Below are 144,179 nucleotides of genomic sequence, written 5' to 3'. Positions count from 1 at the left end.
CATAAATTGTCCTCTGTAATCATCTCTGGCACCATCACACACTTTCGTGGCCAATGTTTGCACAGGTGACTAATTGAAGGGAAAACATTGTAACAATGGAGTCTGACATTTAACTGAAGCCAGCTGTGTTTGCTTGAAGATCCTTGTGGACATTTTGATGACATCAGTCACAGTGGCCTTTGTATCAGTGCGGGAAGAAAGACATTTAAGTCAACACCGTCATATCTCCTGCAGACACCTACTGTATGGCAAATACTGGGTAGCCAAGTTCATTTCTTAGAAATACAGAGTATTGCTTCAAGCCAATTGGTGTTGGTTGCTAAGAAGACTATTATGGCATCTTAAAAAAAAATCTGTTCACCCCAGCCTTCTATGCACCATAAGGATGGCAGCTCACACAGTCGATGCCCACACACACAGGCTACAACATATTAGCACGACAGACTCCCCTCTGTCCAGTGAGCATGAGATTGGGCAGAATGCATCAGTCGCTGTTCAGGATCCCTTTTGATAAACAACCCCAAACATCACTGCTATGTAAGGAATGGTACATTCATTTGTATGATTCTGACAGATTTAATTTGACTGACAGGTAGTAGGCTAAGGGTCAAACATGATCGCCTTAAACAATCACACACAGATAGAAACTCCAGACTGAAGATTTGTGTGCAATATTTAGCTTGCATGTGATGATGCAACATCAGACATCAACATTAGAAACACGATGGTAAGTGCATCCCTCTGTGCATTCAGATTTCAGTTGCTGAGTGTTATAATCCAAACCATGTGGCCTTGATTACAACATGATGCATTACAGAGTGGTTGCACACATTGTTGTGTTTAATCAATGCTTAACCAATAATCATTAACATTCAATGTGGTTTTGCTATTTGGTTAGGTGCACAGACTGACTACATCACTGCTGTTGAGAGCTCACAGGGGGAGATATTTTTTTGTAAAGCATGCAGAGCCTCAAAGTTTAGCTGTCTGCTGCCTCTAGTGGCAAATAGGTTCACTAACCTTGTAGTCACACAATCTATAAACCTTTCACTGCACACACGCTGTTCTCAGCCCCCCTCCCTTTCGTCTGTCTCAGTCCCTCTCCCATCAGGCTGATGCATGCGTAATGATTTGGCTTGCCATCTAAATGCGTCTCTGGCCTCACACTCTCAGCTGGGCGGATGAGGGGGGTCTTAACAGGAGAGAGGTGGGTTTAGAGAAATGGTGCCAAATTCTATAGCAGATGGCCATATGAGACCCGTGTGCCAACAGGCCATATATCTCGTCCCCCACCAAGAGGGTCTCAGCCATGAACAAAATGACACAGCAAGTTAGATGCCTGTGGAGGAGCAACACATTTTTAAAGACGTGGAAATAATAAAAAGGTCTCTAGGCTAATGGGCCACCGAGACTGAGTTCACAACACATTCCAAGCTTAGTGCTTGTGACTTATCAGACTTATTTTTGTTCATTGGGAGCAATGTCAGTATATAACACAATAAACACACTAAACAAAAGTATTGCATGATGTCTCTTTGATATAAAATTGAGGCTGATGAATTCAAATGAATAGCCTATAAGAACATGACAATATAATTACTTTGATCAGGATGACCTCAAGATCATGGAGGATGATCTCAAGCTCAATCACTCTGATGTATCCCTCCACTAGTCCTACGGACAATATTTATAGACAAGTATAGCCAAATAAGAAACCCTCTGTCAACATCTAGATACGTAAGTATAGCCAAATGAGCAACTCTCTCTACTAACATGAAAGGTGAAAAAAGACCTTGGCAAATGACACTACGGAACCCTGGAAGGGTCATTGCAAGATTTGTAATTTGTGTTTGAATATCCTGAAATCGTTCGCTCATTTTCACTAAATTGTGTGCTCATTTGACTTCTCCCTAGACTGCTTCAATGTCTGTTTTACAGGAGCAGTGGTAGAGTCTTATATATAAGAGTCATACAGAATGACAGTAAACTAAAGGCATGTGTAACGGATCTACTGCATGTCTATATACATACAGAGACGATATACACACATAAAGGCATGTCGCCTAAAGGCACGCATGATGCCAGATGGGCCAGTCCACCGAGTGGGCCACAAGGCCACTGCAATATGGAGAAGTTGGGTCTATTATGGCTAAGATCCATCTATTAAAAAATTCTCAGTTGCAGCCCAGCCAATGTTGGAACAGCCCATTTCACTATATAGGGGTCAAATGGCCCCATAGACTACACTGTAAGGATTACATGCTACCGCCGGCCCCTCTCCCACCCTTTCAGGTAGATCCATCTACGTAATGTTGAAAGCTAGGAGGGACATATGAAAGTTGGGGCGCTTTGTAAAATGTAAACAGAATGGTATGATTTGTAAAACATGTAAACCCTTGTGTGTTACGACACTGTTGAACTCTCTTCTTTATCTCAGAGGATGCAGACCATGACTGACTTTCAAAAAGAATTCCAAATTGTGTTTGGTGTAACCACAGGACAGTTTTCCAGTTTCCCTCAGTCCATTTTAAATGAGCTCAGGCCCCGATAATATCCACAGCCATGTTCTATTGAGAAATTATAAGAACAACCCTTCTGAACCGTGCATGTGGTGTCAGATCAGTTATTCCACCATCAAGCTAGCAAAAGCGGACTGAACAAACTAAATTTGCTTAAACCATTTGCTTCAAACCATGTGCTTCAGATCGTCAGAATAGGGCCCATGGGGTGAGCTGTCATGTTAACTTGGAATAGTGGCATAGTGTTTTAGTGGACTTTCTACAGCCAACAGCCACACAGCGTATAGTAATTTCAAGTGTTAGCCGCATTGTGTATAAGACGCAGGACAGTGTTTTATGCGACTAAACCATATTAATACCATATTAACTGTGCCCGTGTAATAACCTCACAGCTGAAGATATTTAGCAAAATCAGTGTATAAGCCGCAGCTAATAGTTGGGAAATTACGGTATTGCTTGGCCATGCCTATATGAATGGCCTGATATTGCCTTGTAAGAGGGGAGAATGAGGCCGGTTAAATCTAAAATCACCATGGCCAAATGTTGTTCCCCGTCTGACCCTGCCCAAAGGTGAGAGGGAATAATTTAGCATAATTCATTTGAGAGTTCTGAATAAATCCCAGACCACCTGAGGGAAGAATTCTAAATCTTGGTGCAGATTCAAACAGACCACATAAAAGGTGAGAGTACCTTTTGAGGCTTCAGTGGGTTTCAGCAAGATGGCCACACTTGTTAATGTTGGCTCCCAATGCACTTCAACAGAGTCAAACGGTACTTGAACGTTTCAGACAGACAGTGCTTGCACTGTCCTCAAGATTGTGGCCATGTGATGGTCTTCACAAACTATTAATACACATTCATTCTTGAGAATTGTGTACACCAGAGGAGATGCAGTATACCTTAATCTATAGGGATGCAGTATACCTAATATAGGGATGCAGTATACCTTAATCTATAGGTTATCTGCAGTATACCTTAATCTATAGGGATGCAGTATACCTTAATCTATAGGGATGCAGTGTACCTTAATCTATAGGGATGCAGTATACCTTAATCTATAGGTTATCTGCAGTATACCTTAATCTATAGGGATGCAGTATACCTTAATCTATAGGGATGCAGTGTACCTTAATCTATAGGGATGCAGTATACCTTAATCTATAGGGATGCAGTACACCTTAATCTATAGGGATGCAGTGTACCTTAATCTATAGGGATGCAGTATACCTTAATCTATAGGTTATCTGCAGTATACCTTAATCTATAGGGATGCAGTATACCTTAATCTATAGGGATGCAGTATACCTTAATCTATAGGTTATCTGCAGCCACAGGATAGAAGATGGGTGGCAGTATTTTGCAAAATTGAAAGTGATGAAAAATGCAAAAATAAGTCATTTACATGTGCCGCTTGATTGAGTGAGTTAGTGAGAGAGAGAGAGAGAGACAGAGAGAGAGAGAGAGAGATGGAAAAGGGGGAATCCATGCAGAACAGTAAGCATTTCCTGCCTGTGTTTTATCTTGAAAGCACAGAAGGTTTAGTAATTAGAGTGTCTTTTGGAGGCTGAGAGTAGGGCTCTGATATGGGGCCTGACGAGAGGCTCTCTGGTTATTGCCCCCATGCCTAGTGTTAGGGTGTCTGCCACTGTGCAAAATCAAAATGACGTTTAATTTGTGGTTACACGACTGATATTTTAATTATCCCTACTACATATCTGTCATAGCATTACACCATTCCAGTGTTACTGGTGGAAAACAATAGTGTACCAATGTGTGAGGCATGATTGTCATGAAACACATGTCACCCCCTCCCTTTTTTCTGTCTCTGTCAGTGTGTCTGCTTTTATGTAGGAATATAGAGTATCTCTGTATCACAATCAAAAAAGAATGAAAGACTGTATATAGACAGAGATTAACTCTACTTAACTTTCATTACATTTCATTACATAGTCATATTGTGGAATACTTCAGAATAAATATATCTTTAAGCTGAATACATGTATTCAAATGATCCATATAAACATTACAATACTAACAGAAACATGTACATTCACCAACTAATCTTTATAACCATATTTAATATTTCCAAATAGTCATTTTTTTTTAAATTGCTCATCTAATTAAGAGTTTCAACAGTTTCCCAGTGGGGCTACGTAAAGTGAGATGTTCACATAATGACTAGCAAAATGCTCTAAGAGGAAAAAGGTATGGCTTATATAAAGCCTTGTAAGAAAGATGGCATCATTGCCATTATGAAGAGGTCAAAGAAGCTTTATGTTTTTTGACATTTCAAGTAAAGGCCTATACAGTAACATTATAATGCTTTATGAACACAGTCATGAATACGCATCAATTGCTTTTTATACTTAATGTCAGTAATTTATGCTTTATGAGTGGTTGATAACCCTTTCTGAATGTGTTTACAAAAACATTCTGAAGCGTGAAGTGATATTTCAATATAGGGGCAAAGATGCATAATAGCATTTGTTTGGCAGAATTATTGAATATCATTATATATTGGGTAAAATATTGTTGTTCATTTATGTTTCTAATTTCCAAGGAGTTCCTCCTACTCTTTGGGTTTGCATATGAGCTTCCCTCTCTTGCTCCAGGAGCAGCTGTAGCCAGGTAGGAGAGCTATTGATTGCTGGAGGTGATGTGCCCTCCTGAGTGACATTATCTGAGAGGCAGACAGAGAGGGCTTTAACCTCTCCTCTCCTCTCCTCTCCTCTCCTCTCCTCTCCTCTCCTCTCCACCACCACTTCTGTCTACAGGAGCAAGAAAGAGCTGTTTAGGGGCAGCATGTGCTGAACAGCTTGGTGAGAGGACCTCGTGTCCTAACATGGCCTGATCTATTGGTTTAAAAGTTGAAAAAGGAGCGCAGGCCTTCCTGCGTGGTCCATTCCTGGCCGTTTGTCTGTAATGTTGAGAGGCCCAATGGCTCTGCCCTTGGCCATGCTGATTATCTAGTAACAAAACAGCGCAACATATTATCATATTAAGTGGCAATGTCTTGTCTTATTCCTATTTTGCATGTGTGAAAATATATTTTTTTTGTGTAATGCATGTTATGCTTCATGTTATTCCATCCTTCATTAGTCATTCTAAATGGGAAAATTCAGATAAATGCAGATTGCATTATTCTATTGAATGGAAATATTGATAAAATGCCAAGTGTGCTAGGAGAGGTCGTATCCTCACATTTGTCATACCGATGTTTCTATTGGCATTTTCTTTAATAAAAATCTAATACGGTATAATAATATAATATAACATTTACTTGACTAAAAAAGAAAACTATAAAACGATGATATTAGCAATTACATCTGCATCCCCCACCCCCCAAATGGTTATCTTAGCCTTTTCAAACAGTGCACATTGAGTATGAGGAGGACATCTGCAAGATGTAACAGTGTGTCTTTTTTATTTGATCTCTTTTCCACAAATTATGCTTGAGCTTATGGGAAATGAGAAAATGATCACATACATATGGACATTCTAATCTTGCATGTATGTTGACATGTTATTGGGGCACAATGCGTGTCCACATGTAAGTGTCTGTCTGTTTATATGTAACTGGATGAGGGTGGAATGTGGCCAAGCACAGCCTGCTCTACACCATCTGCAGTTCATTTGAGCTTCAGTGAAGCCCACTGAAAAGCAAAAGACTAAGATGTGTGAAAGCCAATTCCTATAATTATCTATGGCTTCATCACTCCAACCCGTTAATAATTAATGCACCAAAGTGTGGTGGGCTTTTTTCTGGCAAGAAAAAGACGTGTGTAGAAGTGCTAAACCGATAAACAAGTGTCTCTAACCGACTGTGTAAGATTCAAAATGGAAATCCTAGTTGTAACTCATCCTGAAATGGAAAGCTTGTCTCTAATTGCCATTGGAGATCTCTGCTGTGTGTATTCTTGCTGAGTAATTGGATGTATTTTTATCCTCTGATGCTGAGACTTAACAGCTTGGCAACTTTTCCAGAGACTCACAGGAAATAATGAAACTCACTCATTCATAACAAACCTGTTTCACGGTGTAGGGCATACTTATGCATTGTGCCATATCTGAGAAAGACCATGCAGGCAATGAAAGATTGTGGCTTGGCGTCCAGGGTGAGAATCAGCAGCAAGGTTAAAGTTCAGCAGCTCCATCCAGCATCCTGTGTCCTGTCAGCAGAGTGGCCAGTGTGTGTGATCTGTAAAACAAACCTCCCCTCCTGCGTGGCCGTGAGCAGACGGAGCGCCTCCTTGATGAATCTGGAGTCTTTCACAGTGAATCACGGAGACCAGATTGGTCCTGCCAGCACCCATACAGAGAGACGCCATTGAACCTGACCACTGTGCAGCAGAATCAACAACAGATGTATCCGCCTCCTTGCCCTGATCAACCATATGCCGTCACCCCCCACCCCACACACATAGACCCCCCCCCACACACACACACACACACCAAGCTACACCACAACACTGTCTTTGGCCTTGTGACATATCTGCCACGAGTATGACACACTAGATACCTATTCTTCTTCTGGCACAACAATGTAAGATTTAAGAGGACACAATGTCAAGCTGTGTTGAGGAATGACATCGAATTTGAGGAGGACATACAGGCACACATATACATACACAGAGAGATTCAAACACACAGGTACACACACGTGCTGTATAGGTTTGTGCCCTCTCTCTCTCTCTCTCTCTCTCTCTCTCTCTCTCTCTCTCTCTCTCTCACACACACACACACACACACACACACACACACCTCAACCTATAAATAAAGAAGCACACACTGTTTGCCTGTCTGCATTACTTATGTGGTTTCCTCTGAAGTTGACTGGCGTGCATGGGACTACATGGAGGTGTGCTACAAAAGGGAGCCTAAGAAATCAATTTCTCACCAAGAACCTGTTTGGTTACTTGTCAGTTTGGTTCAATTTTCCACATTATAATGAGCCTTCTTAAGAGGTTTGTTGGGGTAGCAGTTCTAAAGTGTCATTTCAGCATTAACAAGGTAATGTGTGACTTCATTAGAAATATGCCTGTAGTGTGGGAAACTGCTGACAGTTAAAAACATGCATTCACACTAAAATGTGATGGTGTGCCTAGTGCTTTTAATTCAGTTTGGTCCACGGATGTGATCAATATTGGGGATAAGTTTCTTGCTATCTTTATCATTTTATGCATTCCTTTCATGAAGTCCAATAGTCACACAAATCTAAAGAATGGATGCACCCAAATCAGAATATGTTATTCACTAATAATGACTAATCCGATACCAAATCTTTCCGAATAAATGTATCATTTGGACAAAGTCAGCTCAAGACTGACTATGCATCAACCACAGTTTCCTTAAGCAAATTCATGGATGGTTGCAAGACACAATTGCGGTTTGACTTAGACCTTCAGTTTAGATCAACTTTCAATTAATGGAGAAGGGATGGCTATTCTTAACCACTCCACTGCCAAGTCGTTTTTGTATGTTTAGCTTTAGAGTTTTTTCTCAGTTGTGTTGGTGTATTTCTCAAATCATCATGAACCTTTTCACAACATTAAGTTGTAATGGCCCTAGTCTTCTGAATATGTGTGATGTGTACTGTGTTTATATGCATATCTGTTTTGATGGATTGTGAGATGAATCGCTAGAAAGACAGACAGGCATGTATTATATCCAGTTCTCATGTAGGAAATATTTGAAACCAATAATCAACTGTAAGGATTAAGGATCGCCTGTGTTGAATTCAAAATGAGTAATTGGAACTTCTGCAGTCCAATTTCCAAAGGCTGTCTAATGTGTACAATGGAAAGTAAATCCAATTCTAACATTATGGGTTGTCCTTGATGATGAAATGCAATAAGTCCTGCTTCCAGTCCAAGATGCATGAGTCAACAAGATTAATGATTTTATGCTTTACGGCAATACAAGCTCATAAGTACGCATTGAGCAAAGGATTAATATTACTAGTGAATAAAACTTCAAGCAGCCCATACAACAGTTAATACATCATCATCACCTTTTCAATGGTGGCATTTTTTATTTCAATTGTATTGTTCACGTTACACATTCAAGGCAATATAGCCATCACATTCAGTTAGCTGTAATAGATAAAGTAAGGAACACGAGACATGACTTAATGCGCTCCACACGTAATGCGCCTATTTTAGTTGTAACACATTAAGACGGTCCTGTCTCTGCTTCAGTGTTTCTGTAGAGTTCTTCTGGGACCTCAGTGAGTTTTCCAGCTGAGCCAATTCGCCCCCCTTCTGTAGTTGAGTTGTTACATAAACTGTGTGCACTCACAGAGACCCATTTACAATCCAGCCAGCAGGACATAAATAACAATGTCTGTGTTCAGATCTGAACGAGGCATCAAAGATCCAGTCGTGCGCCTGTGGAGAGGCCTGACACATCAATGCGTCACCCTTCCCATCCTGTGTTTATAGTCAAAAGTGGATTATGCATCCAACTTCTCCTAATGCATCCGCAGAATCCATTGTTTAAGAGTTGGGGTGAAAAAAAATGACATTATGTGTTATTTGAAGAGCAGCAGAGGCAAGTAATTGGATATGCCAACTGCGACGAGTTCAAAGAAGTGTTAATTACTCTGATATAAACGAGATTACGAGTCCTGCTGAGAGTCGTGTCCCCGTCACTCAATGCAGTGCAGCGCTTTCTTGCAATGTTCCAAAATGGAGACTGCAGGGAAAGGGCAAGGACGGAGCAGCAGAGAGAGTGAGAGTGAGAGAAAAAGACAGAAAGATAAAAACGTTCTTTAAAATGGAGTTCCAATGATAAAGCATAAAGCAAAGGTGTGTGTGTGAGAGAGAGCGAGAGAGAGAGAGAGAGATTGAGCGAGAGACTGTGTGTATGTATCGGAGTGGCACACAAATATAACAAAAATGTAGGCCTATAAGAACACACATCTACCTATTGCATAAGCAAGATCTTTTAGGACTGTAAGATACTGTATATCTTGGTATAGAATCCCCCCTCCCAAATAAATGAGTAGGCAAATAAATAAATAATGACTAGATAAATAAACTCAAAGATGGAAGTCATGATTGCTCATTCAGTTGTGACACTCCCCTCCATGTGACTTGGGGCGTATTTGTTCCCACCTCGCCATCGCTCTCAGAAGATGATTCAGCTGTTGTTTGTTGTTGACTGACGGGATTAATGGGACCATTTACAGAAGCGCACAACCCAACAAGCAGATCAGTGGCAGCTTGTGAGCGCACAAAGGCGTTCAGCGCACGAAGAGGATGGATAGAAGGAAACTTTTATTAGGCTTTATTATCCTCTCATTCCCCCTTATCAGCATCCCGTGCTTGGCACAGAACCGGGGAGTGGGGTTCGGGCTGGTTCTGAGTGCCGTGCGAGCGCATCGGGAGAATGAGAAGGGAGCGTGTCAGATTGTACAGCAGGAGAGCTTTACAGTTCCAGCTGCAGGCAACATGGCTGACTTCAGTGAAAAGAGGAAATCAATTTTCTCTAATGACCTGACTATTTGGATGTGATGCCTCAATTTCCACCTATTCAAGTCTTGTGCATAGAGCAATTGGTGAGATATTATGTTGAAATTGTACAGCACAATGGAATGCCTTACCATGCATATTAAAACTTTGAGGTGTGCAGTCAGTGCGTTTGGGGGGCTCTAGAGATATTAAGATGTAGCCTATTTCACAATCAGATTGACAAACATAGTTACATCCAATATAGGTTAAAGAGAAAGAGGGGCAGGCAGGAAAGTGTGTGTGTGTGTGTGTGTGTGTGTGTGTGTGTGTGTGTGTGTGTGTGTGTGTGTGTGTGTGTGTGTGTGTGTGTGTGTGTGTGTGTCGTCCTTTTACAGGGCTCCAAAATACTCATTTTTAACAGATAAAGTATATTTGGAAATGAAAGCAATGTGTTAACTTGGAAAAAGACAAAGGGTAGGTTTGGGCTTCATTGTGTATTTAAGAAATCCAAAGAGCTACATTTTTAGCTGATTCTGTTTCTATTTATGAATTAAAGTTATCAGTCTCACATTAAAGTAAATATAAGTTTGATGTGTGAACCATAGCATTTTAATTCATTTCCCTAACAAACACAAGCCCAAAATGTATACATTATCAACAATTAATTTTGGATTCACACAATCACATACAGTATGTATGCATATACAAAGATAAATAGTTTTTAATATTCAAAGATGATTGACACAAAAAACGTGCAAAGGTGCCGAAAGGATGTGAGCAAGACCAAAACAGTTCCTGTGTTAGATTTTGTAAAATGCTGAAATTGTTTAATCACAAGTAAATGACATTACAGCACTTTTCATTAGGAAAGCCAGAATGAGCTGACAAAACAATATAACACTAAAACAGATTTATTGTTTGAAAAGGCACAGTGAGCCATGATTCACAATGGGGGTTTGTTAGGGTTTCTCATTACTATGCAAAAATATGTGAAACAAGTTCAAATGAATCGCAAGATCCTAATAAATCTTTCATCGTAATCTGATCACCCCAGAGAAAAATGGAGGATTAATATGTTAATGTGACACATCAGATAGGGAAAGAGCAAATCAGACCGAGTTTTAAAGCTAATTGTTTTAGTGTTCTTGTACCACTTCCAGAGAGGAGCAGTAAGATATTACCATCAAAGATAAGGATTGCACCATTACAGTCAACATTTGACTTGTGCTGCTTTGAGGAGTTCATGTTCACAGCGCTACTGAAATACTAAAATAGTGCATATTTCTGTAAGGGGGGAATATGCAGGGCAGAAACATGCGATATCATCTGTCAACATTTTCTTCCTCATTCCCTTAGTTGTGGTTCAGAAAACACATTGTAATTTGTTAAATCTCAAAGACCAGTTAATCCTACTGTAGTTAGGGGGGTTCCTCATGGAACAGTTTCATCAAATGTAAGGACAAAATGCATGTGCTTTAAAGCTCAGGGCCCTCCTTTCATCATATAAACCAAAGGGCATACATGAAATCAGCATTATCAAAAGGCAAAAGGGTATGGTCAAAGCAATTCCTTATTTTCAGCTACATGCTCTACCAAAATAAACCGGGAACTTCAGGCTTAAACACAGCTTGTCAAACAGATACAGCTTTTCACTGATGTGTGTCTTTTTGGCATCCGCAAGAGCAAATAACAATCACATTTAATCAGTATCAACCTTAATTATTATATGTTTGAAGGAATTTACAAAAAGACAGAGAATAAATGCATATATTGAATTGAATTGAATAAATGACTATCTTCCTCAGCATTCTTTAATGTTCCCACATATTTCCACTTTACTCTGAATTTGCACTCTATCACATACTTCAAAAATCTCCAAGATGCTTGCCAATGTCATTAAAAACAGAAGAGGTCTCTTTTAACACATATTTCTGGTGTCTTGCACCAGTCTTTCAAAATGTGTCTGAGCAGAACAGACTACCACTGAGGGAGCTTCCCAATCTGAAGGTCATTTACATATTTAATGTTACAGAGTCTTTTCAATTGCAACTGCGTAGTGCAATCCAGGCGTTAGAAGTTAGAGGGAGAAATTGACAGATGTGAAGCAGATTTCTGAACTTCCCGGCCCCCAGGATCTGAACTGATATTTTAGCAACAGAAGTGTCACCTCTTAAGAGAGGGAAAACATAACAAACAAAAAAAACTCCAAAAGTTTAAAGAATCTTTGAGATAATGTCATCAAGGAACAAATGGACTGTGTGTCCACTGTTCAAATAAAGAGATTGCTTTTGGAACACAAAACCGTGTGGTGTGGCCAAGGGTCTCACTCCCGAATGTCAGATTGATGTAGTGTCCTGACATCTGCTGTGATACCATCATTCTATCAGCCAGCCGTGAGTGGTGTGGGGGGCACCTGGTGCCACTGCTGGCGAGCGCTCAGCGGCTCCCTGACAGGGCAGGTGCCATGTGATGTCAGCAACAGCGGGCACCGCGGGCCACCGGAAACAGCGAGGAGAGGTCAAGAGAGCGGAAGGGAAAAAATGCATTAAATATATTAAAATACATAGTAGAGTTCAACCAGCTGTCACAGCCACTGAACAGAAGCAAAGGCAGTATTGTCACCATGTCAATATGGCCTGATGATTTGAAATTATTCTGTCTGAGGTGCATAAGCAGCTTTAAAAAAAAAAAAAAAAACATATAGCTGCACAAAAAGAGGTCAGCACACAATGGTGTCATAAAAATATTCATATAGTTGGATGGGAAATTCCAGTAGTCGACTGCTGCACTGAAAGTTATTGTATCTGGACATACCTCGGATAATTACAGATGATGACATTTATCCAAACTGTTTATTCAAGTTTTGCTTTTAATGTCAGAGTGGAATGTTTCCCCAGTGAATTTGAAACATAACTTATAAATGGTATAATTATGTGTAGTAGGAGGCATATGATAGATAGAGTTTATATAGAGCACTGCACATTAAGTAGCTGCTTCACGCCTTTGCCAAACGACACAAATATGCCACAGTGAATTAATGCTGTGCTCTCTCTTTTCTCTCCTCTCGCCCTTAAGGTCACACAACACTGGCCAGGAGCATGTGAACTCTTTTACCTGAGGACACATTAGATGTCTGCAATAGCCACAGGCTTAGCAGGGAGCACAACTAAAAATACATCGGCAGAACTGGTGTATTTGCATTTCAATCTGGGATGTATGCACATTAAAAAGTCAGGTCAGCTAGGATATCTCTAGCAAGCCCTCACTTGTTGGATTTTCACAAATGGAAATGGCATTCCACAACACAATATCACATTGGGTCTTTAAGAATAGACTTTACTTTAATTACTTTAATGTCTGGCATTATGTAAATCACCAACCTGAATAATACAAATTATATCTTCTTCATCACTCTCCATATATTAATATTGAATTATGTATGCCTGGTTAAAAACAAATACATTATTGGGGCACATTGTGTCAGACCACACAAATCAACATGCATGGCTGTTTCATGTTTGGTGCGTGAACATTACTAAACACTATGACCTAAAAATGATAATTTTCACACCAGCCCTTCATGCAGTTGTTGAATCTCAAGGAATCCTCGGAGCGGGGAAATTAAATAACACAATGAAGGCCACTCGTGCGTGGCTTGTCTCATTGCGGCCTGAAGAGAAGCCGCCATCAAGCACTTCTATTATTAGCTGGTGATTAGTCAATGAAGTGTGAGAATGCCAGACGGGTTGTTGAGCCATTACCCCCCCCCCCCCCCCCCCCACCTCCCCCCACCACCGCTCCATCCCATTATCACCACACTATAGTTGAGGCAGCCAGACCTGAAGGCCTTTAGTCTGACACAAGCTATTCCATACTGTGGATGGAGTCTCATTTGTAAGAACCATTCAAGTATTCAGTGATGTCATCAAAGTTGTCCTATAGTTTATAGTACAGTTTGTACTATAAGGGATATACAGCTATGTAACTAATAATCTTCTACAATGCAATAACAGAGTTGTTACAAATATGAGCACACTGTAGTTATATCAATGTTTGGAGTGTGCGCCACGGTCTCAGCAGCATTATAAAAGCATGTTATGTACTATGGTGATGTGCGAGGTGATGTCAAAACATGGCACGGCCTTAGACCACACAAAACATATTTTTCTTTATGTCACCTTTATTTGATTTACATAGTTGAGCAACACACTGCATGTGTATGGGCAACATTTGAATAGAAAAAATAAATCTGTGTTCACACTGCGGTTTGAGGATGAGGACTCCTCAATACTCATGTACTCACTGGCTCATTCAGTCTGCAACAGTTGAAAAGACCTTAATCAACTCAGAAGCATTTCTTTGCATCTCAAAATGTTCATCTATGTGGGTGAAACTGGTCAAGGCTGCAGAGCATCATTTGACTATTTCACATTCGGTCTACTCTGATCCTCATCTGCCAAGCAATCTGAACTGTACTATGTACTATGCGTTTCATAGGTACAGTTCAGCTCTTCGGAGCAACTTTCATTTTTCCCTCTACCCCTGTGCAGCAACGTCTAACATTTCAAATTCTGTCCCAATTTAGAGACACTAACTTTTGTACAAATATTCGTGTACCAATGCTGGATTACAGTGATTAGAAAAAACAATGATCTGAGCGAATAACTTAAATCAGGCATTCATATGGGTAAAATGTACATTTATTACAGGTTATCAGCAGCCCAATCCCATTCCCAAGAACTATCTGAAAAAGATGGTATCAGAACAGAGAAAAAGAAGGCAGATCAGATATACTGCTCACAGGAGAAATCATCAGTCCAACATTCTATCCGACAATAACGGTTTCTTCATCTGGGAACTCGTAGTACGGGACCTCCAGGTTGAGTGGGGCAGGGCCCTTTCTGATGCGGCCTGATGCGTCGTAGTGGGAGCCGTGGCAAGGGCAGTAGTAGCCCCCAAATTCACCAGCGTTGGCAATGGGCACACAGCCGAGGTGGGTGCACACACCGAGGACGATAACCCAAGATGGGTTCTGCACACGGTCCTTGTCATGCTGAGGGTCTCGGAGCTCAGCCAGATTCACAGCTTCCTCTGTGGCGATCTCCTTTTCTGTGCGATGGCGAACAAAGAGAGGCTTTCCTCTCCACTTGAAGGTCATGTTCTTGCCCTCTGGGATGTCTCCGAGTTTGACCTCGATCTTTGACAACGCCAAGACGTCGGCTGAGGCACTCATGGAGGAGACAAACTGGGTGACAACGGTTTTGGCAGCATAGACTCCCACCACAGCCGTGGACCCAGTGAGAATGTAGGAGAAGACTCGCCGGGACTCACTGCTGTCCTGGGAGGATTTGTTTGGATCCATCACATCAGGGCGGCGGTAATCTGAGAAGTCAGGGATCTTGATGTCTGTGTGAGCAAAGCGAACTCCAGCCCGGGCTAAAAATAGACCAAGAACAAGGTTAGACTCATAACAACATCACAGGCAAACAAAGCATGATCATGTATTAGAAACTATCATTTTTAACAAGGCATTGACAATCACTAAGAAATGCACATCACTATAACCAAAATGATCTGTATAGAAAGGAAAATTGGTCCACACCAATAGCAAGCAGGTCATATTCCTACATGCACACAGTGGTCAAGACAAGGTCCAAAGGTACCTAATTACACTGTGCCAACTTTAACAGTGCATCAGAATAATGATTTAGCGACTCACAATAAAGAATGCAACAACAACTTCATCTCAATAATTAAGATATCAGAGTATCAAAGTTGGCAGTTTATCGTGTCAGAACCTGTGCATTTTGCGGCCACACCTTGACACCTTCTATCAGATCCGGCATTTTATTGATTTCATTTCATCATGATGATTTGCCAGGCAAGTGTCAGCTATTATAATGAAGCCAAGTATTTGACAGTATGTACCCTTAACGTTACTGCAAGGTTCATGCCAAGCTAGTTAGCTAGCCACCGTTCACAGAGGCCGCTAACGTTAATCTGGTAACGTGCACATTTCATACTATGACATAATACTTTTAGCGGTCTTGAAAAAAAACTGTGTGTAGCTGCTAGTTATCGCTTATTGCAAAAGTTCTTCTCTGAACAAACCACCAGCACGAGTAAGGTCGTGTCCTTAGCCATACGTGTAGCATTCCAGTTGCTAACTCTGCGGTGTGTCTCGCGACAAGCTAACAGCTAACAACTTTCAACGTTATCAGCCTATGGTCCTAGCACATTAGCTGCTAGTGTATAGCATGTTAGCGGTTCCATCTAGCATAACGGAATTTATGTACATTTGTACATTAAGCAAGTATGTTGACGCCTCCACTAATACACAATAACTTGTACATCACAACAAACATCGGTAATTTATGATCTACTGGGTAGAATAAATATTACAGATAATCTTTAACGTAGATGTCCTTGACTGTAAATGTAGGCCCTATAATGAGGCCAGGGTGCTCGCTTGATTGTAGGTGCCCGGTGACTCACCATTGATGCTGACTGAGATAGCAGGCCCAGTCGTGGCACTCTGGCCGTTTAAGGACTCGCGGGTGAGAAACGACTTTTTCAGATCTAAATTCACATGCTCGGTTTTCACAATAACTCCAGGTACAAGGGCTTTCAGTGGTCCAGCCACAGCAAAATTCGTCGCCTGCAAGTATGGGGAAAAGGCCCCCGAACGGGCAGCAAGGGACATCATCTTTCTCGCCGAAAAGCGCGTCGGTCTTGCTCTTGTTGCTTCTTTCCTCTTTCCTTCCTGGCCAATTGCGCAACTGTACACGTTACGTCGGGGCGTTTCTCATGACGTAGTTTCAGATATGACATAACTTAGAAATTGGTGTATTTCTCCTCTTGTTGCAAAATAACTACTACATATTTAATTGCTGCAGTAACTGTAACAAACATAATCAGTTCGGCTCAGGTTAGACATACTGTAGTTTATTTTAAGTTGTAAAGAACTGTATGTTGTCTATTATTTTGGTCTATGAATAAGATGCAAATGCTTAGGTAAGCTGATATCTTATTGAGTGAAATGGTTTTGTCTTGACAGGCATATAGGCCAGGACTAAATAAGTAGACCATACACGTGTGATGCATCACGTGTAGCCTTCAGTCTGAATTGTCTTGCTCCAGATTTTTTTGTGAATTGTTTTGGGTTTCTTTTTGTATACTTTTTAAGTAGCCTACACTCATGCATGCATTAACTGGAATTACTTCAGTCTGGAAGTGAAATCCATGAAAGGTAGCCTACACTCTGCAGATTTGGGTATTTCTGAAGAGCTTCCTCTATTCACAATTTATATTTTACTCTGTTGCTGTAAATAACAAACCTCTTGTGACTTGTCCCCCCAGTGCTTTTGTTGTGGAGGTGAAGGAGAAACTACAGGCAAAACATCTCCAAAGACGTATTAGGCCTACTGACAAGGTAATGTTTCATGATTCTTGCCAGATTTGTCTTGACTTGTCTGTTCTTGAAGTTGCCTGGCTGTTTCTCAGTAGAGACTCACTACGTCTATGCTATGAACGATTCTCCTATTACAAGTTAATTGGGATTGTCAACGTTTTTCTTTTTCTTTTTCTTTTTTTCCGCTCGTTTACTTCCTGAATTTTTGGTCAACGATTCCCAGGACACCGTAACACCGTGGCACATGAAACTTGGCATGTAGCCCCATAGACTTTTACAGAATTTTTTTTTTCGTTTGCCGGGGACCACGTTGGTCTCAAGAGCGTGCATCAACTTAACCAGTCATTTGTGTTTAGCATCCCCATGGTCCCCATGCAGTGTACCCTCCACGGTATAGAGCACTGAAATATTCACAAGAATCCATAGTAATTGAATCTTCATGCTGTTTAATCCAATATTAGTTGTGCAGATGTATAGTCTATCTTAAACACAACCATTGAACCAACAAAGTAAATGCAAAAGTAGACTTTTGTGTAATTATTCCATATTTTGTGTAGTCATTCTCTATCAGAACACCTGACATACACCCTACACCCGACATATAATCCAAATAGACACCTCAGAGTGTTACCTTTCATTTGAGACCACGATTTTGCTTCTTCACAAAGGGGTTCATGTGCAGTAAGCATTTGATTGTCAGCATTTTGGATAGCCAAAACAAAAGTCCTATGGGGAGTTTCCATAGGGAACTGGTGCTAGGGCTCAGTTTTGTTTCTAAGTCCATACAAGTGACCTAGTGGGCTGATATGTGGTCAGTTCAGAGATGCTTGTTATCCGGCAGAAAAGGAAAAAAAACAATATCTAGCCTCTATATAACACTGTGTCAGTACATCACACAATTCTGGTTATTTCCTAAGAAACTAGAGGGTCTCAACTTTCCAAAGAGGTCAGGCAGTTGATGGTAGGCCAAACTAGGGGAGAGCAGGCACGCACATAAAAAATGTACACAAAACACATGCACAAACACGCCCACACGCATTAATCATACAGAACATTTGAAACATTAATTTTTAAAAAATTTCCACCATAGCCCTTTTCATATCGTGTAACCCTTAGGAGCAGCTCGCGGACCACGTACCACAGATAGGGAATCCCTGGGGATGGAGTAGGAGATGGAAACAAATTGTCAAGCGTGATTTATTTTTAAGGAGAGAATGTGCAAGACTGAGTGGCGGTCATATTTTTTTGCTTTGTGGTACATCTTTTGCTATCAAATTGGCTTGGTAAAGGTTATATTAACTCATTGACTGCAAAGCCATTTTCAGTGCGCGGAGCCCCATACTGTAAGAGGTTTACAGCAGTTTGACTGATTTTCCAAGACCGAGTTCACTAGAACATTCTGTTTACAAGCCTGATTTTTAGTGACAAGCTCCACCAGATTGTTTTCCAGCCCGCCCCGTTGAAAAACGTAATTCACGTCTACAGACGTCATTGGCAGTCAATGGTTGTATTTAAATTGACATTGCCAGCCAAAGAGTTCAGGTGAAAACATTGCATAGTGTACCTTTAATGCCAAATGTTAGATGAACTCTTTGTGTTGATGGATGCAGTAAGGTGACCAGATTTTTGAGACAAAATCCGGGAACATGTTCAGTACAGAAGCACACCTTCATTTCCAGACTATTAGCCGCGTCTTATACATTGATTTTGCAAAATTTCTTCCGCTATGAGGTTAATACAGGGGGACAGTTAATATGGTGTTAATATGGTTTTCTTTCTTTAAACTTGAATAAAACACTGTCCTGCAGCTTATACACAAAGCAACTTTAGCGTGGTCTCATAGTCAACAGCCGAACAGTTGTACACAGTTATTTAGCCTACTTTCACTATTGACTGACAAGGGCTTACAATTGAAAACATAGCCAGAATAAACCAACACGCACCCCAATAATGTTCCCATGAATGAATGAAAAACCTACTGTATGGGTATTTATCCTGCAGAGGAGTTGTTGGGGACTGGTTGCTAAGGCCTGCTTACATCTTGTGACAGTGCGCCTTCAACTGTGCACCTATATGCACCTTTTGCTATAGACCAGGTTTTTCTTGGTCAGTGCGCGTAATGATCTTTAGAGAGTGTAAGATAGCGATTTTTGGATCAGGCGTCAGACCACACCTTACGTCGTTAAAACACAGAGCTACTTTGTAAAACATGTTGTGAAATGGCATTTAGCTCCTCAACTTTCCTGTACAAAAGTATCAATAAATATGTATAAGTATAATGAAGACAGATTTAGAAGGATTTAATGAATAGATTGAGAGAGAAGGGGGCTAACACGTGAGTGTAGGTGCAGTGGGGCAGGTCCATGTGTTTAGAGTATTTTATGTATTCAGGGTGCGGATGGCTTGAGGAAAGAAACTCCTCCTCCGGCTCTCTGTTTTAGGCCTGTGAGAACAGAGACATCTGTCTGACCTCAGCTGCTTGAACAGTCCAAACAGCAGAAGAGGACACTTTGAAGATACGTGTAGTAGATAGAAAACAGATTCACCACAGCAATGCTAGTGAGCTTTGAGGGTTTTTTTCTGTGTTTAAAGGAATACGCCACCCAAAAATGAAATTAAGCTAGTCTCGGTCACCCCCAGAGTTAGAACAGTGAAAAAAACCCGGTTAAAATCCGTCCGGGCATTCTCCTGCTTTGGGAGCAGCGATTTTAGCTTTAGCTAGCACAGTTGCTGTGTAGATGAAGGGTGTCAGTGAGCACGTCCTCCAAAAAAGTGACCGAGACGTCTACATTTTTTTCTAAATATATCTTGGGAGCCGTGTGTTCAAAACGAGTACAAATCATAATGCAAAATCGAACGAGACTATTACCTGGGCTGGGCAGATCTTTACTTGGAACTATATTCAGCCTCATCGCCGACGAAGCACCGCTAGCTAGGCGCAAAGTTCTCACGTAGCACCACTTGAATCCCATCCGTGAAGTTCCAGTCGAATCTAGAAGTTGGGAGTTTACAAGACTGCTACGTGAGAACTTTGCGCCTAGCTAGCGGTGCTTCGTCGGCGATGAGGCTGAATATAGTTCCAAGTAAAGATCTGCCCAGGTAATAGTCTCGTTCGATTTTGCATTATGATTTGTACTCGTTTTTATGTATATATGTTCATATATGTTCATGTATGTACTGTATGTATGTATGTACAGTATCTATCTATCTATCTATCTATCTATCTATCTATCTATCTATATATATATATATATGGTTATGGTTATGGTTATGGTTATGGTTATGGTTATTTAGCAGACGCCTTTGTCCAAAGCGACATACAGACAAATAACAATACAAATTAAATTAACAGTGAACAATTACAAAATAGGGAGAATAGCAATATTATCAATAAAACAATCATTTAAGCACTAACCTAATGAGAAATAAAACAATGAAATGAGAATAGCAATCAAATAAGTCACTCAGTTAATTATATAATAACAATAACTATAGCGTATATATATGTATATATACGGTATCTATTAATCTATCTATCTATCTATCTCCTTCTGAGAAAGCAAAATAACCGAGGCTCTTCCATCAATCCTTATACTAACGAGTACTAATCTCGCATTCAGCTATACTGAAAACTCCTCTTGATAGCATTATTGAACAAAAACATCAAGTGTGTAAAAAAAGAGATTGTATGGATATTCATTACATGCAAAACATGTAGTGAATTTTCATGCTCCTTCTTTTGACATAGAGGAATAAGTCCACTAAGTAGTTTTGATTTTACTCTCTCTTGTTGCCACCGCACTTGCTTTGATCAATGTGACACAGCCTGCTAGCTATTGAATCCCCAGCATTTGAGGCAGCAGAGCCTTGCCTCTCAGTCGACTAAAAATAAAGCCAATTGACATTTGTAATCTATGAGTGCAGTGCTGCAGCCGTCTCCATACTGTATCTATAGCATCAGGCTTGACATTTGGTGCTGACGTTTACACAGGCCTGCTTATTAGTTTCATCAGTGTGGAGGCAAGAAAATGGCTTGAACACACACCAGCCTGATTCTTCTTTGTCATTTAGAGTGCCCTCTTTGCAATATGATAATTTTGTGAACCCTTAGTGTCAAATGCAATTATTCTTTTCTTCTGTCTGTAAGTGATATTGGAGCATAAAACAGGATAGTGTTATAAGTAATGTTACCGCTGACTGTAGATGTCACCGATGATTACATAGAAAAGTACACATAGTGCCTGGATGCTCTGTGCCAGGATGTGTGAGACTGGATCTGAACACAGTTTTGCCTTGAGGGAGGAGGTGAACTTCCTGTCCTCGAGCTGTGGTAACGAGTGAATTTAATCTCTGGAAGAGGTAATCCCACTGGGAGGGGAGTTGCACGCCGAGCTGCAGGCACTTTAACAGGCACACTAAGTCTCTTGTACCCCGCTGCGGCTCCTACACTGCTAACAACGCATTAAAAGCTGACAGCCGACCTTTCACCTCGGACTCTAGCGCCGCGTTTCCTGCTGATGTATTCTTCTGCCGCAGCCGGACGCTGCATGCTGAGCGGAGAGGATTATGTCACAGTCACTTTATGACACAGTCACTTTATGACACGTGCCCTCTCTGGTCAGCCCCAAAGTGAAATGAACCCATCCACGGACAGTCTCTTGCACACTCTCGTGACCAAACGACAACACATACAGACTTTCCAGTGGGCTTTGATATTGTGCGCAATTAAACAGCTTGTCTCAGATTGGAGAAAATGAGATGTTTGGTATTGAATGCCGTATTTTCAGTCTCTTCACAATGCCAGTGCTGGGGTTTTGAAAAATGATTCAAGATAACAATTGCAGCTGTGCATGAAGAAATCAATGACTTCTATTTCCCCTCATATCTTGATGGGACTGATGAAAAATGGTGAGAGTGTTACATCAATGTTGTCACAAATTTCTAATTCGCACAGGGTTGCCAGTATAAGTTATTTTCGAGCTATTCATAGATTTTCAATCTAATCGTTTGGATGAAATGATTGACCGATTCTTTTTGGTCTTTTTTGGTCTTTGCAATATAATGGGCTGAATCATAGCTATCGGAGGATAACTTGAATATTAATCAATTTGCCTCCAAAGATATTGGTCAACAGTTGAAAAAATGGCATCATGTGAATTATTCAATTAAGGTGTACGCAAGTATTTTCTAAAGGAAAGATTAACAAGCTAGATTTTGATATGTAATCTATTTTGCATAGGGTTGGTATGCATTACCATAAATGCACAGGTTGGTTTCAGTAACAATTTCCATATTAGGATAATGCATATATAAGGATTATTATTATTATTATTATTATTATTATTATTAGGCTAATGCAGGAGAGATATAGAAATGGGGAGCCACAAAATGTTACAAAAACATCAGGCCTTCAATTTACTCTGAGACAATCTAAATGTTGAAATATATTCATTTAATAATACAATGAATTCATATTGCTATTGTGTGTCCGTTTGGTATTGAGCAATAAGCATTACTTGCACCAAAATGACATCTCTCAAAATGCTCTGCTTTTAACTCTTCCTCAGCAAACAATTTCCACAGCAAAGCTTATAAATTAGAAAATTATCTTATAACTTAGTGCTGCCAGCAATCAGGAAAAAGTTCAACAAAAAGTTGAACTTTACACAGCACAAAATACTCTTCGTTGGTGGTGTTAATCATGTTTTGTCATCTCCGTGTATTAAGATGCAAATCTGGGTCTGGCAGGAGATAGTGCTCAAGGGCAATAATGTGTTTCCCCATCCCTCCCTCCAATACCGCATGTCTCTGAGACCCAATAACGCATTAGCATCCTATTAACTGTGACTTGAAAGTGTCTTTGTAATTGATAAGGAGGATGGATGGGCGGGCCCATGTTGACAGAAGGTGTGGCGCAGACTGGAGATGGGATGCTGTTATCTAAATGAAAATCTCAAGCAGCAACAGATGTCATGTTTCCAAAGCTTTTTTCCAGGGCTAAGTGAAAACATGCTGACACGAGCAAGTCATTGAGATATGTTGATTAATTGTTAGCCTTGTGGGTGCACAATGGTTTAGTCTTTACAGTATATGTTGAAAAAAGAGAATATCAATACTTTTGAAGGTGTCTTAGTTTGTGAGGTTTTTTTTTCTGAAATGCTAACTGCTGCGTAACTCCCCATTATTATATAAGCAGTGGGTAATGGATTGAAAATGTACATTGAAATGTATTTTTCATTTCAGTGTATATTTGTTTTAATATATTTTGTGTCTCTGTGTTTTCACTATATCTGTTATACAAGGAGAGGAGTAATGCTCTCACTACAATGTGTGTGGCAGTATAGGCATTGTTCCCACTTCTACTGTCTCAGGCATTGTTGATTGGACCCTACAATGGCGGTGTCATCAGGTCTCACGGGGTACAGGAGCGCACTGAGATAATGTCATCTGCTACGTTCACCAATTCTGTGTGTGGCTGGGCTCAGATGTCACGGGCTGATAAGCTGTCGTCCGTGCCAGTTCTTAGCGCAACGCTTTGCTGCCCTCCGCATCCCACGCCAAATATCTTTACCGCCAATGTGACGCGACAGAGCAGTAGGACTGCTCATCCTGTCTTCACTGAAGGGAACTTGACAACCTTATCTCTGGACGAAAAGCCTTGTCTTCCTTCTCTTTAAGACACAGGGAGACTGAAGTTTGGCTCAGTACGGCAGTGGTATCTATACAAAGAAAGAGACTAAGGCATTCTTAGAAAAAGTCTGAAGACAAAAAAACATTCACAGACATATGTGGGACAAAAGTTATACCTACAGTATAACATTTATTCATGTTAAATGAAATCTGAGAATTGTGTGCTTATCTGAAGTATACACATCATGTGCAATAGGGTTGTTGAATACTCAAACTCAGTTGACACCAAAGAAGAAATGTGATCATATGCACCACTAAAATGTATTCAAAGTATTTATTTATTGCAGATGCAAGAGGCTAAAACTTCAATAGATGAAACTGAGCATGTCATGTAGTTGTCAATTCTATTAGACTTAAGGTCTAAATGCTCTGGGGTCCAGTGGCAAATTTGTCTGTCCCATCACTCTGAGGTTCATTTCTTGTTCTTTTTTAGTTCTTGTGATTTGTTCTCCTCCACCTGTCATTCATCTAATGCCCGCACTCTGTGTTTATGGCACTCTGTGTTTATGGCACTCTGTGGTTTTATGGCCGTACTAATGGTTCAAAAATATACACCAATTACTGTCTGATTACCACCAATGCTGCTCAATAAATCAGACCACCATAGTGTGGTGATGTTGTCTCTTCCCCTGTAAATCTCTTACTTGTGCATCGGTCTCCTTCATGTTGACTGAGAGAACCATAAGCTCAGTGTACACAGAAGACATTTGCTGATATGCCACACAAGAAATCCCACACGTTGTGTTCAATTCTCTTTCTTCCCTGTCAATATCTTCCTATGTATGATGAATGCACTGAGAGAAGACGTTTAGCTGGAGGATATCACTTCATGTAAAGGTCAGTGGAGAAGACATCTGCACATCAATACATATTTTCACCACCACTCTATCTGGTGAGCAAAATACTGGACTCTGTCTTCTCCTATTCATCACTCCAAAAGATAATATATTCCCTGCAACGTCCGCCATCTTTTGTACTCTTGTGTTCCCTCACCATGCTTCAAATTGAATAATGTATTTATGGAGACTAATGTTCATTGCCTTTGCATGTATTTCTGTCTTTTTTTCTTTCTTTCTTTCTTTCTTTCTCTCTTTTTTTCTTTCCCTCCACTCTCCCTTTACCAAGAAGACTTTAACCAAACTGAATCACCGTGTTTTTAAAATGACATCTTCTCCATTATCTCAGCTAAACAAAGGGTCTCTCTGGGTTTGAGGGCATTTGAGGAAATCACTCAGGTCAATACTCATTCCAGGAAGCAAGTCCCCTCAGAAACACTTGTGAGTTTGCCAAACTCAGGAGAGCTGAACACCATTGAGTACATCTGCTCAATTTTCTCTCCCACAATTATTTTCTTTCCTGCAATCATTTGATGTTAGTTTAGTATTAATCAATAGATAAAAGTGCCAGTGCACTGGAAAGGCAGGTTGAGGTGAATTCCGTTAGCATATGCTCACTTTGGTATGCATGATTAGCCTTTCTTTGTCATCTTGTGTTTGTCAACTCTGAGCAGCCAATGATTACTCTAACTCTTTTGATAACCCTCTATACGGCATTGCCTCCAGGCAACAGCCTAATTTGGCTTGTTTAAACAAAATGACACATCCATTTGATTGGATATTTTTTCAGGAGGGGTGGGAACTACTATCCAATGCAACTGCCAAAAAAGGTCACATGACTGACAGCCAGTCATTTTGCTTCCTCTCATGGGATTTTCAGTCATTTTCTTCCAGCAAATCATCAAGACAGGACGCTTATTTGATGAGCAAAGATACATTATTAACAACTTTTCATAATTACAAAGGCAAGGCAAAAGCAAATGTATTGCCTATATTTGTTAGAAACACAATGGTACAATTACGTAATACGCAATTGTACCACAAAAAATGATTGCCTGGTTCTGTCTAGTTGCGATCAGTGTCTAGGTTTTGTACTGGGGTTTGAGGCCAGGTGGGGTGGCTGCTCTTTCCCTGTGCTACATGGTGGCAGAAGTGAGATTGCTTGCTGTGATGCCAAAGAAGGTGTTCAAAGTGTGAGCTGTACGAGGGAGCCTTAGGTCAGGATGACCCCTGGATAAGGGCCCCCAGAAGAAGGTGATGCACTGGTGAGGCACCCTGCGATGTACACTGGATGGATGTACGAGTGTGCGTCTTGACGTTTTACAAAATGCCGTCACTATGGTTGAGTACTCGGTGCTCTCACTACCCTACCGACATCCCTGGCTCTCTGGTGTTGTGATCAAGCAGTAGATTTGCTACCTTGTAGCCCCACGTTTGAGGCCTAACTGCTCTCTCCATCTCTGCTACCTGTGTTTATTCTGCTGTACAAAGTGGGGCTTTTGTGAAGTATGAGACTTATAATCCATTAGGGTATCATGGTTTGAGACAACAAATCTTAATATTAGAGATGTCCGATATTGGCTTTTTTGCCGATATCCGATATGCCGATATTGCCCAACTCTCAATTTCCGATTCCGATATCAGCCGATACCGATATATGTTTTTTTCCCCCCCTCAAAACTCATTTAGGTACCTAACATCACATCTCCTATTGTAGAATTAACACAACATCCTTAATGTTATTGTGATGCCCCACTGGATGTATTCTTGAATGCAACAAGGCTGTCCAAATTTTGTCTATGCAAAATAAGAAAAATACTTCAACTTAATGTAGGGAAAAAGTGCCATGTTTATTTTTTTAATTGTTTGAAACAACAGTTTGAATTACACTCTCCCTGTCATTCACAGATGATAAAACATTGTAAGTAACTGAAAACTATGTGCAACATAGCAGCATGTAACCAACTAAAATAACAGGCATGGTGACACCATGCATGGTGTATGATGGTGTATATGACAGGCTACTATTTTTCTGTGTTTCTTAACTAAAACTTATCACTTTAATTGAATGAATCCACACAATTGCAATGTGGCAACTATACTGCACAAAGCTAATGTATACAGCATCAACAATTAGCTTTTCGATGTGGTTGTAAACAACGCTGTACAATTCCGGTAAACACACGTCTGTTAAATACCTGCGGTTGGGCATGGTAAAGCGTGGCTCGAGGAACTCCACAAGTTTGGTGAACCCTGCGTCTTGTACGATCGAAAAGGGCTGGTTATCCAGTGCAATACACTCGATGATTTTCCGATTTATGGCTTTTGCCCTGGGATGGTCCTTGGCGTATTTCTGTTTTTTCTCGGTGCAATCTTTGAGCGTCAACTGAGTCTTTTTCACTGCCACCGCTGCCTGGCCCTGTTGCTTCTTCTCATTGCTTTGGTTGACAAATGCCGCGTAAATCTCTGGATGATTCAGCTTGAGGTGGTTGATTAAATTGGAAGTATTGAATGAAGACGGTTTGGTTCCGCCTCTCGGAACTGCCGCTTTGCAGTCATTGCAAATTGCGAATTTAACATCCGAAGTACACACTTTAAAATAATTCCAAACCGCAGACATAGCGTTGAAACAGAGCGAGCAACTTTGTTAGGGCAGCCATCCACGCGTGTTTGTTTGTGAGTTTCAAGACGCAGCTTGATGAGGTCATCAAGACTCATCACCTGTGCGCCGGTAAACGCTTCAGGAGCGCATAGGGGTGTAACGGCAGGGTTATTTTATCGGTTCTTCTAAGGGCAAAAAAATCCGATACCGATATTAACAGATATTACATTTTATGCTAATATCGGGCCGATACTATCGGCCTTCCGATATTATCGGTCATCCCTACTTAATATCACTGATATTGCCCACAAGTTTATAATGCATAAATATCGTCTCTTAGTTATCACTTGTCTGGTTCATTCCGGCGCCTCTTTTCCTTTATTCTTCTCTACCACCCCCATCAGCGGCTGCCTTCTCTCTGACCTCTTTTATAAGGTACGCATTTAAAACATTTACAAAGACCTTCTCATGGATTCTGTGGATTCTTTCAGTGTCTGGCAACAGATTTGTCTTGCTTATAATGATTTCCATTCATTTGATTTTATTACTGATTACATTTTCCCATATCTTGCAATAAAATGGGGAATAAAAATGGACAGTAATTGTGTTAGATACAGGAATAATGAGTCCTGCTAGAAAAGAAATCGAGATTTTGTGAAAAAAAAAGGTAAAGAACTTGTCTCTCTGTGTGAAATATCTGCAAGGCAGCTGCACACTTAGGTCTAAGCTTTTATCTTCACACGGATCATTGTATTTATCAATGCACATTTTTGAGAGGGTTGAACCTGTGACTTGATGAGTGAGATGACAGAGCATCTGTTCTTCTCCATCCACGCCCAATCTTTATGAGATCTAATCCACAAGGAGATCATGGGGACTCTTGATTAGAGGAAGACTACTATATTATCTGACTACCAAAAAGTAAAGATCAGCATAATTACCTGGCCGCAGCACGGAACAAAAATACAATACAAGGGGGCTAATCGCTCAGTGTAAAGCACTTATTAGAGGTTTGAGAGAAAGAAGGCAAAAAAAGCCCATCCACTTTAAAGAAGAGTGTGGTGAGATGCATACAGATCTCCGGCGCCCGGTCTAATTAATCTCTCTCCCTCTCAAGAGGAGGGCCGCCATGCGCGCTCTGCCTGTGAAATTCCAGTCTGGGAGATTAGCGGCTCTAACCGCACCTGTGAGACGGCGCTTTGTTATCGGTCATTATTAACCTAATGTGCTAAACGCTATGAGGGGGGAAAAAAGTGCAATCGGCTTTGAGAGTTAAGGTTCGCATTCTTTCTACGCCCAAGTTTCCGCTAAAGAAAGCGCTGACTGTCTGGTGGAAGATAAAATTGTATATGCCCTGAAAAGGCTTGTCTATAAATAGATTGAATAAAGTGAAGAGTGGTGCCTGTTATAACACAGAGTACAAATTGGGCCCTTGCTGGGCTCTGAGGCTCTCACACACTTCACGTGCGCGCTTCACTGAGAGTTAAGCATGTTAGAACAGCATTAAACCAAAACGCCATCCCTGCCCTCCTCCCTGAAGTACAGAATCTAATTGTGTGGAGTGTCTATAGTTCTGTATCTTACATGAATACCAACATTCTGAGGGAATGGCAACACCATGGAGATACAGAAGCAAGGAGCAGAGGGACAGATAGAGAACTGGAGAAAGATAGAGAGAGGGAGAGAGAGAGGGAGAGAGAGAGAAAGAGAGAGAGAGAGAGAGAGAGAGAGAGAGAGAGATGTGAGAGGCTCTTGGAGGAGAGGTTGTGGTAAAGGGCCGGTGGGGATTAACCTGGAGTTAAAACGCCAGGCATGCACATGAGGGTCAGTGAGAATGGTCTGCCTGTGGCTTATGCTGGTCTTATACTAAGCCTGGTCAGGGCACTGCTCCCTCTCATGTGTGCACAATGATGTCCCCAGCCATCCTGCTGAAGCAGCTGCATTGCCCCTGGAGACAGGAAATGGGGGGATTTGACACAAAAGAAGAAAGTAGATAGAAAAGACACTAACAAGAAGGGATGGAACAGCACTGGTCGTTCAGGGACACTGGGAGATTCCGCATGCATTGTGAGCATGACCCACATTTCAGCACCACGGACAGCTCACTGCCAGCTCATGGTCCTTGCAGGTTCACACGTGGGCCTCGAATGTGCCTTCAGACCACATCTGCATATCGAGACTGTACTGTCAGTGTAGAGGCAGACAGAATTATCTCAGAAACGTCAGAAAATATGTAGAATTTGTGTTTGTGCCTGCTATTGATCATTTCAATAGACCCACTGCACCGTAATTGATAGTGTCCCTGAATATTGACAGACATCATATATTTTGAGGAAATTTCAAGTATGTAAGAGAATGATTTTCACAAATGAAGGCCCTCAAGACTCCAAATGCCTAGATAAATTCAAATAAAATATTTCAAAATCATTTATATGATTAATTTTTTTATGTCTATGTGTGTAGCAGGTCAAAGTGACTTGCAATGACATCAATACACATTACATTATCATTCAAATGAACAGTTGTCATATCGCCTTAAATACAAACATTGATAATAGAAATAAATACCACAAAATCACCACAAACATATAAAAAACAAAGCTCTGTAAGAAGTAATTAGATACATGGTGAACAGATTACATGTAGTCTTTACACTCCCAAAAGAAGTGCAATTTATGTAGTGTCAGCGGTGGTCATAATAAAGCACTTAATTTGAGTACTATTTGCCCTTTTGACAGTCCCAGTGAAACACTCATGTCTCTTTGTTGGTGTTGTTTTTAGTGTTATTTACCAGTGTGGTGGTTTTGGTGCATCCTGTGTTATAATAGGCTATTAAGTATGGGACAATGGAAATTTGATCACTGTGAGAGGTTCTCAAACAGCACAAAGAATTGAACATCCACTATGGAGGACTGTAAGGGTGTCCCTTAATTTGATGGTTGCTGGCTCGGGATAAGAGGATCAGAAGTTAGCTTATATTGTCTACTGGAGCAATATAACACCCTGTGTGAGGCCTGTGGCAAGTCTGAAACAGCTCTTGCATATACAAGGGATTTGGCCGTATTTGCTATTTGTTATTATTGTATTATGTTATATTTTACAATTATTTGTTGTTATTTGTCTCGTTCAGTCTCTTTTCTCCTTCATTCTTTTGAGTAGTGTCTGTGCCATCGTAGTCTATGAATGCTCCCCATAACCTCCCATCAATTCATGTAAAACTCTTCAGGCCTTTCTTTTAGGTAGAGGGCTTTGCTTTTGTCCTCATCTCCTGTTCATAGATCCCAGGACCCTATTTACTCAAGTCTCATCTGATCTCTGGCAGCCACCTATGAGACTATTAAAGGCCTCATTAAACCTAAGGTCACTCTGCACACATCATGATAAAACAAAAAAGTCACTCTTACAAGCCCTCTCTCTCTCTCTCTCTCTCTCTCTCTCTCTCCTGTCTTTCTGTCTCTCTTTCTGTCTGTCTGTATATCTCTCTCTCCTTCTCTTTCTATCTGTCTCTGTCTTCCCCATCTCTCTTTCTACCTCTCACACTTACAAGCTCTCTCTCTCTCTCTCTCTCTCTCTCTCTCTCTCTCTCTCTCATACACACACACACACACACACACACACACATCATCCCTCTCTCTCTCTCTCTCTCTCTCTCTCACACACACACACACACACACACACACACACACACATCCTCTCTCTCTCTCTCTCTCTCTTTCTCTCTCTCACTGTTGCTGCTCATACTGGCATGAGTAGACAGAGTAAGCATCATTATTTCCACCCAAGGACAGTTACCATCACCCCTGCACACACACGCACGCACGCACGCACGCACGCACGCACGCACGCACGCACGCACGCACGCACACACACACGCACACACACACACACACCCTGAGACTCCACCAGATGCTTGGCTTATGCTGCACACTGGGACTTACCTCTCTTGAATGACTGAAATCCCGGTATTTACTGGGAGGAGAGGGGATTTTTCATTTCTCTGTGGACGCTTCTGGGAAAGCCCAAAGCTGTGTGGCCACGCCATAGCGTCTGGAGCAGAGCACAACACCAGCACAGCCAAAGATGGCAGACAAACCTTCTACACACAGCAAAGCAGCAGGAGTTTACAGACCTCGGGGAGATTAACAATGAGAGATGGAACAAAAAAGTCTTACACCAGTGTTTACACTAATCTGGAGTGACAGGGAGGATCTGTATGACATATTTAGACGTAGTTTATATGCATTGGTAAATTAACAGATGGGGCAACTAAATAAATATAGAAAAAGGAATGCAGCTTTTTACACCAATACATACCAGATGAAAGAAAATCTTGAAAATGATCAGAATTAACAACACAAACTGACAAATAGAAAACAGAAAAATGAAAAGGTCAAGTAGATCTATAGAGAAAATGCATGCTGAATTTGTCCATTTTAGACAGGTTTTACTGGCACTGTATCATATAAAAACGTTCTACATGTTCTATTGCAGCATACACAACCACTGTTCATATACAGAAAGAATGCCATTATCTGTCTTTACATGATTCACACCTGAAAGCTCACCTGCAAACTGCTCAAAAGGTGTAACAGTGGTGCTCTGGCCTTTGTGCCCATTCCTCCTCCTCCCTCCATCCTGGCGCTATGGACCAGCAGCATGATTCACTGGCAGGCCTGCAGGTTGTTATCAGGCCTTAATGCAACATTGCTCCTGCTCACCTGGTGCCCAGGCTTACTGGGGTCGGGCCAGGGCCAGATATCTATTAGACCCAGCTCCGCCAGCCCGTGACCACATCACACCACAGCCTGTCGTAAAACTGAAATGAAAATAGATATGTTGCCCGGACAACACTAACTTCAAAGTGAAGCCTTAAGCAACGACGTATCAGACATCTCACTCAAGTCGATTCATCACAGTAACTGATGGATGACAGCCTGCCAAAGGGTGGAGAGAGTGAAGGCTGTGGCAGAAGGGGGTTGGGGGACTCTGAAGAGCTTCCGCACAGGGGGAGAGAATAACATCACCGGGCTGTTTTGTCTCCTTTTTGGGGGGTGGATGGAGGTGAATGATACGCAGCTGACAAATTCATCCATTCTGAATGTGAAACCGATACCCTCGTGGCCGCCTCCGTCACCAGGGGCGTTTGTTTGTCTGTGATGTTTTACTTTTATCCTCTCTCCCCCTCGCCTTCCCCTCCTCGTGGCATTACCTGAGCTGTCATTACACAATCAAGGCTTTTCCATGGTGTAGATTTCGAAGGATTTTGAAGAACGTGCGTGTCATCATGTCTGCATCTCAGACGTGGCGGGCCTCACTGCACTGCTGTCACCTTCAGCTGTCTCTTGCCTTTTGGCACACTCTACATCAGTGCCAGCTACTCAGCGCTCAGAGTCTTCATCTGAAGAAGCCCCACATTCAGCGTGTGCAAAAGGACATATACTCATGTATGCATTAGCATGCATGCTGTGCTCTATGCATATTCCACTGCTGTCACATTAAAGGATTTGAAAGGATTTTCTAGAAATCAATACTTTTTTGTTGTTTAGGATAATGATGGGTAAAATATGTCAAGGATCTGTAGGGGCTTTCTATGCACTAGGCCCGTTTAATTGAAGGAGAATATATGTGATTGCTAAGCTCCTGCTAGGGTTTTCCCATCACTAATTTGCTATTATATGCAGTGCTTTGCAGTAATTAAATGGCAGTAACTGCCTCAATTTGATCCCAAAACAATGAAATTATTTTTTATCTCAGCTTTCAGAAAAGCATTATATTAGCTGCACAATTCTCAGGACAGGCCGTTTTTAGCAAGAAAAATATTTATTCAGAACGGTTCTCTTGATAATTTCCTGTCACTAGATTGAAATGGTTGAGAGGGTATTTTGAGCTGCCCCTGTTAATGTCGGATATCTAAATTCCCTATGATTGATGGGACATTTCATTCAGGCTAAACAGTCCTTTTTTCCGGTGCTTGTGCTTTCTCTCTAAAAGGCCCATTCGTCTCACACCTCATTACACTGGATCAAGTGTCGATTTACACAGGCTCTGTCATCACATCTGGAAAGGATCACACCTTTAGAAGCTCCAATGTGCATTCCTCAGTCACAACACAAAGACCGGCGCTCGTATTGTGTTTCACGCTGAACATGCCATTTGTGGTAAAATGGAGAATGTCCAGTCCCCCCAGGACATCCACTCATCATCACTAAACCAAACAGATTCCAGGAAAGCATTTTAAAACATGGTGAAAAAACAGCCCTACAATCGTTTCTTGATTTTAATGAAAGGTACTTTGGCATTTCCGCTGTTCATTAATACACATTCTTAAACTTGACTAAACCCTTCCCCTTTTTGTCTGATCCGCTGCATGACCTTTTCTTTGATCTTGTGAACGAGAATGTCTTTCTGCAGGCCCAGGCATGCTTCATTGATGGCTGCTTGTGTGTGAAGTGCATGGGTGTGAATCCGCGGAAGGCCACTGTGCAATGACGCTAGCTCACAGAAGGCTACAACAATGAGCCCCTGATGAAACAGCAGGGATATGAGGCCAGAGCTGGGCGGACCGCAGCTAGCCACAGGTCATGGAACGTGTTCACGCTGTCACTGCTGTAAGAGCGCTTTCAAGCCTCAGCAGTCATTGCCATTAACAGCCTGCCAGATAATAGCGCTGCCAGACAGACAGCCGCAGAAATGGGATTTGGGATGTCAGAGAAAAGCTGTTTAAAAGAAATGAAATGTTTTCCACTGCCTTCAATTACTGGAATGTGTACAGTAAATATGAAATCAATCTACTATTACCATAGCAATGCATAATTTTAACTGATTTTACATGCTACCACACTCTGAGCAATGTTTTTTTGTATAAATATTGTTTTATGTGGAGGAACTCATTCTGACACCATGGCATTCAGCCATTACAGTGCCAAGAGTGAAGAGGAGGACCTGCCTGCCTGCCCCTCATGGCCCAGATTGCCTCTGGTGTTCTCTGATCACATCAGATGTCTGCATTACAGTGTGTCTGGAGTCCCTGTGTGTTTATGTGTCTCCATCACCGCTATTCCATAAAAGCCACCTTTTGCATAACCAAATACAAAGGTGGAGACCTCAATCTTAAATATAATCCCTTTCAAATGTGATGGCACAATGTCTGTCTCTGAGTTTTGAGAGACCATATTTCTAAAAAAAAACTTTATTTGAAAAGATACAGATAGATGTATGCCATAAAGTAGCATATAATGCATATGGGCAACGTACCCACGTTTACCCTTTTCCACTTAAATTCAACTCCTCCTGTTGAGCCTTGGGAATCTTATGTCTCAGCAATCACTGGATGAGAATCAGAACTCTGACAGCTGGTGGAGAATTGTGGCGCTGACACATTAATTGATCATGCAGATTACTGAGCTAATCAAATTTGTATCAATTAAATTTATGAGCAATTTTTAAAAGAGACAACACCATTCATCTGTTTTTTTGTGTGTCCTTGGTGTTAAGTGAATGAAAACAAACACACACAACTCTCTTTGTCGATTTAATTAGGATAACTGGAACCAGATGTTGGAGAGTGATATTTTCTGGAATGGATAAAGAGATCGCAATTAGTACAGTACCACCCTCCTTGATGAACTGTTATTTTGATATTGATTTGAGAATCAGTCCTTTTCTTTTGTTTCTGATTCTGGTTATGTAGAGCACAATCTGAACGTCGAGGAAATGCCATTGGATTTTAATCTTCTCACAAATCCATCTTGCCCTCTCCTGGGGAATGAACAAAGTGAGAAAAGAATAGAAAAAAGAGAGCTTGAAATAAACAACACATGGAGCACTTTGGGTCACGTACTCCCCGCTATGCTGGTGCTCATCTGCATGTGTGAATCACGCCGTGGACTCTGTGTGGTGACAGAGTGCTGAGTATAGCTTTGGGGTGCATGTGCTCACACAAAGGACTCTGTGCTCTGTTGTGAAATAGTGAAAACATGGAAGGGCAATGGCGACAAGTGCTGGACTAGGTCTGTCCAACTCCAGCACTCCACACTCTGAGACACTAGTTATGCTGTGTTTGTGTGTGTGTGTGTGTGTGTGTGTGTGTGTGTGTGTGTTTTCTGTTTTGTGAGTCTACACAGGTACCGCGGCAGTGAGTGACTGAGTTCAGTTGTCTTATCAGGTCCTTAAACGGCCAGAGAAACCTACATGCGTGTGAGCGTGTGATTTGTTTTATTTACTCTGTGACATTAGTAACCATGTGGATGTTTGCAATAGTGACCATATACTGTATAGGGCTGTGTTTTTGTGGTTAGCAGCATTTAACACATTATGTCTCCAACCATGTATAAAGTTGAAATATATGGCTACACACACAGTATATCAAGGTAGAGAAAACAGACAAACAGAGAGAGCGTGAGAGAGAGAGAGAGCGAGAGAGAGAGAGCGAGAGATGAGGAGGGCCAAACAGAGAGAGAGAGCGAGAGAGAGAGAGAGATGAGGAGGGCCAAACAGAGAGAGAGAGAGAGAGAGAGAGAGAGAGATGAGGAGGGCCAAAGAGAGAGAGAGCGAGAGAGAGCAAGAGCGAGAGAGAGAGAGAGCGAGAGAGAGAGCGAGAGATGAGGAGGGCCAAAGAGGGGGACAGTAGGGACATCTCTTTATGAGTCATATCAAAAGCGGGCTGCAGCAGTGCTAATTGCATTGATTCATGTGGTGTGCCCCTGTTCAGCCTCACATGACAGTAAATATGCAAATTGAGCCTTCTCTCTGTCATGCCAATATCAGACCTTTATTGATTTATTTTGCACTTATTAAACCCGCAGGGAGTGTCTTCCTGTTGGCTGTAAAAGTTATTGGTTCATACAAAACCAACAAGGGTTTGCATTACTATATTATTCCCAAAAATGTTAGTTTTGCTAAAGCTTTTTTCTACATTGTTCAGTGGATCTAACAGAAGGGTGACAAAATAACTGTTGAGCTGTTTTAATACAGTTCATTTGTAATGTCCCAAGCCCATCCATCCATCCATCCATCCATCCCCCCATCCATCCATCCATCCATCTATCCATCCATCCATCCATCCATCCAATAGACTTGTAGCTCAGAGTCACATTTTCACTAGGAACAAGTAAAATGGCAAATTGTTTTAACAAACTCTTTTCTTATTATTTCTAACTAGTCCTAGGTAATACGTTTGAATGCCATTGGCATTTCATTTCCTGTGATTAGTGTAAAATAAATACCTCAATGCACTTGTAAGCGAACAGACAACCTTGGACAGTCCACACTGTTGGAGTGGCTCTTGTGATCGCTAACCCCATGATCAGTGGCCTTGATGCAGCACGTGACTGTGTGCGACTCTCTGCTGATGCCTTTGTCCATATAACCTCTTGAAAAACACACATATTCATCTGTTCTGATCTCCTAAGGAGCCATTTTGCTTTACCTGTGAGAGGCACTGGCACTGTGAGAAGCAATGACACATGTTATGCATGACATTTCCCTTCAGTAAAGGTCAGCTGTGAACATAAAAATGGACTACATAGAACAGTCTCAGACGCTGATGTATTCACTAAGACTAACATGAAAATATACAATGGAGAAACAGATGTCTAGGAGATGAAGAAATGCTGAAAATTGCAACTATTTGATGTATATTGTTGATTCCAATGAAAAACTTTTTGAGACTTTCAACTATCCAGTGGTGATTTCATCTGTTGTCCCCGCCGTGATTAGAAGCTAATTATAGCTCTACGCTAGCAGTCCACTGAGATAGAAGTGGTCTGCACAGATTATGGAGAATGGTGGTCTCAGTATAATCACTCAGTGCAAACTCTCACAGACTGTCTGGGGGTAGCAATTACTGACATAATCTGAGTCTCACTGGGAGTTTCCATTATCCATAGTCCTTTCCCTATTTAGTTCTATTGATCTCCTCATATAGTGCACAAAACGGCTCATCTTTCTCATACACTGATCAAGCAACATGTGCGGATGGATTCTTAGAGCACACAAATAGCTTCAAACATTTATATGGGACGTCTAGTACAATATTGAACTTTAGCCTTGTTCCATCTACAGGCAAATGCCTGTGACACAACAACACAATGTTTGTTGAAGATATTTCGGTGCTAAGAGCCATTGCTGAGCCTTGTTAGAACAGTCAGCTGGGAGAATCCATTCAGACACTGTTGGGGAGGAAACAGAAGAGGCCACTTATGTAAACGCACACGCTACCAATCTTGCCCAAAGCAACACTCGCACTTTGCCCTCTAGCCGAGTCCAACAGCTTCCAGCCTCAGAAAGTTTGAACGGGTGACATCCGCCCTTGATAGAGCTTACATATCAATGTAAATGTCAAACAGCACTTTAGTGGATGGTTCAAATTTCTCATGGAACACACAACAGGGGGAGTACAAAATGTAATGTCTCAAGAGCTTGAGGACTCTTAAAAGCTCTTACCCGTTTTGACACTTAATGCCACATCAGCAGGCCTGTCCTTCCACACTGTCCTCCTCCTCCTATTCCCCAGATAACCTACACACATCAGCCATCTCAGGTCCTTCTAAAGGTCCTCCCCAGAAAAAGGACCTGCGCATCGTCTGTGGGAATGTCCTGTAGATAGCAAAGCCCACACCCTGGCCACGGCTAAAAAAAGATATCACTCTATAGCAGTCAAACTGTTAGCCATCAAGCTCCAGCTTAATCGGCAGTGAGATTTCCTTGAAAGTCCTCTCTCTTTACAGAGCGCCACGTCTGATGCTAAGGCAAAGAATCTGTTGATGAAGTGGTCGATGTAATGATATCTGTGCTAGAGGCAGGAAATGTCAAACTGATTCAACCTCCAATACAATCAATGTGGAAAAGCAGAGCAACGAGCAAAATCCTGCCTTCCTCTTACTCACGCGTTACCACAAAGCAGGTGCCCTTTTCTAAGCCTTCCATGTCATACACTTTTCTCACTGCTATGTTGTCTTTGCCCAAGGGCTTGTGTTTGAATGTACAGTAGGAGTGCATCAATGAAACATTTTAATGCTAACTCTGGAAATAACATAAAGCGGTTCCCATGGATATGCTCTTTGTTATTATAGTGTTACTTTTTATACGTCTCTGTGTACTTAAACCACAATGGGAAACCTGTTGGCTCTAATCACAACAGGCATAGCAGAGGCTAATTGCCAAGCCTGCAGAAGCATACATAAATGTATCAAATCAGAACTATGAAACATGTTTTTGAAAATGTTTGTTGGCAATATTGACTGTGTAAAGATTGCACTATAAATATTTTTTGTGCCTTTACAAACTTTCATATCTCAGACTTAGATCTTCACAGAAACTCCACAACACATCGATATGAGGCACCCCCAAGACCCAGACAGAGTCTGAGCACGCTATTGATAAGAGAGAAAAGCTTTCACAACATCTGCATCCAAGGCACCTGTACACAGGGTGGAAACTCCCTCTGTAGAACACTTTACAGTCAAGAGCTGTCTTTAAGAAAAGAAGACGTACTGTATTATCCTGACACCACAGAGAGATGACCCAAAGCAGAAGGAGAAATGCGGAGGCGGTGCACAACAACACCAGTCAGTGGGTTTGCATGCAGCATACCTAATATAGCTCTTTGTCCCTCAGTGGTTCTCCTGGTTACATTTATTGCAGGTCTGTCTCCCGCTGGCTTATGAGTTATCCAAAGGCCCACATCCACAGGCCCTGGAGTCAGTGAAGAGCTTGGACATATAAAAATGGTTAGAAAATGGAGGTGGGAGAATCCAAGCACACAAGAGGCATTCTGGGGGAGAGGAGAGGGCTTCTGGCTGCAGGGAGAATACAGTGATCAGGTTATGGGCACGGGGGAATGGGATATTTCCAGCTGTGAAATATGGATTATGAGCAGTGGCTTGCTTTGCTACCCTGCCATCTCCAAAGGGTATATTTGCGGTTGGAACACAAAAATCTTCCCGTATCTACTGTGGTCTTAGATAAAAGCTACGCTTTACAATGCCGTCTTAGCATACAGCTTTATGTAACTGGCCATACATTAAATACAATATAAGTGGATAAATTGAAAAGACTGGGGTAAAATTAACCTCTGTCAGTGTTCTGTACTCTGTAAACTTTAATTTAGTTTAATAATTAACTAGTTTAGCTAAATTTTCTCTAAAGAATAGTGCATCTTGTGTTTCCCTACAACTGCGTCATCATCGTGTCTTGAGTATTAGCAATTCTGTGGGTCAGGAGTTGAATTATTTATCAAAACCTACATCTCTGATGGCTAATGCCTTTCATTTGCTTTGCCTAACCTGATCTCCTCTCCTTGGAGATGCAGAGATTTATTGACAGGCCAGAGGGCTGGCTCGGCCTGAATCTTTGGTTAAAAATAATATGGAAAAACACCATCCCTTATTGCTGTGTGACTCTGGGACCTCTTCAACACCTGGAGGCAGGGCATGGCTTTGCATAACGATTGATCTTCGCAAGGTCAAAATTATGGTCTGGATGTGGATGGTCAAAATGTTAGAGCTTCCACAGAATTCAAATCACTTTAGATGAATAGAACATACTGTATTTCTATGGCGCAGGTTTGTGTGAGAATAAGTAGCTTGTGGATAAATAAGGCAGGTCGGTTGGCAACCATTGGCACTGAACAGGACCGGTGTTGGGATGAAGAGGAACTTGAGTTCCTCTCAAGGCCCCTTCAAGGCCCCTTTTGAGGGCCCTGACATTTAAAACGAGACATAGAGAACTTTGAAAAAGCACTGGTGGTTTACTTACATGACTGTTTATTCAGGCAGTCACTTCCGAAAGTTTAGCGTTCGCCGCCATCTTGAATTTAGTCATGTGACTGATTCTTGACTAGTTCCATAGATATATTATATATCTATGGAACTATTATAAATAATATGTATATGGAATATTACATCATTTATATATCTATGACTAGTTCACCTAATAGCTATAGTTCCGCTCCGGCTCGTCACGTGACTAAATTCAAAATGGCGTCGAACGCGAAACTTTCGGAAGTGACTGCCTTAATAAACAGTCATGTAAGTAAACCACCAGTGCTTTTTCAAAGTTCTTGATGTCTCATTTTAAATGTCAGGGCCCTCAGAAGTCTACCAATAAAGTGTGGAGCCACTTTGAGCTTCATAAATGGTGTAAAACAGTGATTTATTTGCATGGATAAGCCGATGCCCGAGCCACTGCTATTGAAAACCTGTTTTAGCATTGGCAAGCTAGCGTCAGATTTCCGAGTGCAGGGGGCAGGTCGAGATCAGCTCTGAGACAAACGCTCACACTCGGTATCATGTTTCAACACACTTTAAGTCAATATCACACCGGAATTCTCCTTTAATGGCAATTTTGAGAGGTGATTTCTCTAGACGGTGAACTATTTCACTGTTTCACTGTTTTGTTTTAATTGATTCATTTTTGATCTGCTGATTTTGTTTGTTAGGACTTTGTGGGATTAAGATGTCACAGAACTAGGCAATAGCCAAAGAGAACTCCTCTTTTTATGAAAAATGGTGAAAGGTTTACGTAAAAAATACCCACCAGGTTAATCTAACGTTTGCTACAGCTTGTTTGTACAGTAGCCAAGACATGTAATCCTGTCAATTAATTGATTGAAGAATGTTTGAGTGCTTTGAGACTTGTCCAGATAAATGTGTGGAACCAGGACATTGAAAAGTAATCCCCTGTATTGACTCCATATCCTCCATGTTGAGTGGAACAAAGCTCATTATCTGACGATTTTAGTCCAACTCCTCGCCCCAGGAAGCTATTTCAGTCTTGCTCTACCATCTGAAAAGCTGTAGCCATTTAAACTCCCAGTGACCCGCCATCCTCAAAAGATTAATTAGGGTTAATTTTCCTTTTACCGCAACAAACCCCTCAAATGTAGTAGTGTCCCAAAGATAGATTACTGGAAAAGGGAGGATTCAATGATCTTTTCAATAATTGATCATTGAGGGAAAGATGGTATTAATCATCATTGCCATTTTGCTTCCCCTGCTGATGTTGCTTTACATAATGAATGGCAATTCAAAAGGGCCACGATTCTATTACCATCTCCCATTAGACTGAATTAACTTCCCAGAGAAATGATGGACATACCACAACCATGACAGCCAGAGACCCCGCTGACAGAACTAAGTCCCCATTTCACAAAAAAATGATACGTTCATCTCTCAGTTGACAGTCAACAGGATTCTCATTCTAACTGCAGATGAAGCTGTGGCTCCAGTGTGGTGCATAAGGTCTGTTCAATGAGCATTTGAACGTCTGGTACGACTTCAGATGTCGGGGTGTGTGCAGTGCACCCTACTCTCTCCTCCCTAAAAAGCATGGCACTCTGAGCTGAAGTCCATCAATTTGACTTGTTTCCCGCTCGTGTCCTCTCCTGATGATTCAGACACTGAGCCTCTCCACACTCGCCCAGGGGCCCGCCTGCATTCTGATCTACGGGCGGCATTAGTGTGAATTACTCTCACTGTTATCTGTCACACATGCCAGGCTCCCGCTGGCGCCGCCACACAAGCTACCTGGCGTATGCCCACCACCACTGGCGTATCAATGCGTTTGTTTGGAATGAATCATCTTTATCTCCAACACATTGCTTATTAAATGGGGGGGACTTGTAGGGGGAGAAGCATTTTGTCTGATATATGGGTCTGGGTCTAAGCACAGCAACAGAGACTGAAACTACTGTACCACTGAACCTCAGAAACAAACATATTCACCAGCGTTTGGTGGGGTTTTGCTTGTTTATCGTTTGCTTTTAGAAAGTACCAGGCCCTGTTAGAAGTTCACGTGTACAGTTTTATTGATCAGATTTTTGCATAAACCTACATGAAATAAAATGTGAATTTAGCAGAAATAAAAATGGCCTAGTGTGAAAAAGGCTGGACAAGACACATTTGACCAACTCCACTGCATGTTCAATAGTTCTGAAGAGATTTTCTTCAAATGTCAAGAGACACCACTTAACAATTGGCAATCATTGAAAAGCCTGTTCAGACCCCTTTTGAAAGTGCATTGCTCACTACAAACTGAAATGCCATTTGTGAAATCAAAATACATTTTAAAGCCAGTACCTTTACGCAAGGGACGAACGTGTTCTACATTTAAATCAGAGCAGAAAAGCACAAGTTCTTCAAGTTTTAAGTTTGAGTAATTATTAAGTCAATAATCCATTTTTGACAGATAGACAGAAACATAAAGTGAGATGGGGTGAGAGAGAGAGAAGAGAGAGAGAGAGAGAGAGAGAGAGTGGCATAATTACCAATGATTGTTTCATGGAGGACCAGACAGACTTCACATTCAAATTTTTAACATATTCAGAAGATTCAGTTTATGTAAATTCTCCAACATTACATTACACACCAACCTTTTTCATCGTTTAGGGCAGAATATTTCCATTCCATACCACATTGATGTCCGATATGACAGGATCAGTTTTACAACCACTGCATCATCACCTCTGTCCCTCCTCCACATAAGAGTACACACAATCCCTCTCTCCTCAAGAGCGTGTCCTCATCTCCCATATGTAAGGGTTTCTGATTGGCCTGCTATCAGAAAACTCTTGAACCTGTGACCCCATGAATATACCAGGTGGATAAAGGATAAAGACTATTTGCACTTTGGGTCAAATCCCTGTTAAAGGCGTTTTTAAATTAGTTTTGTTCCATTCATCGAGGAAAATGTCACTAAACTGAAAACATTGGAGCGGGAATATTAGGTAGAACATTTGACATTAACCTGCGAATGTGTTCCACTGTAAAGTTTTCAGTAACTTCAGGGCATTTGTGATTTCACAATATTATGACTCATGATGCAATCTAGACCAAACACTGGCTGTGGAGACTCAAGTGTATAGAGTCTACTAGGACAATGAGACTCAAGTGTATAGGCTCGAAGAGTCTACTAGGACAATGACCACAAATTACTTTTTTTTCCCTTCAGCACTGGCCTTCTGCCCTCGCCAATTAATTGGACTCCATGCAGGAAATGAAACCCTCCTAAGAGGGTTACAAAATGAGAAATAAACAAGCTGCAGGGGTCATGCAGGGACAGATCCTTCACTATTATGTCACTTTTGCTTACTCGTTCACTCATTCTCTTTAACATGCCTCTCTTCTTGTCTTTGGTCTGTTTTCCTAACCAATGCCACCCAACCCCCAAAAGAGAAAAAAATGGAAATGCGTCCAAACGGAAATTTAATTTGACACATATGGATCACTCATGGTGTTATCTTTGGGGTGTCCTTCTGCCAATGTTAAATAAGTTGAGTATCATACCCTTGTGGACATCCACCCTAAAGTGAATTATGACCTTTTAATGGGTCATGGGAGGGGGACCACTCAATATAAATTATAATAGCATTTGAGATGTTCAAGGACATTAGAATCATGCAAATGGGTGTGAGGACACCTTCACACAAAAACCTCAAAACAAATCTTCAAAACATTTATTTAGCTAAATTGGCATCCATTATGTTCAACCAATATCCCTGGAAGCTGTGTTCATGCACCGCTTCACTGAGGGGTATCCCACCTACGAGGTGAGATTTCAATTTAGGCTGGAATGTTTGCATCATTAGATTGAATGACACAGCTTTTTTTGTACACACGCCTGGCCTGCTAAAAATGTCAGGTTTAATCAGACAAAGAAGATGTGAGTAATTGGACAGCTGTCTAAATAAAACATAATGCCCTCGCAGGGCTGGTTCGGTGGAAACCAACAGTTAGGTAATTATTATGTCATGCTCATTTATTTCTTCATTATCCACGCTGTGGAAATGTTGCAACTCCTGCGCAAATACGCTTGTGTAATCCCTGGTCTGGGGAACGAGTGATGAGACTGGGGCTTTGCGGAGTGGACATCTGCTTGGGCGTATCATTTCATAAATCACTGTGACCTCCATGTGAGCAGAATATTTCCTCTTTTGTCTTGAATATCAAAAACCCTCTGAAGGGAACATAGATTTAGTATGTCTTTACCTTTAGTAAAATGTCAGTTCAGTTGATGACAGTGCATCATTGGTTTACCCTTATATGCTTGTGGGATGCATATTGTCTAGGTGACATTCTATACAATATGGATACATTGGTTTGAGCTTGTAGAAAACATATTGAACAATTAAACAACTATTAATGATTGAAATGAGCTTTAATGTTTTTTCGTTTTTTTTTGTTTAAGAATAAGAATATTTGGAAGGAATATAATCAAGTAATAGTAGCAGCACCATATTGTTGCTGCTGTGGCTATCAAATCCAAATCCCCTTGGATGACTCTCTAAGAATACCGTCTGTGTCAGGGGGTTTGAGATATCTTTTAGTATCATTGTCATGGTAACTATGGATTTCTCAGATGAGTGGCCTGTTGAAAAGAAAGGGATATGAATCCCCACGGTACATGTATCCAGGAAGACTGATGTTGTCTATCAGATCAACTTGGAGGGCAAGCTTGACAGAGTCACAGAAATGAATGATGGCATAACATGATAGTAATATGTACTATATAGTGACTAGAGAATTGATAACTTAAGTCTTATATATTATTTCTGAAGATATGTCTTCCATCTGGACGCTGCCAGTGCCTGCTGGCTCTGAGTACATGGTGCATGCAACACGCACGATGCTGAAGGGATGAGTCAAGCACAGTTGTGGTGCAGCAGTTCTTTGGAGGATTTGACATTGAATGAGAATTGTTGGAGACAATAATACCAAGGCAGAATCAGACAATGCTGTGATGACAAAGTTGGTCCTGACAAAGCAGACTTGTGTTGAATTTGACAGACGTTGATGCACAGAATCAAAATATTAGATTGATAGTTTTCTTCGTCTCAAACCCAAACAGCAGAAAAAGTATGCAAAACACATGTCAGAGAAATGACTGTCACTCACATGTAGAGATGAAAAGTGAATGCAGCCCTAAACAGACGGAACTCACATCGCTCAGTTCAGCTATGTAGACAATAATCAACACAAAGTCATGTGGGATAAAAAACAACAATTGTTTGTCTGCATTCATCCTCTGACAGACAGACCAATGACTGCCATTAGCTAACTACGGTCCTCCTTCCCTCTTGTCCAACATTTTGCTACTACTACACTGTATGAGATTTTTCTCTTCTTTTTCCTCTTCCCCCTCTTCTTCTTCTTCTTCTTCTTTTCTTGTTATTCATGAGAGGAAAGCTCTTGTTGACTCTGAGATCACTTAAGGACTCTGGCATACCATCACCACTGCCATGTGTTCTATTCCATTTTAATGGTCACACACACACACACACACACACACACACACACACACACACACACACACAATCCCAGACACACATGCTGCGATGGCGAAGATATGCCGATATTGACATTTTCCTGCCCCTAAAGTGGGTGGGTGAAGAAGAGGAGATGAGCGTGAGTGAGAAGCGTGTGGTCAGCACAGGAGGGATGAAGGCGGGCCGCACCCAGCCTGTGTGGAGACCAATCCAGCACAAATCTCATTGTCTCCCCTCTCACTGCCCATCAGCCCCTGAAATGAGTTTTAACTAGTGGCCTCTCCTCACAGGCACGCTTCCACACTCACACTCATCTCCCATTCAATTCCACCCTCCATGCCCTCACGCACACACACACACACACACACGCACGCACACACACGCACGCGACGCACACACACAAACACACACACACACACACACGCACGCACACACACACACGCATGCACACACACACACACACATGCATGCACGCACACACACACACGCGCGACGCACACACACACGCACGTACGCACGCACGCACGCACGCACACACACGCGTGCGTGCGCGCGCCGCACACACACATAAACACACACACGCACGCACGCATGCACACACACACACACACACACACACCTACCCCGTAACCACCACACATTCACCATGTATGCGACCAAAATGATTTAAAGGTTCCTTTATTTCCAAAGTGATACCTCAGCCGTGTCACTGTAATGCTTCCCACTTGTTCATCGTGAGGTAGCGGTGAGAAAGTTCCCTATGCCGGGCAGGCCATCGGCAATACCCCTCTCTCTTCCCCCTCACTCAAACATCCATGGGGAATGCCAAATTACTGGAGCACCATTTGAGAAATGATTCTCATACTGCAGTAGGCCTGCCTGTCTGAGTCCCTGTATTTATATTCCCCCCCTCCTCTCTGTCTCCTACCCTCCCTCAACAGTGCAGGGAAGAGCTGGCCTCACAGATGCAGTGCTCACGGAAACTCCCATGGGTCTTTAATTATCAGAGCAGGGGAGGGACTGTGGCTCCAGAGAATGTGCTCTCTCTCTCTCTCTCTCTCTCTCTCTCTCTCTCTCTCTCTCTCTCTTCCCCTTTCCTCTCTTTCGGTGGCCAGACACAATGTGTGACCTGAATGTCCAGGAGTGCAGGTAAATGGTCCTGCCAAAGGAGAGGATTGTCCTTTCCGCTTAGGTCAGTTTGCGATAAAAAAAAAAAAATAAAAAAAAGTCTTGACACAGCCAAGCCAGGAGCAGCACTAACAGTAACTAGTGACCCGGTGACCAGGCCCACTCACCGCTAAAAAGGCCACTTCCTACTCCGTGCTGAACTGCGCTGAAAAGATACACTGTTGGATTTGGGTGGTGGAAAGATGTAGGGTTGGATTCAGCATGCCCATGGCCTCATGAACACTTTAAGGTGGCACACTGCATGTTTTGTTCAAGCACACATGGCATGTCAACATTATGTTACAGACTGGTCTGAAGAAGACTGTTTGTATTAGGCTGTGATAGGCTATGCATCTTCAAATGATCCATTTTACAAGATGATACATCCATGATTCCAGATTACTCTATTTTCGGTCCCCTTGTGACATTCCCTGAAATTCTCCAGCTTGAAGTGGGCTTCTAAATGAATATATTGTTTTCAGTTGGTGCTGTTTTAGTTGTAAACATTGCATTGCCATAAGGTTCACCCAAATGGCTGGAGATGGGAGGTGTAAATATTCATTGACTTGCTGATGTAGCTGCATGCTGACACACTTGTCTGCCTCTGGACAGATAAGCTAGGTTGAGTCAGTGTTGCTCAGCAAAACATTTATGCAATGTGAATTATAATAGTGCCGTGCCACACAGTGATAGCACTTCCGCTTAGTTTTGTCTATGTTTAAAGTGTAAGGTGAATGTAGGATATGTTTTGGGTTGTGTTCAGTCATTTTCACCCAGTAATTACATCTTTCATTGCTGTTCAGTCATTTTTACCCAGTAAATTACATCTAGTTTCATTGTTGTTCAGTCATTTTTACCCAGTAATTACATCTAGTTTCAATGTTTTTTTTGAGTGTGTGTGTGTGTGTGTGTGATCAGTGACCATACTTGAACACCCATATCATAGAATTAAAAATCTATGTAGATTTCATAACAATGTAATTACACTGGGAGCATTCATTTAGGCACCAATTAGAACAGGAGTTTGGAGCAGAACAATGCCGTCCTCAGATCCACCTGCAGATATGTTCATTTCATTCATGAATTTTTACGCCTATAATGTGTTGTTTCAAGCTTGTCACAAATGTCACGGTCAAAACACCAAAACACCCCCATAATGCAAATAAGCAAACACATTTTAATGTCATACTTGAAGTGTTCAGCAGGAGAAAGTTTGCAGGACTGAGGGAGACATTTCCAGACATACACACTAACAAACGCACACACACACACACACACACACACACATGCGAAAGACACCCAAGTGCTGCATCTCTGTGTATGCACGCTGAGATGGCTCCGTCCCACAATATTAACAGAAGTCCTATTAAATTTCATCGCCCTGTTCTAACAGGACCCCAGAGGCTCCTTACCCCCCCCCCCCCCCTCCGTGCCCCTCTCAAGTGGAGTGAGTAGGGTATGACCTTGCGAGGCCTTCGGGAGGGTTCCAGCACACTGCCTGCCCGCTCCTATGGGAAGCCTGCGTGTTCTCATCCTGTTTTGTTCCCTTTCCGTGAGTCTTTCAAGCCACTCAGACGCATTTAACTTGTGTCAGCACTCCGGAGCCGCTTCCCTCTGGAGACGAGGTGATCAGTGACACGAGGCAGTGTGTGGCTTTTCACATCCCATTGGCCTTTTCTCCTGCTAGGAAATCACATGACCTGTGCCACTCAGACAAGGTCCATGTATGACTGCGCAGAATTTTAATGATGTATGATTTTCCCAGGAACGATCGAACAACTTAAAACGTAAACTTAAACCCCTCTGTTCTGTAGAACAATCTGGCATGGTGAAGGCAGTATATTATATATACCAAGGAAGATTATTGTGGCGTGATGGATAGATTATGTAATTACATAAAGGAACAATGCAGCCCATCTGGAGAGAATCATATTCCTGAACAGTTCATTCACTCCTAAACAGCTGTTTAATGTATGATTACTCAGCCAACCTTGACCATTCCCATGTCTGCTGTGCTTCACGAGAGGCAGAATTACTTCTAGTCTTCTAGAAGTGAGCACGCTATTATATCCAGAAGAATAGCTACAGCTGTCAGGTACAGCCTCTCTGTTCCCACACTGCTGCCTGAGTGGAGTGACAAGCTGAATGATTCAACAAAAGTTGAACCAAATTAGGCCACCTCAACATGTTGAAGTGCACACCTGCACCTTCAGTCATAATGTATCCAAAAAGGTTCTCTTAGAAATGGAGTCCTTTCAAGAGACTCTGTCACCCCGGCTTGAAAGGAAATTCACATATCGTCTCTGAGGCATGCCGGGGCTGGCAATAATTTGGCTTTAAGACCCGTGATGCTTGATAAATGTAACCTTTGCAAATGGATGTCACATAGTGTCCAATTAAATATTAATGTGTAGGCTGATGACCCGGGTCTGCCGAGCACTTTAGCCACTACACGCCATGGATAGCCACAGTAATATTAATGTTGCTGTTCTCACCGACCGGCAGTAGACGGCACGACACAATGAGGCGGCTGTGCCATGCATTATTCACCTTCCCAAAGGTTAAACCTGAAGCGGCTGTCAAAGGTGAGATGTGCTGCAGGACTGAGACGATGTGCTCTACATATGGCTGTCGTTCGCGCTCACTTTTCCCGTCCCTCGGCCTGTCAGGAGCCAAATGCAGAGTGACATGTCGAATGCTCGCAGTCTGGACGGCGGCTCTCGGAGCCATCCGCGAAACCCAATAAGCTGTGAGGAATGGACGGCCGGCGAGCTCGATCTCAGTCGTGGGAGCAGAGAGGATGCCCATGCGAGAGCGGAGAGTATAAACAAAGCAGAAGGAGAATTCAGATGGAAGGAGAGAGAGGCCGGCAGACAGGCGCTGAGCCGCGGAAGCCTCCGGAGGGTGAGCTTTGTTTGTCCAGGTTAACTGTAGAACAGCAAAACATTGTCAAGACTGAGCATCTTCAGAAGGTCAGGGGGTGAGGATAATCTAAGCTGGCACTGTAACTACCCATCAAGATACATCATGCTGGTCAGGTAGCTCAAGTTAGAGTCTCAAGGGACAAAGTATTATCTTGAACCTCCATCAGACTATCTATCTTTCCATAGAGAAAGGTCTCTCAATTGTTGGTGGCATTTATTTCCTTTTTGATGTCCCTCTTGTGTGATTCTCCAGCCCAGATCCTTTGACAAGTATTTACTCAGGCAAGTAATCAAATTAGAATCAGTTATGACAGTATCTCCTTATGTGGCTGTAGCATATCTGTTTGTTTTTCATTTTGAAACACGGACTGGTGTGAAAATCAAAGAGTGATATTAAGTGATTTCAATCTACACTTCAAAAGCCATGTTGCACTGCTTTCAAAAAGATCAGATATCAGAGTCTTCATGCAAGTAAGCCAGTTTTTCAGACATGCCAGAATAAAGAAATATATTTGAGAGATTCAATAAGAGTCCAAGTCAACAGTTTTCCACTACTAGTCTGGAAGGGTGAGCAATTCCATCTGAGAATTGTTTTTCATTCTTTGTCTGCAAAAGTTACCTGAAGCAATTTCCCTGTGAATTTTTCATGGTGGCACCTACCACCGCTACTCTATGTATAGCACAGGTGGGCCTGATAAATGCGCTGGAAAATTTAAAAGCAATTATCATTACTGACACGTACAAGCAAAGTGTATCAGCATCTAACCCGAGAGGCAGTGGCATTCCACGTGTTTTATGCCTCGGCTCCAAGCTTGCAGTCGCAGCTCTCCTCTGCTGCGGCAAGATAAGCCCAGCGACCAGGAATGGCATCGCCGAATTGGTGATGTTGTTATATACATGTCCTTGTGAGATTTCAAAGTCTTACCCCCCCGTTACACACACATTTATCTCACACACCCTCCTTATTCCAGCCTTGTGCTTGTGTACATTGCTTATCATACGCTCCCATTCTATCTTAGACCGGCTGGATCTGACGTTCAGGTCAAAGGTCATTCATTCTGAAAACATAGATTTAGTAACCCTGCATCCTTTCAGCATGTCCGGGATGTTTGAACACACAAAAGAGAGTCTGTTTTTGATGACAATCCAATGTTCCACAGATCGTTGTTCTTTAGAAAGCTTACTTTTTACAGGGAAATGTGCTCATGCTATGCTTAAAGGGCTTACATTTAAGCTATTTCTATACACATGAAAGGCAATGGTGCAAAAAATGTGAACAATATGTAAGCCCACTATGCATAATTACACTTGTATGCTATTAAGCCCAGAACCCATAATTATACAATCACTCTCCCTCCGTTAGCTTACCACCAAATCTGAGATGTAGGTGTATGGTGTGGGCAAATGCCTTTGTATTAACTAAACAATATGTGTCAGAGGGGATTTTGCAGGGATGTAGTTTAATGTTATAGAATAAAAGAATGGCAATCTATTCCAATACCCAAAGCATGGGAAGGTGCAGCGAGCAGGCAGGGGGAACAAAGAGAATGCAGGGGAGATTGATTACCCCAGTGCTACCATCACCCGCTTACTGGGATTTGTCAATGCCACAGGGCCTTTTCATTCAAATAATCCCAGGTGCTGAGCAAGTAGCAGAGAGGTGTCAGTGCAGATGAGGAATGATGAAGATTAAGTAGTAAACACGAACAAGACAGGGCAAGAGGGAAGCTGGATATGAAATGAAAGGCGAGAATTCGAAAGCAGTCGAACTGAGAGGAGAAGGAGAGATGTGGCTGGAGGCTGGGAGCGAGCTGCTGGAAGATACCAAGAGGAGGAGGAGGAAGGGAAGGTTAAGGTCTCCCCAGCCAAGCCGCTGATTGATGTGAGGGAGTGGGTTTGCCATTTTGATGTCAGCTACGGGGGACTGCAGCAGGAGACACACACATTTCAATTAGCAGTGGAGCCTGACGTCGGCCTGGCTGCCTGTATGACGGCCTCGATGAGCTCCAGCCACTGCCACCGCCAGGAGCCTGAACACCTGCCACGCTCGCCCAGCCTGACGCGCATTAGTAACCAGCAGGCATATTGTTTCCCTCTTGTCACCTATTCCCACATCAGATGGATATTGTGGCATGGCACGGACGGACTGTTATTGGTACATATTTGACTAGGTGAGGGGGGAAGAGAAGTAATATCCAGTTACCACCTTTCCACACGTAACTGTAGCAGGAGATGACAAAAATAGACACCTCTTGAAGGTTCACCCCTGAGATAATTGGAATGGATATTAGGCTGATTTGTTCCACATCAAGAGATCTACGGAAATCACATATCTCTCTGCTTTCCCCCTCTTTTTGACATTCTATGAAATTATGCTATACCAAAACTAAATCTGTAGTCTGTAGATAGAGCTTCAGTGATAACATTTTGCAGGGTATATTTGTAAGGAAATAGAAATGAGCTAACAAATGCAGTTATGTCAATCTATATTCCATTTCCCTTACCCTGAGGAATTCTCTTTCTCCTGCATTTCCCCCCAAATAGTCTTTGATGAAATGTTTCTTGTCCCTGGCAATGAGACAGACGGCAAGCTCTCAAAATCCATATTTTACTTTGGAGTGCAGTTTATTCACATAACTGTAAAACATTATGTTGGCACAGTGCTGGTGCCTTTACACTGCACTATAAGGAAAGGCCAGCTACAATGGAAATGTATCATGCAAGCATGGACGATAGATTTATAGGGCCAATTGAGAGAAAATATGTCCTACATTTTGCCTGTTGCTGGAGAGTAGAGAGTGAATAATGCTGGTCTATGAGGCATATTAAAAGTGTTTGAGGTTTGCAATATTCTTGAAAAGAACAAAAAATCTTCCAAACATTGAATGATTTCTCATGTCATAATCCTCTTACTTTTTCATTAGATTCTCCTCGTCACACAGAGACAAGGAACAGTGGAATTGATATGCTTCTTTTTGTTTGGTGCAGTTTTGGTTTAGATTGCCTGGGAGAAAATGAGGAAACATCTCAGTTTCATATCTATTTCTAAGCGTATACAGGATCATCATTCCTGGCTTAAGCACACTAGTGTGACTTGGGGAATGAGAAGATAAGAGCATAAGCTCATTGAAATGGTGACATATCAGAAAATATTCAGGCGATGTTCTCTGACATATCAAGTAATGTTTATAGGCAAAGAGAATGTCTTGAAAATGTTGACATATCAGAAAATATCCAGACAACTAGACCCAACACAGAACACTGTGCACTTTAACTACATGTCATGTCATGTCATATCATGTTTCACTTGATTCATATTCATAAATATTCATAAATATTCATAAAAAATCGGTTCTTGTTGCTCCAGCCAACATCTACAGTTGCCAGACAGCTACAGTGCTACACTCTGGGCACATGAACAAGTGTAGCACTGTACCGACAGCCCTCGGTACTAAGACTCAAGAGTACTGTATGCCCCCAGTGTAGCACTGTACCGACAGCCCTCGGTACTAAGACTCAAGAGTACTGTATGCCCCCAGTGTAGCACTGTACCGACAGCCCTCGGTACTAAGACTCAAGAGTACTGTATGCCCCCAATGTAGCACTGTACCGACAGCCCTCGGTACTAAGACTCAAGAGTACTGTATGCCCCCAGTGTAGCACTATACCGACAGCCCTCGGTGACTTCGAGAAACAGAGATCAATGTAGTAAATCGCCAGAATTCACCTTTAATTACTCTCAACTCAGCAAGCGGTTCTCTGAAAATAGATAAAAACACATCTATCACATTCAAATTCTATTACTTATTATTTTATTCCAGTGTCTACTATGGTACAGTTTGTGGTGGTTTCATGGTTAAAGAGGACATAGAATGGATGAATTGAGTATTGCACTGTGTTCTCTGATGTTAAAATAGTATATATTCAACTTTGATTAAAACAAATAAACTCAATTGCAATTTTACAAGACTAATTAAAACCATATATTTAGGCTGGGTACTGAAATTGTTCATTTGACTAAATGGCGCCCTCTTTGGCAGCCCCAATTGAACTTCAATGGCTTTGCGATGTCTGACATCACAAGCAGGCTCTTTTCTAATTTGCCCATTTTTTAGTGTCTATTTCTAAGTTCAAGATTTTCATATGAAGGAGGGCACAACCATGCCTCATGTTCATGACAGCTCTTTGTTAATACACCACCTCTCATAATTCATGAAAACCAAGAAAAAAATGATTTCCATTCTATGTCACCTTTAAATAATGAATGCTTAGAGACTTAGACTTAGAAAAAGAAAAGTGTTTAATTTCCGAGGCTGTATTTGTTGTTGTGTATTTAACTTAATGGGAATCACCATGCATTGCCCCCCATTGGTATTGATTAAGGAACAGGGAGCCAGAGGCAGGGGTGACTGGCGGCAGGGCAAAGCTTCCCTTTGAGTGGCTTAATTACACACGGCAATAACAAGTTTTTCAACCTAGCAGGGTGGATGCCTATGCCATTTTATAATTCACATTCCCTGATGAGAAGCAATGTTGTTCAAATATTTGGATTGACTTATTAAGCCATATCTGTGGCATAATGCTGAACTGTAGTACTGTTACATTCATTAGACCGCAGACCTTTATTTATCAGATCTCTTAGTCTTTACTGAAAATTAAGGTTCAGTGCTGCCCATTAAATACAACTATTTTCTTTCTTATATTATCCAAGATAATCTGTTTGTCTCTCTCTCTCTCTCTCTCTCTCTCTCTCTCTCTCTCTCTCTGTGTGTGTGTGTGTGTGTGTGTGTGTGTGTGTGTGTGTGTGTCTCTCTCTCTCTCTCTCTGTGTGTGTGTGTGTGTCTCTCTCTCTCTCTCTCTCTCTCTCTGTGTGTGTGTGTGTGTGTGTGTGTGTTTGTGTGTGTGTGTATTACTGTATATGGGTATGTATGTATATGGATGAAAGAGTGTCTGATGTGTGAATGTGTGATATTGCTGTGGTTTTTGCAGTGCTCCTGTATTTGGTAGGTAAGTCGGGCAAGGCTGCGCTGAGCAAAGCAGAAGTGATGGTGTGCCAGCGTGACAGTGTGATGGATACTGTTGTGTTAAAAGGTGATAGATTTGCTGCTGATGGCATGCCAGAGACTGCAGCCAGTGGCTCCAGCTTCTCCTCTCCGGGATGGGGACGGGCTACAAATGTTTACGCGTGACAAAACACATCCTCATCACAGCCGCTGCTATGCATCCACATGCTATGCATACAGCTCAGAAAAAAATCACGAGGGCACAGCATATTTTTTTGTTGTCATCCTAAGGTTGCTGAGTGACATTCAAATGAGTTGACAGTTTATTCAACTTTGCAGTGCACTCTTAATTTTTAATATGACTGTCAAGTCAATGACGTCTGAAAAATACGTAGTGGTCTCTTTTTTGTCTATTACATACATTACACTTGATGAGTGTATTTTGTAATATTTTTTCTTTTAGTTTTGTATGCATCCACCATTGCAGAATATGGATTTCCAGTGCCATTCAAGTCATTAACACATTTTCAATTATTCAACAAAAATACTATTACCACTTTTTTCTTTGTTGCTTCCGTGATCGACCAGGAAATATTACTCAAATAGCCAATTTAACCAAGTGAGATTTAAGATCATCAGTAACATTTGTGCTAATTGTAAATCATTACCAAGTCCAGAGTGCAATGTGGAGCTGTCCGATAGTGCCCCATGTATTATCCGCTCATCTAAGTGAGGTTGTGCAGGCCCAAGTGTTTGTTTGTAAGAGCAAGCACGTGCCCCGTGGTGAGGTTGCTCTGTGTCTATGGAACAGACTGTGCTACTTAGCAAACTGCAGCCTCAGCAGAAGAAGTTAAGAGAAATGGTTTCCCGTTAATCAGGGCAGACATAGGAAGTGACCTCGCAATCCATCTGCCCGCACACCTGCTGGCGCGCCCGTGGCTTGGCAGATATCGGTGGAGTTTGCCCAAATCCTTCTGACATTGGCTTTCCAACCGGAACTGTTTTAACACCTCCTATCATGTCTCACACATGCCAAGGAGCAGTGATTTCTTCCAGTGTGACCTTGGAGAGACATGATTGCATTGACAGACAGCACAGTAGGTCATCTTCCTGGGAAACAAGAAATCTTGATTAAAAATCATGCAGGATTAATAACAGACCAGTGGTCTAAAAAAATCAGCGGTAAAAATAAATCCAATAGCCTACTTGTACGGTCTAATGCTTCTCCTCTTAAACATCATTCAAATGAATGTAAGGAGGTTTACTATTTTCCCCTCTTGGCAGTGCCCTGCATATTTTAATAAGATTTACTGCATGCTGTGCATGTGGCTGCACAAAGGGGGGAGTAAAAGTTTTGTTTCGTAAAGCTTAGCTTCTCCATGAAGTGTCTGTTCAGCAGTTCCCAGGCACCAGCCAATGATCATCGTCTCATTAGAAGAGCAGGCAGCTAGTGTCCCACACCACCGAGATCAGCTCAGAGCTTGTCTAGACAGATACCTGCACGGGGTATTGTGAGCAGGTGTCAACTGGAGTTTAGCATGAATAAAGAGCGCCCGTTACCGCGCTCATGCTAATGTATTCCAGTGCTCTGCGCTGAGCCGCCGCGCACAGTGGCATCTCTGGGCTTCACCTGAGATGCATTCAAACGTTTGTGGAACGCATTTAAAGCACTCTGAGGAGAGGGGCAGTGGGGCTGCAGCAGTCTGCCACGCAGCTGAAAGTGATAATAGCCCGGCTCTGCTGCTAAGTCATCCTCTATTACAGCTAACATCAGTCTCTGCTCATTTCCCTCTGTGCTGCGGATTTTCAAAAGAAAGTTTATGTAGTCTTTTTGTAAGCGATTATGTAAATATAATATGTAAGAGTCACAAGTCAAGAGCTGTTACTCGGTATTTATGTTGATCTCTGGCAGAGAGCGAGGTACTTTTCTCAGGATGAGACTCAGGTTCACTGTATTACTCCATGTACATGACTTCAGACAAACATACACTCAAGGACCGTTTGATCAGAGAATTTCAATAACACAGCCTCAGATTCAGTCTTGGTTAAAAGGTCACACTGGATATTGCCATTCCATCAACTGCTAAATGTAATTTGTATGATCACACAAATATACAACGCTATACTGAACCAGTATGTCCTTCAGTATGGGAGGAAAGAAAACAAGAGAGAGAGAGAGAGAGAGAGAGAGAGAGAGAGAGAGAGAAACAGACAGAATATAAGAAAGGCCTGAGGTATGGGGAAAACAACTGTTGTGATTAGGCCAGTACTTTACAGTGCATAATCTAGTTTATGACACTATTACTATAGCATACCATTCACATATATTGAGCTATCACAAGCTAAATGAGAGCGATGTAACCATTAGAGACATATTCTGAAGCACCACCAACGTCTAATTGCAACTCGATTACTGCATATGAGGAATCATTCCTTTGCTTATTTCCATAAGAGCATATGGGCTTTCAAGCAGCTGAAGCCATATAAAGCAAGCCTTGATGTTAGAAGATGCCCCACGCCTCCAATGTCACACACATCGATTCCTGGAAAACATTTAAGTATGAAGTCTATCATTTAAAATAATAATAATGATAATAATAATATTAATAAAGAAAAAAATAATTTGAATGCTTGATGCCATTAGTTTATAGCATGACCAGTGAGAGCACGGCAAAGCAACGATATTGATATGAATGTGGAGGCAGCGCTTATTCCAGCAATAATTTCAGGTTTTAAAAGTGCTTTTTTCTTGGAATGGGGAGACGTAACCCATCCAGCAGCCTTGCCGAGGTCTGGCCTCTCGCTTGTCACAGGACAGTGCTGTTAATTTGCCCGCTGCTGCTGCCCATGGCTGAGTGAGTTACATGCTGAGATAACTCGACATTAACCTGCACTCGGTGACACCGGTGCACTTCACAGGCAGAGTGGGATGGAAAACCGATTGTTCTACTCTCATGGCTTTAACGGCGAGCCATAAATCCAGCAGAGCAGGCCTCCCACTGCATCCCAAGTTTCACCTGCCAATTTCTCACTTTTATTCTTTAATTCACAAAAGCGAGAGGGAGAGAGGGGAGACATAAGTTAATCGTATGAGCAATTGGTGGACAATTGCCCATGTGTAAATCTTAACGTTAAAGCTCTCGGGGTGAATGTGGTCTAAATTTGGGTGTAATATACAGCATGTGTTTTGTCATGATGATGAATTAAGTCGGCCGGTTCCTTCCCCTGCGGGATCTGTTGCCCTGGTCTGCATTTCTGCAAGTGGCAAAATTCATCCCAGAAAGCCGGAGAGTGCTGGAGTCCACTGGTGTCAGTAGTGACAGACTTACCCATACCCTCCCTACCAACTGGTGATCCCTCACTATAGAGTATGTTAAAAAATACATTTGGATTGAATAATACATAGTGATGGTTCCACTGCAGACCATTAAGGTAATTAGAAGTCAGATAGCATTAAATTAATATGGATGTGTTGCCAAGGGGGTTGTCTGAGAATTTTAACTTCCATTTAATGATCAGACGTTTCATTAACTTTGACAATGACAGAAAACAACTGTGTCTCTACATGCTAAATAACTCAGCACAGCTTACATTCATACTATTTGTTCCCTTTTAGTTCACATAAATGATCCATGACGCATAGTTCCGAGAACCATATTTTCCTGTTATTACATCACTCTGTCAAAAGGGTCTAATAAAAAGCCATATTGGCATATTTGTTATTCTATGAATATTGTTAACGACTTCATATGCGTACGTACGGTGTGGCTGTGCACGGATGAATAGATCTCTCTGCACCACCCTGTGCCTGTGTTGTTGTGTGCACACACGGAGTAGAGTGCATTGTAACAGTCTCCACACCTCCTTTCTTCCTCCCTGCAGGTAGCTGATGAAACACATGACAGTGAGATTGTAGACCTCGCTCACTCGGCCCACCCCGGTGGGTAAATTGTCACCTTGATTTTTTCCGTGGGCCAGCCTGCTCTGATTTCAGTGTGTGTATGTGTTAGCGAGAGCATGGTGGCTAATTAGCTGCATATCAGTGGCATTTATGGTGATGAAAAAGGATCCTGGCATTAAACATCTCCAGCTGTGAGAGGAGCTGAACACACGTTGGAGGCTGGGCGTCCTCGCCGGATGGCACCGAGGAGTAATAACAGCATCCAGTGCGCAGTGGGAGACCTGCGGCTGCCTCCTCTGCCTCCCCTGCTCTCAGGCTCACAAAATCAACAGGATTGTTTGAAGGGCAGCTGCTGCTCCACACTCTGCTGCCACTCACTCACTCTCTCTCTCTCTCCCTCCCTCTTTCTCTCTCTCTCTCTCCCTCCCTTTCTCTCTCACTTTCTGTCTCTCCCCCTCTTTCTCTCACTCTCCCCCTCCCTCTGTCTCTCACACTCACTCACTCTCTCTCCCTCCCTCTTTCTCTCTCAATCACTATCTCTCCCTTTCTCTCTCTCTCTCTCTTTTCCCTCTCCAGCCATCTTCCTTCCTTCCTCTCCAACACCCTTGTCACTCCTCACCCACTGTCGTTAGGAGCTGCTAATGTAAAATCCAATCCAAGGTGAAAAAGTCCCACTAGTTTGCTGGCTATGCTTTTAGTCTTGTGCTGCTTTTGAAGTGTTAACCTTCATGATGTCTTTCTTGTTGGACATGTTTAAAAGTCATGGCAGTGATGTTGACGAAAGGATAATGAAAGAGGAAGAGCTGCGGTTCAGATGAAGTGCACGTGCCCGGGTCAGTCTGCAGGACACTGGGAACTCTTTGCTCTGCCATTTTCAATGTTAATGACCTCCGTGTACTCCATTAATTCTGCTCCTACACAAAGCTCTCAGTGGTCTCGTGTGATCTGTCATAGTTTCCCTCTCGCTCTCTGTTCTCTGGACTTTGTGTCCAAACTCTCGGAGCGGCCAGAGCTGTGGTCAGGAGGAGCTAGCGGAGCATCAGCGTCCCGGCTTCTCATCTCTCTCTGGCACGATGCAGCTGCGCTAGCCATGAGGCCAGTCACGGCAGGACGCGCAATCAAAGACGAGGCAGACAGGCCATTCTGCTCTCCCTGCTGGACGGCTCCTTTTATCTCGCGTCATTACTCTGTGTGTCAGGCAGGCTGACTTTCACATGCCCTTGTGTCAAAGTCTGATTATTGAACATCACAATTTAATATTGTTGGTTTGGGATTTAATGCTCAGCATGCAAATCAATTATGATGCACAATATGTTTTGCATATGTCAATGATAAAAAAAAAAAAAAATGTTGTTAATTACACACGTCACCACCAACTCAATTAAATCACGAGCCAATACAAACACCCACAGGCTTCTAATTAATTGCACAGGGGAACATGGGCACTTTGGGTAACGTTTCAACTGATGTTTTTATTACAATAACTGCAGTGGATGGAAGGGAAGCATTTTAACTTGTGTTTTTGTATAACAGTATATAACCTAGATGATGAGGAGCGTGTTAAGAGCTAATTGCTGCTCGTGGGAACCGTAGCATAGCAGCAGCGTGAGCGTCCGGAGCGCATATGGGCCTGAGCACCCATGAGAGTGCACATTGAGCTCTAGCCCGGGGTCATTCCTCCATCCCACTGCCCCTTCACTCTCCCATTCAGTCCTTGCTAGATTAAAAAGGAATTTAAGAATGAGTTCCCACTCCTGCCATCTATGAGGACAGTCACACCTTTCACTCCAGCTAAAGGAAAGCAGCCCTTGCAGAGAATGTAAGGTATGTGGCTGTGACTTTCATTACCATATGAGAAGGTATTATGAGATATGCTGTATTTCCAAGCCCAATCCAATGAATCACAGATTCCCAGATTCAGTCTCAGGTTTGTAATTTTCTCTATAAAATATCCTTGTAAGCTCGTAATTGCTCTGAATGGCTTTTACCCATTTCCCCAGGGATTCCTTATGATAGCAGAATAATGCTTAAATAATGAAGTGTATCTTAATGACTTTTACAGCCTAATGCCTTTTTAAACTTGCTATGACAATCTGATCATTTGTTGTGAACCACTGACTAGATCACTTGAAGAAGTTGCAAAGTGAAAAGATATCAGGGGGAAAATCCTTTTTTGAAAAAAAGGATTTTCCAAATGCACCTGAGATACTCTCAAAACTCCCTTTCTGCCAGTATGTGTTAGAAGGTACATTACTACATTACATGCAAGCTACACCACAGAGGAGTATGTAAAGTAAATGAATATTAAAATACATATATTACCGCTACAGCATAGCCTTGTGGCTTATCGACTGCACAACGCTTTGCTTTGCATGCCTCAGAGCGACAGCAGCCCAGAGATGTAGAGGACTCCTTCAGCTGTCAGAGGCAGGGCCGATAGGAAGGAGGAAGTGACAATAAATCACTTTGCGCCAGTGTGTGTGTGTGTGTGTGTGTGTGTGTGTGTGTGTGTGTGTGTGAGTGTGTGTGTGTGTGGTTTGAGGTAGCACAGACAGAATGCGAGCAGCACGAGGACTGTGGCTCCGACCATCAGGACTAATCATTTGTCAGCGTAATTAGAAGTTGCGCTGGCAGGCCGCGCGCTTTGCTGGGTCTCTCCTCTTGCAGATGTACTCCAGTAAGATAATGAAGTTGGCAGTGTGGTGTCTCGCTCCATGGATGTGTTGCTCATTAGTGTCAGCCTTGTAATATTCCGTCCCTTTGAAATGGGCTGCGCAAGAGGGTTAATACACCGCGCCATTCTCGCCGGGGCCTGCCACACATGTAAATGCCCCAACAAGTAAGATGGTGAGTAAGCAGTGGATTAGAGCCCCGGCGCCTCACCCTCCTCCTCATCTCTCCCAGCCGTCGTTACTGTCAGGCAGACACACATGGAGCAGACACACACACATGGAGCAGACACACACACATGGAGCAGACACACACATGGAGCAGACACACACATGGAGCACACACACATGGAGCAGACACACACATGGAGCACACACACATGGAGCAGACACACACATGGAGCAGACACACACATGGAGCAGACACACACATGGAGCAGACACACACATGAAGCACACACACACATGGAGCAGACACACACATGGAGCAGACACACACATGGAGCACACACACATGGAGCACACACACATGGAGCAGACACACACATGGAGCACACACACATGGAGCACACACACATGGAGCAGACACACACATGGAGCAGACACACACATGGAGCAGACACACACACATGGAGCAGACACACACATGGAGCAGACACACACATGGAGCAGACACACACACATGGAGCAGACACACACATGGAGCACACACACACACACATGGAGCAGACACACACACATGGAGCAGGCCACACAGTGGATGGAGGTGAAGCTGCAAACGGCAACTGGGAGATTAACCTACCGCTCGCTGTGTCGCACTAGAATTGGTGGCAACAAGCACGTTTTATTTATTTATTTTTTTATCACTTTGCCAGTACGGGGGGTAATCACTGAATGGACTTCAAATGGCTGATCATGATGAGGACTGCTGGAGCATTTCAGAGGAAATTTCTCCAAATTGTCAGGGTTACTGAGTCAATGAGTGACTTAAGATGAGAGTAAATGGGGAAGTTGGCTGATTGACAGGTCTATTCAATGCATTTATCAAAGGCTCTAATTCTTTCAAAGAGAGTGAAGTGGAAGCTCTCTCTTCAGCATTAAACAAAACCCAAAGGGAAGCGGTGATTTGTTAGAAAATAGGTGCCACTGCTTCTTTTTTTGTAGCGTTGGTGGCCTGGGGTTATTAAATGCTCTGCTTGACTTCCTCTCTGCTGCTTCTCACGTGTGAGAACCTGGGTTGCCAATTCCGCTTATTATAAGCGACTTTGGGCTTGCTTTTCTGTGAAGTCACGGGTTGCGGGTTTTTGGGCTTGTTTTTCCGAGTTGTGACTTAATTTGCTCCGTACAGTACATCGCCTCCCTTTGCCCTGTATACAATCTAATGCACCACATACATACAATTCCTATGCACCACGCACAAACACAAGCGTTCGCGCAGCTCTGACAACGATCAAGGGATTTCGTACAGTAGCAGCCTTTTTTAATAACTTACGGACGACCTGTCATCTCTGTCATTGGCCATTTCAGAAGCCGTTTGTTTTTTTTTGGTCTTCGGTCACTTGCTTCGGGCTTGTTTTCAGGGTCCAGGTAGCTGATTTTCCTGTCTGGCAACACTGGTCAGAACGAGCCCCTGAAGAGGCCCAGTGGGCTCAACCCACAGTCACCACCGCAGAGAGATGAGCTCCGGCACCAGCACACACACACACACACACACACAGAGAGAGAGAGGAAAAAACAAGCGGTCCCGCAGCGCTGCCGTGTGCGGAGGACAAATAGCGGCGGGGCAACTGGTGTGGGGGCACTACTCGCACTACTCGCACAGATAACGCCGCGTCCCCAGCGAGGGGCAACTGGTGTGGGTGCAATACTTGCACAGATAACGCCGCGTCCCCAGCGAGGGGCAACTGGTGTGGGTGCAATACTCGCACAGATAACGCCGCGTCCCCAGCGAGGGGCAACTGGTGTGGGGGCACTACTCGCTCAGATAACGCCGCGTCCCCAGCGAGGGGCAACTGGTGTGGGGGCACTACTCGCACAGATAACGCCGCGTCCCCAGCGAGGGGCAACTGGTGTGGGTGCAATACTCGCACAGATAACGCCGCGTCCCCAGCGAGGGGCAACTGGTGTGGGGGCACTACTCGCTCAGATAACGCCGCGTCCCCAGCGAGGGGCAACTGGTGTGGGGGCACTACTCGCACAGATAACGCCGCGTCCCCAGCGAGGGGCAACTGGTGTGGGGGCACTACTCGCACAGATAACGGCGCGTCCCCAGCGAGGGGACACGGAGGCGGGGGCACTACTCGCACAGATAACAGCGCGTCCCCAGCGAGGGGCAACTGGTGTGGGGGCACTACTCCTCAAATAACGCCGCGTCCCCAGCGAGGGGCAACTGGTGTGGGGGCACTACTCCTCGCACAGATAACGGCGCGTCCCCAGCGAGGGGCAACTGGTGTGGGGGCACTACTCGCACAGATAACGCCGCGTCCCCAGCGAGGGGCAACTGGTGTGGGGGCACTACTCGCACAGATAACGCCACGTCCCCAGCGAGGGGCAACTGGTGTGGGGGCACTACTCGCACAGATAACGCCGCGTCCCCAGCGAGGGGCAACTGGTGTGGGGGCACTACTCGCACAGATAACGCCGCGTCCCCAGCGAGGGGCAACTGGTGTGGGGGCACTACTCGCACAGATAACGGCGCGTCCCCAGCGAGGGGCAACTGGTGTGGGGGCACTACTCGCTCAGATAACGGCGCGTCCCCAGCGAGGGGCAACTGGTGTGGGGGCACTACTCGCACAGATAACGGCGCGTCCCCAGCGAGGGGACACGGAGGCGGGGTCAGTGACCGGCCGAGCCACGCTGGCCGTGTCCCGTGAGTGTGCGCCATGCTTGCAGGGAGGATTCAGCTCTCCTCTGAGGAATACTGGGCCTGCACTGGGAGCTCCCCAACCAGAGCAATCAACCAGAACACACTCTGAGGGAGAGACATGCCTACAGTAGGTGTTGAGCTAGAGAGTCCCCCATGCTGAACGCATACTGCATATTAACACTACTGTAAGGTGTTGAGCTAGAGAGTCCCCATGCTGAACGCATACTGCATATTAACACTACTGTAAGGTGTTGAGATAGAGAGTCCCCATGCTGAACGCATACTGTATATTAACACTACTGTAAGGTGAGGGAGAGACATGCCTACAGTAGGTGTTGAGCTAGAGAGTCCCCATGCTGAACGCATACTGTATATTAACACTACTGTAAGGTGAGGGAGAGACATGCCTACAGTAGGTGTTGAGATAGAGAGTCCCCATGCTGAACGCATACTGTATATTAACACTACTGTAAGGTGTTGAGATAGAGAGTCCCCATGCTGAACGCATACTGTATATTAACACTACTGTAAGGTGAGGGAGAGACATGCCTACAGTAGGTGTTGAGCTAGAGAGTCCCCATGCTGAACGCATACTGCATATTAACACTACTGTAAGGTGTTGAGATAGAGAGTCCCCATGCTGAACGCATACTGCATATTAACACTACTGTAAGGTGTTGAGATAGAGAGTCCCCATGCTGAACGCATACTGTATATTAACACTACTGTAAGGTGAGGGAGAGACATGCCTACAGTAGGTGTTGAGCTAGAGAGTCCCCATGCTGAACGCATACTGTATATTAACACTACTGTAAGGTGAGGGAGAGACATGCCTACAGTAGGTGTTGAGATAGAGTCCCCATGCTGAACGCATACTGTATATTAACACTACTGTAAGGTGAGGGAGAGACATGCCTACAGTAGGTGTTGAGCTAGAGAGTCCCCATGCTGAACGCATACTGCATATTAACACTACTGTAAGGTGTTGAGATAGAGAGTCCCCATGCTGAACGCATACTGCATATTAACACTACTGTAAGGTGTTGAGATAGAGAGTCCCCATGCTGAACGCATACTGTATATTAACACTACTGTAAGGTGAGGGAGAGACATGCCTACAGTAGGTGTTGAGCTAGAGAGTCCCCATGCTGAACGCATACTGTATATTAACACTACTGTAAGGTGAGGGAGAGACATGCCTACAGTAGGTGTTGAGATAGAGTCCCCATGCTGAACGCATACTGTATATTAACACTACTGTAAGGTGAGGGAGAGACATGCCTACAGTAGGTGTTGAGCTAGAGAGTCCCCATGCTGAACGCATACTGCATATTAACACTACTGTAAGGTGTTGAGATAGAGAGTGCCCATGCTGAACGCATACTGTATATTAACACTACTGTAAGGTGAGGGAGAGACATGCCTACAGTAGGTGTTGAGATAGAGAGTCCCCATGCTGAACGCGTACTGTATATTAACACTACTGTAAGGTGTTGAGATAGAGAGTCCCCATGCTGAACGCATACTGTATATTAACACTACTGTAAGGTGTTGAGATAGCCCAGGTGCATTGTTGTGCCCTTGTCAATAGATCTGTCACGCTCAACCCTTTTTGTCATTCTCCCTGAATGAAGGTTTATATTTGTGCTTTTCGCACACTATAATGTGCATTCAGCAAAACTACTGATGAGGATAATTGATTTGAGAACAGCACAGACGGGCATAGCACTGACACACACCCCACACCACATCACTACTTTGAAGTTGTATCAGGCCATTAGTCATGTCAGCGTGCCATCAGAAAGCATTACACATGCTCAACGATTTAAAATGGCAATTCACACGCAGGCATGCAAACATTATATCTGTTCCTCTTCAAGTCACACAGCAGAGGAAAAGTGTGTGTGATTATTAGTGGCAAGTGCTCTCAGGTACTAGATGCGAAAAGCTGTCCCCTCTCGAGACTGCTGGTGAGCACACAGCTCCTTGATACTCTAATTTTTTCCCCCTGAAGTGGCTCTGTGAACAAACCTGCACCTGCTCTTCCAGATGTTGCCCCTATTCACACTCACCTGATTTATAGATCAGAAGAATTGTGTAGAAACAATGGGATGCCCACTTGCTCCGCTCTCCGCACCTCGCACACCTCATTGCCCACCTAACGCTGCCATAGATCAGTGTACGCCACGGCCATGGCGCCGCCTGTTGATAAAAACATGAGGCCTGGATCCTGGCAGCCGTCGTGCACTCTCTGATCCATTCCCCCCCCCCCCCCCCCCCTCTCTTCTCTGCGGAATGCGTGTCACTGACCCCTCTTAACTAATTAGAGGAAAGCAAGCCTTCCACATTTGGTGGAACAAGATATCTCCCTATAAAGTAGCAAACTTTTTCATTTAATTTGTGTTCTGTTGTGGAACTCACTCCCACCCTCTCTCCTCTCCATCCGTCGCCAAAATCAATAAAGCCATTGCACAGTGTATGTCAGTAGCAGGATCAATGCAAGACATGGCGATATTAATGGAAATCAAAAATTGATCCAGTGTAATTGTAATGTACTTACAATAATAGATGCCAGGCCCTAGGAAAGCTGCATGGGGCGGTATCGACTTAAACGATGGCCGCGGGGTGGGAGGGATGGAGAGAGGGAGGGTGGGGGAAGCAGGATGCTGGAAATTCTGTACAGAAGCTAGCACTCTATTACCCAATCATTTGGAAAGCACTCAGACTGTGTCGATATGCTTAGGCCAACATTATCATTATTATTTTTCTACATGTGTATTTGATCCTACGGTATAGTCACAATCAGTGTCCGTGCATGTACAGATGTTTAGTATCCCATTGTAATCTGTATCAGTGAAGCACAAATCTCATCAGCATTACATAAGATACTACAGTCTATTTCCAGTGGGACCATAGCTTTTAGACTGCCCCAAGGTAAAGTTCCCAAAGTAATGAAAAGGCTTCCCGGGAGACAATTTAGGGGCCATTTCTGTCTGATATCACTTATCTAACAGCTATTGGAGCTTCAACTCCCACATCCTTAGTTCATTGCACCTCAGTCCTACACCTCAGATTGAAAAGGGGTTATTAATTTGCTAACTCTGATTTGTGTGATTCGTTTTCGGATATCCAAAGAAATACTAAAGTATCCCCCCTTTTTTAAAGGTTTATTTTGTTTTCGGCAAATGTTAGTTGTTTAGAAATGGAGCTATGTACATACCTACTCTTGTTCTATTGGAAAATATGTCTGAGGTGCTGTTACTTATCTTGAGTTGACTGGCTTAATGTTGGCTGTAGGTTTAGCTACAGAAAAGAGAAGTATTGTTTGAGGTTGAGATTGCTCATCCTGGCTGTAAATTAGATGTCACTTCTGAAGTAGTGTGCAACCAATTTCAAATGAGGTGAATATAGATAAAAAAAAATACAAAAAAAAGCATCTCCCTTCTCATGTGAGCACACAAACTCAACATATTTACCAAAAGAGTCTTTTGGTTGGAGTCCAAGTGTATTCAGATACAGATACTGACTCAGATTCAGAAAGCTTTATTTGTCCTAACACTGGGCAATTCAGTTTCACAGTACCTGGTCTCAATAAATAAATAGAATAGCCTAAATAAAGGGTAAAAAGACTCAAATATTATAAATAAAGAATTAATAAATAAATGAATTGTCTTTCTCTACCTGTGTGTCTAATGTTCCCACCTCCGATAAAAATGGAATGATAATCATCTTTAACAATGAATTAATTCAAAACATTTAAATTGATGCATCAATTGCATCATTGTGGTAACAGTTACCACAAACATCTTCTTTCATCGTAATCACTTGGTTTAAAGAAATCCACACACCACGCTCCAAAAAAAAGATGCTTTCACTTTAAGTCAGTCTCCCAGAGAGAGGAGCACACGCAGAGGAATGGAAATATGTAATCTCTCTTTTTATATTTCTTTGGCTTGAGGACATACGGCATGATTATCTTTTTAGTCATAAGGTGACCTCATTCAATTAAAGAAGAAGTACCGAAGGACACAGAATCAATGGAGAACCAGAACCAATTAAAAAACAGCTAATTGCAGATGCATTTTTAAGTGGATTGACTAAGTAGCCATCAATAACAACAGCTTCTGCCAAGGAAATGATGCGGGAGAGTAACTGGAGAGAATTAGCTCTTAAAGGCATATGAGTCCAGATGTCTGCTAAGATGATTGGACACATAGTGGATCAACCCATGCACCACATGCAGCCCGCTAGCTGAACCGCTCTTCAAATGCCTTTAAGTCGCCATCAGATGACCCAAGATTTTGCGAATTAATGGACAGTAATAGACAGCAGTACAGACTGATGTGGTCATCTGGTTTGACAGCATGTGAATGACATAAAGACCTCCCTAATGGATTTCATTTGATGAGCTCAATGAGACTGTAAATGAAATGGTACCCCTGCCATTTTGAGGACATCCTCCCAATGACTAAATTAGTGATCTCTCAAAACTATTTCAGCCCATGGGGCTGAGCACTGAGAGAACCCCCCCCTCCTCCAGTGTAGTCTGCTTTTGGTAGCCTACCACCAACCTCAAATCAAAGACTAGAGTTGAGATTCAATGAAATCAATGCGAATATGCCTGGTAAGCTTTTTTTTCCATTAAACATCAATCATTAATTGCCTATCTGCTATAAATTCACCATCAAAAACAAACGGGAGATCTGGGAGATCACCTGGCAGGATTAAGGTCATTAACTATCGAGGCCACTTACCCACAGTGGGGTTTGTGATTAGATACACTTGTCAGGCGATCTCTACAAGGACTGCGCTGGCCTTGCCGTGGTAGAGCGCATTGGTAACTGTCAAGTGATATAGCTACCTTAATTTGTTAAATTAAGCCACTTTGCCGTGTTGTGCGATTACTGGCCATTTCACAGCAGCAGGGGGTGAGCTTGAAAGGAGTGAGCTTGCCACCCCAGCATGCTCACAGCCGTGTAGAAGAAGACCGAACAAGGCAGCTTTGAAAAGGGTAAACTTGGCACAGAAATCAAAGGCAAGTGTATGTTCAACATTCATTTTACTGCCTGACCTGTTATGGGGTTGTGTGAAAAGATTTATCAGCACAAAAATGGATTTATGTGATAATTTGGTGACATTCTGTATATGTCATGCTTTTTTCATAATTGTTTATTTACACTAATACAGCATAACTAATTGTTTACTTGCAGCTTCTTATTATACAATAGAAAAAAAATTGTGTAATAGAAAATGAATGCATCAGGCTTTAAGGATATTTATTACTAGCATTCATGTACAGACATGAATGAGGAAGACAATGAGAATCATATTTAAACTGTTAATGTGACATTGGGTCACATTATAGTGCTCCTGTATAGATTTTTCTCCGGGTTCCTCCACTGACGTATGTGTGTTTGTTGCTCTCTGATACAACACCAATCAAGATAATGGGCTCCTGCCTCACTGCAGTCATGGAGGGGGAAAGAATTGTACCAATGCATACAGTGAGAACCTCATTACCACTATTGATTTGCACTTAAATATGAAAATGATGATCTGCCGTAAAACTTTATTATTCACAGAGAGGCTCGCCCACGTTCCCCCACTCTGCCCAGCCATCCACCACAAGACTCTTGCCTGATCATTCACCCTTTTTCACTCTCTTTCACAGTTAAAAATGAGGTGAATTATGTGCAAACGTGATCAACAATGCAATAAAGATTACATGCTAATGTAGCGCACGCCCAGTGATTGGAGCTGGATAAATGTTCAAAGCCATGCACATGTTGCACAGGCTACTTACTATAATTAGCATTTCTGCTTGTTATGTAGTTTGCTTTAGTTTTGCTTCATCCACGTAGAAAAATGATGACAACTGAACATCATGAAAAGCCTTTTGAAGTCAGGAAGAGTATATCTGGGCATTGGGGTAGGAAGAGTATGGGCATCTGGGCATTGGGGCAGAAGTCTAAATCTGCTTTTCAATCTGTACAGCTCCATGGCTCATCAAGTGAAGCTCAGGGATTGAGCCATTTTGTAGGATGAGAGTCCTGCAAATGATGCTGTAAAAAATTTAAAACAGACATATGTTTCGGTTTGTTTGGATGACTGCGACTGGCTTAATCAGTGAGGTCATATGCTTGAGTAATAATTGAATTCTCTGTACAGAGCCCTGTTTGGGTAGCTATGCAAGGCTTTCTTTTTATGTGGCTTTTGGGAGTTGGAGAGCTATTCGCCTGTTTGATCACATGGAATGAGGTTGAGATGGCCTGGAGGGAAACTTGAATGTGTATCCACCCCGCGCCACTTCATGAATACAGGTCCAGATCTTCGGTTTGAAATTCGTATTTGCCACACTCCCACACAGCGCCTTTAAGAAGACTCGACACAAAGCCGTCTTCTCCACAGCAGCATTCCTCCCTCCGCACATCCATTGGGCACACTAAATAATGGAGGGTGCAATCTGTTCCCTTTGCCTCGGGGCACACATGTGGCTTTAAATGAAGACATCTTTTTTTCAAACGTATGATTAGCTCAAAGAATGGCAAACACTGGGGCTAGCAAGAGGGCTGATCTCAGACCATGCGTGATCTGTTACTCACACAACATGCTTGCGTCCCAGAGGACCAGGGCTGGGCAGCGTGTGGCTGGCTGCCTGATTGGTGTGGGTGAGCTCAGTTTGGAGGTTAGAGCCTCCCTTAGCCTGGAAGACTTTGAAATATGTTTTTCTGCTCACTGCACTGAGGAGTTACATCCAAAAGCAATGCTGCATCCACCCACACACGCTACAATGCATCTCCATGATAATTGGCAGAACGCAAGTTTTTTTTCTTCTCTTCACTTTTTCAGTGCTCAGAGCCCAAGCTCTGTTGAGAGATTTAGTTACTTCATAATGACTCACGGGTTACAGCTTGCACTCACTGATACCATTGTGTGCATTTGGATGGGTAAATAATGTATGTACATTCCCTTATTTTCTTCCATTCATATGAATGGAAGAAAGGAGAGCTGTAACCATGTTTTTGCACTAATCCTGTATTATGGAAAGGAAAGGTACAGTATTCAGTTGTCTTTTTAGGCCTGTTTCTGTTATTATCAGTCTTTGTCATGAGCCCATTCACACAGCAATATGTGGGTGAAATAATTTTTTGGGAGTGACGTTGCCCATGTTCACCTGCTTTATCATTAGACTGCATGTCGGACATCTGATCATTGGCTATGTTAGCCCCTGGTTGTTTATATTATATTACACTATCTCAAATATCTATTGTATATTATTTACAGTAATTATCATGATATATAATTTGTTTGTTATTATCTTTGATATTATATATAATGCTGTTAGCTGCACCACAGCGTTTATATGTGACCTTTCACCTAATTTGTGCTACAGTATGTCCCAGTCATCCAGCTCTTCCCTCTAACACTGCTGGGCACGCGAGCAGAACCTGTCCTCCAGTGCTGCCGAGAAAATTACCACAGAATTAAACGACACAATCTGTCTCCATGGCATCCATTATGCAAGAGCCCCCCAAGAAAATGGAAGCAGTGAGGAATGGCAAGGGAGGCTGTCACCAAACCCCATTCATCTGAGCCCCTGGCCAGTAACTTCACGTTTATCCAATCGATGCCTTATTGCTTCATAATCTGAGCTAGATCGGGAGCCCTGATTGGTTGTTTATTTCCCAATACAACATTTAAAATTCCCCTCGGCAGAATAGAGAGTTAAATAGTCAGACACTGGGAAGTCTGGGAAGGAATAGCTCTTCACAGTTTAAAGTGTCTGATGTTAAATAGACGGTCCCAAATGTCTGCTGGCTTCAGGGTTTAGTAAACCCATGTGCTGAGAGTTGCTTATTACAGAAGAAAATGTCCCACAATGAATTACTGTATAAATTGTACCAAATATACATGGACTGTGGTGCTGTCGTGGTTTTGAGAACTGTGTTGTGTTTTAGGACTAACATGTTGTAGAGTGTTGTTTCTGTCCTTTTTTGTACATCATGAGAGAACAAATGTATCTTTGAGATTCAGACGTAATCCACGCTACAATTACAGGTGTATCCAGTGTGCCGCCGGTGGAGGCAGAGGTTAGTCGAGGCTTTGGCTCTGCGCTCGGCAGGTCTGTCAGCTTTCTGGCCGGGGAGAGCAGGATCACATGCTAATGAGTGCTGATAGGGCTGGTGACTAATGCTGTTTACTTGGCTGTGTTGTCAAAGCTGCCCTGCTTGGTCAAACAGGGAGCAGATTCTAGGATGCGATAAGGGATAGAATGAGGGCAGGGTGATGTAACTCAATTTAGAGTTGCCATCACCTTCGCTGCCCGGGCAAAGGTAATAAACAAGTGTCTGTTCACATTATGTCCGAATGTGAGCTCAACCATTTCGTTCCAACTCTGAAATTCCGGTCAGAAAAGGCAGAAAGCTTTCAAGAAGTTTGAATTGCATTGCAGTGTCTGACAGTAAAAGAGACATATCAGTCTCCCTGAGCCCTGCCCCGTCCTGAGGTAATTCAGCTACAGAGTCTCAGCCTGAATCACCTGGAAAAGCCATTTCTAGGGTGCCGAGCTACACAAGTGACTCAGATCAGATGAATTGAGGGTGGGAGGAGGAAAAGGAGAGGGGGAGAGATGGAATGAAAATCAAAGCAGGTATTGAATCTGAAGAGATATATAATGAGAGAGGATTACTCCATGGGGCTCAGCGGGGGGAGTGGGTGGTGGTGGTGGTGGGTGGGTGGGGGTGTGTGTGTGTGTGGGGGGGGGGACCCTCGAGCTTTGGCTTTGTCAGATGTGTGTCCTCTTAAGCTGCGCTTGAGTTCCAAAGCCCCCCACTCTCCGGGGAGCCAGTGCTGTATTTGCATCCCCAAGAAACTCGCTGATACTGCACGGCAGTTTGTCATGGGGAGATGAAAAGCGGGAGGAAAAAGGCAGCAGGTGCGAGCGAGCGCAACACAAATATGTGGGTTCAGTGCGCGAGCGAGAGCGAGAGCGAAGCTCCCTCTGATGCGCCTCCGCCGCTCGCCTCCCCCCGGGCAACACAGTGCTGAGTGGGGCTCCTCGCCGGGAGAGAGAGGGAGAGAGAGGGAGAGTGAGAGAGAAAGGCAACCCTCTCTCTATCTCACTCTCTCTCTCTTGCACACACACACACACACACACACACATTCAAAGACACTGCTGTGTCAATGCCCTAAAAGCATGTTTGGCGTGAGCGGTAAAACCATTAGCAGCTCTGCAGTATGACCCTGGAGAACATGCCGTCAGTTTATCAGCATCGCACTCACGTTTGTGATGGCTCCCAATTTAGCTACCGACCAAGTACACACAGAGTCACACACATCTTGTCCTTGCACGATCTGTGGGTGGCATGATTCACCACTGATGGCTATATTTGGCTTTGGACACTTGTGACACAGGAAAACAGGAAGTCATTCAAATATGACATGGCTAATTGTCTCCTGAGAGTGTGTGAGTGTAACTGGAGGTTGGGCAGTGAAGCATCGATGATAGAAAAATAAAATAACCAACATTAAACAAAGATCACATTGATACCATGTCCATCTTCGATATTAGTAGTAACAAGTAATGTAGGCTACCGATTAGTTAATACATAAGTCTAAATCGAACACTCATTTTCATTATTCCTTGAAGTAATCTATTTTGGAAACGTTTCACCTTATCTTGGGCTCTCTGAAATGATTACGCCCTTATCTTCTGGAATCATATCCCATTTTACCATCACATTTGCCCTTAATTCTTATACCCCGTTTGCTATCAGTGCATATCCTTATGACAGTTGCCTGGACCATTCATATACTTCAAACATTACAAACAGCACTGTCAGAACTAATATTTATGATATTGATGTGCTATAATCTTAAGGGGACTAATGCCGTTTGAAATCAAACAAACTAAGGATGTGTCACCGATATGACTGCTTGTCTCATTTGTTGCTCTGCTTTCCATGGATCTCTATATTTATCCAATTCCCGCGGACTCAGAGGACCATCTGAGGCTCTAGTCGGACTCACTGAGGGTCAAACCCTTAAGAAAACACCCTTAGCTATGAATCGGAAATTTCAACACCGACATGGCACCACTGATGTGACAGCTTTCACTATTTTGTTTTTTTCCCCCCATTTATTTACTGTTATCATCTGCTCACTGATAATTCACATCAGGTCAAAGTCATTGTGACCTTGACGTGCATTTCAAAGCTGGAGGGTTTAAAATGCGCACCATGCTCCTCACAAATTGCGCTTTAGGATGGCTTACTCTAAAGGACATTCAGACAGATCCCTACATCCTTCCGTCAAACAGCCACTAAAAGGTTTTTGTTGTCAGCTGCTTGTCAGACAGATTGGAACCATGAACTGAATGTATGCTCTCATTCCTTTTTTATGAGCTCATGATATTGTACCTACACGGCCTGGTTAACAGCAGGAATGTCATTTATCATTCATTTGATATCTGTAAAACTCAGCTCATTTGTATACTAGCCAGAGATGTGACGGCTCTGTACCTGTGTGGGTGGCACTGTTAGAGGAGGAGGAGAGCGAGATTGAGAATAAAAACATGTGTGTGTCTGTGTGTGTGTGTGTGTGTGTGTGTGTGTGTGACAGAGAGGGGGAGAGAGAGAGAGAGAGAGAGAGAGAGAGAGAGCAGTGAAATGTGGGAGTATAGTAGTAGGCCTACACAGGCAACCCATACATTCAGATGTGAAACGAATGGAACATTAACTTTCTAACATTAAAAGCACACTGGTATCAGACATTCCCATTCTAAACTCATGACGCAGTGCTCTTGGGGCAGCCGTGGTGTACTGATTAGCGCATCGGGCTCGTAACCGGAGGGTTGCCGGTTCGATCCCCGACCAGTCCACCACAGCTGAAGTGCCCTTGAGCAAGGCACCTAACCCCTCACTGCTCCCCGAGCGCCGCTGGTTGGGCAGGCAGCTCACTGCTCTGGGTTGTGTGATTCACCTCACTGTGTGTTCACTGTGTGCTGTGTGTTCACTAATTCGGTTAAATTGGGTTAAATGCAGAGAACTGAATTTCCCTCACGGGATCAAAAAAGTATATATTCTATTCTATTCTTTTCCTCATGGAATGCCCTCTTCCCTTCCCTTTGTTCTCCTCTGTCTTTTCTTCTGGTCAATCCTGTCAGCCTCGCTGATTGAAGGTGAAAGATGTGGGCAATCTTTAAACAGATCAAATCAGCTGCTCCCATTGAAGCCCAGTCAGAGCCATTTCACAGCTGAAATGCTGGGTCATTAGCTGCTCCGCGTGCCGCCTCCCCAGATTGCCAGGAGAGGTGGAAATTCACGCCACTCCGTCAAGCCAAATCACCCGGGAGTTGGGACGTTGTGGCTAAATCCCTACTCGCTCCCTGCCTCTCTCTGGAACGAGCTCTCTGTAATGATGACTGCAGGAATCAATTGCCAAAATCCCATTCTAGAACCTTGATCTCTTAAACCTCCCATATTGAAAATGCAAATATTGGGCACTGAGAAGGAGTGAAAGCATCTCATTGTGAATGCCCCGCTTCACTCAGAAACCAGGAATGTCTCACCTGATCAAGGCGTGCAATTGCTAAGCTGGGCCGCAAAATATTCAGATCGATTTCACATTGCTATCATTGATCAAGGAATCAATAACGTCATTGTGGATTTCTTCCTAAGTCTGTGTTCACCATCAGAGATAATCTCTTCACCGTTCGACATACAAAAAGGGTTGTGCTGCAAGAATGTTGTTGGTCCATGAAAAGAGAGCAACCACACAACCAAGAAAAGGAATGAAATACACACATACACACACATGCGCACACACACACATTAACATTTGAAATCACTTTTAAAATTCCATCCACTGGTTACTGAGTGACAGATACATTGTGAGGGAACAAGTAGTCATCAGTGATGGTCTGTCATTGTGCAATATTGAATATGTGCCTTAATGAAAGAAATGTAATAGCAATCATACTTTCCCTTAAAAGCTCATCATTTCATAAAACCTGCCTGAAATAACTTGCAAAATCACAAATGCATTTTTATGCAAAACCAGACATTTGTGTTTGTATGGTCTTCAACTGACCCTGCAGCACTTTGGTTTGATTGTGCGCCCTTACACTTGCCAGTTGAACATAAATCACCACCTCCTTTTTCCCCCTTTTCTCTCTCCAAGAGGGCAACAAAGCAGATCCAGGGCGAAGCAGCACACACACGCTCTCGTCTTCCATTAAGCCTGCAGGAAAAGTGCTGAGGTGCAGCAGGTGACTGTTAAAGGCTTTATGACGGGCTGCTGTTTTTTAAAAGAGCTCTTTAAAGAGAAATGCACTGTGTGCTGATTTCCCCCATGATTAATAAAGCATCATTTTCCAGACAAGAGGCCTGGACGCTGGGGGTGGAAGTTGAGTGCTGTGGCCTGCTGTGGCCTACTGTGGCGAATCATGAGTGTCAGACTGGGGTCTTCAAATCTTATCTGAGGGAGAACAGAAAGATTCTCCAGATTTCAAGCTTCCAGTTCATTTGGACCTTTGTGAAGCCCCACTGTCTGCACTTAAATACTGATAACAATTTAATGGAGAAAGCTGGGTACTCAGACCTAAAACACGAACAAAGCACTGTAGAGGCACCAACAGACCTAAACCCAAACATCCATCACTGTCAATTCTCATTTAACATTAACATTACCTGATCCTCTGGCTTCTGTCGACTTCTGTTGTAGAGCTACATGCATTTTCTGACCCCGGCATAATGGCCATGCAGCTTTCAGGAACCATCATAAATCCTAGCTGTGTGTCACAAGTGTCAAAATCCTGCTAGCAGACAGGACAGCCATGATTATAGCAAGGCGTTTGGGAATGTATGTTAAAAGGTGTTGAAAGCCATAACCCTGGCGGCGGAGTCTTATAAAGCACTGTCCTACTCCGGAGACAAGGCGCAGCTTTGACTAATACTCCATATGCAATTACACCATACCTTTATGCTTCCCCTGGGCTGCAGGCAAGCCTGTGATGCATAATGCAGCAGTGGAGTTGTAATGCACAATCACTTTGTAGTGTGGAATTAAAATGGGTGGGCTCCACCTTGAATGATCAAGCGTGACCCACAGAGGTGGTTATGAGGCAATGTTTACACAAGGGTGCAGAGTGGATTTTAAGTAGGTCATCAAAGTCACTGAACCACATCTGTTGGACAGTGACACTTTGAAATGCTTTGTTGCCTAATCCAGGAGGAGAGGTACACACTGTCAGATGTCAGCAAGTGTTGCTATTAAAAACATTTAGCCGCATTTTCAGTTGTGACTTCTGATGATTTCTGTGTAGTGCCTGGCATGTGATGACGACAAGCAGTGAAACACAGAGCGGTAAACAATACCAGCGCTGGCCATTAGTGGAAATGGTCTTAGCATTCTGAAGAGCAAAGGAGGGGAAGAAAACAAGGCCTTTGGGATATGAGTCTGCATTTCTCAAAAGCATCCTTGAGGGGCCAAATGATAATCTATCCTCGTCGTCACCGCTAATTACCTGCGAGGTTGGGTCTGTTGGGTCTAAAGGAGGCCATGGGAATATGAATTGAGGAGACATAATGGAGGGATCAAGTGGAGATGTGAGGGGGCATACAAGGTCACTCATGAAGGACACAAGGCTGACACCTTATCTCTCCAACAGGCCCAGCCCAGACGACTCACCTCAGTGCCTTTCAGCTCTCTCATGCCTTACACACATAGCCTCAGACCAAGGGACCAACTTACCTCTCATTGAACATAGCACACTCTCTCTTTAGGGTGGTATTTACAGGTTTTCACTGTCTCTTTAAGATATATATTGTGTTGATAGATTGAATCTGTAACTCATGTAGGCGATAAAAGCTCTTGTGAAAGGGAGGCCCTGCCAGGGACAGAATGGTAACAAAAAGCAGACTGAGAAATTGCTGTCAAGCGGCCCCGATTTGATAAGCCAAATTAGACACGTGTTAATCAGTCAACAGATCACTCATTAATTTGAAGCCCATTGTTTATGTTGGGCCGTAATACCACCTCAACACAGAAAAGGTTGGGACATTGTGGAATGCAAAAAAAAAAATACTGTAGATATAATGTGATGATCTACAAATATCCATCCTGCAAAAAGGATACAGGCAACATATCAAATATTGAAAATGAATAATTTTACAGGGGCATGTTAACCATTGTGCTGCTTGACCTCTTCATTTAAGGACATTCTGTACATTTTTAGGAACTGAGGAAACCAATTGCTAGAGTTTTGAGAATGAAATGTTGTCCCATTCCTGGCTGATATAAGATTTCAGCGGCTCAACGGTCCAGGGTCTTCTTAATCATGTTTTCCATTCCATGATTCCATGTTGTTCATTCCATCCTAATTTGACAGGTCTGGACTGCAGACAGGCAGTTCAGGCATTTTAGAACCCGGACTCTTCATCTATGGAGAAATACTGTTTAAATATGTGCAGAATTCAAGGTCTTCCATGAACAAGACATTGTCTGGATGGCAGCATACTGTATGTTGCTCAAAACCTCTGAATATTATTTAGAATTGATTGTGCCTTGCCAGATGTGCAATATGCCTATGCCGTAGTCACTAATGCACTTCCATACCATCACCGATGCTGGGTGATTAATGGCGGGAGGGGATCAAATAAAATAAATAAATGAATAAATAGTTGCACATCTCCAGGAGTTTGGGAGTCGGATTGCTGAAGGGCAGGAGTTAGATCATGGCTCAGATCTGAGGCGTCCCTGATGATCTTGGTTGCTCGGCTCAAGCTGCGTTCAGCATACACAGAGTGGACCAATGGAAAGACACAACCAGTGATGTTGGAGACTTTGGTGACACTTTCCACTTGGTGTGACTGTCAGAGCTCCCGTACCAGACGGTAATTGAAGATGAGATGATGCTTTCAATGATGGCTTTGTAGAAGAGCACCACAAGGGTTTTGTTGACATTAAACTTATTCATGAAAAATCATGAAACCTCATTATGTCGCCTCCTGTAGATGAGAAAATTCCAAAATAACTCACAATTTCATGTTAAGACGCATTATAATTGTGTGGTTTCATCATGAATACCTCTACATCTTTACTTCTAGGAGATTATGGCTCTCTATGATCTTCTTTTTATACTCAGCCAGGTGCCAGTTACCCTAATTGGTGGTGCTGCTTTCCCAGCTTTTTGTTGCCTCCATCCCAGCCTTTTTTTTAAATGCGTTGATGGTATTATGCTTAAAATGAATATATTTTCTATGAAATAGACAAATTTGGCATTTTCAACATTTGATATTGTCCTTTTGCAGCTATAAGGGATTTGCAGTTGGTCACATTCTGTTTTCAGTTGCATTTTACAAAAATAGGGTCATATCTTGTTATTATGCATTCAGAAAAGTCCCCATATAGACTAGAGCAGTGATTCTCAAACCTCTCACAATGAGTATCACCTCAGAGAACAATTGACTCTCCAAGTGCCACCATTATGACCAGCATTGAAATGTAGCATAGACCAATAGAAATATATTTTAAATTGTGGTCTTGTTCGTCCTGTTGGGACTTGTCTACCAAAGAATGCCGGCGTTCCATACATTATCCCTTACATATTTTATTGATTTGAACAAATTTAAACTGAGTTGAGTGTTGTCTGCATAGCAGTGGTATTACAAGCCGTGCAAATGGATAATAGGGCCCAGAGAAGTGATGTAGATAGGAAAGATAAAGGACCCCAGCACCGAGCCCTGGGGGACCCCTGTGTGTGGTGAGATAGTGAGGTGTCACCTAATATGGATAAAAAATACTCTTATGAGGATTTCAAAGTAAGTCGGACATAACTGATGAGAAAGAAACCATTGATAAGTGGAACTAGCCTGCAACAAGAGTTCATGAGCAACAGGCATGACATGAGTGGAGGAATTACATTGGAGAGGCGTTCTTGAATAGGAAGACCTGATCTCTTCTCACACAATACTACATTGCTTTCTATGAAGAAAGCAAAAAGGAAAGCCCTTTCCCTGTTAGCGCTTTTCTTGTTTTAGATGGATTTGGTGTGTGGGAGCAGTGATGCTCAATCAGCTGAGGAGAATGAGGAAGACAGAGATGAAGGAGAGGAGGATGACGAGCTGCCAGTGTTGCCTCTGAGAGGGAGAGGAGGAGGCAGAGAGAGAGGGAGCGAGGGATGCAGAGGGAGAGGGGGAGGAAGAGAGAGAGGGAGCGAGGGATGCAGAGGGAGAGGAGGAGGCAGAGAGAGAGGTAGTTCCAGATGTCTGCACTCCTGCAGAACCCGTGGGTCGCGGTGCAAAAGACTATGCCGGATGATTCACTGCACTCCCGCAAATTAAATATATGCGTAAAATAACATATAGAAAAGATTAAAGTTGTAGAATTATAGTTGAGCTGGGTATTGTGTTTGGCAGCTTTAAAAAATGGGGTTTAAGCAGCCTAACAGTTAGATATTGTCATTTAGACCTACAGTAGGCCTATGTGGGTTCAATTCTTTCCTTGTTGTTGAAACTCAAAATCGGATGCAGGAAGAGCACCACTCCACAAATTGACCATGAGGATAAATTGCATTTATCTAAATTCTCCAGCAAATTTTCTCCAAAATGCTAAACCCCTGGACGTCACTTTCGGTGGACGAGATAGTGACAGTGACAAAACAATGGCTTTTCTTTTTTTTTTAATGAAAATGTGTGATAACCATTGACAAGGATGTTTATGTTTTCTTTCTGGTGCTCATATTGGTTCCTTTATGACAATTACAGTAGCAGCATTGCTAATGGTTATTATAAGTGTAGTGATGCACTGCCTCAGAAGCTATTGAGCCGCCCTGGATGACCACATTGAAGAGCCCTATTAATAACTCTGTCCATGAGGACCTCAATGAGTCTGACCTAAGTTCACAGCAGACAGCCAGATCAAGTGGTGTCACCTGAGAATGAGACTCGGGTCTCCACTCAGGACAGAAAGATGGAGATGCTCAGACCAGAATTGTCTGTTCAATTACAGGACTTCTCTGAAAGCCAGTGTGTAGCGCTCACCTCTGCTCTGCTCTGCCCCAACCAGAATCTTTTGAAATGGACGTTCCCTAGATCCACTTTGGGCCTCATCTCTACTCAGGAGACCCAGCCGTATCTGGGGGATGAGGAGGGTGGTCACCACTCCCATATGGGTATGGAGGCCTGAGATGCCGCTCAGGGAGCAGGGGATATTAAAGTTTAGCTGTACTCACTTCAGGTAAACCTTCAAGCCGTATTATAAAAAACATAAAGTAGTAAACATGTTCCTTCATACAATCTTTAGGCCTATTTATATCCTTCCCCTCCCTCTCTACTCCTAAATTTCTCTCTCATATAAACAAGTACCTTGATGGGAAAAAAAAATCTCCTCTTACCTTTGTGGGACATAAGCCGTATAGGTTCCTGCTTCATTGGGAACAATGAGTCTGAGATTTTGACGTGCACAAGTGGTCGATGCAGAGCTGCACTCGAGAAAGGAATAAGCATCTGCAGCCTTGATTGGTGCTTGGTCTTAATTAAGGTCATTGCAGAAAAACCACATTCGCACAAATAGGTGGAGGTGAAGAGGATGAGAATGCTCATAACCTTTTCAGAGAGCGTGGAAGTCACATTTTTCTCATCTTTTGCTTTAAATCCATATTCGACGAGCTATACTAGTGCCTCTTCCGGCAAGGTCAGTCCATCATAGGATGTCACCGGACAAGATAATTACTGTAACTTCTGATCCACTGATTTGCCATGGGCTCTCCTCTCTAAAATACTCTCCAAACTGTTCACACATCTCATTCAGATGTATTGTACAACGATTACCTGCTGTATAGAGTCCAACTGCAGTGCAGCCCAGTCCAGTCTTTTCTACAATATCTAAGTATGGAAACATTTCCACTGAGCCCCATCCAATGCGAGCACACCACAGGTTCAACTTTTTCCTAAATGCAGATACTTAATCGTGTGCCAGAGAGTCATTATCCTGTTCCTCTGACAACGCTTTACTCGCTTTCTGCTTCTTTTTTGCTGGGCTTTCAATGGAATGGCTAGCGGGAACTGGTCTGCTAATTAGCATCAGGTCCACCATACTGTCTACGCTCTCTGAATGTTTGCCTGCCCCCTTTAGTTCATCATCATAGATAACATTATATTAGTTAGCTATAGCTAACTGTAACGTTATGGCAAGCCAATAGAGCTCAGCCGTCCCGCCCACAGCCGATTCCAGAAGTAAGAATCTAATACAATTTCTCTATTGTCATCTAGAGTATAAAGCCATAAAATCGTAACCGTCCATGGTAGACTTAAACGTTTTTCTCGTGACTCAATGATTGCACTATGCTTTTGGCTACATATTAATTAAAAGACAGATTTCCCTGTTAGGCTCATTCTTACTACTTGTGTTAATTTGCGCGTTTTGCGCTACTATTATGGTATTCACAATTCCTGACGATGAGCACATTTATTGTTGGTAAGTTTTTCCTGATAGCAATGATAATGCCAGCATTAATCACTTTGGGTTTAAATTAGAAATATGTCGACACAGACAGGTGGGGTGTCCTACGAACCTCGATTAGTGTGTGCTCAAAGCCAGGGTATGCCGTCATACGAAAGTGGATTTGTTTTAGCGTCGCTGTATCACCATGGTATCTTATGCTCGCAACCAAACCTGGTCGGGAGCAGGTTATGTGCTAAGTTATAGGCTAGCTCAAATCGTGAAAAACTACCGCCTTCTTACCGATCCTACTGACTCCTGACCAATCAATTATCTTGAAAAACGAAGTCCTCAACATGTGTGATCTGTCGTACATCTTACTGGTGAAGCTCCGCCTCTTCAAACATTTTGAAATTAAGGCGCTTTTAACTATGTTGCGCATGCAGATATATCACTACTATGGGCATATGTACCATACAATATCTGATGACCATCGATTTTTTTATATTATAGGTTAGACACTAAAAAAGACCACCATAGATTACGCTGCCGCTCATAAATGTGGAAGTAATCTTTTTTTTAATATAGGCGGTCTTGTGCATCTCCACGTTTCACGATTAGCCAAAGTTACCCAAACCACGAGAACGCGCACAGATCTGAGCTGAAAGCCTACATGTAGTTTGACAAATTCACCTGTGAGTGAGTTTCGTGACACCACTCAACACTGATTGCGACTATCGTATTTGTCGATCCAGGTTATCCTAGGAAAGTCTGGTTATGTTCAGCGAGATTCGTAGTATACCCCAAGGCTGTGGCAGAGAATTTTTAGGAGGTGAGGTATTATACGTTGCCACTTTGTCCACCAATGAAATATAGCGCTGCATCATCAACAACACTGTTGGAACGCCGGAGGTAGCAAATAGCGACACAGGTACGATGCTTTTTTGATCGTTGTTTGATCGTAAATTGCATTGCACCAAAATGGTTTAGCAACGCCGTTGCTAACTCTTCTAGAAACGCACCCCTGCATAGTTTCCCTTTAAAGGTATACCATGCAACATTTTTCAGTTAATCAGTTCGTTCCATACTGTTATATATGATTAAGTAAGTCATTGCCGGTCAAACAGTGTTTTTTCCGGCCACCCTAGTGGTCTGTAGCGGTAGAACCACACTTGCACCTTCAGGAGACCTCGGGCACACACCCATGCTCTACTCCAGGAAGTGTCATTTAAAGTCTCATGAAAAGGCACGGCAGACAGACCGATTGAGGAGTTTTGTAAAATATACACGCTAAAGCTGTAGAGGAAGCTCTGCAGAGAAATATGCAAGCATAAAACGAGCGAAAACGAAAAGTGAAAGCGAAACCGGCGATAAAATGTCCAATCCTGCATAGTATACCTTTAATGTCTTCTGACCAACAGCAAAGGTTAGTGCACTTTAGGGCAACCTTGTTGCACCTGCAGCGCATCTTATTGTTTCTTGCAGCCACAATGGATCAGTTCATAGCAGCTCTGTGTGACCTCTAGTAGTGTGGTCCAAGGTGGCTGCCATCCCGTTCCTCTTGCACCCAACCCTATTAAGAAGACCTTTGATCCATACATTGGCTTGATGAAGCTTACTGAAGCATCCAGAAGGAAAACCTGTAATGCACAAGAACACACTTTACTGAACCATTTCATTTAGAAAAGGGAGTAATTTCTTAAGTAATCTAAGAAAATGAGGTCTACGCTTGTTATAAACATTTTATATCAGAGGTCTCCAATGCCTTATAGGTCAGGCCTACTCACTAATGTATAAAATATTGATTTAGCGGCATTTATACCTGGAATGGCCAGACCTGGTGTGGGAGAATGTAGCATCAGGGCCACAGCTGAGGCCAAAGTAAATGTCTATATTGGAATACAACTGCATATTTGTTGGGCGCTGTGGTGCAGCAGGCTACAGCACTCATACCACGTATGGGCCTGAGCGCCCACAGGGACCCAGGTTCAAGTCTGACCTGCAGTCACTTCCCAATCCCACCCCATCTCTCTCTCCATGTGCTTCCTGTCACTCTCTCCACTGTCCTGTGAATAAAGGGGGAAAAGCCCAAAAAATGCATATTTGTTAACATGTACTGGATTTATTCCCCAATTGCTGAATATTTTGACTGCTGAATGGGAAACTTACTTTCAGAAACTAAGCTCTCTCGAAGGAGAGGCGGGACTGTTGAGCTCTATGAAGAATATGGGGGAAAATGTAACGATTAAGTCATTGACCCCCAAAGGTCACCAGAGGTCAGATTCAAAATAGCTCCACGTGAAATGAAACCTTACCCTTTAGTCATATTAGCTACAAAACACAACGACAACTCCACAAACTTGCTGCTGAGTGGACTACAAACAAGGCTGTGCCTCGTTCGCATGTATCCATCAATCCATCACAGCTTATTATATGTGCTACCAGTGGGTCCCTGTGACTCACAGAATTCCATCACATTGCTAGTCATGCGTGTTGACTTTCATTTCTGCTTTTGTTCTTTTTTGTTGTGTTGGTGCTTGTTAATGAAGTTGGTAAACTATAAGATATGAGTTGAGACAGTGTGACCCCTTTGACGAACTTTTTGTTCGTGGCAGTGTTCTGACACTGGGAAGATGAGGGTTCATATTGCCCTGATGAGTAATATCAAAGATTTTTAAAAATAGACTCTGCACCCTTGTGGCCTGGCACTTAATATTACAAAGATGAATTGGGGTAATAGCAGAGGTTATAGCACCAATCTCTGTCCTTACCAGCCTTTTGGGCTGCAATCCAGAGTCCATCTTAATGGCTACTTCCCAAGTGCAGATATTGTCCCATTTCACAGTTCAGCCTAGTCTCATTTCTCTACCCCACCTCCTTTCTCAAACCTCTCTCTCTCTCTCCTCTCTCATCCTCTCTTAATGCTGATATGACACATTACATTACAATCATCACAATATTCCATCTTGACTGTGCTGAGTGGAGGGTTTTGGGGGTTGCAACCCCTTTTTGTGAAGTCACACCTATGCATCGAGGGCTCTGGGAGGCTGTCCAGGGCTTTTGATGCTGTGGGTCCTCACTCCTCCCTCCCAAGAGCCGAGTACAGCAGCATAGAGGATCCCAGGAGGGAGGCGTCAGGCCAGCCGGCTGAACCCTGCAGAGCAGAGGGAGCTTCCATACTCTGTCTTGCCTTTGGGCTGTTCTGGTGTAGTCCAATGTAATTGCACACAATATTCAGCAATTATATAGCAATTTAAAATCATATCTGACAAACTAATATAAGGATAATGCTGATGAGGGACACAGTCAGAAATATGTGTGCAAGTAAATGGTCTGTGATTGCAATCTGGAAAGGAGACAGAAAAATATTGAAGTTCACTGAGGATTCAGTACTGGATGTTAAAACAAGCCCCACTTAGGTATAGGCAAGGAAACATCTTCATTTGGCTTGAACATTGAACACTAACCTAAGCTTTCGATACAAAAACCATTATATTTGTAGGAAAGGCTAGAGTGTTTTTCTTCCCTCTTACGAAATCCTCTTGGCTTCAATATTGGCGCTGGTCTTAGCCATTTGCCAAGGGATCGATAGCCATAGACGCAGTTACTGTATCAGCTCATCTGACAAATCCAATTCAATTATCTGTAACTGAAGGAGAAAAACAGATCTATCCCAGGGCTTTGAGGGCCTGAAGAGGGTTTTACCCAGGAGAGAGGCAGGTGAGTGTGTGAGTGTGTTCACTCTCCTCCTCCTGCTCTGAATTGATTTCACAATGTGTACCGCTCACACTGTAATGTTAGCCATGGGATGATCTGCAAGCCAGGTGACAGATAAGGGAGTTTGGTACAGCATAGGTGTCTTGGAATGCAAAACATACGGTGCCTATTCTCAGAGCAACATAGTAAGTCACATAGGGATAAATATTGAATAACTTAACTCACATATGGGCTAAATGTATAGTGGAGAACAGAATGTTGCCCTTTGGCCTGTACATGATAATATATTACTGCCTGGTGCTAGGTATTTATGTTATATAATGTTTACATTATAATGATGTACTTTCCAGAACTTTTCAATTAAAGTTGTAAATGAGTTTGTTATGAAATGTGTTACATCATCCAGACATGGGATTAAAATCACATAACTTTGACATGTATGTAAAAAAGGTTTGATTTATTGTTGTGTTCAGCATGACTCAGTGTGTAGGCTATACGGCAGTAAATGTGAAGTGGTACATTCATGTGCTATTGCTTTCTCATGCCTCCGCATCTGCATTGTAAATCAGCATCCCTAGATCATCGTTCCTCTTGACTGATGATGTGTTTGTGATCCAGGCATGGCTTCATGGAATTAATTCTGAAAAGTGCCAGAGGAGGCAATGAGGAGGAGAAAGAGAGAGACAGCAGAAGAATGGTCCACTTCGCCAGTTCACTTGGAACAGATGTTCAGCTAACAACCAGGAACTAATTTGACCCTTTTGCTCTTTGTCTCTAGCAGGCAGAAAAGCAGATGTTGTGTGTTACGCAATCCACAGGCGCTTGCGTGCCGAGTCTGATCACAGCCAATTAAAACGCTCGGCTGACAGGCGTCCTGTCAGAAGCTATGGATCTGTGGAATGGGAGGAAGATGCTGTAGTAGCGAACGAAAGGTCAGTGCACCAAGGGAGACATCCTCCACGTGCGCCTCATTCTCTGTGACATGCCCCCTCCCTGGCCTGCGCAGGCACATCCGCTGGAGCAGACCTGTCAAAGGCTCATCACTCAGGGGATAAGCACAACTGACGGGAGAGGCGCTGTCGATAAAATGCTCCCCAAATGGGTAGCGATCAGCCATCAGTATTGACTGCAGCCCTTATTAAGGCACAGATCAGTCGCACTAATGGACATGCATACTGTAAGCATGTGAAAGGTTCAGCCCGCAGGCCCAGCACATCACAATGCTATTGTAGGGCAGCTGGTGACATTATGATGTACATGTACCTTGGACTCAAATAGCATATTAGCCTGCTATGGACATGGAAGTGGACTACGAAGATGTCCATTGCTTTTATGTTGAGGAACTTCAACTGCCATTCTATACGATAAGGTATCTTAATAGCTGATAGCAATGATGAAGATGATGACAACAACAGCAGCAACATTGTTTTTTAAATGGCACACTGTCTGGCCACTCCTATTGTTAATGATCTCCAAAATCACCCAAATCCAAGGAACCAATCACAACCGCTTATCTGGTATGGGGCGGGCTTTATATGACAGACAGGAGGAGGATGGTTGACACTGCTTTTGTAAACAACTGATGGTGTCATTATTAAATGACAGATATGTTTTTTCTTTGAAATTGAGTGAACAATGTAAAATGTAAAGTTTTAGACTAAAGTTTGCTGCTGGCTATGCCCCTTGGATATCGAGAGTGAACTGAGAGGGTCCAGACCATTTTTAGTAGTACAAACAAACAAACAAAAAATATTAATACCGTTTAATGAAATGATCTGAATACACTATTAAATTCATTTTTGTTCAGATTTATCCCATGCTGGATCATAGTAGTTTTTATTCTACAGCTAAACCTGTCTGAAAAAGCTGTGCTTGTGTTGGAATGTCATTCTCGGGCCTACTGCCATGAGTTCTCTGGCATCATGATTATGTAATACATCCTCTCCGTCCTCAACATTCAGCACAGACACTCACAAAAATATAAATATCTCAAAACCGATAGAAGGGCACATCTGTAATAGTTGGTCTTGCAGAAAACATAAACACCTTGTGTACAGGAGGGGTTATAGAGAGCTACGACCTCACTGTCCACCCGTCCGCCTCCTCATGGCCTCGCTCGTGTCATATATTAGCCCGCGTAGCGGGGAGCAGCTCTGGGGTGAATCATGGGGCCGCCTGGATCTGAGGATTGTGGGGGAGAGCGATGACAGCAGTGCACTGCGGTGGGAGGGTGGACACAATCTCCGCAGGCCTGCAAGTCCAGAGCATTATACACACCCACAACGAATGTCCCCAGAAGGCACATGCGCACACACACACACACACACACACACATGGCACAGGCACTGGCAGATGTACACAAAGATGTGCAGAGACAAAGACATAATGTTCTGCTGCTAAGTTTCGCACACTTTTCCTCATATGCATCAGCAGTACATTAATGCCAACACCGCACACACAGCCGTGCCCTGTCCATATTTCTACCCAAAACTGAAGATGCCAAAATACCTCAAGTGATTCCCCTTTGATTAGCCATAAACCTCAAGTGAGTTTATATCTTTTAATTAAATGTAGAGATATTCTCCCATAATAACATTGGCAGTTCAGGCATTAAGGCATCGGGCGTGGTACAGTGGGGGTGCACAGAAGAGATTACCAGATGAAATCGCTGACCCAAATGTCTCTGCAGACTTTTGCTCTTTCTGTCTATCTCTCTCTCACCGCTCCCCCCCCCCCCCCCCACCCCCATCTCCCTGTCTGTTGTGTATGCACAGATGGCCAGTATATGTAAATAGGTTTGGCTAACTCTGAGCTGTCCAGAAAAAGATAAAGGATTTGAGAGGATCTGACTTCAGTTCAGTGGGTGAGGTACATCACTGTGAGGTAACAAGAGATCAGAGATGGAGATAGAATACAGGAACATGGTAGACACAGAGAGAGATACAAGTGTGTCAGTGTTTCCCTTGTGTTTGCCATGTTTGTGTGCGCAGGTGCACTTGTATTGATCAGTTCACAGGTTCATCCCTGAATCCACCCCAGGCAGGAGACCTGAAGCAGGTTGCCGTTTTGTGAGCCTGCTTGTTTAGACTTCTTTGCAGGCTGCTGCTGCGGTTGTTGTTGTTGTTGTTATTGTGGCATTAGTGAGGTCTTTCAAGACTACTAAAGTTGCCAGTATGATGTTCACCCTCCTTGCGTGGCCCATTACACTGTTCCTCATCACAGCACCCAGAGGCTAAGCCAGGATAGAGGTCATAAATGTGTTTTTCTCGCGCCATCTTGCGCCATAAAAGCTAATAATGAGAGTTGCTTGTGTTTCCAAGACGCAACTCTTTGGACACCTGAGTACGTTAAGGAGGGGAGGGGGTGCAAGGAATGACATGCAAATGAATATCCCCCCACTGTGAATAGAATAGAATCTGATAATTTCCCTACCTCTGATCTTTATTTTCTTCATGCCAAAGGGAAAAGTTGAGATATACTTATATGAACTTGCTTTGATGATTCAAAGCTTCTGATATCAAAAAGATTTGCTTTGACCTGGGCAGGAAGCAGTGCAGATGAAACATCATCAGAGGAAAGAAGACTTACCATAAAACTCATAGTGGATTGTTATTACATGTAAAACAGCTGAATGAAATGTGTCTACTCCCGAAAGTTGGTCAGCAAGCCCAAATAGGTATTTCATATTCATACTCCATGGGACTACATCAAAACAATGGAACATCAATTAGTCCGCATTCATCAACAACTCCTCAGGAGTCTGGAGATGGAATCCTCCCCACAGTGGGCCTGTCCCTCTGGGCCGGCTCAACAGATTGTGTGCTTGTGCTCGCTGGAGTGGAAGCTGCTACAGCATGTGTGAGAATCAGCAAAGAAGGTCTGTTTGCAGAGAGAGTGTGTGTGTGTATATAGGCTATATGGAGAGAGAAAGGGAGATGGGAGAAGTTGACTATAGGTGTCTCAAGAATCTCAATCTTTTTTACTTAGAATCTGGGATAAGCTACTAAACTGTTCATTAAAATATTAACTGGACCTCAGGTCAACGGATTTTCTCTGACTGTCATTTTTCATTTTTGCACAGGATCTGAGGCAAGCTTCATGGAATTTTCCATCCTCTTTATTTTGGCAGTTGGGACATATTTTACTCCAGCATGTGTGTGCTGCTAATGGATTAGAGGATTGGCCTTAATTAAGCACAATTTAAAACCTGCCATTGTGATGCATGTAGCAAGCAGACAGTATTTTTTTTTTTTATCTTACTTTAAGAGTCATTCATGACAGTGATTCATCTGCAGATTATTGCACACTGTCAATTCAACAAGGCAAATACAATCATGCATAGCTACAGACATGACAGAGCACTTCTGTTCTAAAACTACATCTGAAACATGAAATGGGTTTAAGAGCATCAAGTAAAAAGGAAGAAAACATATTCACTGCTCCTGAACTGAACATAGAGACAGCTCTGATTAAAAAGAAATCAATTCCTGTGCCTTCCACCTGGAATTTCCCATTGACACTGCGTGATCATTTGTTTGCTTTTAGTGAGGGACGTGATACATTTAATTTATCACTCAGTTATGCAGATGCCACTGGTTCTGCCATTTACATGCTGGGCCATCAGACATCTGGGGGAAGGTGTGTGTGTGTGTGTGTGTGTGTGTGTGTGTGTGTGTGTGTGTGTGTGTGTGTTTGGCATACCTGATATAATGTCTTGACTCTTCAATGTCACTTTTGCAAATGAATTAAGGTGGTAGGGCTTAGCTGCACAGGGCCACTAAACGGAGGGACACGTTGTTTAACCCTTGCCTGTAAGGAGGCATCATAAAGCTGTCTATAGAGGGTGGCAGAGCAGCTGATCTATGAGTGTGGGACAGGGCCTTCAGTGGCTCCTCAGCATGCTGAGGCAAAACATCAGCTCATAGGAACGGTATCATTTTTTATGATAAATGTTCTATACTGGTGATCATAAGTCATACGGATCTGGAGCTGTGCTGCTATTGTAGAGGACGAGGAGGAGGCAGGAGACGACACAATCTATCAGCTGTACACTAAATCCACATCTGAATTTGGACCAACCAGGTAACGATTAGGTGAAATTGAACACTGAGGGCCAGTACATAGATTTGCAAATGCAGCATTATCAGCGTTATCCCCGGCCCATTCTGCAATTTGCTAACGTTCACAACTGAACGGCATTCTTCAGTCACAAGCGCAGTTGAACGAAGTTAATTAAGGACAATACTAAAAGGAATCAAATGTTTAGCGATCATGACTTAATAATATACATGATACGATCTATATTCAGGGCAAAACAGACGTGTGCTTTCATGAGCAGATTTCGTACATACAGAGGAATTCCCTAATTGGGCAGATTTTACGTCTCTCCACCCATCTTTTTACACAACACTTCCACTTTCCCTTGACACTCCAATTAATGCATATGCATGGCACACACACAAAAGAATTGCCCTTCTCAGCTCCTGCGACATGCAGTCTGGTTGTACATACCATGCCGTGTTTTCATGCACACATTGCCAAGAAAATACGCCTCAAGTGGGCACAAAGCGATAGTACATCTGCCCCTCAGTCTTTGCTTGTTCATTTGTTTAATGAACGTCCTTGCTCCAGGCAGACACACATTGTGAGATCTCACCACCTCTGACGGATTTGTCACATTACATGAAACAGCTAAACACAATGCCCTGTGTATCACCCTTCCTGTGAAGTAGTAATTGGGCCAAAACCCAGCATCCCCCCATTCCATCCGCACTGCAGTGACATCTTCGTTTGAAAAAAAAAACACTGACTGAATATTTAATCTTAAATCTTCAATCTTCAATACCCACTTCTCAACCTCCTTTCAGCATAAGTTTGAAAGGGGCCAGTGTGATGACCCACCATTCTTTAGTTAAACCACCTCTCACACTAAGACAGTAAATCAGAATTTCACAGGGAGCAGAAGCAGCTGCTTGTTAGGTGTGGTTTTAATTAACTATGATGAATTGCAATATTAGGACAGGTGAGTTTTAATAGGCAGTATAATGCACTTATGATAATTACTCGGTGTGCTCATATTAAACAGATTCATGCCCCTGGAGGGACCTTGGCTGAAATAGAAGAGAGCATGTTTTCAATTGCTCCCAGTTGTGGGGGATGGTCTTAAGGCAAACCTCCGCTGATGATAAAAACAACATCTATGGTGACAACAGAGAAACATTTATCTCGGACTAACTTCAATTTCATGTCATAGTTGGAGGTGGCAACAGTTAACGGCATGTCAGCCCATGGAATTACCTTCAATTTACCACTAAAGCTGATCAATTGCTCCCATTGATCACCGCATGGAGTCATTACATCGCATGGCTATTGGTACTGAGAATTTCAATAGAGATCCAGAAAACACAGGCATATTTATAATGAAGTCTTCTATGGAATGCTGCTTCCATAGACTAGTGGAGTGAAAACACAACATTCTATTAACTCTATTGATCTGTCTTACAAAGTGCATTTTGTATATCTGCGTCAACAGATTTTCTCTTTAATAGCATTTTCTACCAAAAAAAAAAAACCTGTCTTTATAACTTTCTGTATCAGTCCCCCAATGTTATTACAATGACAGAGGTGGCAGCAGGCAGAGATGAGCCACCTGTGAAAACGTGGAGGCTGGCATTCACACAGGTCATGTGGTGGGTGTACAGAAATGGCATAGACCATTTTAATTAGTCCTCATTGAAAGTAGTTAAATGCAATATGTGTTTTAAAAAGTCGAGAGAGAATGCACAGGGTAGTTGACTAAAATGTGTGGTGCAATGTTCTACTTGAATGAATGGATGAATGGCACTTGGTTTTGATAGGATAACTCACACTTCATTTAGGTCATTATAGGTCATGTAGCAGTTGAAGTTTGTGAGGAATTGTTTTTGTCATGTTTTTTATTATCATTTGGGGTTTTTGTAAGAGAAAATGAAAGTGAGATACATCCCCAGGATCATTGCTGTGAAACACTGGGAGTGCCTGGAATAGTAGGTGTTCCATTAAAAGACTCTCTGAGGGGGGATCGATTGGAGGTAGACTTCATGTCCTTTGTGTTCATTCTATTCGGCTTGAATCATTGTAACACAACAGCCAGATGGTTTCTCTTCCCTAAGGATCATCTGCTCTCAGTCCTTCGTCATGAATCACATCACAGACGAGCAGACATCTTGTTTCATCACTGATACCTATTTATTTAGGCCACAATATCAAAACATTGCCATGTCATTTACCTTTGAATCATAATTCATCAATAATTGACCATCCATGAATTATTCTAACAAATTAGAACAAAGGACGTCATTTCATTAATAAATGTATGAGAACGTCAGTTTCAGGGATGTGTTATCATGAGCTGAATATAAGCCTTATTAGTCCATACAAATGTAGATGAATTGGTTATGGCGAGCGGATGTTTCTATGGCTCTGTTGTCTCTTCCAGCTTAATCTGAATGTAAATGGTTCCCCCTGTGACTTACACCCTCAACAAGCCTGAAACAGATGTGTAAGTAAAAAGCTGAACACACATGCTGCAAGCGAGCCAGATACTTTATGCATGAGATGTGTTTTTCTCCTTGCAAGACAACTCAGTGGCCATCATGTAAATACACAGCGAAGCGTTTACCCTAAGCATGCATACATGTATGTATGTATGTATGTATGTATGTATGTAGGCTACCTATGTGTGTGTGTGCTAAGCATATGAGCATATTCTGGTATGTTATGTATGATGTGTTATGTATGCATGTGTGCATAACTGTGAGTTCATTTATATTTCCGTTGAGTTAATCCCACAGACAAGAGGGGAGTGAGGGAAAGAGAGCCATAAAGAGGTGAGATCAAAGCCGTGGCTTTCTGTGGGTTGTGCAGACTCAGACAGAATCCTGCCAGGTTCTGCCGCTTTTTTTCCCCGCCGAGGCGCTCGGCCGAGCCAGCCCAGCCCTAGCAGGGGCGAGTCCAGACCGTGAAGATGGAGCAGTCATCACTAATGATTCACACCGCTTCGGGCTGATTCCTGTCCATCAAATTTAGGTTCCCCCCCATCAGCGGCCGCACATCGCCTGTAAATTACCCACCTTGTAAAAATCACGGCCGGCCGGAAAATGGGCGGAAACATCCACTTCCACCTCGGGACAGCGTTTATGATTATCACCTTTCCAGGAGATAAATGTGGGAATAATCTAGCCGAGCGGCGGGAGGCAAAACACTGGCTGATATGTTTGACATTAATGCTTACTTTATGGAAGGAAAATAACTCGGCAAAAAGGTTGGATCCTGCTGGGATGAATAAATGATCATCAGTCTTTCTCCTCTCCCTCAGGTCATCTCAGCTCCAAAGACCATCTGCATACGCTCTCTGTTAATGCTGGCATGGATGGCAGGGATTTACATTTGTGCCCCAGTCTCAAAAACATCTGAGGAAGTTGAAAGTCTGAAAAGGATGCACATCTGGCCTGATCTATAGCTGTGTTCAATATAAGCAGGATTGACCCAAAAATGAACCAACCTATTTTTTGTACGTGTTGCTTGATCCTCTTAAAACTGTACGTTTCTCTCTCTCTCTGTGTGTGTGTGTGTGTGTGTGTGTGTGTGTGTGTGTGTGTGTGTGTGTGTGTGTGTGTGTGTGTGAGTGTGTGTGTGTGTGGGTTCTCACATGGCCAAAGGCATATTCCCTTTACAGCCTCAACATCTTTGTCTTGCTTGAAGGTATATGTGTTTGTCACCATGGTGAAGTAGAAGACAGCATTTCTGTGATGCACTACAATGTGCTGGGGGAGCTTCCCCTATTCGCTCTCATCTCCACAGCATTGCACATTCTTCCCTCACACTCCCACACATGAATTGAGCGTATTTGAAATCTTCCTCTCTCTTTCTCTCATGTTATCTGAATGGAACACACATCTCCATCCCTTTCCTCATGAGAGTTCTCTGTGTTTTAATTTGCCATTGTGCTTTGGTACGTCTCAGGCTGCATAGGAAGTGAATTTCCAAGAGGGGAAAGCACATTTGGCCCCATCCATCTTTTTTTTTGAATGCTGTATGATAATGAGGACATGCTCATTGCGTGGATGTATGGTCTGGACTCCGTGCTCTATGTGGACTAATTGAATCACACTCTTCAGTGTTTCATTACCAACATCATCATGGGCAGCCAAATGAGCACAACTCCAGCACGCCGTATTTGTCTGCAAATGCTGAATTGAGTAGATGAAGTAGTAATTTTATTTTTCTCTAGAAATATGTCCTTAAACAATGGAATGTTTACATTATATAGTTCTCTACATTTGCATAATGATTATTTTGAGGTCTATGGGGTGAATAAACTTTCATTAAAATGAAAATATTGGTCTGGCTGCAATTCTCAAGTAAACAAAATAATTGTGCAATGTTATTGTGTACTTGGTGAGGAGAGATAGAGGGCTCTAGCATGGCCTTTTAACAACCTAGTTAATGCTTTGTTACTCTTGGGCAGAAAACTCATTTTCATTCGATCCAGTGAGTATATTTTCTAAAGAATGTTTTCTTTCCTTAATGAACTTCTCCTTCATACTTTGGACTGGTTTTGTCATTGAATAGTTGTCCATTCAAACATAATTTAGAGTTAGTTAAGACATACAATCTACATGACCTGGTAAGTTTACTGTACTGTAATTCGCATCGCTGTCCAGTTCTGTATTTGGATTAGGTAAGAGAAAGTGCCCTTTGTGATGACCAGTACTGGACGAGGCAGGGGAAAGAAATTCTCAGACTCATAGACAAGGCCAACTGTTTTTGGAAATAGGGATTGAAAACAATAAACAGGGTGTTGTTTCCCTTGTGATATATCATTTGAAGGTAACATTTATTTCCATGCTTGTTGGTATATATAGGTGTTTGTGAAAATTATTTTCACAAATTGTCAGATATGTCATTATGAATGTCACACAGACTTAATTTTCAGACTCAATTCTGTGGATTTGTGATTTGTGGTCTGTGTGTGTGTGTGTGTGTGTGTGTGTGTGTGTGTGTGTGTGTGTGTGTGTGTGTGTGTGTGTGTGTGTGTGTGTTGGTGTCCATTTAATTGTCTACATCTTGCAATAAGCCCCCCAGTGAGGGTTGAACTGATGGGAGCATAATGGTCGTCTCCACCAGACGCAGGCATATCCCAGATAGAGCACAGGACATTACCTCTGTTAGCTCCATTCCCCAACATTATGTGCCCTGATCTAAGTGTGTGTGTGTGTGTGTGTGTGTGTGTGTGTGTGTGCGTGTGTGTGTGTGTGTCCTTGCAGAACGTGTGAAATACACAAAAGAGAATGCCATAATTAGCCAGAGCTGGAACCCAAGTTGCATCCAGAGGAGCTGGTGGCTCATTTGCTCCGGCCGGCCCTCATGTTTAGCATATCTCTGTATTCAGCACAGGCACACAGAGGGAGCACAATGCATTAGCTTCAAGCCAAATCATGTGCATGAGTGTTCTGCAGGGGACGACTTCAGGAAAACATAAACATCAACCTGATGGTAAACATAAAGACAAACACAAACACAAACACAAACACAACCACCCCAGCCAGGGTTAGGACAATCTGACGAGTTCAAAATGGGAGCATTCACAAATGACACACAGACATACAAACACACACACACACACACACACACACACACTCAGATGCACATGCGTAGAGCCACATTGGGACACCGTGATCATGGCACTTGGTTGTCAACACGTATTACCCTTCCTGTCAAGCAAGAGGATGCTGCATGTTTTACAGGCTGTGTGACGGCACTGTCCCTTTGAGTGTGCTAAACTCAAATTGGGGGGAAATGCAGCCAGAGCCTCTGCTGACTGCCAGGCATCTCCAGGTCTCAGTGCAGTGCCCTGTTGCTCTTGCCTTTGATGTGCTTTTGAAGGTGAGGGTGGCGGCCCATTGCCCTCTCGCGATGAGCCGTCTTCAGCTGCCTTTTTGAATTAGAGCCCGGGCGTACGTGACTCTCCTTTAATATTGTCTGAGACACTGACACTTGCTCTTTCTCCAACAAAAGAGAGGGATAGAGAGAGAGAGGGGGGAGAGAGGGAAAAGACAGAGACGGAATAGAAATCATTTGCCATTGAAGCAAAGGCACAGGCACCTCAAATATATGCACTCGATGACCACGCTGGATCCCGAACGCAATTATGTCCACTACGGTAATAATGGACTCATCGTAATGGCGTAATAACGTCCCTCTCCCCCTCTCTTGCTCCACAGCCAACACAGACATCACACAGACACACATACAAGCTCGTCTTGTCTTTGATGCTGGAGCCGAGATCCTGGTGATAATGTCCATTCTGACAGAGGCAGCAGGAATTATACCAATCTCTTGTTTGATCTTTTGGCACTCGCTCCTCAGACGTACAGTGAGCGCCGCTCACAGGCCCCTTCTGTCTTGCTTGCCTCCCGCCTGTGCTATTGAGCACTGAGCAGTAGAAGTAAGAACATTTCCAATGCCGTATCCAGGGTGGCTTGATATAATCTCATTCAAACACTGGGCCTCCGGGCTGTTGGCTGTCTTAGATCTGCCGCCGTATGGCAGTCTGGGTGCTTTTTCCACAGCTCAGGCTTTTCTCTTTTTAAATAAACACGGCCTGGATTTCCCTGACGAGCTACCCTGCCTTGTTCTGCCTTGTGCTCACATACAATTGGGGGGGGGGGAATGCTGAGCGCCAGTGAAGAAGTTTGCTATTCTTTTCATGCAGACCATGGTTCTTCAAATGAAGATGCCTTCAGCTTTCTCAAAGGGAAGTTGCTTGAAGAAGGGGAGGGGGGAGGGGGGGGGGGGGGGGACGTGTAGCAGAGCTCCATGGTATCAGCGAGGGGGAGCAACTAGGGTTATGCGCCGCTATGGGCTGGCTTGTGTTGTCAGCCTTGGCCCTCTGCTGCCAAAACCATCTCCAAAGACCTGGAGATCAAGCTTGGGTTTCATTGTAACTAATTAGCTGCCTATTTAGTGCATGTTTAGTAATAATCTGCAGAGATTGAAGTAAACCTGACGGTCTCCCTGGTTACAGGCGCAGAGAGGAAGAGGCCCTAGACCTATAAATATTGCAGTTACTGTAGGCAATCCAGAGGCAGCTGCTGTCTCATTATAAGCCTCACAGTTGTACCAGAAACTCTTTCTGTTTATAAATTACAACTTAAACAGAACAAAACTAAAACTACAAAATAGCTCTGTAGGCTTTTGTATATCGTGTGGAAGAGGAGGAATGCGTTGAATGTGTCCACTTGGCGGTGCCTTCAGAGAGTGCTGGCTTACCTGTTGAGGTGTCCTTGACCACAGGACCTAGCCTGTCCCTATTTCCTGCTTCCTGTGCAGCGAGCTCTCATGTGGCGGAGCACTGTGTGTGGGGGAGCGGCTGAATGAGGCCGGACAGCAGGACGCTGTGGACAGCAGGACAGCAGGACAGCAGGACGTTGTGGATACTCTTCACACTGCTGGCTGGAAATGCTCTCAGCATGCGCCTCCTGCACTCGAATGGCGCTCTGTTAGAATAGGAGCCGGGCCTTGTTACGGCGCGATGATGGAGTGTGTGCTATTTAAATGTGTGTGAAGTTCTCATGTGTGTACTCTTGTGCCGCGCGCCCATCCCCTCCCGTGACGCGGCGCAGCACCAAATGAAGGCAGTTTATCTTCCTTCTCCAGAGCCTATTATTTTTCATTCCCGGCTCATGGGGGAGATAATAAGACACGTTCAATTTCTGTCAGCTGACAGAGAGCTACCCCTGCCGGCTGACACGCCTCCTAAATATTCCTCACTTGCCTCACTCGCTAACGCTAACACCCCCTCACCCCCCAGCAACACCCCCACCCCACACAACCCCCCGCCGCCACCACCTTCCCTTGTCCCGGCTCCGCTTGAACTGGCCCGATATGCTTGTGCAATATTACGGTCCCTCGGCCCAAAATCCTGTGTTCCGTGAAGCCATTGATCTGCCACTTCCTTATCCTTGCGTGTGTTCGGTTCCACCGGCTGACCGCGCAAATGGGCCGATCCATGAGCGATGAGGTCTTTGTGGGCCAGAGGACTGCGGCGGGGAGTGGGGGGTGGGTGGCTGCAGTGGACTGGTTAGGCGCGAGGGATCGAATAGTGAAGATAAGGCCAGCAGGATGGATGGAGGGAGACCTCCCCTGCCTCCTCCCCTCCTTTTGTTGGCAATCTTAATTCTTAGCTAATAGATCATTCTCTGACTAGAGAAAGAGGGCAGAGATGATTACCTCCGCCTTGCTGGGAGATTGATCTCCACACCAGACAATGGCTCAGAGTTAGGACCTGAGATTGCCCAGGCTTGCACTGGCTGCCCCTTAGATCGATCCCCCCGCAGTCTGTTGGCATTATGAGAACCCATGTGTTACTATGGACCCATATTTTGCCCTCTTCTTTTCCCAAGGCCAAGAGGACTCTTGTTGGCTGTGCATTTTCAAAGATTCCTTTTCCACCCTTGGGTAGGTTAGCCCTCCTCACATTTAGTCCTCTGAAGGACCACTTTATCAAAGAAATGTTAAGTACTAACATGCTACGTCCTTGGGCTGCCTTTGGAAATACAGAGCAGGGCAAAAAAAACATGGCGAAAATACAGCTGAATAATATTTCAGATGGTTGTGGGAGCTTTACAGTGTTTGTCGGTATCAAGCCACAAACATGGCTTCTTTGAGTGACAGCAGTATTCACACAGAATGTCATCACAGGTACATCTGCCTGAGAAAATAAAAGGGTAGAGGAAAAAGCCTGAAATGTGTTTGTGTGTTTGTATGCCATGGCCAAAATTAAACTAAGTAGAGCACTAATGGGGTAACATCGAGGGCTTCAAATGTCCCCTGCAATCAGCCCACTGCAGCCAAATAAACACACAAACAATGCCCCCTGATTTTTGTATCCACTGTTTTTTTTTTAAGTGGGTGGCAGCAGCAGCGGTGGTCTAATTGAAGATTATACGAGAACCATGGGGTACTGAAGTGTAAAATGACTATTTCTTCCCCTATCAATTGTCATTTAAAAGTTTCAAAAGCAGTATTAATTGCTCCTCTGTTTTTCCAGTGGTAAGGTTAATTGAAGGCGTTGTAGATGTGCGTGCCTAGCGAGGACAGAGCCTTTACCCTTCCTTGGCATAGCACTGATTCAGCTCCCATTCAGATAGCATGCTGTTGCATTTTAGCATTTAATTAACACTGCATTTGTTACTCAGCATTTAAATAGCCATTGAGGAACGCTACATACGAACAATGACTTGCTCTTACCATGGGAGGAAACAGCAATTAATTCAATTAGGCAGTCATAGTACTACTTGCACAGATAAGTGGTCTTTTTCTGACCACAGCAAATGTTGCTGTTGACAGGCTTTTCTGAATCCTCTATGAAGAGATGATCTGCTCAGTCTCTGTTCTTAGGCTCTCTGATTACGCAAGCTATAACCTTTTCCCATATTTTTGTCTTTTTGATTTTGATGGTTTAATGAACATGTAACAGGAAGAATCGTGCACCAAGCATAGCTTGCAGTGCCCCCAGCCTTGACCCAGCCTTGCAATTTGGCTGTAGACACCCCGGAGACATCTCGCAAGAATTGTGAAATATTACCTGGTCAGTAGACAGCCCTCTAGATTGTCTTCACCTGCTGCTAGTCCTTCAGTACCAAAACAAATGGACATGTAGCAGTGTCCAGGTAAGTGTTATCTGGTAAGTGATAAGTCTTAACAATGGCAAAGTCAAATCTAAATACTCTAGGGGGCTCCCTAGAGGCGCCAGAATACTCCAAATTGCATTGGGCACCTTTAGCATCATGGGCATTAGCATTGGGATCTTTAGCATCATGCTATAGAGGGACTTGGCATTGGGCACCTTTAGCATCATGGGCATTAGCATTGGGATCTTTTTGGAGTTAATAATGCGGCATCAACATAGGTTGTCTGAGTAACATTTATAGAACACAGAATTATTATAAAGCAAGCAAAGCATATTTGTATTCCACCCACACAGGATTTTATGTGAATTATAAGCATTTTCAGCCAGGATTTTCCCCCAAATGCTCATAATGTCTTTGAAATGTTGGATTGAAACCCAGCTACAATAGAACACTTAAACTTATCAAAGGGCAGTCAGATGTACAGTAGGCCTAATATGTTATCCTATCCAACAAAATAAATGAGAATGTTTCTGTAATATTTGGTTTGTGTAACATAATATTGTAACTTTTAATCATTGGTATCATTTGTGTGTCATAGAATGACTCAGGGAATATTTATGCAGATAATAAAGTTCATTATCCTTGGTAACACTTTACAATAAGGGTACACAATTTAGCATTAGATTAAGTATTAATTAAGCATTCACACTAAATTCATTGAATGCTTTCAAATTTACTTAAGGATTCCTCCTCTTATTTAGTATGTGTTATTTGGTGCATTTTCCTTTGTTAGAAATTATTCCTAATCTGTACATACTGAATTCATGATGAATTCATGAGGTACAAGCAGTAAACTAACTCATAATTCCTAGCGTTTACACACTGAACACATGATGTACTCATAATGAACTAGAAATTAAGCAAAAGTTACTTTAGGTGAATATCTAACTTATTTCATTGCCAACTCAATGTTGTTCAGACTTCATAGAAATTGGCCTACTGTTTGCCAGCTGGTAGACAGTACTGTGTGCAATGATTTAATCTCCTTAGGTACCTTAGGGACCCGGGTAGGCTCTTTCCCCGCGGTTGCAATGCAGAAGCCTGTGGGTGAACATGTGATGAATTCTAAATTGTGTCTTATTGTAAAGTGTTGTTCAAAAAGCACTGAGTGATAGGCATGGGAGAATAGTTTGTAGATAACACTTGTAACCACTAAAACACATTGTTCATTGGGAAACATTGTGGAGTGGTCATAGAAACAAACACAGATCAACACGCACACACACAAAAACACACACATACACACACACACACACACACACACACACACACACACACACACACACACACACACACACACACACACACATACACATACACACACACACACACACACACACACACACACAGACACACAGAGAGCACAAACCTACGTGTACACTATGTGTAAGACACATGTGTCTATCCCAGTAGGGAGCAGGAACAGCAGTGCGACTCTCTCCTCTCTAAGGCCACCCGCTGCCTGTCATTTGAGCCTAATCTGCCTCCATCCATCCTCATTGCTGCACAGCTCCCCCTCAGAGGCTCGGGCGGCCGTGGCCGTCATAGGCCTGAGTGCTGATGGATGGTCCACGATGGCTGGGAGACTCGGTCCCCTATTGATCTGCCATTGATCAGCGGTGAATTATGAGAGCCTGCAGGTAAAGAACCTCGACCACAGTGTCTCAGAGCTGCCGTCATAACCGGTGACAGCTGCTGGGAGATTTTCACACACTCCACTGCACATGCACACAAAGACAATTGCACACTACTACATCAATATGGAAGCAGTGACATTTGGGACTTTCCTTGGCTTATTTCTGGCATATTTATTTACTCAACACCTCATGACAAAATCAGAGCTAGACCCACTGAAATCTCTGAAGACTGCAGGAGGAGTGAACAGGTGTAACTTAACTACTAACTCAAAATGAACCGGAATTAGACACTGTTCTATCAAAATAAAGATTTTATTGACACACATGTATATTGTGTGCTAAATGAAAACAAAGAAAAAAGAGCACCTTAGGAAACAGGTCTGTCCTACGCCAGGGAGATAAAGAGGAGACAAACTACCCAAATTGGAGAAATCACTCCAAAGATTTTTAGCACATCACCAGTATTGCGGCACACAGGATTTCAGCCCACAGCAACAGTACACACTTTGAGACCACGGCAGACCAAGGTGACTCAAGTCACACAACACAACGCATGTGGCTTCCATCAGATCCCCTTGTACTGTAAGCTCAACAGACGCCCAAAGAAATAAAACAGAATGGCCCATGCACGCTATAAATAACAAACAAACTATGGGGAAAACAATGGATGGCTCCTTCTATGATGAGACTAAAAGAAACAATGACACTCAACTAAGAGCACTTAGCAGATAATGTTTTGTATTTGTACAATTTGTAACTGCAAATCTACCTTTTGTTCAAGTGTGGGGCAGTTCCCTTTCCTGTACACGCGCAGGTGACTGGAATCAACAACAGCATGCTAATATCACACAAGGGGAACCAACCATTGCTCTGAACCATCATTTTATGAATATTTTTCCGTTACTAAAATAGTTGTTCTAAACTAGAAAGAATATGCCTTCAATAAGTTCCTTATATTAGAATACATATGTTTCAAAAAGAGAAACTATACTGACAAACAAATGCAGGTCTCAGCTGCTCTCAAAGCTCAGATGTGTTTCAGAACAGGAAGACACCCACCCCTCTACTCTTCCTTCCCTAGGTACAGGTGCTAGATGTTATTGGATGAATGAAGTCATTCTATGTACTGTGCAATCCTAGAACTGGCATGGACATTTAATTGATAATAGTTCAATGACAACATACGGTAGGTATCATTTGCTGAAGGAGAGCAATTTCAGTATTTCATGGAAAATATTAGCACATTTTGAATTTGATGCCAGCAAGACGTCTCAAAAAAAGTTGGGACGGGCAACAAAAGGCTGAAAAAGTTGTTTAATGATAAAGACAACAAAAGGTGGAACGTTTCACAACTAATTGGTTGAACTGGAGCCATGAATGGGGATTGAAAAAAGAGCATCGAAGAGAGTCTCTCAGAAGAAAAGATATGGCGGTATTCATCACTCTGTGTAAACCTGTGTGGGCAAATGATGAAACCGTATAAGAATAATGTTTCTTATCATGAAATCCAGAGAAACCTTTAAAGCAAGAGACAAGGCTGAAAAAAAAAATATTGGATGGTTGTGGTCTTTTTGACCTCAGGTGGCACTGCAATAAGACCAGACCTCTGTAAAGAAAGTGATTGTGTGGACTTTTTTAGAACAGTTTTCAATTTCCAGAATATCAAGACTGTCACAAAAGTTGCAAGAGTTAAAGGCCTATAAAAAGTCAAAAGTAATTACAGCATTTAGTTCACAATAGCAACAATGTAGCAATTTCTTTTCGATGCCTGCCATTCAAAGCACTTTTGGTGACTGGAAGTAATTCTCCAACCATCTCAGCGTTCTGTCTACTAACAATCACAACATAGCATGAGGTCAAAATTGTTGGTGGTTATGGAGTTCTTCAGTTTTAAGACTTCGCTATTTTCAAAGCTGTATGCGGCCCTGGTTTCCTCGGCAGCCATTAGGGTTTTTGATCTTGGTCTTATATCTGAAAAGGTTCTCTAAACTGTACAAATGTACCAAGTTTCATCCTTATAAGCAAAAAAACTGACTTAATTAGCATATATCACATTCAGTAAGTTCAGTAAAACTGCCATCAGTGTCAGTAAAAGTTTTGCCCTTCGACCTATGTACAAATAATGCCCATTTGTACACTGTAATAAGGGCTGTACACTAATGTGCATGTTACACTGTAATAAGAACACACTAATGTGCATGTTGTACATGTTACACTGTAATACTGTACGAGCTGTACACTAATGTGCACGTTACACTGTAACAAGAACACACTAATGTGCATGTTACACTGTAACAAGAACACACTAATGTGCATGTTGTGCATGTTACACTGTAACCACATTGTCATGGGTGTGTTTCGTGTTCATGTGCTGCAGTAACAGCTGAGTCATCGACACCACAGAAGAAATCTGTAACTACTTCATAACTACTGTATGCCACCCACCCATGATATACCAGATTGTCAGAGCATATCTATTGATCTTCTCCATACAATTATGCCACATTCTCCAGCCCAATAGGATGCAAAATGTTCCTTTATCTCGTTCAGCCATCAAACTGAGTGGTCTTGCTGTTCCTGCGCTGATTCTGTCAGTGCTGTCTCCACATGGCTGTGCAGGAGCCGTCTGCCTCCCTCAAGGCTTAGCAGTCAGGGCCAGGAGTCCCGCTGTCCTCCCGTGAACTCCCTGCTCTGGGGCCCAGGGAGCAGGAGCAGGTTCTGGGGGGGAGCGAGAGGGCTGGCAGGCAGGCAGGCAGGCAGGCAGGCGAGCAGGCGAGCGGGCAGCGAGTGGTCCTCTATACGCGCAGCGCTCCCAGCTCAGTGAACCCACGCACTGGCCACCACGCTCAGCCCCCCACCTCAGGGGACATCTCTGCTCTGGTCACGTGTGGGACTACATTTAAATGCATGTTCAAATCCACTGCTCTGCTCTGCTCTGCTCTGCTCTAGGAGTCCACATTTGCCATGGTATAATGGGGTATAAAATACCACCCACCATTATGCAAGAGTGCAAGAGTCTAACAACACCAGACAGGGATGCTCCAAAAACAGGTACAGTATGTAAGCACTGACTCAGTACAAGCAGACATTCCATCATATTAACGCTGTCTGTGAGGTGTAATCATATAGTGCACTTGTTTGAGATTCACAGTGTGGTGAAATTTATTGCCCTAATCAATGTGCATATTAATACTCTGGCTAGATTACAGTCTAATATGACCCTTGACTTCACCATTACCGCTGCTAATGAAGAATGGGAGGGCTGAGAGCCACGAGGCTTCAGAAGCTCTTTAATATGCATGAAAGATTTACTTTAATGGAGGTGAACTGGAAGATTTAAAGCAGTCGGTGGGCTGTGAAGTCAGGGGAGCTCCAGCAGTCGCAGGGGCCTGAGCAGCAGCGCTGTGGCTGCAGACGATGGGCCTCTTCCAGCCACGCCAGAGAGGGTTAAAGCGGAGCGAGAGGCGCAAAGGTTCGACCATTTTTGCGCTCTGTGTTCGCAAAGGGGAGGGGGGGGCGAAATCCCCCTTTAAGCAGACCCAGAAAGTAACGTTACATTCGAACTGAACTGCTTGCCAATCTGACAGAGATCGATATCCCACTATGACGTCTTTGCAACACGCCTGCAGACAGGAAAAGTTCGAATTTTGCTTCCATTGAGATGCATTATGTTGCTCTATCTTGTCAGTAATGAAGGATCTTTGGCCACGCAGGGCCACGCACACCACCTGAAAGGCCCGTTTCCATTTGTACTGGACCAGAGAAGGACGACTTCAAGCTCATCCTATCACCTTATGCTGTGCAGATGCATTGCTACAAATCCCCCATAGCTCTGCCGCTACAAGCTTTGAAGTTTTGTGGAGGACATCTTGAAACTTGTCACTGCGGTTTGCTCTGTGCATTGAAATGCAAATTATCCATATTTATTTTCTCCCCTTGAAGATGTTTGTGATAGACATTGGACAATGTCACATTTGTTAGCCAAGGAAGAAAGTTATTTCTGAAATATACAGCGATAAGGTATACAGTACCTTGGAATATACTGCTGCTGCCATTTCCATTACAAAGACATTGGAGGGAACTAATGAGAAAAGTAAAATGAAAGTAGCTGAACCAAAGCGCTGAGAAGAAAGTGAGGATGAATTTAGGGAGAACAAATTATTGGTATCTCATGAGAGAGAATTTGAAATGCCATTTAAATGATTTAGCATTTTCGCTGCCAATGTGGTCAGTATAAAGTCTCTAAAAGTTGCAATATTCTGCAACAGTTCCTGACAGGAAGTCTGAGGTGTGATTTAGTCAAGTTAGGGCTTCTCAGAGGAAGTGACATCAGTGCGATAACCGATTCTCTGTGTGGGTTTGCACTGCAGTCCCTCGGCTGAGGGGAATCCAGAGGGAGTTGAGTTGAGACTCCCACTCGCTCCCTCTGGGGAGGCTGCCTTCAGCTCATTCCTCTGCTGTATGCATGCAGACAGGCTTTCAGAGGAGGCTCTCTGTAAAGAACGCTTCGGTGGCTATTGGAGCCAATATCTCACTCTCTGTTTGTTTTTGTGTTAGTTGGGTGGTTTGATGTGTGCTTCTCTCCACCCTCTCTTTCTCCCTGTCACTCTCCTACACTCCTACACACACACACACACACTCACACTCACACTCACACTCACACTCACACTCATACTCACACTCACACACACACACACACACACACACACACACACACACACACACCGCATGCAGAGAGAGAGAGAGAGAGAGAGAGGGGGGGGGGTATGGGAGAGAGAGATCAAGATGCGGCACTTCAGAACTCCATTGCTGCCGAGTCAATAAACATGGTGGGTCATATCCCTTATCTTACATCCAGTTTCATCTGGATTTGTATTCCTTTTTATTTATTTATTTTTTTCAGCCACCGCTAAGCCACTAAGAAGCACAGCTGTGGACGTGTGGCACATATTTATGGTCTTTCCTCAAGATGCTCCACGGCAAAAAGACAAAACATGCCCTACTTTCAAATCTTAAATCACACACTGAAGCTATGAGATATACCGTGGTGCAATATTAAACAATATGACTGAGCTGTCTATTAGAAGCTTTCATTCAGTTCTGCCGTGCCGTGCAGCGATACTGAGACAGTACATCAAATTTCAGGACATATGTCAGATATGAGTTTCAGAGGTCAAGGCCTAAAATCACATCATGGATAGGCTGCTATAATCATCTGAGCCACTAGGAGAACACTGCAAATTCCAGGGCTCCCGGTTCCCAAGGTTCCCACGCTGTTGGAACCGGAGCACGTTCCCGTCGTTTAGAGAGTGTTAAAATGAACAGCACCTCATTACCCACACTTCAGTGGAGTAATGAAAACATTGAAAGCTGCCATGCTTGTATCCAACATTTCCATAATGGCCTTTTAACACAGTTTTACTCTTTGTTTTAAAGACGTGAGCTGTGGTGGTGGAAAGCCCATGGGGTATGCTAACAGGCCCAGACCTGAACTGGCCCGGGCCTGCTAACGGTAATTAGCGCGAGGAGGACAATAAATCAGCCCTTACGCTGCCTCGCGCTCCCACTCACGTCTTACAGCCCGGCGCTTTATGAGCGGACGCTTATGACCATCAATTCTCGTGCTGATAGACACCTCCACTAGGATGGAGGATATGCGGAGAGGGACGCGTTGGACAGAGAGAGAGAGAGAGAGAGAGAGAGAGAGGGAGAGAGAGAGGATAGCTTACGTAGCCCTGCACAAAAAGGGAAATGGTGTATGCTGCACCAATAGGGAGAAGTGCAAACGCTGGACTCCAAGCTTGAGCTCAAAGAAGCCGTTTTCTTGTTTGGGTTTTAGTCAGACGTGGCTCTTCCATTGTCTAAAGAGTCTAAAAATCTCATTTCTCAGAGTTCAGTGAAGCAAAGTGTTCAGTTTTTTTGACACATACTGTTGCTCACAGCATTACAAACAGATACACAGAAAGACAGCATATCAGAACATAAGCAGTGAGCTAGAGAGAGCCGATAATACAAATAAAAGTGACACGTGTGTCATACTCTATTTGTCTTTTCTCCCCGCCCCGCCCCACAACCCCCACCTCACAACCCCCACCTCCACCCTCAGAAGGAGAGAGTAGAACAATACGATTTGCTTAACTGTGTGAAGTGGTCCGGCCTCGTACTGCATGCACACAGGGCATGATGTTGCTTAGTGAGATTCTCCTCAATCTTCCTTTAAAGAGAATCTGGCAGATGTCCAAGCCAGTCACTATAAACTGCTCTCTCTCTCTCTCTCTCTCTCCCTCCCTCTCCCTCTCTCCCTCCCTCCCCCTGGAGCAGCTCAGCTCTTTTCTCCCCGGGGACCTCCACTTCCTGCCCAGGCCAGCCCTGATGATTAATCGAACAATTCAGCAAAAGTGCTACCTAAGATGTTTACTCCGTCAAAACATCACATTTATTTTTCATGCACCGGAGCTGCACTAGACTGCCCTTGCTATGCCCATATTTGGGGATGTTAAGGCGAGGCTTGGACAGCTGCAATGCTAATGTATGCCTTCGTGTGTGTGTGTGTGTGTGTGAGTCCCAAGGTCTGAGCAAATAATTCTACATTATTGCAAAAGGCCTGACTGTAAATTATCCCTTCTCGGACTGAGTGAGACACAAAATGATTTGTCGGACCGATCATGCCGTTTGGGCAACTTTCTGAAGTAATTATCGTTCAATCAGAGCCATTTATATAGTGCTGAGTAGACGCAGGAGTTTTAACTGGCAGGGATTGCTGACTGCTCAAGTAAATGAAAGCCACGGACAAGTGAATCAAAGAGTGATGAATGGAACATTTGCTTTTTAAATAACCTGTTCATGTTGCAATGCTGTCCATTTACCACAATTACATACGCCATAAAGATCCACAAATGAGATGTGGTCAATATCCATATCGATTAAGCTTTTATTTGTCTGTTCTTTTCAGATGTGTGTGTCTACGTGTGTGTGTGTGTGTGTGTGTGTGTGTGTGTGTGTGTGTGTGTGTGTGTAGAGGTGTGCATTTTCTACGTGTAAGGTTTTTTTCAGCTGTCGGGTTTCTGGGAATATCTGTTTAAGGTCTGCTCCCACAGGCTGTGTGCTGATTTGTGGATGAAGCCTGCATGTCAAGTGCTGTGTGTTTTACAATATGGCCTCTTTCGGCGTGCAATGTTACCCCACTTAAATTATGAGACATAATGCCCGCGGCTTCACATCAAACACCCAGGTTGACACATTTCATCTCTGTGCAACAGTAGGCACCTCTCTGGAGAGAGACATGGCAAGTGACCATCCTGACGACGAGGCCACTTGATGTACTGCTCAGAGTTAATGTTTCCTGAGAGGTTTGCTGTGCTCCTGACTGTACTATAAAGGGCTTGTCCAAACATCGTGAGACGCGATTTATGGCTGCTGCATCACGTTAAGCGACAACGCTCAAGACGTCTTCATTCAAACAGAAAAGAATCACATGGAAGCTTAAGGGCGACTTGAAGACATTTTTCTCTCTGCAAGCTAAAAAATTCACCCTCAGTGCCTGAAAACACACATAAAGTACATGATTTATTTCACAGCAAACACAGGGCATTATTCGGAGATAGCACTGGAATCCAAATGCTTCCCTGTGCATTTAAAACAATGATGTAATTTCCTCCCCTGCTTGAAACAAAAGGTGTGACAGGGAGCTTCATAATAAGAGAAACAAAGAATGCCTGTCCTCATTTTATGCATTATACCAGCTTTTGAAGTCGTGAACAGTGTGCAGCACATTATGTATGTGTTTGTGATTTGTTAGGTGTGTTTACACCTCAGCAGTCTCATCTCTTCTCTTCTACAGCGCGCACATTCTCCAGCCTCACGCGCACACCCACTCAAGTCGCCCATGCACAGACAAACGCCCACACCCACTTGTACGCATATGCGGTATTATATACACATTGTATTGTGATCCCCCTCCATTCTCTTGGCCCATCAAAGCATGGCGTGGTGTCTCATTTCGCTCGCACAAAGCCTTTGTCAGGGTAGCACAGTGTGAGGCCCCCTCCTGCCTCTCGCTGAGGGATTCTGCTGGATGGCGTCGTTTTCATCCAGCAGTCGCGGCTGTGGTGAGAGATGTGTTTAATCTCTTCGCTTTTTTACAATATGCAGCGCGGGAGTGATAGCGGAAGCACAATCCTAGCCTGGCGCGTTATTGGCTTCTGCAGCGAGACGCCCCAACAACTCAAAGAGAGAGTGGCTCTGCCATGGAGAAGGACTTTGTTGTGTTTACCTTAATTGATTATATGCTATCAATTAATTATATTTAGGATGTCGCTTCTCCAGTCCGTTGGTCTCCAGTCTCCTCCTTCCCTAAAATTCTCTCACTCTGCCTCTCTCTCTCTCTCTCTCTCTCTCTCTCTCTCTCTCTCTCTCATTCATCTCTCCCTAAAATCCCACCCCACACTTCTCTCCACTCCCCCCCCCCCCCCCCTCTCTCTGTTGCTATATCTCCCAGTTTGCAATGAAAGTGATTTATTGGTGGTGGCCTACCTGAGCGGAATGCTCTCCCTCCATTATGTAAATGCAGCGATGCATGCAGCCACATGTGATGCAGACCAAAGGGAGGCGGCGTCCAGGGCCCCAGGGGCCCCCAGGGGCCGCGCGAGCTGCCTAAACAGTGTGTTTAAAATCCGCTCTCCCTGGGCTACACACACACACACACACACACACACACACACACACACACACACACGGGCCCCCAGGGGCCGCGCGAGCTGCCTAAACAGTGTGTTTAAAATCCGCTCTCCCTGGGCTACGCTGGAGGGGGCCAAGGCAGGCAGCAGCACGGGTGTGCAAGTTGGCATATACATACATTACACACACACACACACACACACACGTATACACACACACACACACACACACACACGTATACACACACACACACACACGTACACACACACACACACACACACACACACACACACACACACACACACACACACACACACACACACACACACACACACCAGAGGCAAGAGCTCACCATTTCCATGGATTTTTTTTCTTTCAATGGTCAGAGAGCCCACACATGTGTTCAGTGTCCCATGGAAAATTATTACACATTTGTTACATCTACAAATCTGCAAAATATAGTTTTGTTTTGACAAAAATAAAATAATAAAAAACCTACAAACATTATAAATATGTTCTCAAAAAGCCTGTCAGTATTCTCGGTGTCCCTAAGCTGGGGCGACAGCTGACTGGATGGATGTTGCAGCAGAGCGGGCTGATGTTGAGAGGCATTTACGACACGCCCGTCCTCGCCTAATTCCCCTCATCTACCTGTTCTGCTCCTGTTTTATTCACCATCTGCCTTCCTCCCGCATAAACTATTACATCCCACGTTACGAGCTGCAAAACAGACTCAACTTAAATTAATCAAACGTTGTTAGCACAAACTATCAAATTGATTTACAAGCTTCGCTCCAATACATGAGCATAACACATCCATAAAGCCATCACTTGGCGGCACGCTTCCTGGTTGCAGCCCCCTCACAGACACCCCCGCCCCCACCCCCCGCCCGTCTGCCTCCCCTATCGACAGCGCTATTAATTAAGAAAGGTTCGTCAATGGCCATAGCCCTTATTTGTTTTCCTGTCAGGCAGCCCACTTGCCACGGATTCACCAGAATCAGGCTTCACACAGAGGAGAGGAGAGGAGAGGCCAGTGTGGATATTACTATCATATCGCAGGGCTCTACCTCGCACATCACCTTCTATTATTACAGATTAGTTCTGAGGGGAAACAAGAAGAAACTGTGAGCGGACGGGGCCAGACATACTGTAGACAGAAAAAAAAAATTGCCTGTGAATAAAAAAATGTGCTGAGTCAGAGAGGTATCAGGTGTCAGAAAAGTAGGCAGAGGAAATATGTTACAATCAATGGCAATAACATCTAATCTTCGTGTCCAACAATTAGAGTGTCAGGAGGAACAGTGAGACAAAGGAGGCGTGCTCCCAGTGACTCATTATCAGGTGCCCGTTATATATTTATATACTGTAGGAGGCGCTCACTGCGCTCGGGCTCCTTTGTTTTGTCAAGGCTTAAGACTCGAGGGAGATTACCTATCTCTGATGTAAATGGCAGCAAATTGGGGAAATGTCTGGAGATATGCATTACAATGAGTCAAGATGATCTCCTGTGGGAGAGATGGGCCTAGAAAACCACAGTGAGAATCCTCCAAAGTCTAGGAGAATCGGCTGGGCTAAAGGGTAACGCAATATTATGAAAACGCTGGGTTATACAAGAACATCCATCTAGGTCATTTTTTTTTCTTTTTTTTTGTAAAAAAAAAGGCCATGCTTTAGAAATGACAACATCCGGTTCTTCATAATCCAAACAAACATAATTTAAGAACATGTTAGGTTTAGGAACAAAACAAGTGCTTGTTGTCATTTTATTGTCTATGTCATGACGTGTCTCTGAATTATAAACATGCCCCATTTTCCTACTTCCCTACATTGCCATTTGAAGAGATTATGGCTCTCCGCTGGCCTATCTGATCACCAACCATAATCTAGCAGAGGAGGCAGGTAGCGCTGATCATGTCAGGGGTCGTGTGGTGTGAGTGTCTCTGCCACAGATGCGCCGTGCGCAGGCTCTTGTTAAGGTCAGGGGCAGATTTGCATTCCATCACTCAAGCCTGCTCTATCTGCATGTGTGTGAGTGGAGCGTGGTGGCTGGAGGGAATCGCCTTTTATTTATGCCGCTGTCGGATTCCGCCGGGCCTCTCAGTCATGTAGTGCGGCATTGGCTTGGATCACGGCTGTTATTCCTCCCTGGATTTATCTCCGCAGACGCCTTTTCATTCTCCGACGACATTTTCATTCAACATATAGCGGCTAGCCACCCTGAGCGAGCAGGGCGGCATGCAAATGAAGCCGTTGCTTGAGGTGGCCAGTTCTCAGGATATTTTGTTCTCTTTCTCACTCATACACCTGCTCTCTCTTTCTTTCTTTCTTTCTTTCTTTCTTTCTTTATTTCTTTCTTTATTTCTTTCTTTATTTCTTTCTTTCTATTGTGTGTGTACATATTCAAGGAGCTGATTTAAAAACAGGTTGTAAGTCTGGTTAGATCCAATGTATTTTCATTTGGTAAATTGTTTCCATTCAGGTGACAGAAAGGCAAGGATTGATGGATTGAATGGATGGCAATAAAAGAACATACTGAATGACTGAACAGACTGAAGTTGAATATACATACTGAATGACAATATACATTTTAAATCTGAATATATTTTATATATCAAAATATACGTACTGAATCTGAAAATGCATACTGAATGAAAATATGCATATATTGAGTCTGACGATATTTTATATACTGAATCAAAATATACGTACTGAATCTGGAAATGCATACTGAAGAGCTTAGAGGGGAGATTAGTGATCTTCATCATATGTAATCATACCAAAATGATTGCGGCACATGAGTGAACTGGAGCCATGTGGATCTGCCTTCGTTAATAACCAGATGTCATCACGGTGTGAATAAGTCATGTGTACCCCACTGACCAATCTCCCAGCAGCAACAGGGAGTGTCACAAGTCTCTGATTTGATGGTAAATTGCTCTCAAGCGAGGAGCAGAATGCATGCGAAAGCCAACATGTCCACGGGATAGCCGGGATTGGACAGAAATGGAAGAAGATTTTACTGTTGCATTTAAACTTTAGAAATCTCACAATAAATAATACATGGAATAAAATATTAATTTGCACATTACAATAACATGACATGCATTGGTATTCCTTATGAATCCATAGGTTTGTGTATGCAGAGGTTTGCTGTTTTAGGTCAGCCTCTGTTCTCATCATAGAGAGAAAAGCACAATTTATGCTCAACAATATTTGATGATTTCAGCTACTTTATGAATATATACAGCAATTGTGCAGTCTGAACTTGATGCCTATTATAGGGGAACTGTCCAAATGCTTTCAACCCAGGCATGACAAAAGTTTCAACCCAGGCATGACAAAAGTTGTGGTATGTTGCTGCCCTATAGACCAGCTTTACCCTCCTTGACAACAGTCGTCGCAAAGAACTCGGAGGACAAGCAGTCTCTGAACTCGGAGGACAAGCAGTGTCTGAACTCGGAGGACAAGCAGTATCCGAACTCGGAGGACAAGCAGTCTCTGAACTCGGAGGACAGCCCCCAGCAGCGTGTGGTGTTAGACCGGGTACTCGAGGAGGATCTTGGCAGAGAAAAGTGGCCCTATGCTGCCTGGGTACTTTAATACTATTTGATATGCGGGGACCAAGAAACCGTACTGTATATGGAAAAATTGTTCATTAGCTGTACAGACCCGTACGAAATCGGCAAAGCGGATTGAAAAGATGATTTGGACCTGTGGCCTGATTTGGGATGTGTATACTTTTCAAAGAGAGCAGCTACACACAAGACAGCTTGAGGAACTATAAGAGCTTACAATGCTATGAGCATTCCATTAATGGATGGGTCAGACTTTGGCAACAGGCAACTACTATTACCGAGGTAATACTGATGGGAGTGCAGGACAAAATGTAGCTGCTAGAATTTAGGCTAGCCTTCTCTAATTGTACAGTAGGGTGTATCATGATGCTGGATGTTTCCTTTAAATAAAAGTCACGCATGGGCAGGCTAAATTCATGTAGTACTCTTAACAGCTACAGTGTATGTAATGTACGGTTTCCATCCGACAACCAATATCTTAATGGATTTAGCTCTTCAACGTCTCCACTCAAAGACAGCCAGCTCTAGCGACACTAAGCGCTAACAACTGCCTTGCTAAAACCATTGCTGTGAAGGTGCTAAATAGCAATTAAGGCACACATAAGGATATATTTGGCAAACTTCTTAATTAGGCTACCATTTTTTACCTATTTATTTATTTATTTAGTACTTTTGTAAAGCCAACCAGTGAATGCTACTTTTTCATGAAATGTATTGACTGTGTTTGTCTGTCTTGCTGTCTTGGTTATGTACTGTTTGTAATGTCCTGTCTTTCATGTATCCCTGTATTGTATTGGTGAAACCGAAGGCAAATTTTCACAATCTGTGGACAATAAAGTTCAGTTCAGTTCAGTTCAGTTCAGTTTACTTTATTAGTACCCAAAGGTAGATTTGTTGTGCAGTACAGGAGAGGGCGTCACACAAAAACATAGATGACAGGACAAACAAGACACAGGTTAACACACAGCATGAAACAGACATGGGTACCTACAATGCTCACTGAGCAGGATCAAAAGCGGATAATACACTAACTAGGTTAAAAAACCATTTTCAATAAATATAAATAAATAGATAAATAACAACAGGTCACAGGATAGACCTCAAAGTGCACTAGGACTTGTTTAAGAGGGAAACAGCAGCAGGGATAAAGCTGTTCCTAAAACGATTGGTTCTAGACCTTGGGACTATAAATCTCCGTCCCGATGGCAGGAGCTGGAACTCACTCGCAAGAGGGTGGGAGATGTCATTGGAGATGGCACTGGCTAGTCGCTGTAACTGTTTGGTGTACAGTGACTCCAGGCTCAGCTGTGTCTCTCCAATCAGCCTGCCAGACCATTTGATGATCTGGTTAAGTGAGTTCCTTTCTTTTAAGGGCAGGTTTCCAAACCATGACACAAGTGAAAAAGCTAACACAGATTCGATAAAAGCGTGATAAAAGAGTGTCATCATGGTCCTATCAATATGGAAACGGGACAATTTCCTCAGACAAAACAGTCTCTGGTGTCCCTTCCTGCTCACAGCTTTGCAATTCTCTTTAAAATTTAAGGTGGAGTCAAAGATTGTCCCAAGATATTTATAATATTGCACTTGCTCGATGGCTTGTCCCTTGATCATTACAGGCTCAGGTGTTTTAACATTCTTCCTAAAATCAATAGCCATGTCTTTGGTCTTTGCTATATTGAGGTGTAGGTGAGAGTCTTCACACCACTTTACAAAGTAGTCAACAACTGGGCCGTGGTCGTGTTCACTTCCCTGAAGCAAGCTAACAATCACGGAGTCATCTGCATATTTTAAAATGAGGCGATTTTTAAAAATACTCTGACACATATTTGTGTATAAAATGAATAACAAGGGTGAGAGCACACACCCTTGTGGTGAGCCAGTGGAAGAGCACACTTTATCAGATAAGACCCCATTAACTCTGACCCTCTGTGTCCTGTTTGTTAGAAAGTTTAAAATCCAGCCCACAAGATTTTTACTGAGGTTAAAATGTTCTAAAAGCCTCTGTGTTAAGATGTGCGGTTGGATTGTATTAAAAGCAGAGGAGAAGTCAATAAATAAAAGCCGGGCATGACACCCACTTCCCTCAAGATGCTTAAAAAGCAAATTAATCAGAGTGAGTGTGGCGTCCTCCACTCCTCTTTTGGGCCTGTAGGCAAATTGCAGTTGGTCTATTCCACTCTCTGTGTTTTCCAGGATTTCTAGCCGAACAAGTTTTTCAAAAATTTTCATAATAATAGAGGTCAAGGCCACTGGTCTGAAGTCATTTAATGCTCTGGGGCGACTGGATTTGGGGACCGGAACAACTACAGCGTCCTTCCAGATTCTGGGGACCTGCTGTGCTTCTAAAGATCTATTAAAAATCTTGTGGAAGACTGGACTCAGTTCTCTTGCACAGGTTTTGAGTAACCGACCACAGATTTGATCAGGTCCATGACTTTTATTGACCTTTGTGCAGTAAAAGGCTTTTTCAACATCCTCTTGTTTTACAGAGAAATGCTGATTGTCACACAGTTCAAGCTTTAGTTCCTGTATTTCTTTGCTAAAATCAAACACATCAAACCGATTATAAAAACAATTGAGAGCATTGGCAAGAACAGTATCTGAGCTGAAGCCGTTTAAAGTGACACTAGTGCTTTCCCTTGAGTTCTGAAGGCCGGTGATAGTTTTCATACTAGACCAGGCCGAACCCAAGCTGTTAGAGGCCATTTTGTTCTCCAGTGTGGATTTATAGCTCTGTTTTGCCTTTAAGATCTCTACTTTAAGTTCTTTATTAGCTGTGCATAGATCTGATGCTCCCCCTTGTTGAAATGCCATTTTCTTTTTCATTATAAAAGACTTAACAGATTTGTTTACCCATGGCTTATTATTTGGGTATATTTTGACCCTCTTAGTGGGTATAAGCGTGTCTCTACAGAAAGTTGAGTATGAACAGACAACATCAGTGAACTCGTCCAAGTCCTCGCATGACTCTTCAAACATTCCCCAGTCTGTACAGTCAAAGCATCCCTGCAGCGAGCCCACAGCGTCGTCTGTCCAGACCTTCACATCCCTGTATTGGGTTTTCTCCCTCCTTAAGACAGTCTTATAGGTGGGGAGGAGATACACACAATTGTGGTCTGCTGAGCCCAGTGGGGGAAGGGGGAGTGATTTAAAAGCACCTTTAATAGACCCGTAACACAGATCCAACGTCTTGCCACGTCTGGTTGGGCAGGAGACATATTGATAAAAGTTTGTAAGGGTCTTTTCCAGGGAAACATGATTAAAATCGCCCAATATGAAGTTCGGGGCCTCTGGTGATATAGTCTGTAATCTCTGTATGACATCATATATGGTGCGGGAGGCAGAGGAGGCATTTGCCTTGGGGTGAATATACACAGTGGTTATGAAAATCTGGGGGAACTCACGGGGCAGATAAAACGGGCGCAGCGACACAGACAGAAGTTCAACGTCTGGTGCACAGATTTGCTCTCTGATGGTAACAGAGACAGGGCTGCAGTACCGTTTATTTACGTATAGACATACTCCGCCTCCTTGTGTTTTCCCTGTCACCTCAGCGTTGCGATCGAGACGGAAGGGGGTCCCAAAACCATCAAGGGAGAGATCAGAGTCCAGGTCTCGCTCACTGAGCCATGTTTCAGAGAAGGCTAAGACCCCACAGTCTTTAAAATCCTTTTGGAAGCGAACGTTCCCCTGGAGCTCGTCCACTTTATTCCTAAGCGACTGGACATTCGCCATGATCACCGAAGGCAGGGGAATCCTGCTGAGCTTCTGCCTCCTGAGACGCAGTCGGACTCCTCCTCTTCTCCCCCGCTTCCTTGTCCTTCTCGTACCACTCGTGCCACTCGTGGAAACACCATGATCCCGCCGCATAAACGCTGGCAGGCGTTGTATGACATCCGTCACTCGGGTGCTTACACAGTTCATTTGCAGCAGCATGTCACGAGAGTAGACCTGACGGGCTCTCTCTGAGTTGACCGCTCCGCTGACATCTCTTGCCAGCAAAAAGTACGATAAAAGTTTTCGTATTCGTATTCGTATTGCCCCTATCCAGCTCTGGTTCAACATCTCCATCACCGTTGTTTGATGTCAAGACCCAGCGATAAGATTAACAACAAGCAATGACAGAAATTAAGTTGTTACTTACATTGCATTCAGCTATCAACTCAGTCAGACTGTTGCATGTCTCTAAAAGTTTGATAATGCCGGCCAGGTTATTTTCCAAAGTGGGAGGGAGTGTTAAAGGCACCTCGCTCAACACTTGAGTGCTCTGAGTAGCAGCTAGTGCTAGCAAGTCATCATAAGAGGTGACATTGCTTGCTAACCAAAACATGGTATGAGTTTTACCCCCATTCTATCCGTAATCCAACATTTCCATAGATGTTTATATTTCTTTACCACCACACAATGCATCTTGTTTCTTAGCTTGACATATTACCTGTTATAAAATGGTCACTACAGACTCACATTATAGTCAAGGCTTTTAGCGGAGTCCTTTCTTAGGAGATCTTCTCTCCTTATTTTTCTAACGACGTTTGCTATAGGCCTACATCTGTCTTAATGATGATAATGTTCAGCCAGGATTGAAATCAACGGGCAATAGTTCCACTTATCATAGACTGAACAGTTCAAACAGCCATATACAGCACAAAATGTAACCATGTTGCCATAAACAGTAACAATGTTATATTCCGCAGGCGGAAGCTACAGTATGTTCAGAACATACAGTACAGTAGGGTTCAAAGGCAGTGCTTGTTCTAACAGTTCGCTGTGACGACGTTTGTCAGGGAGGATGAAAGCGGTCTATATGTTGCATGTTCAGTTCAGTATACAGTTAAGCTCTCCTGCTCAGTGATAATGCTCAGAAAAGCCAGAGGAGAGGTGGGCAGCATTTACAGTATGGTCATGTAAAAGAATAGGCCTAGAGCTCTTATTTCATCATTTATACTTACAGACATGCCTAGACAACAGTAATCACACACACACACACACACACACACACACACACACACACACACACACACACACACACACACACACACACACACACACACACGTGAATGCACACACGCACACACAGACACACACACACACACACACATGTGTGAATGCACACACACGCACACACACACACACACACACACACACACACACACACACACACACACACACACGTGAATGCACACACGCACACACAGACACACACAGACACACACACACACACACACATGTGTGAATGCACACACACATACACACACACACACACACACACACACACACACACACACACACATTGAGACTTTGGCTCAAAAGAATACCGTGTTGTGTGCCCAGACCAGCGGGCCCCTTTGGGCCCCAAACTGCAATAAGGACACCATGCCCCCCCTCACACCACCAATACACACCCCCCCCCCTCCAAACACACACACATCCACCACCTAGAGAGAGCTCACACAGACAAACATTTACCAGCACATGCTGTGCAATCTATGCTCTCCCCACACACCACGCATGACACTGTCCCTTTCAATTATTCCTGCCGCTGTTTCTCCCCAGCGCTTTCCCAGTCAAGCGTGGCCACACCAGAGAGATCACAATGACGACGGAACTGCATCTTAATCTCTCCCCAACCCCTCACTCACAGAGCAAAGATGGGGGAAAACACACACACACACGTACGCACAGAGAAAAACACAACACGATCTGGAGGCGAGGGGGAATAATTGAGTGCGGGCGCGCTTGTGGCGAAGGCGTGCGGTGACGAGGCAGGGAGTCGGGCGAGGGAGCGATGATAGCCCATGATTGGTGATGGATGGCAGAGGGGGGCGAGCGCGCCGCCTCCCACGCGAATCGCGCCGTGCCTCCGTCGAGCGCGGGGCCGAGCGGGGCCGAGCCGAGCGGCGCAGTGCGGCGCACGAGAGGGCGAGAGTGAGGGAAGTGGACTATGATGGAGAGAGACAGGTGTGGACGCGCTGGAGCCTGTCGCCACCGCCGAGTCCTGCAAGAGGTCTGCTGCTGCTGAGGGGTCCGTCTCCTCCTTGGTCCAGATGAGTTTAGGAGCGGGGGAGGGGGGAGGGCTTGCCAGCTGGGATGGCGCCCAGGCCCGGGGCACGAGGCTGGGACTGATGAGAGGACACTCAGCCAGACTCTGATGGCACTTTTACATCGTCTCAGAGAGAAGAAACACACAGGCAGCAGACTGCCTCACTGCACCCCACATCCACCTCTGCTTAAGCCTCTAATACCTGCACTCCCACTCCACCCCACCCCACCCCGCCCCACTCCCTACTCTCCACCCCACCCCACCCCACCCCACTCCCTCCTCTCCGTGACAGGATGACAAAAGGAGGTGGCAGGTCATCCGTGAAATCAAAGCACAGAGATGTGTCTAATTTTTCATACTGTGTACTGTGCATCTTGAGGTTAGCACTCTCTCTCTCTCTCTCTCTCGTGCTCGCTCACTGCGGTGATGTCACATGAAAGGGGGATGCATTATTCCCAATCTAAATGTGTCCTCTTTGTGTCATGGACAATGTTGACCGCGGCACAATGGCGCCTTATCTGGAAATTGGCAAATATTTTAAATCTGCTCTCCCGCACTCTTGTGTGAGCATCAGATAGCCTGAATGAAAATGCCCTCTGAGTAGAGGAGGAAGAGCTTAGCGCGATACAGTAATTCACCATTAATCAGGAGGCTTCCTTTTTTATTAGCCTTTTGCTTCATGATTCATATCTACACCCCCTCATTAAAGCGGATTAAAATATCACCACTGCTGCTCCAGAAGCTGACTTACCCTAATCTGATGGAGGGACAACACAGCACAGGCAGTCAGATAGGGGATGTGGAGAGAGAGAGAGAGAGAGAGAGCAGTATTTCTGTTTAGACTTCTGAGAGCGTGCCTCCTAAAACAAAACAAAAAAAAGAAAATAAGAAATTGACACAAATGAAAGGTTAAACAACTTTTGTATTTCCAATAAAAACATCAGAATTGCAGCTGATTGCGTGTTCATGCTCAGCCCAGGGATAAATGCTGTTTTAAGATTTTGACAATTACCTTGTGGGATTTCATCACTGTACCTTTTGTTTGCTCAACTCCAAACCTGAAGGGAGGGGAAATTAGGGAAATACTGGAAGATCATTTAGGTGACACAAAGCATGAAGGAGACAAATGAGATTTTTATTCTCTGCCGCTATGCTTTTAAACAGCAATCTTTATGGAAATGCATTGCAAAGCTAGAGTAGCTCCGATTCATTACTGAACAGGAAACAAAGGGGCACTCTTTCACATTTCACAGACACCTCTCCTGTGCTTGTTTCTAAGTCACCCCTGTTTGCAATACTTTCATGTTTGTGGTCACATAGAAGTTAACAAGGTATTTTGTGTTGGTAGAGACATTTTGTCCTCCATTGAACTATCTGTTTGAAAAGCCATTGCATCTTGTATGTGTTTTTCAAGCTATCTGAATTTGTGATTTAACCTTGTAGGAAACAAATGAAGCTTCTGAGGTCAAAACATTAATTTATTCTAAATGGTTCCTATCAGTGTGAGTGCAGATACAGTATGTGCCACATGCCTAAGGAGAACTGTCATTGGGACAGATTTAGAACAGACTTATCACATGTGTTTACCGTATTCAGTTTGGAGACAGTGAAGTTTATACATTCAGTACGTCCTTGAATAAATTACATGAATATAAATGGCAGTACACTTGCCACAACATCTTTTATTCTTTCTTAAAATGTATTATTACTATTAACTATAGTCTCTCTAACAACCACAATGTTTTCTCAACAAACAAAAAGCAATCACAAATATTCCTGCATTTCATTAATTGACATGATGCAGTTGTTATACAAGTTAGTCTCACAGAGCATTTGAGCTTTTGATGAAAGAAAACATGAGTGCACATTGTGCTTAACTCATTATTCAACATGCTACAGTATTTAGCATTCACAGATACTTGTTGAGGGAAGACACATTTCAACACTGTTTAATTTTTATCATTTGCTTTCTAATGCAATTTACTTCTTCAACTGGCCGTGCTGCTATTGATTTCCTTCACATATAGGCATCAATCAGAAATGAATCTCCAAAAAAGGTTGCATTTTGTCATATATGACAACACGGTATACTCCAGTGTTTGCATTCGTGTGTCTAACATTAGTAAAAATGTGTATTTGTATTGATTTCTTATATAAATGTATTTCGGTACCATTTATGGTCCTCACCACAGGAATTAATCTTTTTTTCTGGTATCGATTTCACAGGCTTCTGCAAATATTCCCTAAGACGCATGACAGGGCTAAGATTTGACCTCGACTTAAAAGATGCTTATTTCTACAGCAATCATGGCAGAATACTAGGATCAATTCAAAGCACTCTCCTTTGGTCTTTGATCTGGTTGTGTAGTCCCAAACGTGTCTACAAAATGCATGAGAGCAGTTGAACTGCTTTGGATAGTGCGTCTGCGTACCCCAACTGCAGCCGAGTTGTCTGTGGCTGAATGGCTCCAGCTAAATGTCAGACTCTCTTTCATGTCCAACACTGGAACATTGAATGCTGCGAAACTCAACACTCACGGAATGGACTCTGTCTGTGTCCTCAGTAGATTTCAACCAGCCCATTACTAAAATAAAATGTACTAGCCTTTTTTGTTTTAGTCTGTTTCACTTGTGTTGTGGCACTCAGGCTATCCAAATTGTGCATTTCCACCATTCCAGTTTATCTTGATAATATAAAGGGGCGTTTGGGTAACATTCCAACAGTGGCTTCTTGTTGGCAAAAGAGGTTTGGGATTTAGCCTCTGAGACTTGTGACAGGCCTGCTGCCCACTGTGTGTGAGATCAGATCCTCTGTCACAGTGAAAGGCCAACTGTATCAAGATCACCCTCAGACTCTTAAGTTCATGGTTTGACCCTCGGGGGGCAACAAATGGCTTTGTGAACACTATTTCAAGTGCCCATGGCCCATCCCCAATGCTGCTACAAGACTGAGTTGAAATCCTCCCCATGTGCTGATTGCAATCTTGTGCCCTTAGCTAAATTTTATGGCTTCCCTTGGTGGCCGTGGAGAAATCCCCCTGTTAGAAGGGTAGAAAATGGCTCTGGCTGGTGAGTTGGTTCCATGGCCTTTGTAACCTTAGCGTCTCACAAGCTGCCTATATCTAATGCTTTACAGCCCGTGAGTTTCCCCTTCCGAAATGCCCGGCAGAGCCTGAGAACATATGGCTGACCATTAAAACAGCTTTTTTTTACTCCTGTGTCTCCCTGTGGTCAACCCTGGCATTCCTGACATCTCAGTCCATCAACAGGCCCACCCTGCAGTCAGGGTTTCACTGTCTAACTCACACACTGCACTCAGTACTCACAGAGTCGTACCCCACAACCGCATGAATCAGCTGCACGTGTACTTTTCTTAACAGTGCATGGTGAAATGGTCTGTGCCCGGGAGGTGTCATTCACCATTCATTCAAAAAATCATGTGCTCATTTTAGAAATGTGTGTGCTAATTTTACTTAGCAGTGCATTCATTTCAGTAAGTCTTGTGCTTGTTTTACTAAATTGTGCTATCAAATTGTGCTCTCACAATTTACACAATTTAGTAAAATTAACACATTTAATAAAATGAGTGTAATCTAGTAAAACAATTAAGCTCACTATCAAGATGAGCACAAAATATGTTTAATAGTTTTAATACTGCTATTATCGCGCTTATTTAATGCTAATACTAACAGTGGAAATGGTGATAGTGCTATAATATACGGCATGCAAAAATAACTTCACTGTATCTCCAAAAGTATACAGTACACAGTACACCACAAGCACAAGTGATGAGAAAGTTTGGTTAAAAGGGTTGTTTAAACCATCAAGAGTCCTCTCATTTATCTATTCATTCACTCATTTATTTATTTATTACATATTCCGTGGTTCAAAGAGGTGACATTACCATATGGTGCATTAACAGCACAGTTATGCACTTTCTGACTTGTTTCAACAATAATTGCAGTTTATGAAAATTGATCCCACACATTTTTCTGACAAGAGAGCACATTTGCTCCCACACAAACACTCTTGAAAGTCAGTTTAGATGCAGCTGATGTCATACATGATCGAGAGACTCCTCAACCTCTCTGAGACTGAGAAACGAGACATTTCTGCTGCAGTACACATAGGCCTACTGACATCATAGACACAAAACTGAACTTAATTGATTTTATGTTGCTGATAAAAAATCATGAGAAAATTTCCCTTTATGTAGGTGGCCCAATCAAGAGGATGTTGCTTCTATTACAAATGGTACTTCACATTTCTTTTAATCATTAAAACAATTTTTTTTAGCACTTCAAACACATGGAACTCATTCATTTTTATGGAGTGTTATGGTGGTTTGTGCCCATATTTCATTAATACATTCAACTTGAAATGCTAAATGAGACAGGGAGAGTTTAGATGCAGCTGATGTCATACATGATCGAGAGACTCCTCAACCTCTCTGAGAATGAGAAACAAGACATTTCTGCTGCAGTACACATAGGCCTACTGACATCATAGACACAAAACTGAACTTAATTGATTTTATGTTGCTGATAAAAAATCATGAGAAAATTTCCCTTTATGTAGGTGGCCCAATCAAGAGGATGTTGCTTCTATTACAAATGGTACTTCACATTTCTTTTAATCATTTAAAAAAAAAAAAAACTTAGCACTTCAAACACATGGAACTCATTCATTTTTATGGAGTGTTATGGTGGTTTGTGCCCATATTTCATTAATACATTCAACTTGAAATGCTAAATGAGACAGGGAGAGATTCTGATGCAACTCAGGGGCAACCTGACAGCAAATTTGTGTGGCAAATGAAGCTACATCAGAGAGGTAGTGCTGGAACAGCAAACATAATTAAAGTGATTGGAATTAACTGCCTCTACTAACACCCCCCCTGCTTCAGTCTTGAGGCGCCGTAGATCCCCACCAATTTCAAAACACAAAATGTGCCTATGGCGATTACTCCTCCCCTCCGAAAACCAACACGTTAAGTAGAATGTTTCTAAAACAGTTCTTTTATTCTAGACTGTGTGGTGCCACTATATACTGGGATGTGACTTTTCCTCCAATAATATTGCCTGCTGAATGAGTAGAGGTAAGTGTGATGTCAGTGTAGCAAGGACACAGACAGCAGAGGACACGGACATGGCCTACCTGATATCAATGAACAAGATAGAGGCCATGCAACTCAACAAGTGACCAAGTTAGTTAGAAAACGTGGACGTGACTGATTCATTCACATTTCATTGCTTTAAGTAAGAATTCCATCCGTTCTATAGCCGTGAACAACATGTAGAATCATTTCAGAGTAGCAGGAAGATGTATTGCATGACCTTTTTTAGATCTTACAGCTGTGTGTGTGTGTGTGTGGGAGTGAGAGAGAAAGATAGATAGAGAGAGAGAGAAAGAGAAAGAGAGAGAGAGAGAGAGAGAGAAAGAGAGAGAGAGAGAGAGAGAGAGAGAGAGAGAGAGAGAGAGAGAGAGAGAGAGAGAGAAGGTGAGTATATGGGTTTAGAGTTCTTTCCCCCCCACTTCCATCCGTGTGCCTCCTTGTAAGGAGCAGCTGTCAGCACCAATTTCCACTAATGGCTAACTCTTTCAATACATGCCATAAGCTTTCAGAATAAGAAAGTCTTCCTTTCACAGACTATGTACAAAGTGAATGTAGCAGTAGGTCTGCTTTTGGAGTGTATGACATTGATGACAGGCCTTGGAATGCTTCAAATAGCTCTTTCCCTCCACTTCACATCACTTCCGAACAGTCGAGTCTTCATTTTGTTTAAACAAGGCTTTTCATGGCTCCTGAATTGGTTGAATTTTAAACATACGTATTCTGTAAAACACTGATTGATTGATTGATTGATTGATTTGTTGATTGATTGGAATTGGAAGATCATTGGAAGATTTCTAGATTTCATATTTATTGTTACGTTACGGTTACGTTTACGTTACTTAGCAGACACTGAGAATTTTGAGAAGAGTGCACCAAGAGTTGACTTACAAAGCTGATTCTTAAACAAAGATGGACTTGAGATGCAATGTGCCCAACATAAACAAAGCATAGCAAGGTGAGCATACATGGCCTATGAGTTCAAGCAATGGCAGTGCTGGCCCAGTAAGAGAAATGCACTTTTTAGAAGTGAACTTTTCACATTTTTGTGTAAACTCTAAATCTTTGATCATAACCCAGTGAGTTTATGTTAGCAAGTGTGCAAAAATGTCAGCATGTTATTACTGCAGATGCGTATCTGATATTTAACCCTGAATCTGACTGTCCTAGTTACTTATTCCAAGTATGTCCAGTATCAGTGACTGACCCATGAGCCTTTGAAAAAGAACCATGCGTTCTATTCCCATTCGTCTCTATTCACGACCAGTGATGTGTTCCATGATGGTATGAATGGTATGACAAACAAAAGCGAAGTCAGCCACCAAAGTTACTTCATTGGTGTGTAATTACATGTCAGTGATTCCATTAATCACTGCGTGTCCCTTTATTCTCCTCCTCACAGTCTCCAGGCAAGCTGCTGCTCATGCAAGCCTTGAAGCCTTGAAGCCACGGGAGAAAAAGGGCTCGATATGAGAAGACGCTATGCCGTTGTTTACTGAGCTCAAACAGACCTGGACTCTGTGGAAGTCAATACAGATGAACTGATTTCAACTCTGATTGTGTTTGGGCGACGTGACAACGGAAAAACAAAGGACACACGTAGACAGGCTGAACTGCTGTGCTCGTGCCGTGTTCCAGCAGGCCTATAGCGCTGTGTGAGGTGTTGCTTTGTGTCGTGCTCCTGGAGGTGTGTGTTATGCACGCACCTGTGCGGAGTGTGTGGAGAGTGTGTACGCAGGTGCGCTCGTCCGTCCAGCTGGCACTAGCACCGCGAGCAGCAGGCCAGACACTGTTCGTCCAGAACAACTCACACAGACCCCTACCTGCTTTTTCTCATGTCTCATATGGTGTGACATTCCATCAACTACAACCGTCACACAAACTGTACACTGGAGAGTGAAGGCGGAATACAAAGAACATATTGTAGATGCTACTTTGACTTTTTTACAATTAACTGTCAAATTAAAATGATAAGTCCTCATTGACCGCCTAACACCTAATGTGAGTGCTGCCAGTCGGAGAGTAGACGCTGCTCGCGCAGCCAAGGAGCTCAAAATCCCATTATGAGGAAAATGATGAGAGTGGGTGGGCGAGGGGAGAGCAGCGGACTCAGTTAGCCTTTATCTTGTTTTCCTCTTAGCAGACTGATTGACCGTTGTCTGCTCGACACCCTCCCAAACAATCAATGGTCTTCATCTATTAAGATGGACTCAGATTGAAGCTGGTGATCTTTGGGGCCGTGGGGGAGGGGGAACGGCGCTCTCGCAGATTGTGGGTGTGTGTCGCATGTGTGTTTCCGTAATGTGGCTTTCTCCTACAATCGTGCGTGTTGTACAAATGCCGTACCCAAACACGTCACTGTGAATTATCTCCATATGTCAGCATGTCATATTTTACAGCGTGACAATCTGGCAACGTGGCGCGAGCTCAAATTATTTTGTTGCACTGCGGAGGGTCATTGTAAAACGATCTCTCTGACCAATCAAATTATGCAAAGGGCCTCTTTGATATTAGGTTGAAATATCAAAGAGAGCCATTTCTAACAAATACAGCATTGGCCACGGCAGCCTATATTTGTCCTTCACTCGGAGTTCCAAGGCCTGCGCGAGTGGGCCAAGCAATCACATTTTCCCTCTGACAGATAGTTATGGATTTGATTGCTCTCCGTTCTGCCCTTATGATATGTTGACTGCCTCTCAAACTGGTGATTTCCCCCTTCTCGGCTTTTGGATCTTGCGCTGTGGATTTATCTACTTTTTCCATTTATGGCAGAACATTCCCAGGCATAATGAAAATATATATATTTCGCAGTGGCAGTGGCCAATAAAAGGGTGGAAATATTACTGTGTCTGGGTTTCTACAGAACACCATAAATTCAACCTGGACCTTGAGTGCATATTCCTCATCTCTCTTTCCCTCTCTCTCTCTCTCTCTCTCTCTCTCTCTCTCTCTCTCAATATCACTCATTCTCCCTTTCTGTCTGTGTCTGCTTTTCTCTCTCTCTCTCTCTCTCTCTGTCTGTCTCTGTCTCCTACACAGACATTAATTTGTCCTCCATCTGTCTGTATGTCTGTCTCTTATGTTTGGATATGAGAGCAATAACAGCATAATAAACCACAAGACACTTTTTCAGTAAAGCCAAGAGATGACCCCAGCACTCTAGCTGTTCGCGTCTGAGCGTCTGGCAGAAAGGGCTGTATTATCCACTTTCACAATCATGCAGCGTGAGTACTGTGATTGTTGCCTCCGCATAGGCATATAAAGTGGCTTCAATTGCTCTCAGACTTTTTTCTCTCTCAATTCAGTGGGAATCAGTGCAAATATATATATATATATATATATATATATATATATATATATATATATACACAGATTATATATATATATATATATATATATATATAATCTGTATATATATATTATTTTGATGTGACAGGAAGACAGGCTGAATACTGAAACTGGAGAGTAAGTGCGAGCCACACACAAAGATGCACACAAAGCGTGTCTGTTCATACAGTATAATGTTGGCAACGGGGGGACACTAGTGTAGGGTAAGGGTTGACTGGTGACGAATGAGCCGACTGCAAAAACTTGCACTGCAATAACCTGAAATAATGGAGGCCGACCTCTGGGCTGTCACCCCTATCTTTACGTTGATTACACCAACAAAGAGGCCATACTCTTGTCACCTAGGCAAGCACTCACACTCACACCTACACACACACACACACACACACACACACACACACACACACACACACATTCTCTCTCTCTTTCTCTCTCTCTCACACACACACACACTCACAAATAAACATAAACACACACAAAAAAACACACATACACATGCCCTCTTTCTCTCTCTCTCTCCATCCCTCATTTTCACTCTCTCCCACTCTTTCTCTCTCTCAAACACGCACACACATACACAGAGAGAGAGAGAGAAAGAGAGAGAGAGAGAGGCACACACACACACAAATCCCAATGGAATCAAATGGCCACTACTACCCGTTTTAACAGTATAACAGTGCTGTTGTTAACACATGGCATGTTATCTAACTCCGAAACAAAGAAACCTGCATGACACGCACGTTATCAGACTCTTAACCAGTTTTATCAGTGCCACAGCCATCAGATTGCACGCGGTCTCCTCAACATCCGTCTGGAACTCACTGACCTTATTTGTGGCTCCGCTTTTATTAAAAGACACAGCGACTGTGTTCTACATTTGGAGCGGCCGATGAGGAACACACTTTTCTAAATCAAGTATAATAGCTTTAGGGAGGGGCAGGACATTAGGCGAACACTCCCAGGCTCAGCTTTCTGGGAAGGGAATCCATTTCACTCTAAGGTGCATGCCATGGACCAATGACTGCCCCGCATTTGTTTGCCTCTTAACATTGAAACAGGCAGGGCATCCATGAGTATCATTGTGACTTGCACTTTAAAGAGATTCCAGGTATTGCACATTCATGTAGACTGAGTTTTTCCTTTAAAAGAAATGGGTCCCATTACATTTCAGTACAAATTTTTGCCATGTTCAGTCAAATGACCGAGATATCAGTCAAACATCTACACCAAACGTATCAGGCTGCACTGATTCAAAATGTTTTAAAACTGCATCACATCCCAGCAAAGCTGAACGCATCTCCATTACACAAAGAGATGGAGGGAGCATATATCAGAAGATGAGTCTGATTTAGCATTTCACTCAGGCTCTTCCAGACACTTCAATTATTTAGAAGTGCCTTTTTTGCTCTACCTCTTTCAGCAATAAGGAAGCTTATACTTTTTTTCCACCCTTCTTTCTGTCTTTTCGCTCCCTCGCACTTGGCTGGTTGAGTGGTGCAAGAGCAGGAGAAAGAGGGAGAGAGAGAGAGAGAGAGAGAGAGAGAGAGAGAGAGAGAGAGAGAGAGAGGAGGGAGGGAGGAGAGAGAGAGAGAGAGAGAGAGAGAGAGAGAGAGAGAGAGAGAGAGAGAGAGAGAGAGAGAGAGAAAGCTGTCTCCATGGCTGCAATTCCACATAAGCGTTCTTTTTTTTCCGTTTTATTGAAAATGAGGATGGAGAAGAGAGACCGCAATAAGCAAAGCAGTTCATTCTCCTCCAGGGTTTACTGTCTGACCTCATTAGAAACAATAGACCTTTGAGGGCCCTTTAAATGCCCAGTTAACTGGCTGTACAGATGATCAGTGTCAAATATCTCAATGAAAGACTGAAAGAACGCTGTTTGGCACTGCTGATAAAGAATCCTCCGAGAGAAAGAGGGACACAGTGGGATTTGTAGAGGATGGGAAAAGCAAATAAAGGCAGAGGCAGAGAGAATGGAGGAGAAGTGGGCATGAGCCATAACCTCGCTGGAGAGATAGAGGTCAAACTTTAAAGCCCCTCTCCTTTATTATCCTACATTCTACATCTCTCTATCCTTTCCTTTATTCTCCATGCTTTCCTTTCCTCACAGTGTATATCTGATCCATACCATAGCTATATCATTCTAGCACAGGAGGCTCTCTTTGTCTGCCTCTCTACCTCTAAAGTAGAAGGAAAAGGCCAACTCAGTTAAAACATTCCACAGTTGCACAAGCACAGCACGGCAAATTGTGTATTGTTTTCCGTGAGAATACAACCGTTCGGAAATTGTTGTGACAAGCATAATAATTTGAGACCATTCCCCCGTTTGTTGTCCAAATTCTCAATTCAGCGAGGATTATTTTCACATCTAATTTCTACAGTGCGTTCTTCTCACAACAAGACTCTGGTACTTTTTTTAAGCCCCCATTTTGTGTGTGCTCTGCTCGCTCCTCTCCTCTCCTTCACTGCTTGCCATGCTTCAGTGTGCCTGGCCCCTCTGCGCTGGTCCCTCCTGGGGCCTCCCAGCAGTCCGCGCCATATGCTGCCTCACGCTACTGCTATTACCAAAGCAAAATTAATGAACGTCAAAAAACAAACCCTGCGATGGGAGATTGAGTGCGGGACAAACTGCAGGCTGCAAACACCAGAGCAAAACAATTCTCAATAGGAAAACAGAGCTCAATGCAAAAGCAGTGGGATGTTTGGCGGACAGCAGCTGCGAGGGCTCACATTTGATTGTTTTGAAAGGCCTTGGGTCATTGGTGTGCTCTGCATTGTGGAATAGGAATGGCCTGCTGTGAGCTGAGAGGTGGCAACCCGTTCATCATCCTGATTGCTCTGAATCCTCTTCGCAGGGTAAACAGATGCACTCTGATGCCATCGCCACACGCTCCAGATTTGGCCATATTTATTTTGCCAGCTAAATGCATCGGTGGTGCATTCTACAGCGATCGCAAAACTCCCACGTGAATCCAGCACATCAAATTAAGTTGAACGGCATTACAGTTGTTTCCTCACTGTTAACAACATACTAAGTTCATGAAATACCAATGAAGTAGAAATAACAAAACACACAAATAATACATTGATGTATTAATAGTCACAGAGAGGAGGGCTCGATTTGTGTGATTTGACTTACAGTATATGCGGATACTCTTTGCCTGCTCTATTCCAGTTGCAGCAGCTGGGAGGGTGATGTTGAGTGTGCACACTGCGCTTTCCCTCTGTGGGACTGGAGCGGACACACACACTCAGGAGAGGTACCGCTGCTATCAGTACATCAAGAACTGGTCTCGGAAATTCAACACCTACGCAGCTTGACACTGAAACTGTGCAGTAAATGATACATTGGAGTGTTTGTAATAGGCTGACAGTCTTCTGGTGTATCCCATGGTGTCTGACATGCTATATTAGAGTAATTATTGGCAGCATTCTGCAGTATTGGCCCACCATAATGTGTAGGCATCAAACCATACATCATTTAAGCAGGGCAAATATGGTTGATCAGTTCTATTGACTGTCTTGATTATTTCGTGCACTGATATATCATGGTAGATAAATGACTTTAAGGAGCACCTCTGGCATATGCCTCCAGCATCTTCATTAGGAGTAATAATAGCTGGACATGGGAGCTTCCATATTATTGGATGACTTACAATAACATGGTTGTCTCTCATTGACTTTCTCATCCTCTCTCTTTCTCATCCTCTCCCTCTCTCTCTCTCCTCTCTCTCTCTCTCTCTCTCTCTCTCTCTCTCTCTCTCTCTCTCTCTCTCTCACTCTCTCTCGCATTCTCTCTGTCCCCATATGTCCCCTTGACTAATGCTTTTTAAAAGTCATACATGAAGCCGCTTTGCTGACACAGTCATGGATCACTTGGGCATTAGTGCAGAGTGGCGACGTGATGTAAGGCATGTATGGAGAGATGCGGACGACAGGGACCTGTAATCCCTCATCTTAGATCACTGACTCGCTGCCCCCTCAATCTGGTGCAATAGGATGCGTTCGGCAATCTGGCCACGTTCGGCGCAGCGCGGCGGGAAGAGGAGAGGAGAGGGACGGAGCGCGAGCGGGCAGGCGGACGGGCAGAGCAGACGTGCATTTCCTGTGGGAGCGGCGCGCGCTGAGTGGGTGCTCTCTGACCTCAATCCAGCCACCAGCAGCACATTCACCTGCAGGCTCTCTCTCTCGCTCTGTCTCTCGCTCTGTCTCTCGCTCTGTCTCTCTGGCTCTCTCTCTCTCGCTCTGTCTCTCGCTCTGTCTCTCGCTCTCTCTTTCTCTCTCTCTCTCGCTCTGTCTCTCGCTCTGTCTCTCGCTCTCTCTTTCTCTCTCTCTCTCTCTCTCTCTCTCTCTCTCTCTTTTCATCGCAGCTCGGGGATAACTGAATCACCGTCTGTGTTTCTGTGCATGTGCGTGAGTGTGTGTGCATGGATATCTGTGTGGATGTCAGTGCATGTTTGTGTGTGTGTGTGTGTGTGTGTGTGTGTGTGTGTCATATCGAGGAGGGAACATTATGATGGATGGAGAGATGAGGGAAATGTAAAGGGAAACTATGTTTTCAAATGGCCTGAAAGTTAAAAAATGCAAAAGATTAAAATGATCATTGCACTGCAAATCTCTCCTCTTTAATCTCAGCCACTCTTTTCAGAAACACACACAGCTCTCTTAAGCCAGATTTAGACCTCACCATGTCTGTGTTGATATACAATCACCCTCTTTTATGGCTGAAACTGCTTTAGCCTCTCTATCGAAAATATTTTCTTGCAGTAACATAATATCGGCCTCTATAAATACACCACAATTCACCTCTTGAAGCTAAAAATCTGAAACATACCTAGAGGGCATTGTGTTTCAACTGATACAGCTACAGCGTGGGTCCTGACCTCCGGTTGTATAACACTTAAATACAGTCCCAATGAGCCCAGCTCAGTACCGGCAGCCCTCAGATTGTCCACACAGGACTACACGTTAATCCATCAGTAAGGCTCCAGCTCGGGTCTACAAAACGCTGTCCATGCGCTGAGCATTCAAGCAACGCTAAGCCCATGTTAAGGACTCGTAGCCTCCAAGAGTCTGGACACGGCTCACTCCTGCCCACAGTCCTACCGATGGCCAAACCTGGGCAATCTACGAGATTGCTTTAAATGGATCAGGGATTGGGGCTTAGGGCCATGCACCCGCCGCGAGATCAGACAACGGCCCTCGCTCCCCAGGCTGGATCTCCTCGCCGGCGCGGACAGGTTCAAATCCTGCCGTAACCTTTGGCGAGAGCTCCCGAGGAGCAGGTGTACATCCCGGCGCTCCCTGACCTTCTTATTCCTCCAGGGGAAACAAACCCAGCTGGACCTTCTCCAGACATCCCCCTAATGCGCACACTGCGCGCGGCAAGATTGGATTTACGGGTTCCCAATGAGCAATGGGTGCTGGGTGTTATCAGGTTCAGCCCTCACGGTAGCCGACTCCATGTTTGCTACTTAAGATAGAAATATAAATGGAGCTGCAGCCCTCAGAACACTATGATGATGGATATTAGCTATCCAGGCAAAAGACACACACACACACACACACACACACACACACACACACACACACACACACACACACACACACACACAAACTTTAACACACTCATAGACCACACACTCAGACAGACAGGCGGATACAAAGACACTCATGAAACTTGACAAGGCATTCCTTCTCTCAAACACATGAGCATGCACTCTAATCAGCCCAATATAGCAGCATATGTGGGCTCCTTCAGACCTGTGGTTTTGGAGGAGAACGCATGCAGCTCTTAGGTGCGTGCCAGGTTGGGGTGCAGCAGAAGAACACCGTGCTTAGAGTTGTAAGACTACCGCTTGGATGTGTTGTGCTTTGTGCACCGGCCCTGCGCCCGCTGTCCCTAATACTTGTTTCACTGAGTCCATCAGCAGTCCTGCACCGAGGATATAATTACCTGAGTTCAGCCTCTGCCTGCTGCTTGTGTTCCTCAGCCCCCTCAGTGGAAAGTGGGTTTGCTGTCTGTCAGCGCTGACAAGGTAATGGCAGCCCCACTCTCCCCGGTGATGGGTAATAAGGAGCATTGGCCCTACAGGCAGAGGGAAGGAGAGAGATAAAGGGGGTGCGGTAAGGGGGGGGGGGGGGGGGCGATGGGGAGGGTGGGGGGGGACAGAGAAGAGAAGATTACACAGGGAGCCAGGAGAGCGAGATTGAAAGAGCCATGCGATGTATGTGCAGCTCTGCAGGGCTACATTTTGCCACTGAAATGGATTCATGTAGGTGTTCCATAATGCTGGTCAGTATTCAGTATTCAGAGCCCCTCACCTGGATTGATTGAAACATAAAATATTCAAGTTGTTTTTTTAAAGCTCATCCAAACAAATGTCACAAACTATTTTAACACCTGTATTTTTATCAGGTAAAACTATGGTCACTTCCATATATAGCTACAGTATAGCCTGCCTCTGATTTAAATGTTAAAACTGCTAAACTACTTGAGATACTAAAACTTTAGAGTCCGATTTCAGTGGATAATGTCATTGACATACGATCAGTCATGTCAACCTAGCAGCACTAAACCTATCAATTGAGGTTTTACATCAATAGATGTGTTGGCAGGATAGAATATGTATATAAAAAGGAGAATGTGAGAAATGGCGTCTTTAGAGATGCACATTTTCACAGTGAGGAGTGTAAAGCCATGAATAAACCATGAATAAAAAATGTTTCCCCACTGTGTCATGATTTTATATTTCATGACCCCACCTCATGTCATGCCTGATGCCTGATGCCTGATGCCCTATATGCACTGCTATATTTGAGCTATATGTGCTGCTGCGTCACACTCACCGCTGTTGAAAAGATGTACTTGTAATTAGAAATTGTGATCTTGGATTGATTTTGAGGGAAACCACACCAGACACAAGATTGATAAACGAGAGAGGAAACGGGCGCTTCTAAAAGAGCCACATCCGTGTAAACAAGCCAGAACCGCGGCCGGGGCGCCATTAGCAAAGAATGGAACGCAGTCCAAATTGTGCGATTATTTTACGAGACACAACACGGGCGTCTGTCTGCGCCGGCCGTCTCTTGGTGTATCTGCATTGATGAGGCCGACAGCGTCTCTGCCTCCCTTTCACCTATGCTGATTGCTCCACTCCGTCTGAGTCTGTTGTGATAGATGAGGGCCATTGATTGTTTAGAGGGCTGTTCGGCTGGAGACGGTCAATAAGAGATAAACATTAACCGAGATGTCTCAACAACAGATGCTGGACTCACACTTACATTTCATAGCACAATTATGCGGGGGTTGTGGACTAAGAAGCTGAAAATACAGTAAATAGGGAAACTTTCTCTCTTTATCCTCTCTCTCACCTCGTTTCACGCGAGTCTACCTGACAAAGCCGGACTCATTAAGCGAATTCGAGCGCTGTTACATCCGTTTCCCTAAATAAGCAGGCAGCACGAGGCTCCACCTGTGAGGGCATCTCTTTGGCGCATGCAGAGAGCTTCAGACTCACGTTCCTCTTTGTGTGCTTCATAATCAACACGCAACCACTCACTGTCTGCTTCTCCTCATTAATTACAGCCTGTGCGTCCTGATTAACATGAAAGATTTCCCCCGGAGAGATCCACCAGCAATGGCTCCTTTTAAGACAGCACTTGATTTCTTTGTTGTTTTTTTCTCCCTGATTGCGGTTCATTTCATGCATCGAGTGGATGTCAGACTTGCACTGCAAATACCTGCACAGTCCTCGCTGTCTGTCAGTAAAAGACCCTTACATTCCTCTTTAAGCACGCAAAGGGAAGGTTCTAGTGCACTTGACCACTTCACCTAACACTAGCCCAGTCACAAGTGATGTGCGTCTGTGTCCGTGTCGGTGGCCACTTGCAGTCAGGGCCACAGGCGTGGCAAAGGTGCAGCGGCGGATTTGTTGGCGGTAGCCTCGCTCGAGTAATGAGGCCTGAAATGAAATACAGTACATTTGGCAATAAACGCGGCGATTTATACTCCTCCTCTATCTGCAGCCGTGATTAATGAATATGTAGCACTTCCTGAAAAGACACATGCCATTTGGCAGAGACAGAGAGAGAGAGAGTGTGTGTGTGTGTGTGTGTGTGTGTGTGTGTGTGTGTGTGTGTGTGAAAGATGGAATGAAAGAGAGAGAGGTACTGAAGGAGAAGGAGAGATGAGAGGGAATTGCATATGGTTGTGTGTGTGTGTGTGTATAATGCTCACCTGTGTGCTGTATGAGCAGTGAACCGTGTGCGTGTTTTGAATGGGTGAGGGAGCAATACAGCTTCTTGCTCATCTCAAAATATTAACTCACACTATTCACAAAAGGGTCAGAGCTAGAAAATAGGCTGATTTTCACAGGATTTTCAAACATACACTACACAGAGACTTTTGCAAATGCTTTACATTTTAATTGAATCTCACTGCAGTAAATAGAATGTTTTCAAAGAATGGTTGCTTGTATGACCTCCAGCAATCAATCAAGTTCAAAGTCTACAAACGCTGCATGTTTATTAGGCTGCTGAAGGACTATGTTTATACTCTGGGGTGTTTAGCTATTGTTGCCTATTATTCTATATTGCCGTAAACTGGCTCATGATTTCTTTATGAAAATAACACATTTGGAGGAATCTGAACTGAATGCCAATACTACATTTGTTCATCATTGTCAATGAATCAGTCCTGATTTAGTCTGGCTTCAGCATCTCTCTCATTCTGTGTGGTCTGTCCAGGCGCACTGAGGCTCTCTCATGGTAAGCAAAACAATACGCCACCATTCCCCCTATCTGCCATCAGCTGCCGCGCTGGACCCAGCCATCCATAGAGAGGGGAGCGCTCTCACTCCCCCCCCCCCCCAAGAGCTGCAGAGTGGCATCGACCCCCCCCAGCCCTCTGCAGCTCCCGCCCACACGGATCGCCCGTGCCCCGAGTCCCTGTCACCGCCGCCTGACAAAAAACCTAGTCCGGAAACCCTCAAGAGACACCATGCTCCCCCCACCCCCCCAAGCGCATGCACACACACACACACACACACGCATACATGAACAGTGCTGCAAGTGCTCGGTGCACTTTTGCCTGCAATTTTGGTTTCCCTGTCCCTTTTTTTCTGGAGTCATGCTTTGCCGGGGAGTCAAGCCATGCGCCGGGGCCCAGCCGCCGTCAATATAAATGCAAATGAACAGCGGGGCAGTGAGAGGCCATGGCGTGGTTTTGTCATGATAATATTGCGTTTGCCGCAGACAGAGGTGCAGGATCAGGCATTGAGCTGCAGATGAGGCTCACGCTTTGAAGATCTAACACATATTATCTAAAGTGGGGCCACATGAAAAGGTGCTGTTTCTTTAGCGCCAGGCATCTCAGAAGGTGAGAGGGAGAACGAGAGAGAAGAGAGGCGGTGTGTGTGTGTGTGCGCGTGTATGTGTGTGTGTGTGTGTGTGTGTGTGCGCGTGTATGTGTGTGTGTGTGTGTGTGTGTGTGTGTTGGAGATGGGTGGGGTGGGGTGTGAGTGTGTGTGTGCTTGTGTGTGTATATTTTGTTCATACAGATGCATGTGTATGAGCGAGAGAGAAGAAACTCACTTCCTTTGATATTCTGGTAATTGAATACAGGGGCAAAAATAATAGCATATCAAGCACTACCAGGTAAACAGGGCACATAGAGTGCAGTTTGTGTATTTATTTTGCTCTTCAAATAGCCATGTGTATGCATGCGTGTGTGTGTGTGTGTGGGGGGGGGTTATGGTAATGTCCTTATGTGTTTTGCCAAGTATATTTATGCTTCTGTTTATTCCCTTAGACAGAGGAATGTTACAGAAGAATTACACAATGCAGGAATACAAATACAATGGTAACTGCTATTGGCAAGAGCAAGTACCACACTTTCAAACCACTTATTAGAACCATTTCCCAAACCAGATTTTGTAGGCTATATGAAATTTTGTTGGGGGGGGATGAAATTACACTCAACTGACATGGCAGTGCAAAAGAAGTCCTATCAGCACCATTTGGACTGCATAATGAGTTGTCAAGCGCAGGCTCGTGCCACTCCAGACCCCCGTCAGAGCCGTTTGCTGCCCAAAGAGTAATTGGACACCTTCTAAATTGAGGTGCTGTCATGATGCATCGCTTGCCTGAGGCACCATGTTCTTTTGCCGATTCAGGCGCTTTTGGGTAAATACCCTTGCTGGAGGGTTAGGCCATTAGTGAGGCTGCCTGGGACTGCGCTACACAGCGAACACGTACACCCATGTGTTCAGCAGGTCCCACAAGTGCCGTCTCAACAGCCTCCCGACCACACGGAGCTGACGCCAGGATCCCACCGCAGCATCTTCCCGCCTTTTCCTGATCTGTTGTCAGCAAGCGGAACCGCTGGCGTTGTTTTTTGCTTTAGCGACGTCTCTCCCGCGGACAGATAACGGCGTCGGCGTGTGATTCCGCTCTGCTGCGGCGTAGTGAAATGGAACTCACGCCCGCGGCACGGCGTCAGCACTTCTCGGAGCCTCGCTGAAGCTCCGGTTACCGGACACGGCTGACGAACGGGACGCGGTTAAAACGGGGGGGGGGGGGGGGCGAGATATGATCTGGTGTTTTGAGGATCCCGTTTCAAACGGCCTGACTGCACACCGTTAGTTATGATGATCTCACACTTCTGTACCACATGATCACAGTCAAAGCTGGCAGCCCTCCAGGGTTGTCTGCAAAAGTGCCCTCCGTTGCCTCGTTGAGAATCCTGCACCACGGTCGCGGCGCGTGGTCAAGAGGACATTCAAATAAGAGCACGTCCTCATGAGCTGCCACGGTGTGCTTGGCACCAGAAAAGCAGAACTTGTATCAGACGGCAGACAAAGTTGCTGCTCAGTAGGTGTTTGTCAGGCGGAGCACAGAGTCGGTGTCAAGGAGTTAAATCACACTTGTCTGGCGCTGGGAGCCAGGTCTGCGGCCGACAGAGCGCTCGGCGAGCGCTGGAGAGTGAAGGGGATGAGGAGGACAGGAGGAGAGGAGGACAGGAGGACAGGATGTGCGGAGAAGTGGAGAGGACGTGGGCGGGCGTGCGGGCGTGCGGGGGGCGGCTAACGAGATGCGGAAAGCCGTGGCCGCCCCTTTTGATGTTCCCCAGTGTGGCGCCAGCTCATCCAGTAGCTTAATCCTCCTCGTCGCCGCCGCAGATGTCTTCATGGCCACCAGTTGGAGTCCTCCACCCGCCCCGCTCACCCAGCAGAGCGCCCGACCTCTGACCCCCAGCACCTGGCCTCCCTCGGTCGGCAGTGCCAACGCCAGCGCGCCAGCTTAATGGGATTATGTTCAGAATCCTGCGCCGGGGCAGATTTGACTCTCGTGGGCACTTGACTCTTCCTTAGTCTTGGCAAATCATCTGGAAAACAAACAAACACAATCCATCTTCCTGAGTTTGCTTCGTTATAAAGAGCATTTCGGGAAGTTCACTTTCAAACTCTCTTATTTCGTTTCCCACCACTCTCTCTCTCACACACACACACACACACACACACACACTCCCACATCTCTATCTCGCACGGTTTCTCTTGTTGTCTTGCTATTTACCTTGATGAAGACAGAAATGGAAAATAAGTTGGTAATTGGCTCCCCATATGGTTGTGCTGGGTCCTCTTGCCCCCTTAAATCAGGCCCGTCTCCTTCACTGGGCTCCAGATGGAGGGAGTAAAGAGGACAGGGAGCTGGTGGCACTGACGGCTTCTTTTGCGCCCCGGCCCTGCTGGGGCCTGTCCAATTCTGCCACCAGGTAATCGCTAATTAGCAACTCCGCCTCTGTTGCTACGCCCCAGCTGTTCCTTTTGTTAGGAGCGCGAGCAAAGTATAAACAAATATGTGGCTAAATGAGCACTCGACATTGCCGAGGCCACTGAGATTTCTACTTCATCCACTGGATGCTGATGTGAAAAAAAAAACAGCTCTCACACGTACGTAAACATCAAATCAGCACGGCTAGCGTTCTTGCCAGACAATAACACAGAAACAACAATTTAAGCAAAATAACAAGCCGGTAAAAAAAACACACAACATAAATAGATAGAGATGGATCATAGGATGTTGAGGGATTCAGATACTGGTGCCATGAAAACATGTACAGAGGAAGGAAGCGAGTCTGCTTGTGATGAGTCAGAGTGGGGGAGAGACAGAGAGAGAGAGGGAGAGAGAGAGAGAGAGGGAGAGAGAGAGAGAGGGAGAGAGAAACGGAGGAGCACAGAGCACGGGGGACGAGGGTGGAAGCACACACAGAGTGCGGTGCTGAGCATTGTGTCGACAGAGCTGTGACGAGCGAGCCCACTGTTTATGTTTCACCATGCTGAGAACAAATGGCGGTAATCACAGCCTCTCCAGCGCAAATAAATACCAGGATGCGATGCTCTCACTCTCTCCAGCGCCAAGGAGGAGGAGGAGGCCGGGGAGGTGGTGTAAAGACACTATCCACCTCAAAAGACCAGACATCATCACAAAATAACTGTTTCACTTGTCTCCTCGAGGAGCCCTGCAGAGGACAAGTGCTGCAATTTACTATTGCTCTCCAGATTGTCATACAATTTCATACTTTTTTTAACAGCCTTTTTTCTCTTCCCCTGAAGACCCCTCGGAAGGAAAATCTCTGTATACAAGAAAATGGCTCTCCTTTCCCAGAATGCTGTCTGACATACTGAGTTTCGGTCGCAAGCTCCATATCATTAATGAGCTGAGAAATTGAACGCGTTGTCATTTGCCATTAATTACCGCGAGACTACTTGGAATCCAACGGAACATTGGTCTGTCAGTGAAGTATGAAGTGCATGAGTGACATTCTGTGAAACCTATATGGATTCAGGTTATTGCGGGTAATGCATCAGAGAAAGGTTGCGAGATGATTGCCTGACAAATTGCCTCGGGAGTGGGAGAAGAATAGTTTTTGCCTCCCCTTGCCACTCTGCTTTGGCGCTGATTGAGCTCACCTCGGCCCTGGCAGTAGAAATGTCATTAAGCATTGTATAAAGCGCGCGCCGCAGCCAGCCTGGAAACCTTTCCTATTCGCTCTCCATCCCCTCCCCTTCCCCTTCCCCTACCTCCTGCTCTGCCTCTCCACTGTCTTAATGTCAGTCCGCTCTTTCTCCCTTGGCCACCAGTTATTTTGGACGATTAGGGGGAGAGCAGCGGGGAGCTGGCGGAGTCTTTTCCCCTGCTTAACCACGGTAATTTACAGCCTGTGAAGAGGCCTGCCGAGCAGGGCCAGCTTCTCCGCCTCATCCCCCCCCCCTCCTCCTCTTCTCCTCCTCCACCACCACTCCATCAGGGAGCCCCCCCCCCCTTCCCCCTCACTGGCACCTTCCCCTAATCAAAGACATTCATTAAGTTCCTTTAAAAGTCCACGCCACTGGCATATTACATATTGCAGAGAACAGGGGTTATTTCATTTGAAGTGACAAAGCTTTTCTTCTCGTTCCATTCTAAACCCTCCATCACACACACACACACACACAAATGTACCCACACACACACACACACACACACATAATCAGGCTGCCCACACCTCTCCCATCTTCCATCAGTCTGTTTTAACAGTGCGTGCCTGTTTCATAAGCAGATTTGATTCTAATAATGGAATAATGGCCCCCTCTCCCTGGCAGAGCTCTGGCTGCTGGTGGGGACGGAGGTGTGTGTGGGGGGGGGGGTGGAGGTGTGTGTGTGTGTGGGGGGGGGGTGGAGGTGTGGGGGGATCCCTCCCATCAGCCCACAGACCTCGGTGGAGGACTTCCGCCCTCCAGGATTCTCTCATATTTTTAGCAGGAGGTCTGACACTATTAGCGCTCCAGACAGCGCTGGAGATAACTCATGCTCTAGGAGGGGAGCGGAACATTGATGTTGACCGCACTGTCATTTTGTTGACGTTAATGTTCACATTTATGATAATGTTTATAGGTCTTTGCAGATGGTTTTGTTCAAAGCGACTAAACAATGACAATCAATAAGCAACATTAAATGAACAGTTTGAAGTCATATAGACTACTTTTTTAAAAAAAAATAGCAAAGTGGTAGCAGACTAAATAGGATTTAACAGAGCAACAGCATCCAGCAATATCAGGAAACCAACAGACAATATAGATGTTCACAAGAGGACTGCAGTGGTTTGGGGAATTGGCTCATAGAATGAAGACGAATGCAAATCCAGTATCTTGTCGACCAGGGTGGGGAATTTTTTTTTTTTTTTTTGCTGCACTAGAAAGCCAATGAAGAGTAATTAAAGTAGTTGTTACGTGTATCTTCATTGATTAAAGATCAGATGTGCCGCTACATTTTGAATAATCTGTAATGGTCCAGTTTGGAAAGAAAAATGGGAAATTCACCTACATTTTGTCTACAAGACCGAAATGTTGTACTGTCTCTATAAGTAGGCTATCACTGGTAACCTTTACCTTGTCCATCGCACCTGTCCCCACTAAGAGGTGTGCAAAGGCGCTGTGAACCCAGTTTAGAAAGACCCATAGCCTGCACAGGAGGTTGTATAGGCCAAATCAACATGACTGTGATAGAGGCTATGTGTTCAAGATGGATGCTGTTCAGTTGGGGAATAGCAGTA

The 144,179-nt window shown here is 43.7% G+C and overlaps 1 protein-coding gene across 1 annotated transcript; it reads right to left on the bottom strand.

The window, feature by feature from the left end:
• Positions 1-14,652: 14,652 nt before the first annotated feature.
• LOC134095555 (cytochrome b-c1 complex subunit Rieske, mitochondrial) lies at positions 14,653-16,741 on the bottom strand. Its single transcript, XM_062549167.1, has 2 exons — positions 16,466-16,741; positions 14,653-15,406 (listed from the first exon to the last, which is right to left on the bottom strand). Exons 1-2 carry the CDS (start codon positions 16,674-16,676, stop codon positions 14,796-14,798), a joined length of 822 nt encoding a protein of 273 aa, XP_062405151.1. The 5' UTR covers positions 16,677-16,741; the 3' UTR covers positions 14,653-14,795.
• Between the last annotated feature and the right edge of the window lie 127,438 nt (positions 16,742-144,179).

Source organism: Sardina pilchardus, chromosome 11, assembly GCF_963854185.1.
Source record: "Sardina pilchardus chromosome 11, fSarPil1.1, whole genome shotgun sequence".
NCBI lineage: Eukaryota > Metazoa > Chordata > Actinopteri > Clupeiformes > Clupeidae > Sardina > Sardina pilchardus.
Note: the sequence above shows the minus strand (reverse complement) of the source record. Positions and strands in the feature narration are given on the sequence as shown.

Bases quoted from the DNA above. Each gene is read 5' to 3' on its own strand.
- LOC134095555 (XM_062549167.1), bottom strand. From the start codon at position 16,676: ATGATGTCCCTTGCTGCCCGTTCGGGGGCCTTTTCCCCATACTTGCAG. The intron at 15,407-16,465 runs GTGAGTCACCGG...GTCTATTTTTAG, and splicing joins TATCTCAGTCAGCATCAATG to CCCGGGCTGGAGTTCGCTTT.